Source organism: Pseudophryne corroboree, chromosome 1 (assembly GCF_028390025.1).
Source record: "Pseudophryne corroboree isolate aPseCor3 chromosome 1, aPseCor3.hap2, whole genome shotgun sequence".
Taxonomy (NCBI): Eukaryota; Metazoa; Chordata; class Amphibia; order Anura; family Myobatrachidae; genus Pseudophryne; species Pseudophryne corroboree.
The window spans coordinates 762,337,317-762,481,495 of NC_086444.1; positions in this window are offsets into that span (position 1 = coordinate 762,337,317).

Consider the following 144,179-nt stretch of genomic DNA (forward strand, 5'->3'; position numbering starts at 1 on the left):
GGGAGCTGGGGGAAGATGTGCTTGCATAAAATACTATTTTCCTAAATATTCCAATCATTCCGGAATCCTTTTTTTTACATTTAGATTTCCCTTAACATTTTGGTTTTGTTTTACTTCTCCTTTATTAAATCCAAAACACACTACATCACAGAATCAATTGACACTATCATCAAATTAGTTATATTTAATAATGTCACCAGTGGCTTAAAATTACAGTGTTTCTGCATGAAACATGTATTTCTTGTGTGAGACCCAGAGTAGTAGTAATCACATCGCTGTACACCAAACTTGTTTTTGTAACAGAATGACAAAACAGATTTTCTACTGTAGATGCCCTGGAGTTTACTGTGTGGCCAGAATGAGGCCCTGATAAGAAGTTTGTACACATACTTGAAACAGAATATAACAGATCTTTAAGATGGTGTTGGAACATATAGTGGGTATACTGAGCATTAGGTTGAAATACCAGTTAAAACAGAATTAGAGGGAATAGCCCATAAGCAGAAAATCTAGCTTTGTAAGCAGAAATTATAGTATATCACTGTATGAAATTGGGATTTGACTAACACAGAGAACCATGCAATATGTACTGTATTTGTACTTAGGGCATCTGCGGTGAAATGGACCATCAATTCTGTGTATCATTCAATAACTGGTCCCCCTCAGATAATTGAGGATGTGCCTAAACCTAACCTCCCCCCTGCGGGCTAACACTACAGTGGGGCAGCATACTAACGATCGGGATGCCGGATATCAGGATTTTGACTGTGCAGCAGTATTTTGTATTGGGATTCCAGCACTAGGATTCCAAGTGCTGAATCATGACTGCATCCCAAATTGATGATGAGACACCTATTCAATTTTTTTTCACTTGTTGTTTCCAAACTACAGTAGATGATAAGAATGGAGTTCAAATGTCAGACATAACCAAGAACGTTGAAACACACGGACAACAGTGTGAAGTTTAAGTAAACTCATACACAGAATGGTGAGACAAAAGATGAATGCAAAGATTGTGTCCCCACAAATTCCACCAGCTTTTCTAATCTCTATTTAAGACCTTTATAATATATGTAGTATCAGTGTCTTTGCATGCTGAATTACAGTGCATCCAGAAAGTATTCACAGCGCTTAACTGTTTCCACATTTTGTTATGTTACAGCCTTATTCCAAAATGGAATAAATATTTTTTTTCCCTCCAAATTCTACACACAATACCCCATAATGACAACATGAAAAAAAAATTTTTTAGATTTTTGATAATTTATTAAAAATTAAAAATGAAGAAATCACATGTACAGATGTGTCCACATACATCTTTGCTATATCCCGCCATGTATAGCTTGGTTTTGCATGCCATAGACTCAGAGATTTAGCCATGTCTTGTAATTTTTCTTAATTTGCTTATTTAATATGTTACTATATACATATTCTATTATGGCAAACAAAAATTTTATAATCCATCCACTCACTACTCATGAAAAACAGCTTAGCCGTGTTTTGCATGTTGTGCCAAATTTAGCAAAAAAGCAAAGATGTAAGTGGACACATCTGTACATAAGTATTCACAACCTTTTCAACAAAACTCAAAATTGAGCACAGGTCCATCCTGTTTCCACTGATCATCCTTGAGATGTTCCTACAGCTTAATTGGAGTCCAACTGTGGTAAATTCAGTTGATTGAACATGATTTAGAAAGGCACACACCTGTCTATATAAGGTCCCACACTTGAGAGTGCATGTATGAGCACAAACCAAGCATGAAGTCAAAGGAATTGTCTGTAGATCTCTGAGACAGGATTGTCTCGAGGCACAAATCTGGGGAAGGGTAGAGAAAAATATCTGCTGCTTTGAAGGTCCCAATGAGCACAGTGGCCTCCATCATCCGTAAATGGAAGAAGTTCAGAACCACCTGGACTCTTCCTAGAGCTGGCTGGCCATCTAAACTGAGCAATCTGGGAGAAGGGCCCTAGTCAGGGTGGTTACCAAGAACCCGATGGTCACTGTGTCAGAGCTACAGCATTCCTCTGTCGAGAAGGTTTTTTTTATTTTTAATAAATTTGCAAAAATCTAGAAAAAACTTTTTGCACGTTCTCATTATGGGGTATTGAGTGTAGAATTTTGAGGGAAAAAATAATTAAGGCTGTAACATAACAAAAAGTGGAAAAAGTGAAGCGCTGTGAATAATTTCTGGATGCACTGTAAGTATTCTATTATTATTAAAGCCAACATTGTATTTTCAACTATTTATTTGTTTATGGATTAATTTTAAGCTTAAATATAGTGTGTAAGTATCCTTACATGCCTTTATTTCTTTCAATAATGTATAATTTCACTAAACATATCCACATATTCAGTGATATGATCCCTTTCTTATTATAAGGACTGTTTGGGGCTATTCTTAGTTTTCAAATACTTTTCCAAATGAAAGAACTATAATTAAAAAAAATTATATATTAAAACCAAACTTGGGCAAAACATGAAAAAGACACTAATTATTCAGCCACTGGATGTTTAAAAATAGAATCTTAATGGTTTACAATAGTATAACAGAGACATTGTCCTTGAATTAACATGTTGTATATTTTTACATGTACATTTAACATTTGTACACCTCAGCATATATAGTTGTTTTCACAATTGGGTTAACCAGAACAATGCATTTATTTATTTTCTTTTGCCAGAAGCTTCAATATGGGGCATTTAATCAAAATATCAAAATTATCAAAATAATTGATTTTACGGCTTTATGACTTCATAATAACAGGGAAAATCCTAAAGTCTTTTTTATGGGCTAGTTTTATGTTATGAATGAAATTGCACTGTGGAAGAAATGAGAAAACAGGATATTGTTATTTTTCTGTTGCACTCAAAACATATCTTTCATCATAAAGACATCTAGGCCAGCAGAGATTTTTGGAGATAGAAATATTGTGATTTTTTTCACCCTCTTCTTTCTTTCTCTGCTAATGTGTTATGCTTCCTCTGAGCTGAGTGACTGCTGTGCAAATAGAGAACTCGGCAGGGATGTGTTAATAATGATCTGAATATATCTACACAAGTTTTATATACAATCATTAGAGTGACCAAACTGCAGTACCAGTGCAAGGTTTCTCGATACCCTAGGCAAAAGTTCAGCCTACTGCCTGCCTGCCATCCCTCCTCCTTCTACTAATATTAGTGAAATCAAGTTCTAATAAAGACTTGATGCAATGACAGCCGAGATCGCTGGAAGTGCTCAGATGTTTTTTAAAGGGGCAATCACTTACAAGGCAAGCCCTTGTAAGTGGCTGCCCCTTTAAAAAAACATCCGAGATCAGCCGGCATCCTGCACCTCCAGCGATCTTGGGCGTCATTACATCCCACCCATGAAGTGTGAGGTGTGATAATGTTCTAGAAGCTGTGTAACAGTCTGATTCTGATCTTCCTCAGGCAGCAAATAGCAGAAAAAAACGTATTATATATACAGAGGATGTAGTTTATTTGCCGGCGGTTGGAATCACGGCGGTCAGGACACTGACAGCAGAATCCCAACTGCTGACAATTCCAACAGCCACTATTCTGGCTAACAGGGTCTTTTCCCACTCCTGGGTGTCCACGACACCCATAGAGTGGGAATAGAACCTGTTGTGAGTGCAGCAAGCCACTGAGCCCACTGTGTGGCGAGTGCAGCAAGCCCGCAAGGGGCTTCGTTGAGCTCCCCCCCACGACATTCTGGAATATGGGATCCCGGGGTTGGCATGCGGACCTCCAGGATCCCGACCGCCAGCATTACATAACCAGCACATATACAGTATACATAAATTACATGTTAAATAGAACCCTGTCCCAAAATCAGATAAGGTATAATACTGTACAACAGTCTGTTGTTTATATTATAGATAGGCACTATATCTAAATATTAATAATACTAGGATCTGCAAAGCCTGCAATTGTTAATGCAGCTCCTCATAGGGTCTCAGAAACTGAGAGCAATGTGTCTGTGATAGGGTAATATACAGCTTCCATATATACACACATACAACATGCACATGTACATATCACACACACACATACATCATGCACATATACACACACATAATGTGCAGCAAGACTACTGCTCTCCTGTTCGCCCTCTGAACACTTGTTTCACTGCTCTTACCAGCTGTGTGACCTGATCTCCAGGATTTGGGCAGCTGATCCACCACAGAGTTACCTCTGCTCCCCAGCGTCTCTGTCCAGAGAAGCTGCACCCCGGCATCCCCTGAGTCCGTCACTTCAACACACAGTAGCAGCATGCTCAAATTCACTGCCATCACCTCCTTTGCTCCTCAGCGTCTCCATTCAGAGAAGTTGCACCCTGGCATCCCTTGAACCTGTCACTTCTGCACATAGCAGCACACTTGGCTCTGCTGCTGTTGCTCCCACCACCACCTCCTCTGCCGTCTGCTCCAAGTCAAACAGCAGAGAGCCTGTCCCATGTCATCTTTGACCGCATCCTCCAAATGCAGTTATTTTATTAATTTTACCAGGACTCAGGAGCGTGCTGCCCTCCAGTTTGTAGGCACCCTTGGCAGCTGCCTAAAGGTGCCTAATTGTGGCACCGGCCCTGCCAAAATGTCTTACTTATGCATAAAATATAATATAGAATATTATTATTATCATCACCATCATCATCATCATCATCAGGCTAATAGACTACTGATGAGTATAAGTAAATGATCTTAAGATAAGTACACACTAAACAATTTTTGGGCTGATTTGCCAATAATTGGGATATCTGCCTGATTTATCATATAGTGTGTATGAGAGATTGCTTAGGCATTTTGCTGATAATTCTGGGAAAATCTTGCCCTCACACAAGAGTAATCAATTTTGCGATCTGTTGTCAGAAAAGCAAAAATCTTGGCCACAATATCCCAATGTCGAGCAGGGTGTGTGCATTCTCAATAATCAACCCATATTTTATGTTTTCCTGTCACTATGTCATCTTCCTTGTGGGCAGACATAAGCAAATGCAGTTTGATGTGGCAGAAACTTGGTAACTTTATGAAAAAACATATTTTTGGTGTGTAGGTCAGATATTTCCTGAAAAATGTTCCAATTGTAGGGCCGACCGAAAAAAATCTGACTTTGTGTAAATAGCTTTAGAGTAACCTCTATATGCCCAAAACAAAGCACAAGGTAAAGTGATATTGGCTTGTCACCTTGTCCCCTAGGCCATTCTTTGCCCCATATCTGAAACAAGGAGTTGGATTGTGCAGGATCCTTCTAATTTGTGATGCAACAACAATATGAGGTATATTCAATTAGAGTCGGAAACTGCCGTCTTGTCGGAAAGATGGTAGTTTTCGACTGGAATAAGCCGGAAGGGGTTCCAACCTATTCAATCCGGGCTCAGTTTTTACGACAAGTCAGGAAATACAACTTGATGGAATGCTATTGGAAGACACACGGATCGGTGGCTTCAGCCGCCGAGCTGCGTGTATTGTCAGAATCGGGGACAAACCAGACAAATTTTAGCACAGCTTCCGACAATGTCAATCCGACTTTAAAAAAAGTCGGATTGACACTGTCTGGAATGGGCCAAACCTGTCGGGTTTGGCACGGCAAAAAGGACCCGCCAGCAATTGAAAGGAAAGGAAAAGGAAAGGTCGGAAAGGACCCGCCAGCAATTGAGTATACCCATGTTGTGTTTGTTGCAATCAATTTTGTCATTTTTGGGGTGAAAAAGTCCCAGCTTCTGTAAATGGCAGGAAAATGTTATGTGAAGTGTGCAGTATTGAAGACACATTTAAAAAGTTATTTTTTCAGTTTATAGACTTAAATTTTGGTATATTTATATATTTAGCTTCAGTTGCCTTTTTATTTTTATTTGAGAAACAAAACCTGTCAGCCTGTCATATACTGTAGCTGTGTTTTGTGGCAGCATTCTCTGACAGGCAGCTTCATGAGGGAAACCATAAGGGTGGAGCAGGTGCTGCATATACAGTATATGAGTTTTTTGGTTATTGTAACATCTAGAAAATGTAACATACAGTAGTAGCAGGAAGAGAGGAAGTAAGGATATAAACAACTATAAAGTACTGTATATTTGCTTTGTCACTTGCTGACATACTGTATATATGAGTATTGGCCTAAAATGACCACCAGGATACAAATATTATTCTGGTGGCCAGGATACCAGGCAATTAATAAATAATTAAAGAATATCAAATAAAAAAATGGTATTATTAGTCTAATGCTGGCAATACTGTAAGTGATAGAGCTCTTCCTTTTGAACAGTATCTAAAAATGACTGAGAACAGTGACAAAGTGAAGACTTTCACAACACTAAGTTAGATTATAGCCTGAACATAGATATAAAGTAAATAATGTAATAAAAATAAGATAAAATATAATTCAACTCTTACAATTGAAATCTGTTGGATGCACAATTTTGTGTTAATTAATGAGTAAGACACACCAGTGTATTGATGAAAGATCAAACACTGCTAGAATAAAAGTAGCATATTCAACCTCAGCTCTGTTTATTAGCACAAGACAACATTCACTTTCCAGCGAATTCCAATACTGGTGATCATATCAGCTGGCATTTCATGCATGGAAATGCAGAGCAAGTTTCCAATGTTACATCTCCAGTACCATCAGGTTTAGACCAAATTTCTCATATCAATTCTGGGCACTGCATACTTTCTGTATCGTAGTCCTCAGATGAAGCTAACAGGTCATATGACATCTAGGGCTTATATAGACTAGACAGGATGTAGTGTTCTTCCTAGATATACTGTATCTCTGTAAAAAATATACACTAATAGTGCTGAGTATTTTAGTTTTATTGAAAACTGAACACATCTGAACTTTGGAGTTTCAAATCAAACCAAGTCCTGGCTTAGGTCAATTTGGGGATGGATCTCAGATTTACAAAAAGCAAATCTCTTATGTTTTTGGTGGCATGTAAGTACCTCCCTCATGACTTAAGGTGCCATTTTACAATGGAAATGACTGGAAATTAATGTTATTGATGATAATAATACCGTAGCAACAACAGGTCCAAAAATTATATGGTTTTCACTGTCATTTCAATTTTAAAGAATCCGATACCAAAGGCAAACCAAAAGACTTTTAGGGTGGTTTTCACAAAACCAAAACATGGGGTCCACGCAGATCTCTATATACTACCACATATGGTAATAAGCAACCAAGCAATGGTTTTAATGCAGTGTCTCATGAAAAGTATAAGAAATCATACACAAGAAACTATTTAACACTATACAGTATGTTGCATGCAATAAACATTAGTTATCTACCCAAAAGTGCATATGGAGTCCAAATAATACAGTATGTGTCCTGATAATTGGGACCATACATTTATTGCATCACTTGCAGAATGTGCTTATGTTTAAATTACTTTGCTTAATTTATTATGTTTAATTTAGTTAATGTTTTATTTGAATTTATTATCTTTCAGTTGAACACTAAATCTAGCAAATGGTTGAATCTAAACACAAATCATTTCATGTCCCAGACTGTAGATGATTTTATGTATAAAAAAATCTTAACAAAAATAAGAAAGAAATGAGGAGCATCCCCAAACTGAATTAAAATGATTAAACAATAGCAACATGTATTTATTAAAGCTACAAATAGTATTCATCAGTGTCAGAGTTTAAAAATATTGAAATGGCTCATATTTAATGTGGCTCCCCCTGGTTTGGTCTTGGTTGTTATTCATCATAGTGTTTTGGTGTAGGTTTTGGCAAAACCATGTTCAAGTATTTTGGTTCAGATTCGGATTTTGGTTCAATTTAAATTGATAAAAAGTAAAAAAATCAATGATAAAAATCCATAAAAATCAATACAAACAGCTAAAATTGTGTAATTTTTACAATAAAAAAAACCTACATATGAATTCCAAACTGTGGTTAGATTTTAATCAGCACTCAATTTCGATTGAATTTCCTCGGAGGATCCAGATTGGGTTTTGGTTTGCTTCAAATCCACAAAACTTGTGGGGATAGGATTTCTGGAGAACTGAACCACACATCTCTAGTATATGATCAATGTTGCTGTTATATTTGAGACTGCTAATTGTAATCCCACAACACTGAATTGACATTTCAGTATACTGTAGTTATCTATAAGTGCCTCTATACAGTCATAAATTCCAGTAATTTATAACCTGTATTAATGAAGCCATATCATATTTTTTTATATTATTTCAGATTTTTGCAGCTAAATATTAATTTACATGGTTTATTTCAATCGTGTAGAATTAATAAAAGGTCTTACAGCATTGATGAGTCTTATATTTATCCTATTGCAAGTGGTGGATAGAGTGTAAGAAATGTAAGGATTAGACATCTGCAAAACTCATGTATGTATTTTAATTCTCAAGAACAATGAAACTTTTCCTTCTATTAAAGTTATTTTTGGTAAACCGTCTCTATGATATTAGCTATGAAAACAAATTCCTTTAAAGCATGGGTCTAGCCAGATGTTAAGAATATTAACTGCCATTTTCTTTCACCTAATTTGTTAACCATTTCCTTTAATGGAAAACTGAATTTCATTTAATTCAGATATCTAAAACAGTTAATGTGAAAAGCAATTGGATTGGTAGCACAATTATTTAATGCTTCACCCAGTTAATACTTACCTGTATTGTATTGTACTTTATTTATTAAAAAAGGATTAAAGTTTTAACAACAGAACTGTTAAATAAGGTTTTGAATGAAAGGGGAAATTTGGAGTTTTAAGTTACTTTAAGTTATTACAGTATAACCAATAACTTTTTACTTTGTCTTACTGTGTGAAATGTTTTATGACAATCTACAATCAATGTATGTACAAAATAGTTTTAATTTTGACAGGCCACCCATTTTGTTGAATTTTTTTAGACATAGTTTGACATGGATTTACTACTTTAGAACAAATACAGTGTAACCATTATCACAGACAAAGGAGAAAAACATTCCACATTTTGTAAGGTATTTAGAAAGTCTGTTATGGATTAATCCTTCTCATGGGTTACTTTAATTTGGTATCTGAAACTAAAATAGACAACTCTAATACCACCAGGAATAGGGGTCTCTCTTTTAATTTGATTCTGTTGAAGGCCTTTTTTTCAGCTAGTTGTAGAATATGACATGTACAATGTGTATATCACAGTGCGCAAGTATACTTTCTCTTTTCTTGTACACAGGTCAAATTCCTGGATTGACTTAATTGGAATTGAGAGTGTCTCTTTACTTTGCTATAGCCCATCTATATCTATTGCCAGATTATATTCCACAACATTCAAGATACATTGTAGGCAATCATTTTATCTACATGGATGCTGCCATTGCTGAGTTTTGGAAGCAGGAATATTCCTTCTTCATTTACTGTAATTATATTCAAAATGAAACTGTTTCCAGGTGGAGACACTAAATTGCCCCTACTCCACTTCAGCTAACTCCAATTTGATGATGTGGAACATTTGCATGTAAATTCTACAGATGGTTTCTGTGAATGAATACCAAATGTTTACATTTCGATAGGTCAAACTTCCATGTTTCTGAGCCTCCCCCAATCAGTATAAACTAAATTGCCCTTGTGCTGCCTTTTATTTGTTACTTGATGTTTTTATGCTATGTTTGTGCTCATCACGCCTGACCCCTTTACCTTCCTTTATTTATTTTTTTGTATACCTATATTTTATAATTCTATAAAAATTATTGTTAAAGAATATATTACATACAGAAGAACTAAACAGACATTTGTAATGTAATCTAAATTGATAGCAGTCAAATAAAAAAAAATATTGCAGTAAAATGTTTAATAAATTCACTTGCCATAAAATAAACAATTAGACTTTTACCACTCGTCGCACGAGAGAGCAAAAGTGAACCTCACTTCTAGGCTAACTTTAAAGCAGTTTCCTCACTGCTTTCCAAATCATTAAAAGTCCAATAGTACAGCATTGACAACACTATATTCACTGGTATAAACTCTCTATATTAAATCCAAATATTTATTTATTTATTAACAGTTTCTTATATAGCGCAGCATATTCCGTTGCGCAAATGAACCCCTTTTACACACAAGTGTTTATTTATGGTATATTTGTATGCAAACTGTACTTTTGTCAAATTATAAATCTATCACAAACAGCTGTAAATATAAAATCTTAAGAAGTAATTGAAAAGATAATACTTATATGGTGCCTTTTTCTATCAGGATTCAAATATGATTGATAGGAATTGACATGAAGAGGCTTATCAAATATTTGAAATCAAAATATGTTGTGTTCAATACTTTACCCAAGATAAGTGGTATGTAAATCTATGGCCTTTTAATATATATTTAAGAATCTGAGGAGATGTGCGCAATTCATCTTTATACGACTCACAATAGGACATTCAGTATAGCCAGGGCTTAAAATAGATCCTATTTTTAATATATCAAATGTTGTCTTAAGTGTATACTCCTGATCTTTCTATCTCTCTGAGATTGAATGTTCGCTTAGAATACCAGACGTCCATGTCCTTGAGACTGTCACCTGGACTGCTAAAGTGGTTTGTATCTGATGATTCTACTTTTATTTTGCTTATTGCATGGTGTTGGAGACTAGGAAAACATATTTGTATACAGTTTACTATATCTCTAATAATCCCAACCTGCTTGTCCAATCACAGGATGCAAGGATAAATAACTATTTTTTAAAATAACACCATACTAATGCTAATAGTGTATAAATGCATGACAAAACAGTTAACAAAAAAAAAGATACTGTAAGTAAACATAATGTGGGACACAGCAATGGATAACAGAGGTCATACAGGATGCTTTATGTGAAGTGATTGTACACTGTTGAGAGATAACTGTCCTCTATAAACAGTAATTCTATGGCAGTAAATACCTGTTTGTCTGTATTACTAAATGCAGTCTAAACAATAAAAGATTAACACTGCACTACATCAAAGGTGTCTAAACTGCTTTGTGTTTAACAAAACAATCCTATTTTTATACATCACAGTTCTGTGTTACAGAGTGATTTGTTGGAAAGTCCTGTTATACACAAGAATCCCCTGCAGCCATCTGGAATTATAGTCCTGGAGCTCGGAATAATACAGCAACTGGAGAGGACTACACATTGTCTGATTTACAATTCTGTTATCTCCTTACTGAGATGTAAGTTATGCTATAATTTGTATTGTAAAATAAATTACATCTACTCACTCCTAAAGATCTGTGTTCTATTTTAATGTTAGGGGATGTAACATGATGAGTTTAGCAAATTCAAAAATGACTCAAAATTCTGTAGGCAAAAATGACCATGAGAATTTATAATCTGAAACCAAAGAATGACCTCATCTTCAAACTACATTACATGAAAATCAAGGCAATTCTTGATGACGTCCTTGATCATTTTTTGATGTGATGACATTACAAAATCTTTGTACCTTGAGTTTTACAATTCTGCAGCACTGCTCATAGGGTTTGGTAATTTCACCAATACAACATTACTCTGCAGGGAGTAATTTAGGCTCTCCAGCACCATTATTGATGTAAATTTATACCTTCTCCCAATGCTACTGTAATGGAATGAACCTCCTCTTCTAAAATGTAAGCAACATCAGTGGGGCTAGTTACATAGCCTGACTATCTAGGTTACTCTTGAAATAAATCATCAGAAAGAGTGCATTAGTTTATCTAATATGAGTGAAACTGGCATCTTAAGTTGGGTACACACCTGTACAATCATAGGACCATTCTTTTGATTACTGTATTGTTCATGAAATATTGCAAGAGTGTGTTTGCAACTTCAATCATGTATTATTGGATAAATACAGGTGGCAATACAGGTTGCATATGTCTTATGTACAGTTTAATTTTCATCAGATTCAATGGTAAATATTGGAAAAAAGTGAAGTGTGTACACACTGCAGACCGGTCTATCTGATTCTTCTGCCAATGCTCCTCCAGCATTAGTGCTGCCTTTGTGGGACACTAAAAGCGCTGCACAGATTATGCTGACCTGTGCATACTTAATTATGTGTTCAAATAGATTTAATGGTAATAAAAAAATGAATGGAGTCCCCTTCCAAATATGGATGAGTGGAAGCCACTCGAACATTGCGATCTGAGGCAGGATCTGAGTCTAGCTCTGAACTTCCCACCTTACTCGGATCCCAAAGCAAGGTCAAAATGTCATCTTCCTGCTGTCAGATTCTTGTGGGTTTTGGATTCTACAGGGTGATTTTTAAGTCACAGTACACCCTTTTGTTTCAAAAACTGTGCAGGAAATGGGAAAACTGAATACCCAAGTAAGGTATGGGCGAGGTGGGCTTTCTTTTAGTGTATGTACTGAACATGGGCACCAGCTTGAAATTGGCCATCTTGAATCTAAGTCAGGTTTTTAGATTGCAAAGGGGGAAATTGATCATCTAACCACCGACGAGCAACTGCTCCATAGTTTGGTGTAGCCCCATCCCGTAGAAAGTAACAGGGGAAGCTGCCATCTTCATTCAGAACTGAGGGGAACACCACTTCTTGCAGCATTTTGAGGGACAACATGTTAAACACATTAATAGACTGTCCTTTATGGAGAACAGTTCAGCCTGTAATTCCAACAAAAAAGTGTATTTCAAATCTGTTTGCAGCAATAAACGTTTCATCAAACTCTGATGTTGTTTGACATGTTACACGACCCCCTTTCTATTTGAAAAAACTGACTTAGATTCAAGATGGCCAATTTCAAAATGGCACCCATGTTCAGTACATACCCTAAAAGATAGCCAACCTCACCCATACCTCACTGGAGTATTCAGTTTTCCCATTTCCTGCACATTTTTTTAAACAAAAGGGTGTACTGCGACTTTTGAATCACCCTGTATATAAGTCCAGTGCATCGGCTCAATCTTCACTCCGTGGAGAGGGTACTGGAAAGACGTGTCAGTCTTCAGTATTGTGTTACCTGGTGTGGTGTGGGGTGGGTGCTCTGTCTGCTGTATCTGAAAGGGGTGCTCTCTCTGTCTGCTGCATCTATTTTCATAAATACTGTGACACTGCCAGTCAGACCACAGTATATTATGTCCTACTAATACACGTATTGTGCGATGCTGTTGGTGAAGTAATCCGCAGTGTGTAATTATTATATATATTTCTGACTCATTTGTATGACACTGTACCCGCCAGTGTGTGATATAAAAATACTTCTATATATTTCTGACTCATTTATGCAAAGCTGTTAGTGAAGTCAACCGCTGTGTGTAATTATTATATGTATTTCTGACTCATTTGTGTGACACTGTAACCACAGTGTGTGTTATACAGATGGGTCCACGGTTATCTTGACTAGTTTTCTGCGCCTAGGCACAGCATGACTTATTAGCATAAAACCTTCATCTATTGTTCTCAGCTGCAATACAATACAGAGAAAAATACAGCAGGGAATTAAGTCTGACTGGCCAGTCTCAGTTAATCTTATTAAAGGTCAAGATAAATGTGGACCCATCTGTAAAAAATAATATTAATATTTTGTGATGTATCCTCCCAGTACACATTCAGGCATGCTCCGTTCATTTCAGGGGGCTGTGTCCGTAATTCATATTCTTATGTTATAAATTATGTTATAACTTATTTTCTTATTTTCACAATTCTTCTTACCACCACATTGTGATTTATTCAAATTAATATTATTAGTCATAGTAATTATAAATTAACAAAATTTAAATTCAATTAATATAACTAAACTCTCCACACTTGTATAGAATACCTTCTGCATATCAAATAAATCTTTGAGGAAATGAAGAATTTGATCCAAAATAATACATTAACATTACAGCATTTAAAATATTTTTTATTATTCTTTGCCTTAATCATCTTTTTTATCCACACTTGTATAGAAAACCTTCTGCATATCAAATATATCTTTGAGGAAAATAATAAATTAAAATTATGATTACATCATCTAAAATATTGTCTTTTTTTAGTCTTCTTTACCTTAATCATCTTTTTGTGAACTGAAATCTCGAGCCTTGCATAATGCATTGTTTTTTAAAACACATTATTTTTCTTAATATTTTGTTCTGTGTCCATCCTCCTACTATATACATCCAAGGGCTGCTGCTGCTCCGTCCAACTACCTCAGTGCAATCTTCTGGCCTAAACTGGATATAAGCAATATTGTAAGCTGTGATGTGTTCAAAATAGACTGGAAATTACTGGAAATTAATGTTATTGAAGTCAATAATACTGTGGGAGCAAAAGCACCCCCAAATTCTGATATTTTACTGTTTTTATGAATTAAAAAAATATCCAAAACCAAAACCTAAACCCACAAGGGCGGTTTTGACTAAACCAGTAAAGATTCAAAACATGAAGGAGATAGAGATCCAAATCTTAAACACAAAACCCAAGATTTGGACCTGCGCACAAATCTACTTCCAAACTGTAACCAACCCCAGTTTTCTTAGCCTGAGCTGGCATTTGAAAATATGGAAAAATGGTATGGTGTTCCATCTGTTTTCCAATAATCAGAGCCAGGCTGAAAAAACTGGAGGGCTGATGCTATAGAATGGAGGAGAAACACAGCAAGATGGCAACCAACCCCAAACTGGTCAGTCCAGGGCTGGAATTCCTCAGAAAGTGAGCACCCCAAATTGAAAATGGGGTCCCCCCAATCAATGGCTTTCCATAATATCTATTCTGTATGTGTCTAATGTATTATATACTGTACTCTGTACTTCGTATGAGGCAGACTGTTGCTTATTAATTGCTGATTATGCTCTTTACATGGGCTGGCCACACTCACTACAAATTCAAACATTTGGAAACCCACTTTCTTGAAATACTGCTTTTGCCACTAGTAGTATATATGTCAAATTATCATTTTAGGGAAGAGTTTATCAGCAACAACACTGTCAACATTTTCAGTGTTGATGGAAAAGATTTATGGTACACATTAGAAAATTTTGGACCAAAACCTGTTAGTCTGCAAAAAAAATTTAAAATATGTTTCTTTCCTTTACGTCCACTCCCCTCTTCCTTACTACCTTATATACAAACATTGTTGAAAATATGGGACAAATTAGCTGGTAAACTACATATTCCATTGCTCACCATTTCAAACATTACTCTGAGATCGCTATCTAAATTAATATCTAACTTGAATCTTGCAAAATGGGTCTCCTGTGGTGTGAAAACACTTGGCGACATGTTAGGTGGTTCAGTACTTTTACCATTCTCCGCGTTACAACACAAATTCTGAATCCCTGATGCAGAATTGCTATATTATTACCAAATACACCATTGGTGGATGAATTTACCCAAGCCACCTTGTTCTACTAATTCCCTAACACCCTCAATATTAGCCCATCTCTCTCAAACCAAATCCAAAGGAGACATTTCTTTTTGGTATAAGATCCTTATAGATTTAGCTCCTCTTCCTGAATATAAAGCTCAAAAAAAGTGGGAAGAGGATTTGGGAATTACATTTGTCTGTGGCACAATGGAGTAAAATATTTACCTCTTCCTTTAAAATCTCCAGATGTTTGTATTGCACTGAGATGCATGTAAAATTACTCCATAGGCTATATCTGACTCCAGATAGACTACATACTATTTGGCCCACTTGTTCTAAATATTGCTGGCTCCAATGCGGTGAGATAGGCCACATTTTTCATGTATTCTGGTCATGCAATGTCCTTGGTCACTTCTGGTCTGACGTTTATAAATTAATTAATAACGTGCTGAACTTAACACTCTCTCCCCCCCTCCATGGCATTATTGAATTTGTTCCCTGACTATATTTTTCTGCATAATCGCTATGTTCTTGGAAAAATTCTTATAGCTGCAAGAGCTACAATAGCACAATTATGGAAACAACCAATTCCTCCTTCTCTACTAAAAGTTATGCATAAAACTCAGTTCCATTTTACCATGGAGACGACATATATACCTTACTCGTACTCGCCCTCATCTCCCCTGCTACTTTGGTCACTTTGGCATGACTATGTTACGGAAGGAGAAGGAACGCAATACTTCCCTACAGTTTCCCAATCTGATTCAATGCCATTCAGTGTTAACGAGAGTGTTTTATTCTTCTCAAATTGAATGACCCCCTATATGTTTGTTTGTATGTATCATTTGCATTTTGATACTATTGTATATACAGTCATATGTGAATGTACAATAACTCTGTATACGCTAATGGAATAATGTATACTTGTTTCGAATGCTTGTACCCCCCCTCTCTTTATCCTTTAACGTCCCCTTTCTTCTTTCTGTACCCTTTTGACAAAGTATTCCCTAATTTTCTTTTTGTTCCAATAAAAACTTTTGATGTAATAAAATATGTTTCTTTCAGAAAGCAGTGAATAAATGCAATAAATAAATAAATAAATATAATAAATAAATAAATAAAGTGCAACACTGTAGTGGTCTATATTAAACAGATGTCATTCCATTGTCCAGAGAGTGGACCTGATTCAGAGTTACAGATGTAGCTGCACTCCTTCAGCCCACAATCACACCATAGAAAGCCTATGTGGGTGCGAGAATGATTATATACATGTGTATATGCGCAGCCGCACATGCCCCATGGCAAACGATTTGCAAGTGTGCCTAGGCACTGCCAAGCTGAGCAAGGCTACATCTATAGGTGTGGTTCATACAGCAGCTGCACCTGAAGATACAGACCTTGGCCTCACCACTCCCAGAAAACGGGGGCAAGACACACTCACATACTAACCTAAACCAATGGGTAGATTTACTAAAGTGTCTAAAAATGAAAAGTGGTTGTTTTGTCAATAGCAACCAATCAGATTCTAGTTATCATTCTCTTTTGCACTCTAGAAATTTATAGAATCTGATTGGTTGCTATGAGCAAGACCACCAATTTTATTTTATGGAATTTTTAGTTAATCTGCAGTACCCCACAGTTTGAGTAATTTTTCAGTGAGTGATGGACAGATGGTACAGGTGTTCAAAGTTAGACTTATCTAAAATACTATTACTTCTAATAACTGCAGAAGTGTTTAGACAAAGGTTTACCCAAAGTTAATACTTACTGGGTCATTCAGTTGTGTTTGCATTTGCTATTACTGCTGCTTCCTTAGAAGAAGCAGTGGTAGTGCTGTATGCAAATGCAGCAGGAGGTGTCTATTACATACAGACGCCTCCTGCTGCATTAGTGATCCAAGCTGTGTAGGACACAGCATTGGATAAAAGAACCCACCACTGGGCAACGTGAGGCACCCATGGTGCCGTACAAGCCACTAGTCGCGACATCTCCATCCTACGATGGAGATCCCTGGCCTCTTCCCATCCTCTAAACGGCAGTGACATGCCTCTGTTTTTCCAAATGGAGCCCGTCGCTACCCTCTCCTTGCCCCCGAAACTGCATCAGATTGTCCACAAGTACCAGCATGCAGGGCCTTAAGGGCCCGCTGATACCTATACTCACCCAGTAAATTAAATATTAAAATAAATACAAGACGCACAGGGGTATATTCAATTGGTTTCAAATCCCGCAGTGGATTCGACAGTTTTCAAATTTGACAGCATTCGACTGTTGAAACCCTCCTTCCCAGGCACTGAATTCGACATATTCAATATGAAGTGGACATGCCTCCGGTCGGCAAGTGACCAAAGGTCGGATGGTGGGCGGCCCGGATTTAACTTCCCGCGCCCCTCGACAGCTTAAAGGGCTTGTTTGCTGCGTGCTCAGCAGCCATTTTGGGAACCTGCACAGCAGAGTGAGGAGCTGCAGAGTGAACAATTTGGCTTTCCTTGCTGTGGTATCGTGCACTTTTGTGAAGCTACACCCAGCAGACTTTCATCTAGGATGGACAGAAGACCTTCAGCCAGCCCGGAGGAGATTCGTTTTTGTTCCAAATTCAACATTTTTTTTATGTGCTAATGTGTTTTTTCGGGTCATGCTTGGCTACTGGTTTTATTGCAGCATGCCATGTGGTGGTGCAGGGGTGGCTTTATTGGACTTTAGGGTGGGTTTTACTGTTTTTTGATGTGCAAATGTGTTTTTTGGGTCATGCTTGACCACAGATTTAATTGCAGCATGCCATGTGGTGGTGCAGGGGTGGCTTTAGTGGAGTTTATGGTAGGGTTTTACTGTTTTTTTATGTGCTAATGTGTTTTTTTTGTCATGCTTGACCACTAGTTTTATTGCAGCATGCCATGTAGTGGTGCAGGGGTGGCTTTAGTGGACTTTAGGGTGGTGTTTTACATTTTTTGATGTGCTAGGTGTGGTCTTTTTGTCAATTTATTTAAAACAGGAATGTCCATGGAAAAGCAAGCCCCCCCATCCCCCCACTCCTCAGAAAACTCACTGAACAGCAATGAGGAGTTGGTCCTGACCCAGGAGGAGGAGATGGGTGACAAGGTAAGGTCATCGAGCGAGCAGCCGACGTCATCCAGGGATCAAGGCAGTAGGAGGAAAAAGAAAAGGCGAAGACAGGTAATTATAAGTTACTTTTTGCACCTGCAGCCACACTAGCATACACTTTACCATGCCCATGGGCCACTTTGCGCACTGCCAGGGACACTGACACACCCTGAGGAACACCTACAGGTCATTGTTAATTGTATGTAATTTATTTTCCTAAAAGCCAACAAGCCAGCCAGAGGATCAGTCAGACGAGGAAGCCTCTGGAGAAGAAACAGGGCAGAAGATTCTGTGTGGACCCCAGTACACCGAGGTGAAAAACTGTGTCCTAGTTGGATGGCATCGACCGGTCCTACGACATTCTGTATGGACCAAAGGCACAGACAACAGCAGTGAAGGCAAAGAGGAAGATCCGGGAGGCCATCACGATAAAGTCACTGCAGGTTCTGGAAACCGTCTAGACACCAGAAATTGCATGAAGCTTTAGAGTGACTGCTGTAGACAGACCAAGAAAAAGATGGGAATTCAGCGCCGACATGAGACAGCAACCGGAGGTGGTCCAGCATTGAATTTCAAGTCATCAAAAAGGAGCATGAATCCTGTCATGGTCCAAGGAGTTCCAGGCAGGGTGGACTCCACCTTCCCTGCTGGCTTTCCCGAGGAGGAAGAACTGCCCAGAAGACGGAAGATGGCGGGAGCCCAGCAGTCCAAAAGGAGGCGTGATGGTAAGAATTAATTCAAATGTGCTGTGCTAAACTATTATTCATTTTCGTTGCTAAAAGTGTGTTTCACCTTTCCCCTAGACACACCTGCCCAGAGGACTTCATCTGCGCACCGGACATCACCAGCGTGCAGACCATCACCTGTGCATTGGACATCAACAGCGCGCCAGACATCACCTGTGCGCCGAACATCATCAGCACACAGATCATCTCCTGCACGCCAAACATCATCAGCATACAGATCATCACCTGGGCACCAAACATCATCAGTACGCAGATCTTCACCTGCGCGCAGAGCATCATCAGCTCGGGACCAATCCTCCAGGCGCTCAGAGACTGTGACACAAGAGCCTCAAGAAAGTGTGACTCTTTATACTGTGGATCATTCAACAAACCTGTTTGAGTCCGCAAGATTAAAGGATGAGACTTTTCAAGGGTTTGATGCCAGCCGTGCTGATGCGTTAATCCCAAACCAAGAAATGTCTCAAGATTTGAGATTTGAGAATCTCCTGGAGCATCGGCACCACAGGATGCAGAAGGTTAATATATTAATAATATATTAATCCATTTTGATCTTTTCCATATTTTCTATTATTTAATAACTTTCCCCCAAAAATTTTTTTATACTTTTGGTTAAACAGAGATGCCACAGACCAGCAGCAGATTCGCGTCAGGGATCGGTCCCTAACTCAGGCCGGATCTGTTACAGGAAGAGTCGGACAGTGAGGTGGATGTGCAGCAGCCCCTAGTTTCTACACCCATTTGTAAGTAATAACTTTTTTAATAAATTGAAAAGTTTCTGATCCTTAAACATATGTTAAAATGGACTTCTAATTTTTTTACATTTTCTACAGCTGCACAAGTGCAATTGGTGAGAGACATTCAGCAAGGGCAGGCACCCTCAAGAGTTCAAAGGGTAGCAACCTGGCATCAGAGATGCAGCAGAGCCAGGACACTTTTCGGGATGTCGTCAACACCAGACTGGAAGCCATTGAGAAGACAATGGAGAAGATGGCCTACAGTATGGCTGCAATGCAGAAGAACATGGCCAACAACATGGCTGAAATGGCAAAGTCTAGGCATGAAGAACACATGGTGATTATGGACGTCCTCAACATTATGGCAACATCCATGAACAAGCTGGTGGAGAACACGGCCTGTGAGTCACAAAGCTTCCAGAACATGTTGGAGAGCCAGCGACAGACAGCTTCCAACTCACAGCTCATCACAATGGTTCTCCAGTTGATCTACGACAAACTCCCAGGGACAGGTCAAGAACATGTCATTCAACCACCACCTCTGCCACCACCAGCCACACTGACGCCTCCTGCCCTTGCTTCACCACAACCCTGGTACAGACAGCCACAGCAGTCCCAAGCGAATGCAGGGATGTACCCTGTTTACCAGATGCCTCCACCACCATTGCGGACACCAGCCACAACAGCAACACCAGCATGCCCATCAAGGCCTACGCAATGCACTCTACAGCCACCAAGGACACTGTTGCCCCCTTCGGAGGAAGAGGATCAGGATATCCCCCACACCACTGGCGTATCTATAATGGGTGCAGTGTGTGCTGTGCACCTGGGCTCCTGAGTCCAGGGGGGTGCACACTGCACCCATTTCTCCTATACTTACCTTTCTGGAGTCCATCGCTGACAGTGTGTGAGCACCCTCCTCTCCCATAGCCATCACCACCGCTGTTAGCGCACTGAGCGCTAGAGACTCTAGCACAGTGCCAGAGTCTACAGCGCATGCGCAGGTCTCCAGAAAAATGGCGCGGCGGCCATTTTTCAGAGTCTCAGTGCCAGAGTCTCAGCGCTGAAAGCACTAGCAGTGGTGGTGACAGCTACAGGACAGGAAGGGGCCTGCACACGGAGTCTGAACATGGGTCCCCTCCTCTCTAGAAATGCCGCTGTCCAACACACAATAGCGCAGTCGTATTTTTTCATTATTTAAAATGTTATTTTTCTGTGCTTTCCTTTTTTTCCCTCCCATTAGTTTGTTTTTTTCTTTGTATTGTTATTTATATGTATTACCCCCACCACCACCACCTGAGCTGGTACTACCAAGGAGCTACAGTACATGTAGCCATACATGCACGGGCATATATGATTGTGGTGAAGGATGAAAGCTCCTTGTGGTTACATATATATGATGGGCCAAAGAGCAATCTGATACCACCTTTATTTATTAAGAATTACTCCTCTGTAAAAATTGTGTAAATTGAGCATTCACATAGTTTTTAAATTCTTCAGGGATGGTCGAAAAAGAGGCGTGGATAGCGTTGTTCTACTTGACTTGTACAATCCACTTCCACTTGACTTGACTACAATAGTGAGTAATGGCATGGTTCACTTTACAGACGCACAAACCTTGACCCACCTGCACTTGTGGAGCCACACAGTCCAGCTATGGGTTTTGGCTAAACTGTATGGTTCCACAAGTGGAGGCGGGACCACTGACCCCACATCTCCTCCACCTTGACACACCTGCACTTGTGGAGCAACACAGTCCAGCAATGGGTTTTGGCTGGGATGTGTGGTTCCACAAGTGTTCTTGGGAAAGGAATGTGAACGTTACATCATTACAGTGCCCTTTACTTAAGTCTGATTTTCTTCAGATATCTTCTCAAGAACAAGGAATGTACTGTATGAAGAACAAACACTTTTTTTATTACAAATTTTTTTTGAAATGAACTATAAAAAATACAACTGTAATTTTCTTCAATAAAATTTTAAATTGAGAAGTTTTGTGTTTCTCTTTAAAATATAGTAAATGTAATTTACAAGTGGGCATTTAAGGGATGTGGGGGTATTGAAGGTCTTGAGGTAGGCTGGCATGGTAGTGGGGGTGAGGGTCTTAGCTCCTCTGTCTACTTTGGTGATCAAGGTCAAGGAGGTACATTCCAGGGAAAACCTGTGGAAGAGAGAAAGTATTAATTTAGAAGGTACTTCACAGCATGACATCCCTCCTGAAAAAGAAGAACAGCTGCAGTCAACAACACACAGGTAACACTGACATCAGGGAGGTTGGGGTCCAGCATCTCACTTGAATATCTTTGGTAACAATGCAGTGGTGGGAAGGTCCACATCACAAGTAGGCCGTCATGGTAGAGGGGGGACTATAGGATCACTTTACACTGGAGAGGGTACTTGGAAGGGCTACTCCGTGAAACCTGTGGAAGAGAAAAATAGTATTAGTTGCAAGGTACTTCACAGCTTGACATCCCTCCTGAAAAAGAAGAAAAGCTGCTGCAGGCAACAACATACAGGTAACACTGACATCAAGGAGGTTGGAATCCAGCATCTCACCTGAGTGTATAACATCCCAGTGGGGGAAGGTCCATATCACAAGTAGGTTGTCATGATAGAGGGGGGACTGTAGCATCACTTTACACCAGAGAGGGTATTTGAAGGGCCATTTCCGTGAAACCTGTGGAAGAGAAAAATAGTATTAGTTGCAAGGTACTTCACTGTGTGACAGCCCTCCTGAAAAAGAGGAGCAGCTGCAGGCAACAACACACAGGTAACACTGACATCAGGGAGGCTGGGGTCCAGCATCTCACCTGAGGGTATAACATCCCAGTGGGGACATCACAAGTAGGCCATCATGGTAGAAGGCCACTTTACACAGAACAGGATTCAAACGGGTAAACACACCCAAATGGTAACTTGCAAATAGTTGTCAACGGGACACCTTCAACTTGATGAAACTGGAAAAACTGGGTGCTGGCTGTCAACAGGACAGAACTCTGTAATTTTTGTTAAAATTTATAAATTAATGATTTACCACAAAAAATAATAACAATTTTACTCACAGGTTGAAGAAAAGTATGTCCTGATTAGATGGCTTCTCTTTTCATCGCCTTCATCCATACCCACAGGTGGAGCAGAAGAACGGTTCCCGTCACGGAAAGCCCTGCGACGAATAGTCACCAGCAAACGGTTTGTGACACAAATGTTGTGTAGGATACAACATGCATTAACTATGCATAAACCTTCGCTGGGGAGTATAAAAGAGCACCACCGGAAGAGTCTAAACTTCGAAACCGGCTTTTGAGTACACTGAAGGCACGCTCAATTACTCCCCATGATGTAATGTGTGCCTCTTGGTATCGTTCTTGGGCTTCACCTACAAGATTAGACAATGGGGTCAAGAGCCAAGGTTTGTTAGGGTAACCCGCATCGCCTATGGGAAAAAAATGCTGGTTAATATAAAAAAAAATGAAATCCCGACAAAAAATGATACTTACCTAACAGCCAGCCATCAGGCATTTTACCTGTCTCAAATTCATGATACAGTGATGATTGGCTTAGGATGAAGAGTCATGAGATGACCCAGGACACAAAAATTTTGGTAAAAATCATTTTTGCATCACAGACTGCCTGAACATTCATGGAATGGAAGCATTTTCGATTCCGAAAACATTCTTCTGAATTCCTGGGTGGTCTGAATTGCACATGCATAGAGTCGATCGCCCCCAGAACATTGGAAATTTTTAATTCATTGTAAAAGCCAATTTTGATCTCATTCCATCTTGTCTGTATCTGGTAATTTAATGAACTGGGCCATTAATTTGCCAAACGCCTTAATGACCTGGGTTAAACAGCACAACAGTGTCAGCTGTGAAAAACTACATTTTTGAGACAAAGTAGGCTGGAATGTGCCTGACGCCAAAAAATTTAACGTAGCCAGCAGTTTCTGGAAACCACTAACTGTGTGATTTGTCCGTGCCCAAGGTTCCAGGTCAGGCTCGAACAGATCGTACAGCGAATATATTTCAAGAGCCGATAAGCGATAATTTTGTACCACCTCGAACTCAGAGAGATCCTCCAGTGCACGCCTAGTGCGATACTGGCATGGACATGGAAATGATGCTCGCACTGACTCACCCAATGCAGACATTTGCTGACCACGATCCTGATCTTCAAGATCATGTTCCTCCTCCACACTTGCCTGGATCATGTACATCACAATCTGGTCAGAAAAAGGCTCCATTATTGTAGTCAGTGTAAAAAAATCTAAATATAAGTTAAAAAAGCAGATTGCCCTAAAAAAATGATTCCACAAGACAGCTGACTGTATTGGCTGCTCTTCTCCCTGAAGTCTCAAAAATTGGAGTGGCTTTGGTGAAGTGTAACCTGGGAAAATGGTAAATTATGGGTACATTCCTTCCCTCAGCCCAGTAAAGAAAAAGATATTCCGAAAAAAATCAAAATCTAATGATATGGGTCATAAATACAAATACAAAACCCAATAATATAATTATTAAAAATATAAATATATATGCTAGAAGAAATGAAAAAAATGCAAGTGTAAAAAATTTCAGCTCATGACAGAAAAACTTGTCAGAGTGAAATTATCAAAAGTCACATCAAAAACCACTGACACTGATTCAACAATCTTCAATTGAATATGTATTTTTAGAAAACCCGTTTTTTTACCATTACGGACACTCAAATTTCGAAAAGTCAAATGTCGGAATGGATTCGACAATAATTTTGTCGAAAAGTGGCTTATTGAATCGTCGAAAGCAATTCGACAGTGTTTTTTGTCAAAAATGGGCCATTTTCCGACAAAATAAGGGATTCGACACCAATTGAATATGCCCCACTGTATAAATTTAATAAATACATGCTCTCACATACAGTAAATTCCACTTCATGGGAGGCATACTCACATATGCCATGTGCAAATCAGGTCCTCTTCTCCAGTAGGCATCCAGGGGGTTAAAAATTAAAAAAAAAATTGTTACCCAATCCAGCTGGACAAAGAGGAGCTATTTGTGTATACATAATGCATATAATGCCTTTTTTGTGAATAACGGAACTCTCATGGATTCCGTGATTTTCAGGGCTGCCAGTCAATCAGCACCTATTACCATGGGAAAGGACTGCTGATTGGCTGTGAGCAGCATGACTGTCAATCAACAGCAGTCTGGCTGTTGATTGGCAGTCAATGCCAATCAGTGTCTTATTCCCATGGAAAAAGGCACTGAATTGCTGGTGGCCCAGCAAATGATAGAAACCATTAAGGTTACATAATTCATAAATAGGAGCTATGGGGGTCATTCCTAGTTGATCACTAGCTGCCGTTGTTCGCAGCACAGCAATCAGGCTAAAAATTGGCATTTTTGCGCATGCGTATGCCCCGCAATGCGCACGCACTCTGTACGGGTACAAAGCCCTATGTGTTTGTGCACAGCTTCTGCAAACTTTTCAGTCGCACTGACGGATGCAAGAAGATTGTCAGGAAAGGGGTGTTTCTGGGTGTCAACTGACTGTTTTCAGGGAGTATTTGCAAAAATGCAGGCATGTCTGAAAAAACGTAAGCGTGGCTGGGCGTTCGCTGGGCGGGTGTATGATGTCAAATCCGGACACGAATAGGCTGAAGTGATCGCAAGCACTGAGTAGGTTCAGAGCTACTCAGAAACTGCACATACTGTTTTTGCAGAGCTCGGCTGCACATGCGTTCGCACTTCTGCTAAGCTAAAATACACTCCCCAGTGAGTGGCGGCATAGCGTTTGCACGGCTGCTAAAACTAGCTAGCGAGTGATCAACTCGGAATGACCCCCTATATGCGTATACTGTTCAAATGTAACTCCTCTATGTCTGACTGAATTGGAAACACTTTTTTATTTTTAACCCCCTGGATGCCTACTGGAAAAGAGGACCCAATCTACACATGGGATAGGTTAGTATGGTACCCCCATACCCCATGTAGCAGATTCTTTACCAGGGACAAGGTAAGTATACATTATGTGAGTGTAAATGCATGCTTGTATTAAAGTTATACTGTCATGATGTGTGTGTCTTGTGTTTATTTTAAAATGTCTTTAACAGGGGGATTATAGGTACCAGCAGTCCCTTAATGCTGTACATGCTGGAACTTGTAGTTCTCCAAGTACAAGCATGCAGAGGAGGCTTGCTGGGACCTGAAGTACACCTATAAAATGCAATATTACTTCTAACTAACTTGAATTGCTATCAACTCGAGACTCACCATCCAGGGGTGCTTGGGATAGCCTGGGGCATTAGCCCAAGCCTTGTGTGCACTGGAGGGGGGACATTTTTATTGAGGGGTCCTTACTTCATACAGAGGGAAAAGGTAGCAGGTGCACTATCTCACACTAGCTCAACCTGTAGTAACCAGAGGCACTTAGCATATTCCTGGCCAGGGCTTTGAGCTTACCCACCGCATCAAGGTAGCCTCTCATTGGGTAAGTCCCTAACACTAACTATAGGGGTTCAGGTCCGGGGGGCAGTCCATAATGGGGGGAATTCTCTGGGGTGCGGGGCTCCCTGTGCCTGCCGTGGCTGGGTGTCCCTGGGGCATCGCAATTTAACACTATTTCATCACTCCTTGTCACTTATAGTTTGTTTTATATATATGTTACACCTTCACATAATTTTCTTTTACTCCTCACATTATTCACACATGCAGCAGCTGCTCCTACCTCTTTAACCCTATATTTTTATCACTCCTGCGATGCCCTGGGGTTGTCTGGCTGGGTGGCTCTGGGGTGTCCTGCCCCCCGGACCTGAACCCCTATAGTTAGTGTTAGGGACTTACCCAATGAGAGGCTACCTTGATGCGGTGGGTATAACCTAGTTTTTATGTTGTGATGATTGAATTGCTTTTTTTCTTTAAATTCAAAGAAATATATTTTTTTATAAAGTAAATTATTGTTCTAGAAATAGTGTTGTAATTATCATTTCCTAGTTAACAGAAATAACCTGTAAGCAACTGAATGGAAACATTTTTATGATGTCTTAGAAGAAACAGACAGAAAATGTATTACTGATATTTATTAGTGCAAGACAACCTTCCATTGTTAATCTACAGTATAAATATAATTTAAGGCAGAATTACTGTTTCACCAGAAAAAGTGTAATAAAATATTGATTACATGAATAGGCAATAACAGTGGCAAGGGAGTGAAATCTTGAACATGGACATGCTTGGTCTGTGATGTTATTTAAGTTATATTCTTGAAAAGAAAACAAGGAATAATTACAGCTTTAGTATTGATTTGACACAACTTAGAAAAACATAGAAGCCAAGCAAGAACAATTTATTCCATTTACTCAACCCCCTGTAATATCTGCTGCAATTTTATGTCAGTTATATCTCTCTTAAAGTGGCACATACAAATTATTTTACATGCATGGGACCTCTCATCCAATGTATGATACTGAAAGCAAATATCCCACCTGTCTATGACCTGTACCGGTCCCGAGCCAAAAAACGGGCTACTAGGATAGTCAATGATCCGCCATACTCAGACTATGGCGAGATCAACCTACTGCCATCCAGGAAAAGATACAGGGCTATTCCCACCAGAACCAATAGAAGCCTCAAAAGCTTCTTTCCTCAAGCAGTCCACCTGCTGAACTCCTGACAAATCACCGGGTTGACTAACTCTCCAGTCTCTTTATTCTGATCTTCTGATTGGAACGAACACTGTGTATTTTTACTTAATCTGTATACTACATATATTCCCCCCCCCCCTCTTGTCTACGTGTTCCCCCCTGGCTGCACTGTAAACCGAAAACAAATTCCTAGTATACGCAAGTGTACCTGACCAATAAAGCTGATTCTGATAAAATAAACTAACCTATTACTGTGTTTCAGTGATTCTATCAAATACTTATATAGGATGGCCAACTGTCACATCCTACAGTCATGGCCATCTTAATGTATAGGCTCACTGGGCAGCTGCCCAGGGCCCCACAATTATAGGGCCCTTCAAGCAGGGATGGGTGCTGGTCACACAATCAGAGCATCAAGGCAGCATTCTCTACCTGCCTCCCAGCCTGCAGCCAGTTAATGAATGGCTAACAGCATGTTGATTGGTAAATGGGTGGAGCTATGCACCAGAGTGCCGCCAGCCATTCTCCTTATGGAAGTACAGTATGTAGTGAGATGATGCAAGGAGAAGCATATTATGATTGTTTTATTGTTTTCAATAAATGGTTGTGTAGGGGCCCCAGTGCATTACTTTGCCCAGGGCCTACAATGCTCTTGAGATGTCCCTGCCTACAGTCATTTTGAGGAGCTCTGTGAAAATGTTTTATGTAAAGGATGATTTTTTTTACATGTGTTTTAGTAATTTGTGCTTTTGCTCCAAATAAAGAAAATATACTCTTATTCAGAAAACTTAAGCCTTAAGAATTCTAGAAAATAGATTCAAAACCTTTTAAAATATAAAGTCAACTGTAGACTAGGAATCTTTTATTTCTAGTGGTAGATTGATATTCAGGTTTTGTCCAGAGTGAAAAAAAAAATAAATACAACAAACCAATATCTCCAATAATGGCTCATTAAAGATTCTTTTCAAATGTCACGCTAGGTGATACAGTGAGATACAATGAAAGAGAACATTTTATTTTGCTCAATATTTAAAAGGAGCCACTTCATCCTATGAATTATGAAGAATTAGACCTCTTCTATTTCATCAGTAACATTTTAAAAGGTTAATCACCTTTCACTGTGATTGCAATCTAGAAAAAGAGATTTAGACATCTGCTGTAATAGCTGGATCCACTGTATACTAAAATAAATATTTTTTATGTCATCATTTAACCTGAATTACTTAAAAAAAGTATATGTGAATCCTAGTTTCATACTTTTTGAAGAAGGAAATACAAAAGGTATACAAAAAAAATTCCAAGTTGAGAATATTTGTGCAGAGACTATTCTTAACAAATGTGTAGAAACTTAAAGCATTTAGATTTCCAACTAAATGTTATGCGTTAGGAAAAGCTATTTTTAAAGTGGTGTAAAAACAAACAAACAAACAAACAAACAAACAAACCTATACCTAATATCAATCCAATATCATAGTACCTGCATAATATTATGGAGGAGTTTGTTGGGCCCAGAATTAGATCTGCAACCCATGCATGTTAGTGATGAGCGGATTCGGTTTTACTCGGTTTTACTCGGTTTTACTCGGTTCTCAAAACGGCATCTTATTGGCTCACGGATGTCACGTGTTTTGGATAGCCAATAAGATGCCGTTTTGAGAACCGAGTAAAACCGAGTAAAACCGAGTAAAACCGAACCTCGCTCAGCATGTTTGTACTGACCGCTCCTTATCATCTTTTCATCCACTACGCTGCTTAATGAGATCCACCTACTCATTCATGTTTATTGAAGCATTCAATTAAATGAAGTTATATATTTATATGTATGTTTAAATGTGTTTATGTTTTTAAAATGGTTCATACACTATTGCAAGTCTACCTTTGATTCCCTTATGCCCATGTATTGGAGATTGTGAAAGTTGTAAAAGTTGCAGAGCAGTACATATAGGATATACAAAGCTGGTGCCATCTTTATCTGTGTAAGTGCAATTACCTCAGGAATTAATATCCCCTTTCCATTTTTAAATGATTTATGCACTATTGCAAGTTTGTCTTTTATTCCCTTATGCCTATATATTGGAAGCTGTGAAAGTGAGAAACATTGGAGTACAGAGTGTTTAAGAGATATTCCCAATGTCTGTGTCATCTTGTTTTGTGTAAGCGCAAATACAGTATCTCAGGGGTGTATACCCCACAATTTTTATTTGTTTTGCTTACCTATAATGTGTACCTATATATAGGCTTACTATACTATCCCTTTAAACTAAGACATTCATGAGATTGACAGGTTCTGTGGCTGATTAAAGCCATTTGAAATGCAAGCTTGACGTCAGCCAGCCATAAAACCTGTGTAATTCATGAGTATCCTGGTTTAAAAGGATAGTATGGTAAGCCTACGAATATACAGTATTGTACCACAACATGGAATAAAAGGCACTCATCGGTACTATCCAATTTAGTTCAACAAAAGTCACAGGGTTTATTGGTACAAGTCCAGAATATATATACTTTTGTTGATACACCTGTATACTATACCAGTTTAAAGGGATAGTATGGTATTGGTAAGCCTACCTATATACTATGACTTCACTGGGTGTTTTATTCACTTTAATGTACATTTTTCTTATTTTGGTGCATATCTGCTGGAATCTTATATAAACAGCACTTTTTCTAGGGACAATGGAAACAGGACTTACCTTACTGAGTAATCCACCATCTGACAGAATACACCATTACAGAGTTGTTGTACCTCCAAGACACTGTCTTTATGTGGTAGCTGTCAATTACCATCAGAAACTAACTCATTTTGTATCCAAGAGAAACCAACACAGATAAAGATTATTGCAAATGTGAGTCTTTTACTCCATAGTGTAGCATGTTTATGATTCCAGTAGATATACACCAAAATAAGAAAAATGTACAGTAAAGTGAACAAAAAACCCAATGAACTCATAGTATATACGTTATAGAAAGTTTACGCTAACATTGTCTGTTATGCACATAAATTAAACTGGGCTATCAGTAATGTTATGGGCCTCAATTAATTGTACAATCTCATTCTGATTGCCTCCCCATATAATGAGGAGGTCATCAATGTAGTGATAGAATGCCAAAACTTTTTTGGCAATTTCTTTTTTTGCTGAAAAATATATCTTGTTCAATGCTGTCATGAAAGCGTTCACATACGATGGGGCCACATTCAACCCCATCGCACACCTGGATGTTTGTAGGTATCAACCTCCATCATACAGAAAGTAATTTCTTATTAGTACTAGTTCTAGCAAAGACATAAAGAATTCCAAACATGGACCTTCATATAAATGATGATTATTAGTAAGAAGCAGTCCAAAGCATGTGGGATGCAGGTATACAGGCTGCAAACATCAACTAAACACAAGATACATTCCATGGGTAACTCTGGCAACAATGCTAATGATTTTAAGAGGCTACTTGTATCTTTCAAATACAGTAAGTGGGTCGTGCCTGCACACATGCCTGCATATATGCATCAAGATATGTAGATACAGTTTGGTGTGGGATGCCCTGGTGGATGGACCAGCTCCTTGTGAATTTTTGGAATTAGATAAAACAGTGGTCTTTTAGGAAATTCAACTATTAAAGCTTTCTTGACCGCTGTTGATATTAGGCCCTGTGTGCAGGCTGACATCACTAATTGATCAAGTTCCTTTTTAAAAATGCTTGTTGGGTCACCTGGTAATTTCTTATATGTGCCCACATCACTCAACAGTTTACAAGCATCTGCTCTATAATCATCAATGTTAAGGATAACCAATGCTCCTCCCTTATCCGCCTGGCGGATCACAATATCAGTGTAGCCTGCTAATTTTTTAGTGCAGATCTCTCACTGATAGACAAATTTCAATGTTTAGGTTTTTTATTATATGCATCATGCCTAATGTTCAAATCCAACAATCTTGTGAAAGTATTTATTGACTAAGGCATTATAGCTTACTGGATCATAATCAGACCTCTGTTGTAATTGAAACACTTGTGGTGGAACATCTGTAGGTTGCCGTTCATTGCCCCAAAATGTTCTTTTAATCGAAGGCTCCTATTCAATTTGAAAAGTTCCACTTTCAACTGTACAGGATAAAATGGAACCATGGGCACAAAAGACAGTCCCCTCCTTAACACCTATTCCTCATCTGGAGACAAAACATGATTTGATAAATTGAAAATTAGGTCCTGAAACCCCTTTGGGGTATCCCCTGTTTTCCATTGCCTTTTATTTTGTTGCCCTTGTCTGGCGTATGTAGGTCCAAATCTAAAAAAAAAATAGCTCTATTTCTTGTGTGTTGTCCGACAGGAGAGCTGTTTTGACTTTTAAAACAACCTTGCTGATAATTCTCACTTTCACTACCAGTAGTGCCAGAATCCTCTGATTGGTCATAGAGCCTGTATGTACATCCAAATAACGGTCTCTTATCGTCCTTCGGGTAAGCACAAGTAAGCCAATTATAGGCCAGTTGGTGCTCGTAATCTAAATCAACTTTTTTTCTCTTCTCATTCTTACATTTTCTGAGAATATTCTTATTCGTTGACAATTGTGCCTTTAGCTTATTTAACCAGTCACCCTGTTTATCACTTAGTAATGTAGGAAAGTGAAGTGTAATACATCAAAAAAGCACTTATTTAAAATATATGTCCATTTCTTGCAAATATCGATGTTACTGTATATTGACCGATGGTGGGTGGGTTTTTTATCCGGAACCCTCAAGGGATGTTTTATCTTTGTAGGAGGCAGAAAGTACTATATGAGTCCATGATACAAGAAATCAATTTCACGTTTCTTTATTTTTAGAGCTTTATTAAAAAAATCTTGTAACGAGGGAGAGGCAGAACGTGCATGTAGATCTTCCATAAATAATATCGCCTCTGCTTTGGATTTTGAAAAGCTAAATATAGCCCCATGCTTTAATGCTATCCATTGATGGATACCCTCAGCATTCTCCATGATGAATAGCGACTCTACCAGCGCACCAAATGCTTCAAGAAAGCATGTAGTGTCAGAATCTCAGAAAACATGATAGATGTCAATCAATCATTATATCTGTTTAAACAATTCATACAGATGCTAATGGAGCCATTTGTAATATAGAAGACAATCCAGTGTTCAACGTGGATGGCCACGCCCTCGTCAGAGTTTATAATGTTACTATCAATAGACAACTGTTCAAATAAAGCTAAATCTCATAGTGAGGATCGCTGATATAAACTGTTGTTTTGAATCTATAGACCCAGTGTGGTGAGATAGCGTTATATACTCACGGCCTCATATATGGTTTTTTCCATAGTGATAACGATCAATACAGATACAGTGCTTCTCAAATTAAATGTCCTCCCTGCTGATTATTTAACAGGATTAAGTGTGGTATCTAGGCACAAGCTCGCTGGCAAATATCCGTGTATATACAGGTCCATGTAAGAATCAGTTACAGCTCCGGAATAAAAAAATGGAGTCTCTGCCTCCGCTTAAGCATACATCACCTCATAAGTATTAGTAACTCAGGCTGTCAATCGGATGCTGTGCCGGTGTTTTCATGTGCGAACACAGGAACCCTGTAGGCAACACACAGTAATCAGCATGGACTCCAAACCACTATGGTTGCAGACTTAGCAGGATTTCTCACTGTTCAATGTATATATATATATATATATATATATATATATATATATATATACATATATATATATTTAGATCCGTGCAGATATACTGTAAGCCACAACTCCAGGATCAAGAGGGTCGCTGCCTTTGCTTGTGTGCACCGCCTCATAAGTATTTATCACTCAAGGTGTAAATCAGTCACCACAGATTATGGTTAATAGTTCAAATTTGTATCCAAGAGAAAGTACAACTAAAAGCAGGGCAGATATAGACAGCACCAAATACTGTATGTCCAACACAGATAAAGATTCTTGCAAATGTGAGTCTTTTACTTCATAGTGTGGCATGTTTATGATTCCAGCAGATATACACAAAAAAAAAAGAAAAAGGTACAGTAAAGTGAACAAAACACCCAATGAACTCATAGTATATAGGTAGGCTTACCATACTATCCCTTAAAACTGGTATAGTATACAGGTATATCAACAAAAGTATATATATTATGGACTTGCACCACTAAACCCTGTGACTTTTGTTGATCTAAATTGGATAAGGCTAGTGAGTGCCTTTTATTCCACATTGTGGAACAATGCTGTACCTAATGTACTTTGATTTGGACTTTCTTTGAGATTTTACTTAAAAGTGCACCCCTTCGGGCGACCACTGTGCTGGATAGAGTGCAGGACTTTTTGCAGGACTTTGTTTTTTATTTTTTATAGTCCTGTGGTAAACGCCCGGGTCCGGGTGTAAAGTCACTGCACTGCAGGATTTCCAAATGAAGCTATTTATTATTGACATTTTGGGGCTACAAACGCCCCATCCTCAGAAGTGAAGCAACAAACAGAACAGAGAGCATGCTTACCTTTTGAACCCTTCTATCCCAAGTGAGGTCCTCCTTTCGCCCACTGTGCCACTCGCTGAGACTCCGCCACCAGGATGAACGATGTGTCGCCTACCGATGATGTAATCCCGGCTGTTACCATGGCAACACTGTTGCATCCTCCCGGCCGTGGCCAGCTGCATAGGCAGGAGTGATAACATACTTAAAATGTACAACCATGTGTTGTTATTAAAAAATATGCATAAGTGAACATATTTGTATATACTAGTTATATATAGATTATATTAAAGATCCTGCATTAAGATAGATACTGAACTCGCACAAGATGGATGCAGTTACATTCCTATCAGATATAAACAGTATTAGTATCCATAGTAAATATAGTAACTAGTACAATTGCTGCTATTTGCTCAGTTCAGATAAGTCTATTCTACACAGCATAATAAGAGAAAATATAATAATACTGTATTCAAAGAGAATTACTAAAATCAAAGTAGAGTGTTCCAAGAGATAAATTCTTTCAATCCTTTTGGGGCCACTGTATCGAGACAGTAAATCCACGAGGTTTCTAATTTTAAAAGAGCCTTATTGCAGTATCCACCCCTGTTTGTACTCGGGATATGATCAATTATTTAGTAACAGAGCGAAGTGAGTTGATGTCCATTGTCATTGACGTGCACTGCCACAGGTTGATCCATTTTTTTACCTGGTAATGCTGCTTTGATAGGTGACCTATGGAGAGCCATTCTTTCTCTGAATATTTTCTGTGGTCTTTCCTACATAGTTAAAACCAAAAGGACACACGATGATATATACTACAAATCTTGTTTCACAGGAAAGAACATGGTGGATGGTAAATATCTTTGCAGAGTGTGGATGTTTGAAAGTGTGTCCAGTTACGAGAAAATTACATGTCGTGCAATTTGGGCATGTGTAACATCCTGGGCGTTTGTGGGTGATGTTAGCTACAGAGCTATTGAAGCCCATATAATATGAGTGGACCAAGAGGCCTCTTCTATAACAGGTCACTGGACGTACTCTGTGGAATACAGATAACTCCTTATCCAGTGCTACTGGCCTTTGGAATTATGGCACTAGAGGTGGCAAAAGTAGTGACCCAAGGGAAAGTTTTGTCTTTTTGTTAATCCTAGATGTTGGACATAGGAGTTCTTCACATTTTAAACCCAGAGTTATCACTTTACAGCCCTCTAGCATCTGTACATTATAACCCCTTTGATGCAATTTAGAAATGATTTTGTCAAGTTGCATGGGTAGCTCACTATGCTCACTAAAATTCATGCTGCTCTTAACATTTGCAAGAAAGGTACTGTAATTGTTTCTTTAAAGGAGGAGGATGATAGCTACTGGCTAGTAGCAGTATATTTCTGGTAGTGTCTTTAGAAAATAAAGATGTCTCAATGTTGTTTCTTAATCAAACCTTAACATCAAGGAAGTCTATGGTTTCTGCACTCCACTCATATGAAAATTAGATGGGTGATGCTAGGTTGTTTATTTCTTCCATAACGATTTCAAATGCCTGTGCTTCACCATTCCACAACATAAATAGGTCATCTATGAATCTATCGAATAGTAGTATGTGATCTCTGTGTCCAGCTGAGAAAAACATGGATTTCTCCTGTTTAAACATGAACACATTGGCATTAGCCGGTGTCACTGCTGATCCTATCGCACACCCGGCTTCGTGTATGTAGATGTCACCGTCAAAGAGGAAGTAATTACAGGTAAGTACCAAACGTAAGAGATGTAAAAAAAAAACCTTGTCCATAAATAGTTCTCCAGTGAGATCAGTCAAAAATGATTCCATCGCAGATATTCCCAATTCTTGTGGGATCGACATGTATAAACACGTCACGTCCATTAAACACATAATTGTGTGTTCCTGTAGCACTCTGGCATTTTTAATCAGATTCATGAAATTGGTTGTGTCTTTCAGATAAGTATCTTGTATGATTATGTGTGGTTGGATGACAATGTCCAATAGATAAAAAATTGGTTGAAACAAACTGCCCCTTGCTGAAATTTTTGAGTAGAGATGTGCGGTGGGCACTTTTCGTGTTTTGTGTTTGGTTTTGGTTCTAATTCTCCACTCGTGTTTTGGTTTTGGATTGGTTTAGCCAAAACCACCCTTTCGTGTTTTGGTTTTGGATCTGGATGATTTAAAAAAAAAACATAACAACAGCTAAAATCACAGAATTTGGCAGTAATTTTGATCATGCGGTATTATTAACCTCAATAACATTCATTTCCACTAATTTCATTTCTGATGAAATTGGTTGTGTCTTTCAGATAAGTATCTTGTATGATTATGAGTGGTTGGATGACAATGTCCAATAGATAAAAAATTGGTTGAAACAAACTGCCCCTTGCTGAAATTTTTGAGTAGAGATGTGCGGTGGGCACTTTTCGTGTTTTGTGTTTGGTTTTGGTTCTAATTCCCCACTCGTGTTTTGGTTTTGGATTGGTTTAGCCAAAACCACCCTTTCGTGTTTTGGTTTTGGATCTGGATGATTTAAAAAAAAAACATAACAACAGCTAAAATCACAGAATTTGGCAGTAATTTTGATCATGCGGTATTATTAACCTCAATAACATTCATTTCCACTGATTTCATTTCTGAACACCTCACACCTCACAATATTGTTTTTAGGCCAAAAGGTTGCACCAAGGTGGCTGGATGACTAAGCTAAGCGACACAAGTGTGCGGCACAAACAACTTCCTCCTCAGCACCAGCAACACCCATATCCTCATCCTGGTGTTCTTCAACAGTGACATCTTCAATTTGAATATCAGAAACTGGACTGTGGGTGCTCCTTCCAGCACTTGCAGAGGGCGTGCAAATGTTGGAAGGAGCCACCTCTTCCCGTCCAGTGTTGGGAAGGTTAGGCATCGCAACTGCCGACACACTTGGACTCTCCTTGGGGATTTGTGATACCATCTTAGAACGCACAGTTTTTTGCTGTGCTTTTTCTAGCTTAACTCATCATTTTTCTAGTGGGAGGATGAGGGCTTCCATCATCATGTGAAGCTGAACCACTAGTCATGAACATATGCCTGGACCTTAGCCGTTACTTGCCACTCTGTGTTGTAAATGGCATATTGGCAAGTTTACGTTTCTCCTCACACCATTTAATTTTCTTTTTTTTGGATCTTTATACTGAACTTTGGCTTTTTGGATTTTACATGCCCTCTACTATTACATTGGTCATTGGACTTGGCAGATGACGTTGATGGCATTTTATTGTCTATGTCATGACTAGTGGCAGCAGCTTTAGCACTAGGAGAAAGTGGTTCTTGATCTTTCCCTACTGTATCCTCCAAATTTTTGTTCTCCATTATTTTTCTGGAGTTATATAACAACATGCGGTACAGGAGAGCGTACCTCTACAACACAGGGCAAACCCTGTGACAATGATTTGGATTAAATATTAATAACCCCTTTATTTGGAGTAAATAATATACAGCACATGACAGCATCACTGAACTTATATGGCAGCACCACTGGACTGGACTTATACAGAATTATATGGATGTATATGGAATTATTCGGCAAGATCTCTGGAATTATACACCAGTACCACTGGAATTACATGGCAGTACCACTGGATATATACAGCAGTGTCACTGGACTGTATTTATACACCAGAACCACTGGAATTATATGTCAGGATCACTGGACTTATACGCCAGTACCACTGAAATTGTATGGCAAGATCACTGAAATTATATGGCAGGATCACTGTATTTATATGGCAGTACCACTGGACATATACGGCAGTATCAATGGACATATACAGCAGTATCACTGGACTTATATGGCAGTAACACTGGACATATAAGGCAGTATCACTGGACTGGATTTATATGCCAGTACTACTGAAATTATACGGCAGGATCTCTGGAATTATATGGCAGGATCACTGGAATTATACGGTAGTACCACTGGACATATATGGCAGTATCACTGGACTGCATTTATATGCCAGTACCATTGGAATTATGCAGCAGGATCACTGGTTTTATATGCCAGTACCACTGGAATTATATGGCAGGATCACTGGAATTATACAGCAGGATCACTGGAATTATATGGCAGTACCACTTGATATATATGGCAGTACCACTGGACTGGATTTATACACCAATACCACTGGACTTATACGGCAGGATCACTGGATTTATACGCCAGTACCACTGGAATTGTACAGCAAGATCACTGGAATTATACAGCAGGATCATTGTATTTATATGACAGTACTGCTGCACATATACGGCAGTATCAATGGACATATGCAGCAGTATCACTGGACATACACAGCAGTACTACTGGACATATACGGCAGTATCACTGGACTGGAGTTATATGCCAGTACCACTGGAATTATACAGCAGGATCACTGGATTTATACACCAGTACCACTGGAATTATACAGCAGAATCACTGGAATTATACGGCAGGATCACTGGAATTATACGGCAGGATAACTGGATTTATACGACAGTACCACTGTACATATACGACAGTATCACTGGACATATATGGCAGTACCACTGGACATATACATCAGTATCACTGGACTGGATTTATACGCCAGTACCACAGGAATTATACGGCAGGATCACTGGATTTATATGCCAGGATCACTGGAATTATATGGCAGGATCACTGGAATTATATGGCAGGATAACTGGAATTATATGGCAGGATCACTGGAATTATACAGCAGCACCACTGAACATATATGGCAGCACCACTGGACATATACAGCAGTATCACTGAACTGGACTTATACGCCTGTACCACTGTAATTATACGGCAGGATCAATGGATTTATATGCCAGTACCACTGTAATTATATGGCAGGATCACTGGAATTTTATGGCAGGATCACTGGATTTATATGGCAGTACCGCTGGACATATATGTCAGTATCACTGGACATATATAGCAGTACCACTGGACATATACAGCAATATCACTGGACTGGACTAATACACCAGTACCACTGGAATTATGTGGCAGGATCACTGGACTTATTCACCAGTACCATTGGAATTGTACGGCAGGAACACTGGAATTATACGGCAGAATCACTGGAATTATATGGCAGGATCACTGGAATTATACAGCAGTACCACTGGACATATATGGCAGTATCACTGGACTGGATTTATACGCCAGTACCACTGGAATTATATGGCAGGTTCACTCTACTTATACGCCAGTACCACTGGAATTATACGGCATGATCACTGGAATTATACAGCAGGATCACTGGAATTATACGGCAGTACCACTGGACATATACGGCGGTATCACTGGACTGGATTTATATGCCAGTACCACTGGAATTATATGGCAGGATCACTGGAATTATATGACAGGATCACTGGAATTAAACAGCAGTACCACTGGACATATACTCAGTATCACTGGACTGGACTTATACGCCAGTACCACTGGAATTATATGGCAGGATCACTGGAATTATACAGCAGGATCACTGGAATTATACAGCAGTATAACTGGACATATATGGCAGTATCACTGGACATATACAGCAGTATCACTGGACTGAATTTATACGCTAGTACCACTGGAATTATATGGCAGGATCACTGGACTTATACGCCAGTACCACTGGAATTATATGGCAGGATCACTGGAATTATACGGCAGTACCGCTGGACATATACAGCAGTATCAATGGACATATTTGACATTATCATGCACATATACGGCAGTATTACTGGACTGGATTTATACACCAGTCCCACTGGAATTATATGGCAGGATCACTGGAATTATAGGGCAGGATCACTGGAATTAAATGGCAGTACCACTGGACATATACGGCAGTATCACTGGACTGGACCTATACGCCAGTACCACTGGAATTATACGGCAGGATCACGGGAATTATATGGCAGGATCACTGGATTTATACGGCAGTACCGCTGGACATATACGGCAGTATCACTGGTCTGGATTTATATGCTAGTACCACTGGAATTATAAAGCTGGATCACTGGATTTATACACCAGTACCCCTGGAATTATACGGCAGGATCACTGGAATTATACGGCAGTACCGCTGGACATATACGGCAGTATCAATGGACACATATGGCATTATCACTGGACGTATACGGCAGTATTACTGGACTGGACTTATACGCCAGTACCACTGGAATTATATGGCAGGATCACTGGAATTATACGGCAGGATCCCTGGAATTAAATGGCAGTACCACTGGACATATACAGCCGTATCACTGGACTGGACTTATACGCCAGTACCACTGGAATTATACAGCAGGATCACTGGATTTATACGCCAGTACCAATGGAATTATATGGCAGGATCACTGGAATTATATGACAGAATCACTGGAATTATATGGCAGTACCACTGTACATATATGTCAGTATCAATGGACATATACGGCAGTATCACTGGACATATGCAACAGTACCACTGGACATATACGGCAGTATCACTGGACTGAATTTATACACCAGTACCACTGGAATTATATGGCAGGATCACTGGAATTATACAGCAGGATCACGGGAATTATATGGCAGGATCACTGGATTTATACGGCAGTACCGCTGGACATATACGGCAGTATCAATGGACACATATGGCATTATCACTGGACGTATACGGCAGTATTACTGGACTGGACTTATACGCCAGTCCCACTGGAATTATATGGCAGGATCACTGGAATTATACGGCAGGATCCCTGGAATTAAATGGCAGTACCACTGGACATATACAGCAGTATCACTGGACTGGACCTATACGCCAGTACCACTGGAATTATACGGCAGGATCACGGGAATTATATGGCAGGATCACTGGATTTATACGGCAGTACCGCTGGACATATACGGTGGTATCACTGGTCTGGATTTATATGCTAGTACCACTGGAATTATATAGCTGGATCACTGGACTTATACACCAGTACCCCTGGAATTATACGGCAGGATCACTGGAATTATACGGCAGTACCGTTGGACATATACGGCAGTATCAATGGACACATATGGCATTATCACTGGACGTATACGGCAGTATTACTGGACTGGACTTATACGCCAGTACCACTGGAATTATATGGCAGGATCACTGGAATTATACGGCAGGATCCCTGGAATTAAATGGCAGTACCACTGGACATATACAGCAGTATCACTGGACTGGACTTATACGCCAGTACCACTGGAATTATACAGCAGGATCACTGGATTTATACGCCAGTACCAATGGAATTATATGGCAGGATCACTGGAATTATATGACAGAATCACTGGAATTATATGGCAGTACCACTGTACATATATGTCAGTATCAATGGACATATACGGCAGTATCACTGGACATATGCAACAGTACCACTGGACATATACGGCAGTATCACTGGACTGGACTTATACGCCAGTACCACTGGAATTATATGGCAGGATCACTGGATTTATACGGCAGTACCACTGGAATTATACGGCAGGATCACTGGAATTATACGGCAGGATCACTGGAATTATATGGTAGTACCACTGGACATATACGGCAGTATCACTGGACTGGACTTATACGCCAGTACCACTGGAATTATATTTCAGGATCTCTGGATTTATACGCCAGTACCACTGGAATTATACGGCAGGATCACTGGAATTATATGGCAGGATCACAGGATTTATACGGCAGTACCGCTGGACATATACAGCAGTATCACTGGACATATACGGCAGTATTACAGGACTTATACAGCAGCACAGGGACACCACCACTGGACTGATGGAGGACAACACAGCACCACTGCAATGGACTGGACTTATACAGCAGCACTGGACATATGGCAGCAGAGGACACCTCCACTATGACTGGGCTGATACGGCATAAGACACCACCACTGTGACTGATGCAGGGCAACACAGCACCACTACAATGGACTGGATTTATACAGCAGCACTGGACATATGGCAGCAGAGGACACCACCACTGTGACTGGACTGATGCAGCACAACACACCACCACTGGACTGATGGAGCACAACACAGCACCACTGGACTAGACTTATACAGCATCACTGGTCATATGGCAGCAGAGGACACCACCACTGTGACTGGACTGATGCAGCACAAGACACCACCACTGGACTGATGCAGCACAACACTTCACCACTGGACTGGACTTATACAGCAGCACTGGACATATGGAAGCAGAGGACACCACCACTGTGACTGGACAGATGCAGCATAAGACACTACCACTGAGAACACTGAGGACGGAGACACATCCACTCTCTTCTCTCTCCAATGCCAGAGTGAAAATGGCAGGGACGCTTGGCTCCTTATATGGAATCCAAACCCCACAAGAATCTGACAGCGGGATCAAGATGTTTTGCATTATTCTGGTTTCCGAGTCAGGCGGGAAAACCCAAGCCTTACTCGAATCTGGGCTCGGGTAGTGATCTCTAGTTTTGAGAGCACATAATTCTTCTTTTAACAAGTTTGATTTATGTGAGGTGGATGCTTGTGTATATTTACACATTAAATTATCTATAAGTCTCGTGTATGTTTTTGTACAAGCATTTTGCTATGGTGGATCAAACTTAGATCTTAGATGTTGTTGATGAAATTAATTAAGGGGGCCCAGGTCTTCACTGGGTGGTGAGTTTTGAAAGAATTTCTTATGTCTTATTTTTTTGTTCATTCTATGTAGATCAATTTGCCATTCAAATTCATTGTGGTCTGTTGTAGAAATAAACGACAATCCTAATAGATGTTCCTCAACAGGCAATAGAGGGAGGGATGATAAATTGATCACTCATTTTTCTTTGAGTTGGTACTTGTGGTGTTTTTTGTATTCTTTTCCAGCCTGTTTGATTACCAGCAGCATTAAATCTAAGCTGCATTTATTTAGAACTGAAGTCCATCTACTAGAAAATTCAGGGATGATTCTGCCAATAGTAGGCAAATACAAATCAATTTTTGTCTTAAATAGTCAGATAATGATTGACCATGGAATAGGAAGTCAATTTCTTTTTTTCAGTAATTTCAATAGCTGGTGATATATGTCTACCACAATTTTTAAGATCTAAGTTTGATCCACCATTGAAAAATTCTTCTATAAAAACATATACAAGACTTCTGGATAATTTGATGTGTAAATATGCACAAACATCCACCTCACATAAATCAAACTTATCAAAAGAAGAAATACGTGCACTCAAAACTCTTAGCAGTGATAAAAGCATTACCATCAGGCTGGTGGACAAAGGTGGAGCCATAGTAATTCAAGATCTCAGTGTATATAAAACAGACATTTCGAACCAATTTAAGGCTACCACAGTTTACACTAAATTAGCAGGTGACCCCATTGCCAGATTCCAAATGGAACTACATACATGTTTACAACAAGCCAAATATGCAAATCTATTAGATGAAAAAACTTTGGTAGCTCTTAAACAAGAAGCTCCTACAATTCCAGTCTTGTACATAGTCCCAAAAACTCATAAAGATTCAAGTAATCCCTCCGGTCAACCTATAATCTCAGCAAGGGGCAGTTTGTATCAACCAATTTCCCAACTATTGGACATTGTCATCCAGCCACATGTAATCATACAAGATACTTACCTGAAAGACACAACCAATGTCTTGAATCTGATTAATAACACTAGAGGGATACAGGAACACACAATTATGTGTGTAATGGACGTGAAAAGTTTATACACGTCGATCCGCATGAATTGGGAACATCTGCTATGAAATCATCCTTGACCAATCTCACTGGAGAACTATCTATGGACAAGGGTTTGTTTTTACATCTCTTACATTTGGTACTTACCCGTAATTACTTCTTCTATGATGGTGACATCTACATACAGGAAGGCAGTGTAACTGGCTTATGCCAATGTGTTCAAGTTTCAACGGGAAAAATCCATGTTTTTATCAGCTGGACACAGAGATCACATACTACTATTCAATAGATTCATAGATGACCTATATATGCTGTGGAATGGTGAAGTACAGGCATTTGAAATCCTTATGGAAGAAATAAACAACCTACCTTCACCCATCAAAATAATGTAGCACAAGACACTACCACTGTACTGATGCAGGACAACACAGCACCACTGCAATGGACTGGACTTATACTGCAGCACTGCACATATGGCAGCAGAGGACACCACCACTGTGACTGGACTGATGCAGCACAATCCACCACCACTGAACTGATGCAGCACAACACTGCACCACTGGACTGGACTAATACTGCAGCACTGGACACCACCACTGTTACTGGACTGATGCAGCACAATACACCACCACTGAACTGATGCAGCACAACAATGCACCACTGGACTGGACTTATACTGCAGCACTGGACATATGGCAGCAGAGGACACCCCCACTGTGACTGGACTGATACAGCACAAGACACCACCACTGGACTGATGCAGAACAAAACAAAACAACTGCACTGGATTTATATAGCTACACTGGACATATGGCAGCAGAGGACACAATAATCTAATTTGATTATTGGTATAATCAAACGAGACATTCTGTACCTTTTATGCCGAGTGCCGCACCAATCCTCCTATATATATATATATATATATATATATATATTTATATTTATATATATATATATATATATATATATATATACATACAGTGGGGCAAAAAAGTATTTGGACAGCCACCGGTTGTGCAAGTAGACCCACTTAAAAAGATAAGAGAGATCTGTAATTTCCATCATAGGTACATTTCAACTGTGAGAGACAGAATCTGAAAAAAACAAAACAGGAAATCACATTGTATGGTTTTTAAACAATTTCCTTGTATATTCTTGTGGAAAATAAATATTTGGACACCTACCAAGCAGCAAAATTTCTGGCTCTCACAGACCTGTTACTTCTTCTTTAAGAAGCTCTTCTATCCTCCACTCGTTACCTGTATTAATGGCACCTGTTTGAACTGGTTATCTGTATAAAAGACACCTGTCCACACCCTCAAACAGTCAGACTGCTACCTCTCCACCATGGCCAAGAGAGAGAGAGAGAGCTGTATAAGGACACCAGGGACAAAATTGTAGAGCTGCACAAGGCTGAGATGAGCTACTCAACAATAGGCGAGCAGCTTGGTGTGAAGAGATCAACTGTTGGCGCAATTATAAAAAAAAATGGAAGAAATACAAGATCACTGACAATCTCCCTCGATCTGGGGCTCCATGAAAGATCCCACCTCGTGGAGTATCAATGATCTTGAGAACAGTGAGGAATCAGCCCAAAACTACACGGGGGGACCTGGTCAATGACCTCAAGAGAGCTGGGACCACAGTCACAAAGGTTACCATTAGTAACATACTACGTCGTCATGGATTGAAATCATGCAGCACCCGAAAGGTCCCCCTGCTTAAGCCAGCACATGTCCAGGCCCATATAAAGTTTGCCAGTGATCATCTGGATGATCCAGAGGAGGGTTGGGAGAATGTAATGTGGTCATATGAGAGCAAAATCAAATTCTGCTAGGGTACGTAAACTTATGAGCACAATTGTATGTATATATATATATATATATATCAGATAATTGGGCAGAGCTTATATACACAGATGCTGATAGTGACATATATACACTATCACATAGAACTCTTGCAAAAAGCAGGAAAGACCTACATTTTCATTAAGGCCACTCTGGTTCACGGTATCCAATCTGTATATCCACAGAAACAGGTATACAGCACCTCCTTTATTGGGTACTGGAATGTGTTCAAAAGAGGGCTGACAAAGTGATTACATGCATAGGGACTTGGCCTATCCAGCGTGAAATGTGCCCAGAATATTGTCCTTTATGCTGGTTGTGAACAGTGTCCAGACGGATGGTGAACAGTGGATATGGTGTATGGTCCTGACTCCTTTCCCTAGTAAAGTGTTCCAGTATTGCTGTGGTTTTCTGTTTTACTGTATATCTTTTGGTTTCCATCCGACAGCGTTGAGATATTTGGTACGAGGCTGCAATTTGTATTGTGGTGTTTTACAAAAAACAGTTTTTAAGTGAATAAAATGTATTTGCACTATGGGTTCCCTCTGTTCATCCATCTTTACCAGATAAATTAATCTCCTGGGGTCTGGAGATTATATAAAGAGGAGATGCGGTTCATTAAGAGGATCTAGTGCAGGATGCAGTTCTTTGTGACATTGAATCTGCATAATCCTATTCTTGGGAAAAGATATTTATATTATGTGGACTAAAAGCACAACTGTATATCTTTGTAATAATATATTTATAGGATACCAGGGGTGAAAAAGCAGCCCCCCTCTCTGTCTGCTGTTTGTCTGTGACCCCTCCCCCTTTCTACCACCTGATATATAATTATCTCCAGGAATGATAGCGCAACTGCCACTGTTTGTCTGCATGTGTGAGAAAGGCATTGAATGGGAGCAGTATTTGGAAGGCATGTTGTTCCTTGTAGTGATAATGGCAGATCCTGAGGGTGGCTCCTGGGTACGTTAGCTCTCTGTCTGGATGGGTTTTAGTATGAGCCTTTGTAATGAGGCCTTACTGTAGACAAATCACATGGCCCTATATGGACACTGCTATTATGTAGTGTTAGGACTGCTGATATCGGAGAACCATTGGCGCGGTTCAGCAGCTAAACATTTCTTTGCAAATGCATGTGACCAATTCTCTGAAATTCTATTACCAGATATGTTCAGCTATGGTTACAGGTAATATTTTTAGTGTACTGGGGGATACCAGGGGGAGGAAAAAGCACCCCCCCTCTGTCTACTGTTTGTCTGTGACCCCTCCCCCTTTCTAGCATGCATGTCCCATTTGTTTCTGGCGGTGCACTTCCCCGGGTGCACCTAGTCACAGACGGAGCCACAAATAGCATAACTCCATCTGTACTAGCTATTCTACCCATTCTTTTCACGGGAGTATCTGATTTTTATGGTTGTAAATATAAATGAGTGTTAAAAATTTGGTAAATCTATAGAGCTGTAAATTTGAGACGTCTTCATGTAAGTAATGTAGGTAAATATTAATCTATGGTTGTTGGTCTTACCAGAAGAGCAGCCGTAGCTGATATGGTGAAAAGTGACAGGACCATTTTGTCATTGAGTCAGTCAGTGAGTGAGTGAGGGATTTTGCATTTTTGTAGTGAAATTGTACACACTTGAGTTGCATTTCAAATTTTGATTCAATTGTCCATTTGGAAGTAATCATTTCTGCACTGCAAGCCATGCATCGGTAATGATGTCATTATGTAAACAACCTTTTCATCCCCTTAGGGAAGTTCTATTTATGTAGTTTGCCTATTACCCAATTGAAGAATGCCTATGTTAAATTTTATCTTCCTGAAATATTGGTAAGAAAATTAGTGATGAGTCAGTAAGGGCTTTCATATATATATATATATATATATATATATATATATATATATAAAAAAAATATATACAGTATATATGGGTTGTAGTCAGGATCCTGGCAGTCGGGATCCCGGCAGTCAGAATAACGACGCCGGGAACCCAACCGCCAGAATGCCGGCAGCACTGCCACATCTATTCCCACTTCTGCGTGTCCATCCATCAATTGGTAATAGAACCTGTGGCGAACATAGTAAGACATTAAGACTGCAGCGTGTTGAGCACAGTGAATCCACAAGGGTGCTTCATTGTGCTTGTACCCCTGCCGACATCGGTATGCTGACTGCTGTTATCCCGACAGCCGGGATCCCGTACCCAACCCAAATATAACAAGAAATAACAGTAATCAATTTGGCCAGCTATATGCCCAAAGTATTGCAATCTTCTGTTTTGTCAAGGGGTCTCTCTTACAGTATGTACAGACCTACCATCAAAATAAATTGTATTTATTCACTAAATTGTATAAATTCCAATGTCAATTACATTTGAAAGATTATTTTTCCAAGAAGGGCGTAATGACTGGGCAACAGCCCCACTTTAGAGGTAAAAGTACCTTTGATTCTCCACTGAATAATGCCTCCATCGAGACATTTATGAGACTGGTATGTTTAGACACCCAATCCAACATTAAGAAACGCAGGTTGTATTTTTCCAATATGACTAAAGATTAAAAAGAAGCAGTTAGGACCATGCGCGATCAAGGCGGGGCAATAGTGCTGATGAATCACCAGGATTACACTAATGAGGTGTTATGTCAACTCTCTAACTCAGAGTGCTACAAACTCCTATACTTTGATCTGACTCAGCGCCGTAACTAGGTGTGTGCAGAAGGGGCATTGCCCACAGCGCACACCTAGTTAGAGCGCATATTCCCCCTGCGCTACCGCTGCCCGCACCCGCTCCTGAATCCGCCACCGGAATAGATCCGCTGCCTCCGAGTTATCCGCTTCTGCCCAGGGACAGCCGCTGCTGCAAGGAGAGTGCCGCTGCCGCTGGGGGGAGAGCCGCTGCCGCCGGGGGGAGAGCCGTTGCCTCCAGATGAGCTGCTGCCGCCGGGGGGAGAGCCGCTGCCTCCAGATGAGCTGCTGCCGCCGGGGGGAGAGCCGCTGCCTCCAGATGAGCCGCTGCCGCCGGGGGGATTGCCGTTGCCTCCAGGTGAACCGCTGCCGCCGGGGGGGAGAGCCGCTGCCGCCGGGGGGGAGAGCCGCTGCCGCCGGGGGGGAGAGCCGTTGCCTCCAGGTGAGCCGCTGCCATCGGGGGGAGAGCCAGAAAAGATAGTCTTGTAATGTAATGTAGCTGGATGTGTGGGCTGTACATTTAATGATGTGGCTAGACTTTTAACAGTGTGAAAAACGGATTAATTTATTGGGGAGGGCAGCTTATTTGATAATGGGTGCTGTTTAAGTTAAAAGAGGTGTAATATATTTGCCTATTAATTACATTAATGTGATTGGACTATTTGTTAAAGGCGGAGATGGTTTGGGAGTTATTAAATGAATGTGGAGCTGAGTTTGTGAATAACTGCTATTTATCAGCGCCGTAACTAGATGTGTGCAGAAGGGGCATTGCCTAGTTAAAGCGCATATTCCCCCTGCGCTCCTGCGGCCCGCTCCCTCTCTTGGCCCCTGTGTACTGTGCAGGCGACGGAGAGACCATGGGGAAGCAGGAGCGATCATACTTCAACTTCAGTGACCCGCTCCTGAAGCCGCCGCCGCAGTCGTCGCCGGAAAAGAGCCGCTGCCTCCAGGTTATCCGCTTCCGCCCAGGGAGAGCCGCTGCTGCCAGGAGTGTGCCGCTGCCGCCAGGGAAGAGCTGATTCTGCCGGGGGGAGAGCCACTGCCACCGGGAGAGAGCCGTTGCCTCCAGGTGAGCCGCTTCCGCCGGGGGGAGAGCCACTGCCACCAGGAGAGAACCGCTGCCACTGGGGAAGAGCTGCTGCCGCCGGGAGGGAGTCGCTGCTGCTAGCATAGCCAGCCACTGCTGCGGGGGGAGAGCAACTTCCACCGGTAAGAGAGCTCAGCCACTGCTAGGCTTGGGGTCTGGAGAGCTAAAGGATTGCTCCTTGCTGGCTAGGATATGGGGGGGAGGGAGGGGGAGAAAGAGAATGTGTAAGGGCATGTGTGGCATAAAGTGTAAGTGCGTAATGTGTGGCTGGATTTGTAAGGGGCATAGGCATGTGTGGCAGAAGTGTGAGGGGCAAAATATGTTGCATAATGTTTAAGGCAGGACTGTAACACAAACACACACGTGTAAAAAGGGGGACTGCTGTCTAATGTGCAAAAAGGGGGACTCTAATGTCTAATGTGCAAAAAGGGGGACTCTGCTGCCTAATTTGTGATAGAGGCTCTACCTGGAGTAATATGTGTAAGTGGCGCTACTGTGCGGTGTAATTTGAATAATGGAGACTTCTGTACAGAATAATATGAATTGGTATTATTTTGTGGCCATGCCACTTCTCCATGAAGCTACGCCTCTATACTTTTGGCACCTGTTTTGTATATGTGTGTGGGTTGGGGGGGGGGCGCCGATGCTGTTTCTTGCACACAGCGCTAAAATGTCTAGTTACGGCACTGATCTGACTGAATGCTACTAGCAAGAAATAGATTCCATCATTAACCTGGGATTAGGCAATGGTTGGATAGATGAAGATACAGTTGTTTTTTAACACAATAATTTCCCAAGATTCCATTATTATACATCTTAACTAAGGTGCACAACTCTTTTGAGAAGCCTCCAGGCAGACCCATCATTTCATCACGAGGGTCTCTGGGTCAGGGGATGTCACTATACATTGATTTCTATTTACAGACAATAGTGCAATCCACTCCATACTTTATCAGAGACACCAAAGATTTTCTTTGCAAATTGAATGCCATTGGTCCATTGCCCACTGAGTGCATACTGGTGACTATGGATGTCACCAGCTTGTACATCAAAATTGGGCATTATGAAGAAATTTCTGCCATCAGGAGTGTCATTAGCTCCAGTCCACAGTATGCGGGTCCCCCTTTGGAATTTCTTTTATTACTCATGGAGTAATACAAATAAACCATTTGGTTTATTGATGACCTGTTCATGCTGTGGACTGGGGGTGAATGACTACTGCTAGACTTTGTGAAGAAACTTAATAGTCTAACTGGGTCCATCAGATTTACCAGTGCCCACAATGCTTTTTCTATCAAATTTTTGGATGTGCCTATCTGTGTTAAAGATAGGATTCTCTCAACAGATATCTTCAGGAAGTCCACTGACAAAAATCTCTTTCTTACTAGCTTCAAGTTTCTATCCAGTAGCATTAAAGAGGAGTCTACCCTACTCACAACTTATCAGGGTAATTACCTTGGATTGCAATTTAGTGCTAGAGACATTGACCTGGATGTGTAACAATTTCTTGGTGAGGGGTTATGACAAAAATGAAGTCCAACAAGTAATTGACAAGTGCATACAACTCACACATGAGAATTTGCTTGTACCACATGCTAAGGACACAGAGTTGGACCGTTTGGTCTTTGCCAGCACTTGCTCTATCTCATCAGGAACTGCATGCCAATTTATCCTTAAAAACTGGCATATTCTGCAGTCTGATCCTACACTCAGTACATTCTGCAATAAGCCGTCCCTGTTTTGCTGCTGACATAGTCGCAACTTGAAAGAAAATGTGGCTTTTTCTGACATTAGCCTACGTGCGGGTAGAGGAGCTAACTGGCTTTGTTTACAAGTTGGTGACTTCAAGTGTTTAGGTTGTGTAAACTCTAGATTTATATTGATGGGAAAAACCTGTTGCCACCCCTTAAAGGGGATTAGTTACCCTTTAAGTCATCGTATGATGTGTGAGACACAGTTTGTTACGTACATCTTTATCTGCCCAAGCAAAAAAGTATACATAGGGAAGACTATCCGCATGCTTAAGGAGAGGATCGCTATGCACAGGTTCTCCATTAAAAAAGCATTTGTAAAGCTTGACGGTAGTTCACCATCTGTAGCTAGGCACTTTGTCGTTTATGGACACAAGTTAAAGGACTTTACCTACATGCTGATTGATCATGTGCCCCCCAGAGGAGGGGAGGAGATAGGCACAAACGTTTGTTACAACAAGAATGTAGATGGATTTATCGATTGGATGCCATGTTCCCGCCTGGGCAGAATTAAGAATTTTCCTTTGGTCCTTTTTTAGAATTGGGGCAATTAGTAACTGATGGACCTACATGGTTGTCTTTAATGAATGATGCTTCTTGTACTTTTTGACATTATTCTTTGACATATTGGACCTTGGGCAAACACACTGTATGCTATCTTCTTATGATGTCTTTTCTTATGTGTGTGAATTTGTTACCATATAATGACAGTGTGGACCATGATAGTACCTTTTGTTTGATGATAATTAGGAGGGGCATAAATGACTCCACCTAATATAGCCCATTATGTAATCATTAATGAATTAGTATCTGGTAGGGCTTATATATGAATGATAACTACCATGATCTCGCTGTTTTTAATTGTTATTTATGTATTTGCTTTTGCTTTAATGTTACAATTTTTCGCACTATGATTGCCATCATTTCCAGGCACCTGGGAACCTTTGGCTGCTTCCTGGTGTTTGGGCATGGAGACTGCATTCCACTGACTGGAACTTCCGGGTTGGCATCACGTGGTTTGTGTGATTTCCAGGAGGTGGCGGGAATGGTGGTCCAGGAGTACAAGTAGAACTCCTGGGAGGTGTGAGTATGACATTGCACGCAGGCACTTTCTTGCATTGGCACTGTGTCACTTTAACAATGGTTGTTCCCCTGAGGAATGATGGTATCTGAAAATGGCTGTTTGGGATCATACAAGTGGCTAAATGCAATGACACTGATGAGTATTGTCTCTGCCATGTGCTGTGTATATGTTAAATTCTGATGGAGTAAATATGCTATGAATTGAGCAGTGTGCTGGTTATGTCTATTCTCAAACACCTGTTTGGAAGTTTCTGGATGGATATGGGACTGTATTGCAGTCTGGTTACATGACAATGTTCATGGAGAACTTCTAGTGTCCTTTGCAGTGCTGGACTGGCCCACAGATGTACAGGGCCCCACTGCTACTCTAGCAGACAGTATCATGGATGAATTTAGATGCTTGATTTGTCCCCATGGAAAATATATCAAGATCCAAGTTTAGCCATCATGACAATCAAAGTGGTTGGTCCACTGCTATACCCTCCTTTATGAAGTAGCCATGTTTTTTGCATGTCCTCTGTAATGGTTGGCCATTTTCCTCTGTGGTGATCTAACTTAAAAGTCAGTAAGTGTGTGCCTATTTATAAAGCTACAGACATATTCATTTTAGTTTACTTACAGTATTACACAATTACACCTAAGATCTGTTGGCATTTCCTCTGGATCATATGGATTTCTTGCTTATACCAGCTGTGTTATGCATTCTACTGAAACTATTTGAAATTGCAACAAATTAAGTGAGTTTAGACACTGCTAATCAGAGTCAGGTGATTCACATAATTAAACTACTGGTAAAGCAGCTAGACAAGCTGAAATAAGAGAAGAAAAAAAGTGATTCTGCTAAGTATGTTGGACTTGTAGATCAAGTACATTTTTTGTTTTGCCAGAACACAAGGGTTTCTAACATCTTGACATCGGATTATTACAGTTTGGCAACTATGCTAGATCCTATGCTTAAGTCATAGTCAACATCTTTCTTTCCATATGACCCATATCTTAAGAGATAACTGCTCATTGTGAGCAAGTTGTCTGCTCGAGTAGCACATGATACAAGGATGTCTACTGCTACAGCTTCTCCCACTGTTGCTGCCAGAAAAAAATCACTTTTCCAAGGGATCTACTGGTGGTGGTGGTGATGGTGGTAGTGATGATGAGGGTGATGATTTGTCAAATCAGTGCACCAGAGTTAAAGAATATTCTGACATCTGGTCAGATTTAAAATACTTGGCCACAATTTTTTTTTCAAAAACTGTTTTATTATAGTTTTTTCAATAAAGGCGAATAAACAGACAGTTCAGTAATACGGACAGCCAATAAAGGTCAAACAAATATGTGTGAATACTCGATGAAATTGGGCATAACAGATCTCAAACAATAATATACATCATCAACTGTCTCCAAAAAGACAGAAACATTATTCACCAGGGAAGGGCAAAGGTAGGGATGAGGGAGGGGAGGGGGGAATGGCACCACATGGTAAGAGAGAGTAAACTAATGAACAACATGGTGATGATAACAGCATGTTCACAAACAGAGCATATTGAAGGCAATACTTGAACAATACAGCTGTAAAGAGAAAATTGACATAAAACTATCAGGTTAAAGAAAAGGGAGAGTAGAAACATACAGGAAAGCAATACATTAGACCAAAAGCAGGAAGATATTACTTAACTCCAAGACTGGCGTTAAGTTGGGGGGGGGGGGGGGACCAGTAGGGAAGGAGAGAAAAGGAAAAAGTGAGATTTGACAGGGGTAAGAATGATGAGGGTCCAGACACCGAAGTTATCTGACCATTCTCCAGGAAGTATTTTTGAAGGTCTGAACAAACTTAGAGTGAGTCGCTGGGTCTAGTGTGGAAATATAAGGGTCCCATTTCTTGAAATAATTCGCGAGGCTAGGGTGACCAGGTAGTGTCATGGTTCTGCGGCCTAGGTAGAGATTTTGTAGCATAACTTTGGATACTTCCATTAGTGAAGGGGCAGACCTAACAGTCCAGTGTTTCAAAATATTTTTTTTTGTGACCGTAAAGAGCATAGTAAGCATGGGGATCAAGGACTTAAGGCCCTTAATATCATTCCACTGTGAAAAGTTTATACATAGACATGCTAAGGGGTCGGGTCTCAAGGAGAGCGAGAAATGACTGTTGATGAACCCAAATAGTTTGTTCCAGAAGTGCCTGATCTTTGTACAATCCCAGAGACAGTGATAAAAGTCGGCTCTCGCCCCACTACATTTTGGACATCTGTCAGAAATAGATGGATTAATGTACGATTGGGTACAGGGAGGTAGGTAGGCCCTGTGAAGGGACTTGAGGTGTACCTCTTGTAAATATGCCGAACTCAAGGTAGTCATGGTAGATAGAAAGTGTTGAATGAGAGAGTCATATGAGGGTATATCAGGAATATCTGCTTTCCAAGATGTGATCAGTTTTCGTAAATGAGGTGTGGCGGGACTGTTGACTATGAGAGTGTAGACATGTTTCAGTTTGTAGGGGTGAGATTCCCAATATTTAAGGACTTTTGCCAAAGGAGAGGTGGGGATAGGAACATAGGACTCAAGTTTCAAGGAAGAAACATAATGCCTAGTTTGGAGAAACATGAAGAAGTGTGAGGAGGGGAGGGAGTACCTGTCTCTCAGCGTGGTAAACTGGGAGGTGTGGCCCCCAGGGTCAAATACCTGAGTGGCAGAGCATAGCACCCTCTCCCGCCAACGGAGGAAGAGAGCATTGTGAAAGGAAGGCGTGAAAGAGGGGTTCCCCCATAAAGTTATGTATGGGGAAGACGTGTGGTCACTATGTAGTTTTTTGTGCAACTTCACCCAGCTAAGGTAAGTATCTCTGAAGAGAGGGTGATGCAAGATGAAAGGGGGGATAGTGGATTGTTTGGAATGTAGTAGTGCGCAAGGGGAGAAGGGGTGGAAAATTGAAGAATCCAAGGGCAGGTCAGTGTATGTGCTTTTTCCAAACAGCCAGTCAGCAGCGTATCGGGGAAACACCACTAATGAGTAAGAAATAAGGTCAGGAACGCCAGATCCACCCTCTGATCGATCCATCACAAGCTTAGGGAAAGCAATTTTAGGTTTCTTTCCCTGCCACAGAAAACGGGTCATCGCCTTTCTCAATCTTTGCCCATCCGGGTCACGTAGGCGTATTGGGAGGGATTGGATAATGTAGAATATTTGCGGGAAGATCACAGACTTAAGGACAGCAACTCTGCCCAGCAATGATAGGGGCAAGTTAAGCCATCCCTCCAATTTGGTAATTGTGTCTCTAATCACTGGAGAGAAATTAAGATCGTGTGCCCCTACCTAGTTTGAAGGCTTCAGACAAAAAACCACTGCAGGAAACATATGAGGTAGGAGACGAGTAAAGTGCCCAAATGGCATGAATGAAGGAGTCTGGGAAAAGGAAATGACGTAGGGTGGCATATAGGTGAGGCCATTCGACGAGGTCAAAGGCCTTTTCTGCATCTAGTGAAATTATAGCATTTCCATCAGGGGATGTAGGATTCTTGCAAGCATAAAGGGCCGCTATCACCCTCCTCACATTGACCACGGAGTGTCTGCCTGTTATGAACCCAGTCTGGTCCAAGTGGACAATGTGGGGAAGTAGGACCTTAAGGCATTCTGCTAGTATCTTGGCCAGTAGTTTGTAGTCGAGGTTGAGCAGCGATATTGGGCAGTAAGAGCCCGGGAGTGAAATATTCCTGCCTGGTTTGGGGAGGACTTTAATAACGGCTGAGTTAAAATGCGGAGGTGGGGAATTCGATGACATTATTGAATTAAATACATCAACAAGAATAGGACTGATGTGGGGAAGCAGCAACTTGTAGAAGTCGCCACTGTAACCGTCAGGGCCTGGCGCTTTGTTGGGTTTCAGTTGTCTAATCGCTTTTTGAACCTGTTAGGGTGATAGGGGTTTGGAGTGACGAGATCATATCGGCCTCGAGAGTAGGGAAGGGGAGGTCATTCCAGAAGGGAGGAAGAGAATATGAACCAGGAGTAGGAGAAGGAGTAGAGGGATGTGAGGAAGTAGAAGGCGGGCAGGTATGAGTCTGGATGGAGGAGAGCCTGGAGGCAACAGGAGAAGTTGGAGAGTAAAGCAACTTGGAAAAATTCTGCATGATATGTGCTATCTGTTTATTGGTTGTAGTCAATGGATCCTAAGGAGTGCGGAGGGGGTGAACAGTAGCCGGGGAGTAAGTACCTCATAGTAGGTTAGAGAGCAGGTGCCCCGTTTTATTTCTGAATCTGTGAAACTTGTGATGGATCGAAAAGAGGTATTTGTCACCCATTTCAGTCAGATATTCCTCGAAGTTGGTTTTAGACAAAAGGTAGGCTTGTTTTGTGGAGGTAGATGGAGCTAGTTTGTAAGTTTGGAATGCTTCGGATAAGGCATCTTGTAGTGAAAGGTAGTGGGCTGAATACTGCTTGTTAGAGGATGTGGTGAATGAGATGATCACCCCCCGAAGCACAGTCTTTGCCGACATCCAGAATAAGGGAGGGTCCACCTGAATGTGCTCAGAGTTGGACACGCTGAAATCATCCCACGCAGCCTCCAACATGGATTTAAACATGGAGGAGTGGCAGAGTCTGGAGGGAAAATTCCATAGTTTAGAGAAGCCCTGCTCATCGGAAAGTGGATAGTGGTCGTGACCAACGCATGGTCAGAGAGAGACATGGGAGCTATAGTGCAAGCGGTGATGAGGGGGGACAGAGTATGGGAGGCAAAGAGGTAGTCTATGCGGGAGAGGGTGCCATGAGCCGCTGAGAGACAGGTATAATCCCTATCGGTTGGGTGTAAAGCTCGCCACAAGTCCACAACCTGCAGTGTTTTAGAGAAGAATGGTATGCCTACCTTGGGAAGGGTGGGTGGGATTCCACACGTCATAGATTTATCTAGTAAAGCTGAGGAAATCAGATTGAAGTCCCCGCCAATAATTAAATTATCACCCATAAAGGGGGTCAGGAGAGTCATCAGTCGCTGGAAGTAGGTCCTAGAATAGGGAGTGGGAGCATATATATTAGCTAATGTGAGTGGATTACCCAGTATATTGGCGGACATTATAACATACCTGCCATTGGGATCAGAAGTAGTATGTGTAACTTCGAAGGAAAGAGAGCATCGTATTAAGATAACCACCCCACGGGCTCTGGAATTGTAAGAAGATGAAGCCAAAACAGACCACCCGAACATACCCAACTTAGCAGTTTCCAGAGCAGTCAGGTTCATTTCTTGAAGAAATGCCACATCCACCTCGCTCTTTTGTAAATACAGCAAGAGCTTTCTCCTCTTGGCTGGGGAGTTAATGCCTCCAACATTCCAAGTGACGCAGCATAGATCGGGCATTATTCAAGGAACGAATGGGTAATGCAAGTAGGCCGCTATAACATAGAGCCAGCACACTGTACCAACACCAATCACATCAGGAGAGCATGGGACAGTGCACAAAGGTAGAGGGGGGAGAAGGTAGGGATACCAGTAAGGGGAGAGGGGGGGGTACAGAAACCAATGGGGGAGATAGCAGGCACCCACGGCGGAGAGCTGCTAGACTTCCTAGACCCACCAAAAACATCAAGGAAATACCAGTAATAAACATCCAGGGGGAGAACAATAGCTCCGTTTCCATTCCCCGAGCACATGACCAGAGTTACTGAGGCCCGGAAACCTCCACATTGTTAACATGAAGTAGACCTAAATAGAAGAGGAATAAATAATACGAACTTAGCTATATAACATCTCAAAAACAGTAGAAATGCGGCAAAGAGCATAGAAAGGCACCCTTATGGTGCTCATAACAAAACGGAATGTAAACAATGAACTTTAACATATAGCGGGCACATTCAACAGGCAAGTGATCATACTAGCATAGAGAAAAATAGCCAGGAATGGACACATAGCAGTCCATATAAATCAATCTGCAGTATCAGTGATATCAGAATCTTTAGTATGACCAAGTTCCTGGAGAAACGCCATAGCATCAGAGGGGTTGGAGAAATCCTTAAAAGATGTACCATCGTATATACGCAATCTGGCAGGGTACAAAAGACCAAATTTGTGCCCTTCAGCCACGAGACGGGAGCAAACAGGGGAAAGGATTTTCTGGCCCTTAATAGCTCAGCGGAGTAGTCTTGAAATATGTGAAGTTTGTGACCTTCCCAGGATAGAGACTTCACCTTGCGGGAAGCTGACCAAATTTCCATTTTATGTAAATAGTTCAGGCAGCGGAACAGGGTAACACGTGGTCTCGGCCTGTTAGGGGACGTGTTGGGCCCACCCTATGGACCCTCTAAATAACCATGTCTTGACAAACCGCCTCTATGCCTAAGAGCGAGGGGAGAGTGTTGCGGACAAAATCGGACAAAGCTGTCCCCTTGATAGAATCAGGCAGACCAAACAGCCTAATGTTATTACGACGCGAACGATTTTCTAAATCGTCTATCTTGTTCCACAGCTGGAAGTTTTCAATGGTAAGGCGTTTAACTGAATGCTGCAGGTCATCAACATCATGGGAGACTACAGCAAAATGCTGCTCTGTATCAAAGACCCTGTGATTAAGCTGTTGCAGCTGGCCAGTTATATCAGCCACTGCTTTAGATAGTAATGGGGACATGGTGGCTGTAATGGCATCTACCACATCCTTATATGTTACTGAGGCATCAGAGCCCAGACTCACATGACCTCCTGCTGAATACCCCTCTGCTGTGGGCTTCTTATGTAGAGTGAGAGCGTTCTCAGCAGCTGTGTCCAGCTCCATGGTCTCCGCAGCACGCCATTTCTCCTGGCATGGAGGCTGTGGCGGCTGCTGGGGAGGATGTATGAGCGGAATTTTCGGGGCCATGGATCGATCCATCAGGAGCACTGGTGGAGCTGGAGACAATGTGGAGGGCACCGAAGCCAGTGGGAGGCGTATGTGCCTTGTAAACGGTGAGTGCCGTGGAGCGGGAGACGGAGCTCGGACACGGAGCTCCTCACTCCATGAAACCAGAACCGGAAGTTGTGACTTGCCCACAATTATTGACCTCTGTACCATGACTCAATCTAATACAGTAAGCATCAATAGGAGGATGGAGAATTATTTTAATGACAATGCACAAATTAGCATGTTACACAGTTCCTCTGAACACTGGGAGGGAAAAAAGCCAATTTGGAGCAACTTGTAAATACTCACTTTGGTGTACTTAAGCTGCAGACTCCCCAGTGTATATTTGCAGAGAGTTTTTAGCGTAGATGGGAACTTTGTGAGTGATCAGCATAGGAGGCTACTTCCAACAAATGTGGAAAACTGATGCTTATTAAAATGAATTCAAATTTATATGAGTAAGACCTGGGTCACGAATTACAATAAACAAACTTCTGCTGTAATGGTGGATTCCAGTGTGGATTAGCCAATATTGTGTGATGATGATGATGATATTAACAAGGTTAGGAGGGTGATGATGAGGATAATGATGATTCTGACATGTTCCAAATGTGGAAATGAATAACAACACTGTTAGCAACTTTAAGCCTAAATGTAGCTTGTTTTGTGGTGGCCAAAACAAACAAAGCACATCAGCCACAAATGTGTCAGTTCCTGTCACTGAAGTGCTTATTTTGTTAAATGGTGCATGTCATACATACATACATACATACATACATACATACATACATACATAGTTACATATACATAGTTGTCAAGGTTGAAAAAAGACAATTGTACATCGAGTTCAACCTATAGTGCGATATGCTGTATTATCTCCAATTTACTTATAACCTTTGATGCTATTTTCCTCTAAAAATTTGTCTAATCCTTTCTTAAATGCCTCAATTGAATCTGACATTTTCACTCTCTCTGGCAGTAAATTCCATAAACTCACTGTCCGCACTGTGAAGAAACCTTTCCTTCACTTGGTCTTAAACTTCCTCCCCTTTAACCTAAGGGGATGACCAAGTGTCCTGTGTATAGAGCTCTTAATAAGTAAATAACCTAAAAGTTCCTTATATTGCCCCTTGATACAGTGGGGATTGAAAGTTTGGGCACCCAAGGCAAAAATTCATTTTAATGTGCAAAAAGAAGCCAAGGAAAGATGGAAAAATCTCCAAAAGGCATCAAATTACAGATTAGACATTCTTATAACATGTCAAAAAAAGTTTGATTTTATTTTCATCATTTACACTTTCAAAACAATAGAAAACAAAAAATGGCATCTGCAAAAGTTTGGGCACCCTGCCGAGTTAATACCTTGTACTGCCCCCTTTGGACAGCTGAGACCTGGCAGTGTCATGGATTGTTCTCAATCATCATCTGGAAAGACCAGGTGATGTCAATCTCAAAGGTTTTAAAAGCCCGTACTCATCTGACCTTGCTCCAACAATCAGCACCATGGGTTCCTCTAAGCAGTTGTGTAGAACACTGAAACTGAGAATAGTTGACGCTCACAAAGCTGGAGAAGGCTATAAGAAGATAGCAAAGCTATATCAGATGCCCATATCCTCTGTTCAGATTGTAATTAAGAAATGGCAGTCATCAGGAACGGTGGAAGTTAAAGCAAGATCTGGAAGACCAAGAAAAATATCAGACAGAACAGCTCGCAGGATTGTGAGAAAAGCAAGTCAAAATCCACGTTTGACTGCACGATCCCTCCAGGAAGATCTGGCAGACACTGGAATTGTGGTACACTATTCCACTATAAACAGATGCTTGTACAAATATGGTCTTCATGGAAGAGTCATCAGAAGAAAACCTCGTCTACGTCCTCACCACAAAAATCAGCATTTCAAGTTTGCAAATGAACATATAGACAAGCCTGATGCATTTTGGAATAAAGTTCTGTGGACCGATGAGGTTAAAATCAAACTTTTTGGCCGGAATGAGCAAAGGTACGTTTGGAGAAGGAAGGGCACAGAATTTAATGAAAAGAACCTCTGTCCAACTGTTAAGCATGTGGGGGGAACAATCATGCTTTGGGGTTGTATTGCAGCCAGTGGCACAGAGAACATTTCACGAGTAGAAGGAATAATGGATTCAATAAGATTCCAGCAAATTTTGGATGCTAACTTGATGCCATCTGTGTAAAAGCTGAAGTTAAAGAGAGGCTGGCTTCTACAAATAATGATCCTAAAACACCTCAAAATCCACGGTGGATTACATCAAGAGGCGCAAACTGAAGGTTTTGCCATGGCCTTAGCAATCTCCTGACCTCAACATAATTGAAAATCTATGGATAGACCTTAAAAGAGCAGTGCGTCACAGACAGGCCAGGAATCTCAAAGAACTGGAAGACTTTTGTAAGGAAGAATGGGTGAAGATACCTCAAACAAGAATTGAAAGACTCTTGGCTGGCTACAAAAACCGTTTACAAGCTGTGATTCTTGCCAAAGGGGGCAGTACAAGGTATTAACTATGCAGGGTGCCCAAACTTTTGCAGACACCATTTTTTGTTTTCTGTTCTTTTGAAAGTGTAAATGATGGAAATAAAATCAAACTTTTTTTGACATGTTATAAGAATGTCTAATCTATAATTTGATTCCTTTTGAAGATTTTTCCATCTTTCCTTGGCTTCTTTTTGCACATTAAAATGAATTTTTGCCTGGGGTGCCCAAACTTTCAATCTTCACTGTATATTTGAAGATATTAATCATGTCCCCTCTTATGCGCCTTTTTTCCAGTGTAAAGATACCGAGCCAAAGTAGTCTATCTTCATAATCCAATGACTCTAGGCCCTTAACTAATTTTGTAGCTGTTTTCTGAACCCTTTCTAGTTCAACTATGTCTTTTTTATAGTGTGGAGCCCAATATTTTACACAGTATTCTAGATGGGGCTGTACTAACACTTTATACAGTGGCAGGATTATACTTTCATCCCTGGGGCCAAATGTAATAGAGTGAGCGTTTCAGAAAGTGAGAGATTTGGTAAGTTTTTTCAGGTTTTTTTTTAAAGTGGCAATCATTTACACTGCAAAACCAGGCTGATCTTTCTGTGTAAATGATTGTCACTTTTAAAAAAAAAAACTGCAAAACCTTACCAAATCTCTAAATTTTTGAAACTATCACTCTATTACATATGGCCCATTGTCTCTATTCCCTGTTTTATGCATGCTAATAACCTATTGGCCTTTACTGCAGCATCTCGACATTGCAGACTACTGCTAAGTCTATTGTCAATGATCACACCCAAATCTTTCTCCAATAATGATTTTCTAACAATTACCCTATTTAATGTATAGATTGCCTGTTTGTTTTTGATCCCGAAATGCATAACTTTACATTTCTCTACACTGAACCTCATATTCCACTTTGATGCCCAACCTCTCAGCTTAGTTCAATCGTACTGAAGAGAGTCAATATCCTGATCTGATGTAATTATCCTACACAGTTTAGTATCATCCTCAAAAATTGATACTTTACTATCAATACCATTTCCTATAACATTTATAAATATATTAAACAGCTGTGGGCCTAGCACAGACCCTTGAAGTACACCACTTAATACTTTAGTCCAACTCGAAAATGTTCCATTGACTACCACTCGCTGTTCTCTATTTTCCAACCAATTTTTGACCCAAGTACAAATGCTGTCTCCAAGCCCCAGCTCTCTTAATTTAAGACACATCCTCATGTGAGGTACTGTGTAGAAGGCTTTTGCAAAATCTAAAAAGACCACATCCACAGCATTTCCCTTGTCTAAATTTGCACTTACTTCTTCATAGAAGTTAATTTAGTTTGACGTGACCTATTTTTCACAAACCCATGCTGGTTCTCACTAATTATGTTAAGGCTCCCAAATACTCCTGAATGCTATCCCTTAATACTCCTTCCATTATTTTCCCCACTATAGATGTTAGGTTTACTGGTCCATAATTCCCAGGATTAGATTTAGTTCCCTTTTTAAAAAGTGGCACCACATCTGCAATTTGCCATTCCCTTGGAACCACGCCTGTTATGATGGAAGATTTAAAGATTAAATGTAATGACATTGCTATTGCTGAGCCTAGCTCCTTAAGAACCCTTGGGTGCACTCCATCCAGACCTGGTGATTTATTGATCTCAATTTTATTCAGTTGTTCTTTGACTACATCTTCACTTAAACACGAGAAGTAATTTTGGTCCTTACCTTACTTTTATCTTGTTCTATTCCTACCATTTTTTCCTCTCTAGTAAATACCGATGCGAAGAATTTATTCAATAACTCTGCTTTTTCATAGTCACTATTTAACAATTCACAAAGGGGGTCATTCCGAGTTGTTCGCTCGTTATTTTTTTCTCGCAACGGAGCGATTAGTCGCTAATGCGCATGCGCAATGTCCGCAGTGCGACTGCGCCAAGTAAATTTGCTATGCAGTTAGGTTTTTTACTAACGGCATTACGAGGTTTTTTCTTTGTTCTGGTGATCGTAATGTGATTGACAGGAAGTGGGTGTTTCTGGGCGGAAACTGTCCGTTTTATGGGTGTGTGCGAAAAAAACGCTACAGTTTCTCGGAAAAACGCGGGAGTGGCTGGAGAAACGGAGGAGTGTCTGGGCGAACGCTGGGTGTGTTTGTGACGTCAAACCAGGAACGACAAGCACTGAACTGATCGCAGATGCCGAGTAAGTCTGGAGCTACTCAGAAACTGCTAAGAAGTGTCTATTCGCAATTCTGCTAATCTTTCGTTCGCAATTTTGATAAGCTAAGATTCACTCCCAGTAGGCGGCGGCTTAGCGTGTGCAAAGCTGCTAAAAGCAGCTTGTAAGCGAACAACTCGGAATGACCCCCTAAGTTCATTTTTTTAGGGGTCCTATGCTGTCTTTTTTATCCTTTTACCATTGATATACTTAAAAAAATGGGGATAGATTTAACTTTCTTCACAATTAGTTTTTCATTTTCTTTTTTAGCTGCTCTAATTTCCTTTTTGCATAGTTTATTACACTCTTTGTAGTAGCGGAAGGTCTCCATATCCCATCTTATTTAAATGCCTTAAATGCTCCACTTTTTTTGTCCATCATTTTCTTTACCTTCTTATTTAGCCATATAGGTTTGAACCTGCTACTCTTACATTTGCTACCCATTAGAATGTATTTATGCATAAATTAAAGGTGACCCACATTTCTATAATACTCTTACCATTAAAAATTTGGTCCCAATCTACATCCTTTATCGATTGTCTGAGCAAGGTAAAATTCACTTTACTAAAATTAAAAGTATTATTCAAACCCTTATAATGCATTTTTTTGGGACATATTACGAATGTGATCATATTGTGATCTCTATTTGCCAAGGGCTCCCTTACATCAATGTCAGTTATTGTATCTACATTATTTGTTATCCACAGATCTAGTATGGTGTTGTTTCTAGTTGGTTTCTCAATCACTTGGGATGAATACTTATCTATAAGTAGTTTTAAAAACACCCTACCCCTTGCTGTTTCTGTGGAAATTGAGTTTATGTATGTGTAATGCTCTCAAATGTCATCCAATGCAATAGAGCATATGTCAGATAGCAGAAGTAAAAATATATCCAAACCATACCCTCTCTGATCTCAGTTCAATACCTTAATGTACTTGTGATAGTATTTAGGGTATACATAAGGTGAATTATGAGACCTTAGAATGACCATGAGATTTAATTTATGGTCATTGTGTCTTCAGTATGTGCATTTTACTGACTGTTCCTCCTAAGAATACTTGTTATCGGGTATCCATTAATAAAAGTTCTTGTCACACAGACTGGTGGATTGCACCTGGCACCAAAAGGAATTAAGTAGGATTATAAAAAATAAACTGAGATCTAGTATTTTTGCCCCCTCCATATTGCAAAAATAAATTATGTTATGTGGACATTGCTAAAAGGTTTATTACAGTATTATTCCAGGCCTATTGTATACCTTTTTTTAAAATAAAACATTGCATTATACCATATCAGATGGGAATGTAAGGGGCACTAACGTGTTCTAGAAACATTTATTCAACAGCTTCCACTCCCTAGTGCTCCATGGCATAGCTAGGAGTAGACGTCTACTGCACTGTGGGTCTCCAGAATTTTGGTCTTAGTACTAAACAGTAAGTGTTTTTATGTCAAAGTTTTTGACATTTTGATGAAAATCTAAACAATTTACTAAAGACCAAACCACTTAGCACATTATTTGAATTCGTAATCCAGATTTTTATAGATGAAAGATTTTAAAATCTTCCAATGCATTACAGTGATGGATTGCATAACTGTACTACAATCTGGCATATTTTAGTTAAAAAAAAGCAGCATCATTTAATTCTGTAAGTTCATACTCTTCTCAGCATCATGCCCAATTCTCTGAGGGGGAAACTTGAAAAAAAAGATATTTTCCCTGCTCCCAAATAATAGTGGCTCATTTCTGTGTGCACCCACCCCTCTTCCCTCTCTCCTATGATGCTGATTAGGTTACATTTTTAATGAGGGGTAGAATCAGAAGCTTATGAAAAACTGCAGGTTTGGTGGTTTGCAAATTGCCATGCATGGTATGCAGATTACATTTTTAGAATAATTATTTTTATATTTATAAATCTATTTACTATTTTGAATCCTAGCTTTAGAAGATGAAATGCATACAAAGCACACACACTGTAAAATTCGGTACAGGTTGTCTCCCATATCTGAAAAGCGTGAGACTAGAAGTATTTTGGATTTCATGTGTCTATATTTTGGAATATTAGCATAGCTTAATGCAATATTTTGGGGATTGGACTCAAGTCTCACTATAACATGCATTTATTTTTCTTATATACCTTATGCACATAGCCTGAAGGTAGTTTTATACAATACATATTTTTAATATGTACCACTAATGTTAATAATACCACTATGTTAGTTGCACCCCCAAAAGTTTGGACTTCCCAATACTGTATATTGAAATTTCAGAAATGGGAGACTCAACTTCCTAGAGCAGTAGCTCACAGGTGTGTTAACTAACTTTAATAAACTATACCAGGAAACATTAAATACCTGAAAAACATCAGTGAGATCCAGAAAAGAACAAATAGTTTTATCTGATTGTTGGTTGACTGAATCTATGTTTAATATTACTTTAATTGTGTGGCCAGACTGGAAACTTCTATCCATTTATCTTTATCAGTATTGGCTCAACCAGTTCGTCACCAGATGACCTCACATACACTGTTTGTAGACTAATGTTTTTGAGTAAGTAATTATTCTGCACTGTAGGTTTCATTGCTCTGAGACCACTTCTTCCTACAGCAAGCTTATGTATTAAAAATGTAAAAACTTGTGGTCCCTTTATATTTAATAAGTATAATTATTTCAGTGTGTTTATGGTAGGGATATATTATGCTTTTATGTAAACTATGTTTTTTATTTAGTTGGCTGTTCTTAGCAATAATTATTACTCATGTTGTACAGTTATTAGGTGGGTGTTACACACAACCCGCTATAACAACATAGACTTTTCTTTCCTTTCATTCCCTTGACAGAGCAAACACTTACTTGTGAAACAATTATTGGTTTGTTAACATAACATTAATTTGCTGTTAAGTTTAGAATGAAATTTATAGATATACTGAACTGTAGCCACAATCTTCTCTAATCAATTGGAAGCTCATATACCTGCCTTAATAGTACAATTATAGATTCTATTACTACAGGAAGTTTAATTCTTAATGGTTTGCAAAGTATATATATATATATATATATTTCACCATTATAAACTACAACTCTTGCATATTTTGCCGTATGCACAACCATCCTTATTATAAGCACAATATTTTATACATTTGATGATTTATATATCCTGTATACGAAATATGTATGAAATAAAGGAGAAAGTAAAACATACATAATTGCAATTTAAAAAAAAAAATCACAAAATCAAAAATATTAACATTTTATTTGTGAATGAAAACAGTGTATATACATTTTTTTACTATACAAAAATTATTGAAAAATATGGTAAGGATTAATAACTATGGTAAGGATTATATTTAAAATTGAAAATAAATATGCCTTTATTTCAACTTTTGATTCCTATGATATAAGAATCATATTGTCAGTAAAACTCAGATGTCTATATTGTAGTTCATTGAACATACTCGTGAAAATGTAGAGTTGTATTCAATTGTAAAAAATGTAGTCAGTAGTTGCATTCATACAAAATTGCCAATTTGTCAAATTTACAGAGCTGCAGGCTTCTTACATGATGTTGCCTATGATTATGAATAGTCTGCAAAATTGCACCTTACTGATAATGTATGTTGATTGAATAAGTTACAAAATTTGCATCCGATACAGTAACAATGATAAATTATAATTTGTTTTATACTATCACTGAATCTTTACAGTGTATTGCAAAAGGGAATCCTCATGGTCGAATCCCCAGATAATTCTTAGTAAAACCTGCAGCCCTTCCCAATGTCCATTATCATTTTACTGAGCAAACAAGTTCAAATTATAAATTAACACTGGAAAATATTGTTCATTTTCTTACACAGTTTATATGATAATACATCAATATATTTCCTTTATCCTTCCTTTGTCTTTTCTTAAATTGTTTTTCTTTCTTTCCTCATTCGTGACCGCTTCTAATATTGCACTTACTTGATTTCAGGGAAACAAAGAACATATGTTCTTTATTTCAACAGCATTCAATATGGATCTGGATTGCCTCATCTGACCATGCAGTTGGTCTCTGTTCTGTGCTTTTCAGTGGGTTCAAATATCTTCAAGTTGTGCGTCTCTCCTGATCCACATTCATTTCCCTGTTATCTGCAGATAATCTGAAGGTCCTCAAATATTAGCAGCATATACACAGCAAGAAAGGATTGAGAAAAAAAAATATATAGCACATTAAAAGTGACAAAATGTATTTCACACACAATTTCAAATTATGACCAATAAAAATATAAAAAATAGCCATACTGAATATAAGGTGTCTCACAATATTATGAGCATAGAAAGTGTGACTAAAAATCTCCCAGGAATCGCATTTCCTGCTAGTACACCATCATCAAATTAAAAATGATGGATAGGAAAAAGCTTTTGGAGAAGAAAGATAAAAATAAGACGTATGAATTTCTTGTGTGCATTCATCACAAAATATAATAGTATAATATAATAGTAACTTTAAAGACCTGGAGAAAGTGATATACAAACATTGGAATGTATTTACAAGAGATCCTATTTTGAAACAGATTTTACAAACTGGTGGTAATTTATAGGAGAGACCACTTGGTTCAAAGGGCAGTTTACACTAAAGTTATGAATACTGTATGACTACCATAAAATATAAAGAGTTTTTTAGGTGCAGTATGTGTCAGGGTTGTAGTAGAAATATAAAAAATATGGAAGGTAATAAAATAACCGAGTTTACCTCATGTAAGATGGGAAACATTATAAAATGTAGACATTTTTAACATACAATAATAAAAATTTTGTTTTTTACTGCAATGAAGCTGTAATAAACAATATATTGGGAGAACAAGTTATCAGTTTAAAAACCCGTTTGGAGATCTGCAGCTCCAGGTCCAGATGGATTCACTCCTCAATACTATAAAAAATGTGCTATTGTTCTTATCCCCTTTCTTAAGACTTTCTTTAACGACCTGTTAAATGTTGCATCTCTTGATATTATGATCTCCTTGGCAAGTATAGTTGTTATACCGAAGCCCAACTGGGACCCGAGCTTAGTCACTATCTATAGACCTATTTTGTTATTGAACGTTGACATTAAAGTTTAAGCGAAGATATTATCAAACAGACTGGGCCCCTTACTTCCTAAGCTGATCCATCCCAACCAGGTCGGTTTTATACCTGGACGACAGGCGCTTGACAATACGTGCAGGAAGATTTATCTAATTCACGAAATACACAGACAAAAACTGCCAGTTCTGGTCCTGGGGTTAAACGCCAAAAAGGCATTCGATCGAATCCAATGGCCTTTCATGTTTCACACTCTCCAGTATGTAGGTCTCACAGACCATTTCTTTCAAGGAATATCCGCCTTTTATGATAATCCTAGGGCTATTGTACTTGCCAACGGGGTGATGTCACCATCCTTCCTGATTTCCAATGGGACTCGACATGGTTGCCCTTTGTCACCCCTTATATTTGCCCTGTCTATAGAGTCACTTGCAGCGCGGATATGTGCAAACCCACATATAAAGGGTATAAAAATAGGTTCTCTTGAACACAAAATTGCACTTTATTCAGATGATGTTTTACTTACAATTTCCGACCTCATGTACTCTCTGCTCCATCTTTTCGGGGAAATAGATGAATTTGGGGTACTCTCTGGCTACAAAATGAACACAGACAAAACTGAGGTTCTTGACTTTTATATTCTGCAAAGCTCTAAGGATATCCTGGAACAGACTTTTCAATTTAGATAGAACACGCGACAGTTAGCATATCTCGGGGTTTCCATTACCAAAAATTACCACCATCTTTTTCAAGCCAACTACCCCAAACTACTTGTGCAATTTCAGAGGGATTTTGAAAAATGGAGGAGTCGCTATATATCTTGTATTGGCCATATCAATGCCGTTAAAATGAACCTATTGCCAAGACTTCTATACTTATTCCAAACACTCCCAATCCGATTGCCCCGCTACATTTTCAAGCCGCTTCAACACATGACATCACAGTTTATATGGTCCAAGAAGCGTCCCAGAGTGAAGCGCACAATAATACAAAAACACACCTCAGGTGGTGGACTTGGGGTCCCGAACTTCAAATCCTACTATTTAGCAGCCAGACTAGCACAATGTAACAGTCCTAAGGATGAGAGGGTTTGGGTCTCGATAGAAACTGACGCTCTTAAATTGCATTAAATTTCCTTACTTTTGTGGCTTCCTAGGCCAGCCTGACTCAGAATTATCCAACTTTATCCCGTGGTATCCCACTCCCTAGATGTTTGAGACTTGGCTAATCGTCAATATAATATAGCCCCACCCCCGAGTCCCCTAATTCTGTTGTTTGATAATCCCACTTTTAGACCAGGTTGTCAACCAGCTGCCTTTGCACACTGGCAGGAAGGTGGTATAAGGTTGCTGAACGACATCATGCCAGACTCATTGTTTCCTACTTTACTCTTTTCTAGATATCCAATCCAAAGATTCTATCCCTCATAAGTTTTTCTTCCAATATATGCAAATTTGACACTTTCACTCTACAATAGTATCACAACTTAATCATAGATCCCTTACAACTTGAGAAGTCCTTACTCTATACAAGGGCTCAACTAAAGGGCTAATTTCCACTATATATGCATCTCTTTTGCTCCCCTCACAAACGTACAGAGATCCTCACGAAAGAGCATGGGAATTGGATTTAGGAGAAATACTAGATAATGACGAATGGTCTGATATTTACTCAAATATAGCGTCAAGTTCCATCTGTGTACGAGCGAAGGAAAATGTGTATAAGCTTTTATAGATGGTATTATGTTCCCATCCACCTTAACAAAATGCATCCTGACCTCTGTCCCTTATGTTGGAGGTGCAACACGTCGGACGGAACATTGTCACATAGTTGGTGGGATTGCTCAAAAATATTGCTTTTATGGAAAGAAATAGGGTGTTTGATTACCTCTATTTTAGGTATTCAGATTCCTTTATGCCTTAAATATTGTCTTCTTGCAGTGTTCCTACCTGAAGCCTCTCAATGTCAAAACAAATTATTTACCCATATAGTCCTGGCAGCTAGATGTGTCATAGCCTCAGTCTGGAAATCTACAGAGGTTCCCACCATGGGGGAAATTATAGGGAAAATTTGGCACATTTACTCTATGGAACATATTACCAACATTTTAGAGGAATCCTTCAAAAGTTTTATCAAAGTCTGGGAGCTGTGGACTTTTTTTCACCCCCCCCCTCCTTTAACTGAACAACCTCTTATCTCCTATCTACACTAGCTGTAGAAATGCCAATACAGTGTTCTCTAGGTTGTTACCTAGAGATATGACCAGTCAAGGTTCTTTCTTTCCACTCCTCTTATCTACCTCTCTCCTACTTTATCTTTAACTGTTACCACTTTCAATTTCTTTCCCTATCTCTCCTTTTTCCTTTCTACTCTTAGTTCATACGCTGTTTCTTATACTAAAAATATGATGAGACTGTTTAACTGTTTACAGATGACTATGTTTTCAGAAATTTTTCTATATCAGATATCGCCTTTACAAATATTGTAATTTCTGAAATGTCTGTCAATGTACTAGGAATCCTGTTGCGGGCTTCAGCTGAAAATTTCTGTATTATATCTCATCTCTACAAAAAAAAATGTTACTTAAAAAAAAAACATTTGGGGGAACACCTCCTCAATATTAAGAAGGTTGTGGAAAATCATTCACTGTCAAAACATTTTAAAAACTATCATAAATGCTCCACTAGTGAATTAATAAGCTTTAAGGTGATAGAACAAGTAAAGCGTAACTGGAGGTATCTAAATATCGAAACAGCTTTGGCAACCACAGAGATGATATGAATTTATGACATGGGCACTTTTAGTGCGAGGGGTTACAATCCTATTATGAATGAAACGGTTTCCTGTAGAGTTATGTGTTTATTATTGGGTGTAGCAGTTTGCATGCTTGTATATAAATTGTTTTGTATTGATGTGAACACTGTAAAAATATGTATGTACCCTTGGAGCAAATACACATATCCGGAAATCCTTCTATGCATATAAACATCATAACCTAATTAGTTTCCACCTGTGCCTTGAGAAAGACCTGCTATGGTAGAAATGCATCGGCAGACAGGTGGAAACTTTCCCCCTCATATACAGTAAAGTTGCCCAAATAGACTGGTGATACTGCGGTAGCAGGAAATGTGATTCCGGGAGATTTTTCTATCACGCTTTGTATGTTCATAACATTGTGAACCACCCTATATTCAGTCTGCCTCCTTGCAAGAGGGTATCTTTAGTTTTATTTATTTATTATGTTTTTTATTGGATTTAATTTTATATTGTGTGTGAAATAAATGGTGTCACTTTTAATGCGCTAGATGCGCTATATGTATTTTTTCTCATTCCTGTCCAGCTGTATATGTATATGCTGTTAATATTGGAGAACCCTCAGATTATCAACAAATTACAGTGAAGTGAATGTGGATTGGGAGAGACAAACAATTTGAAGATAGTTGAATACACGGGAAAGCACAGGTTGGAGACACACTGCATGGACAGATGAGGAATTCCAGATCCATATTGAGCGCTGTTACAATAAAGAATAAACTGTATGTTCTTTGGTTCCCTGAAGTCAAGTAAGTACAATATTAGAAGTCATAATAAGAAAAGAAAAACAGAAATTAAGAAAAGACAAGGAGAGGCTGAAGGAACTATATTGATTAATTGTCATATAAAGTGCGGGAATTTCAGATAACAAAATGAACAGCTCCAGCACCATATTTTCCAATGTTAATTATTGTTTGAATCCTCACTATCTGACCATGGGAAAGCCACAGTGTCTACTAAAATAAAATGGCTTTAGCACTTCTTACTTCTTCAAATAGGGGATCTCTAAGGAGCCAGACATCACTGTAAAGGGTATTTTATTTGTGAAGGTGTTTATCAAAAAACAGCCCCAGGATACTTAAAATCAATAAATTGGATAATGATAATAATGTGATGTCATTTTTATTTCTCATAATTTTGTTTTAACATTTGTCAATGTCACTCTTTTACTTTCAGAATTTCTCCTAGTTGCACTACATTACCTAGCGTGCCAAGGATGCCAGGGTATGCTGACACTTGTGGTTTACCAAGTGCCAGCATGTCCTTACAGCCATTGTTTCATTAAAACTTATAGTTGTATAAATGCCTGTATGCCTAACCATTCAAAGATGCATGCTGTAGTGCACTTTAAATACAAATGAAACCACATCAAGCACTTTCGGCACTGGGCTGCTTTTCCTAGTGTGGGAATGTGGGGTTGGCAATTTTTTTTGGGGGGTGGGCAGAAACTGCATAGGTAATACATCAATATTTTTAATAATCTAGGGCTGGTTGACAATATCAAAGGAAATTCCAAGCTACATGTTTCCCTGATCTAGTTTTTCAACCCCTAGTACTGGCTGTGGGAATTTCCAAGATCTTCTTACTTAAGTTGTGAAAGATATCTGCATCATGAGGATAAATCCTGCACCAGAAAAGAGGGAGAACAATTTATTTGCAAATCACATGTGTAATTCTATTTTTAACCACAAGGTCAAAAAAATAAAACATGATTTGCATTAGTTGAGGCTATTTACTGTAGGTATTTCACTGCTAGCAATAGCATGTCTCAATGATATTCCGTTCTTAGGGGGTAATTCTGAGTTGATCGCAGCAGCAAGTTTGTTAGCAATTGGGCAAAACCATGGGGGTAATTCCAAGTTGATCGCAGCAGCAAATTTGTTAGCAGTTGTGCAAAACCATGTGCACTGCAGGGGAGGACAGATATAACATGTTCAGAGAGAGTTAGATTTGGGTGGGGTGTATTCAAACTGAAATCTAAATTGCAGTGTAAAAATAAAGCAGCCAGTATTTACCCTGCACAGAAATAAAATAACCCACCCAAATCTAACTCTTTCTGCACATGTTATATCTTCCTCCCCTGCAGTGCACATGGTTTTGCCCAATTGCTATCAAAAATCCTGCTGCAATCAACTTGGAATTACCCCCCATGTGCACTGCAGGGGGACAGATATAACATTTGCAGAGAGAGTTAGATTTGGGTGGGTTATTTTGTTTCTGTGCAGGGTAAATACTGGCTGCTTTATTTTTACACTGCAATTTAGATTTCAGTTTGAATACACCCCACCCAAATCTAACTCTCTCTGAACATGTTATATCTGTCCTCCCCTGCAGTGCACATGGTTTTGCACAACTGCTAACAAATTTGCTACTGCGATCAACTCAGAATTAGTCCCTTAGAGTTGGAAATCAATGTGCAATATTATCAAGCAGACAAAATTAAGGTATTGAACATTAAAAACACTCATTTAATGAACGTTAACATTCATGCAGATTTTGTTTTCACGAGAATGTAATGACATTTTGTGGTTGATGAAAACTACAGTAAAACAAAAGTCTTACAATTATATATCTAAATTAAACCTAACACATTGTATTTACAAAAAGTAAAATTGGCTCATTAGGAATGTGAAAATTTGAAATGAAATAACTTGAAGCAGGTTTTTTTAAACCATTTTCCCAGATTGCAGATTAAGAAAGATTTACAATTGCTAATCAAACTGTGCTAAAGTGAAAATATATATTTAATTGATTTATATGGCATGCATTTGTAATTACTGCAGAGTAACACGAACATTTATCTTTCTTGTTAGGGTTTTAGATATTTCCACTCTGGAATGTGTTCTTTAACAAGTACATCTGTACAATGATTCCTTATTTAAACACACTATACAGTATATATACAGTACCCTGCATATATTTAGAATAAATATACTTTCAGCTAAAATAATAAGGTCACGTAAAAAAGTAAACAATGTAATTCAATTCAGAATTTAAGATATGCAGTTTGGATTTTCAAAATACAAAAATTGGTGAGTTTAGGGGATAGCAAAACATTCAGTTCCCAGTGTGAGATTTTGCATGTTTTGTATTTCCCCAGAGTTGAATCTCACATGTTTTGGATTCTATATAAGTCCCTCCCTTGTGATTGCCATTTTCTGTCCAGCCGGGGCCAACTGAGGTTTCTACCCAGCTGGGGCCATTTTAGATTCCTGGCCAGCTGGCGCCATTCATGTGTCCACTTTCAGTCCATCCTCCTGAGTATACAGCACCAACTCAATCCTTTAAGTGCCAGGCAACTGCTCAGCTCCCATTTATGATTCTGTAGGAGATTCAAGTAACCTTGTGCCAGTACATCGGGGATTACAGGGCATTTTCTTCTCTGTCCTCCAGAGTCTCCAGTGCCATGTCTTTAGAGACTTTTCACCATCAAATTTTCCCACCCCAGATACCCATTGCATCAGCAATAGGCTTGCACATACAGTAGCATCCCTCCAGCTTCAGTCTATGGTTCCTGCTGGGAAGTCTGCGAGGAGGAGAAAGAAGGAAAAGAAAGCACTCAAATTGAGGGTCTCTGTTGGGCTTCCTTATCAACATGATGATTCTCTGTTATGCCGTTTACCCATTGACTCAAACTTGGATTTTTGTTGACTGTCTGGAATATGCTCTTTTGGGTGAGGGTACTGTCACAACCTATGTATTTCCTTTTACCTGCATGTAGTGTTGTTCCCTGCCCTGGTGCTTCTAGCACACCTTGGTCAGCGTCCCAGTGGATTGTGGTAATGAGCTGATGTAGCAGCTGTAGGCATCACCTGTATTACATATGTAAACCTGAATCACAAGCCTTCCCTGTGCCAGTTCATTAGGTCATATCTACCAATGTGCCTGTGCTCTAGATCACATTTCCAATTGTAAGAGCAAGTGTTCACTGTGATTGTCTGCTAGCTCTAGGTCCTGGACCATTGCAACCTGTTTTCCTCAAGTAAGTTACCTGGGAACTATGCTGTATCCTCATTGCTCAATTTATCAGCCATCCAGGACGTTGCTCATTTATTACATTCACCAGTTTTCTGGGACTTGTCAGTTTCTAAACTAATTTCCTTGTGCCTTCCTCAAGTAAGTTCTGTTTAAATGTATGTGAAATAATTTCTATTTCACTACAAGTCTCAGATTAACCCACCTGCTGCGTGCAAACGACATCAAGACTTATGCTTTTTATCTGTTTGAATGTATGTGAAATAATTTCTACTGCACTACAAGTCTCACATTAACCCACATGCTGCGTGCAAACTACATCAAGCCTTATACTTCTCATCAGTTTGAATGTATGTGATATAATGTGTTTCTTGTCATTACCTACATATATGATGGAATTTATTGTGGATTAGTTTAGAGTAGGCTTTTGCCTGTTTACCCACCCAGTGCAATATATGTTCTTTGATAAATTAGCATTTCAATCAGGTGACCAAATATTCAGAGGTAGGACTGTATCAGACACAGTATTTCTTTAGATTCAGTCAAGGGGTAAACTTGCTGGGGGTTCTGCTTGCGTGGAATTAACGAAGTGTGGATTAATGAAGCGAGCTATATGAACAGTTAAAAAAACAGTTTAACAACCATTGAACAACATCAAGGAAAGGTAACTGTAATTTAAACAACTCATTCCTTCACCACGTAAAACAAAATTAACTCACAAACTACCACAGCATGTTCATCATACTACTATTTCTTATTTCAATTCATGGAATTCTCACCGAATTTAACACATTCTACACTCACCCTACTCCTCACCCCTCTGTGCATAGTACAGCTTCTATTCTTCACTCCCCTCTTCTAAACACTCATGAGCTTTATACTTACTTACCTGCAAGTACTTTGACAACCACAATTGGCTACCATAATAAACACTCACAAACATCCACCAATATTTCCATAGCTGTTGACAATGCGACTATCCACCCTACCCCACACACGTGCTGCCTAGGTATCGTACTTGTCTCTGAACTGTCCTTTGTTCCACACATTTAATCTGTCTCTAAATCATGTTACATGCACCTAAAAAACATATCCAAAATACGTCCTTATCTTACACAAGACACTACAAAAACTCTAATCCATGCACTCATCATCTCCCGCATTGATTATTGTAATAGTCTCCTTACTGATCTTCCCAAACATAGGCTCTTACAACTACAATCCATTTTAAAAGCAGCTGGAAGGCTAATTTTCCTCACTAGACATTCTTTGTCTGCTAACCAGCTCTGTCAGTCCCTCCATTGGTTACCGGTATTTTACCATGTCAAAATAAAATACTTTTAATTACATACAAGGCTATTAACCAAATTTCACTGTCATACATTTCTCCACTCATCTCAAAATATCTCCCTACCAGACCTCTCTGCTCTTCACAATATCTGCGTCTCTCATTCACATGTATTATTTCTTTCCACTCAAAATTACAGGACTTTATCCAGGCTTCCCTCACTCTGTGGAATGCCCTCCCATGCACAATAAGACTCACCTCTAGTCTCCAAACCTTTAAATGTTTCCTCAAAATGCACCTCTTCAGACAAGCCTATCAAATTCCAGACCCACCCACCTGACCTTCAATGCTTCCCTATCTAATTACATCCTCTCTGTACAGTCCACATAACCTCACATATTTTGTCTTCCAACATTGCTGGTTGATCATATCATACAACCCATTAAGAACCTAGCAATCTGGTGGACAATTATGCAATAGGTAGCATCTATCCTTGTGTATCAATACCTTTTTCCCTATAGATTGTAGGCTTGTGAGCAGGGCCTTCCTACCTCTATGTCTGTCTGTTTTTGCCCAGTTTTGTTCTATTACTGTTCTAATTGCAAAGCGCAACGGAATTTGCAGTGCTATATAAGAAACTGCTAATAAATAAATAAAGTTATCTGGGGTACTAATTAGTGATGAGCGGATTCGGTTTTACTCGGTTCTCAAAACGGCATCTTATTGGCTATCCAAAACACGTGACATCCGTGAGCCAATAAGATGCCGTTTTGAGAACCGAGTAAAACCGAGTAAAACCGAATCCGCTCATCACTAGTACTAATCTGCATCTACAAAGTACAGCTAGAAGCCTTCCTGGACTTTGTTTATTTATATACAGTAGTTCACCTAGCATTTGTCCTTGTCATCCTAAGCTCTGTTTCTATTCATTAATATCCCCAGCATTATCCAGAAGGTGTACAAAAGGGCACCTCAAATATAAACATTTAACAATGGTTAAGAATTTTTTTTTACCTCTAAATATGAGAAGAAAATTTACTGACAAAAATGTAAAATTGGCAACATGCAGTGGCAAGGAAAGGCTCAGATCATAGTGCTAAATAAAAAGCCAGGGTCAATCACAGTCATGCATTTTCTTTAACCTTGCAGTCAACACCTAGATGTGTTACCTTTAAAACAAACAAACCAGTGCCCAAACAAAGACCACTAAGGCTGAAGAACAAACAGAAACTTCACAAATCCCTGACGAGTGTCTAACGTATGTCTGAGCCTGACATTTCTTATTCTGACACTTTAATCCTAGAGAAGCCTCCTTCTACCATTTCTGAACACTGTGCAAAAGTGGGGATGTGCAGTAGTAAAAGTAAGGATGGTTATGGTTTACAAATGGAAATTCAGAATGCCACTGTGGACAAACTACATATTGAGGGGCATATTTGTATATCTGATGCTAATAAGGATGTTGATGATGAATGTTTTAGAGAATTAGTCGGTCAACTTCAGGAAGAGGACGTTGTTTGTGCAAAAGTAAGTCAGCCGCCAGTGGTAGCAATTCTTCCCACTGATGACAATGCTGCTGCTGGGATGACTCTTCTTCCTAGAAAGAAACCAATAATACTAGTCATTTTAAACAAGAATTGATTATGAAACAAGCATATGCAGGAGTAAACAAGTACAGATGTGTCTGTGTACAGTGTTTCTGTGATGCGTAGGCATCCCAGCACACTGGTTGCAGTATAGTAGGGTGTATGCTATGCGTATGCTCATGCTATGTATAGATTTCAATAGGATCAGAAGCAGTACCTAATACACAAAGCTAGCTCATTCAGAGGCAGACTATCCCTGGCTTCACTAAAAGTGATACCGTTGCCAATCTGTTTTGATAGCAAAATGGCTTACCCCTCTACAACTCTACTCAGTATTTGTAATTTCTGATAATGCAAGTAACACAGTAAAAGCATTATGAGTGGGTGAATTTGAACACATACCATGTTTTGAGCACATGTTTTTGTTCAGAGTTTCAGTAAAAAAATGCAGGTGCATGCAGGAAATGCTGTTTTTATCCTGAAAAATGTCTGATCATTTTTTGCATTCAGCAAACTGCATGTTGAAAATTGCAGCAGCTGCAAGAAAACTTATATTTTTCATGCCAACTAAAGGAAGAGGTAGAACCAAGTGGAATTCCACCCCCTGTGTGCTTCAGCAACTGGAGGAACAGCAACAAGCCTACATATCGGAGCATGAGATAGGGAAAAGGGAAACAAGTTTTCTTAGTGCAGCACAATAAGGAATACTCTCAGTTAGATGCAATTAATTGAAATTGTAACCAACAAAGTGAGTTCAGACACTGCCATACTGACTCAGATTCACTCACTTAAACTACTGGTAAAGAGTCAGACTAGATGGGCCAAGTGTTTCTTATCTGCCGTCAAATTCTATGCTTCTATTTTGTTCTGTTTAAAGCAGCTAGAGAAGCTGAAAGAAGAGAATAAACAAAATGATTCCGCTTAGTATGTTGGGCTTGCAGATTAAGTACTTTTTTCACTTTGCCATGACTCAAGGTTTCCAACATCTTGACATTGGATCATTACATTTTGGAAAGCATGCTAGATCCTAAATTAAACTCCTATGCAACATCTTTCTTTCCAAATGACCCAGATCCTAAGACAGGCATTCCCAACCTCACTCCTCATGGCACACTACCAGTCCAGTTTTAAGTGATACAATACTTGAGCACATGTGACTTAATTATTACCTCAGTTACTTTGATTTAATCACCTTTGCTTAAGCCTGGATATTGTTAAAACCTGCACTGTTAGTGTGCCTTTAGGACAGAATTTGGGAATGCCTGTATTAAGATGTGCAAAGAGCTCAATGTGTGCAAGTGGTCAATTTAAGTGGCACATGACATAATAACATCTCATTCTTCAGCTTCTGCCGCTCCAACTGCTACTGTCCTTTCCCTAGTTAACCACTGGTGGTGGCAATGATGATGATGAGTCAACATTATGACATCTGTTCAAGCTTAAAAGAATAACCCACAATTGACAACTATGCTGCTGTGATTATTTTGATATAATAAGCATCAATAGGATGATCAAGTATTATTTTCCTGACAATATACAAATTAGTATGTCACACAGTCCCTTTGAATTCTGGAAGGAAAAAAGGCAATTTAGAGTCCCTTCTACAAACTTGCTCGGTATGCTTATGTTGCCCACCCTCCAGTGTGTATTTGGAAAGCGTTTTTAGCACAGTTGGGAACCTTGTGAACAATTGGCATAGGAGACTACTTCCAAAAATATGGTAAACATTATAGTCATTAAAATGAATTACACATTATAGAAGGAAGAGCTGTTCTGTTAATTAAAACTAACAATCTTCTTCAGTAATGATGGCTTCCAGTGGAGATGAGCTAATATTGTGTGATAAGTATATTAACAATATTAAGGAGGGTGTTGGTAAGGAGGGTGATTAGTCTGACATGTTCCAAATATGTTGTGGAATAACAAAACTCTTAGCCAACATAAGTCTATTGGTAGCTTGGTTTGTGGGGGCCCAAAAAAACCAAGCACTTCAGCCACAAAAGTCTGTTTATGTAACTGAAGTGCTTGGTTTGTTAAAATACGTATGTCCTTTTTAATATTCAACATAAAGATCGGTGAGTAGTCCCAAGGACATTTCCATCATGCACTACTTTGATTTTCACTATTGGCTGTATTTTCAGGAGCATTGGTGATGGTCTTCTGTCTCTCACAAGTCAATCCTTTACCAGCTCATGCTTTGTTCTTATGCTGTCTTGTGTGTGCTTGACTTGCAGCAAAAAAAAAAAAAAAAAAAACATTAATTAATGAATAATAATTTATTATAGTGTTTTTGGGGAGCATTGTAGATAGTTATTTTTGTATAGAAAATCATTTTTATTTATAGTTTATGAAACTGCAATCCTGTCTGCCACTGCTGTGCAACAATTTTATACTTTTACAGTGAGGTGTGTTTGCGCATCTCCTCTTTTGCTTAGTTTTGCCAGCCAGCCTTTATCCAATATCAGTGGACAATATTGTGAGTTGTGAGGTCATCAAAAGTGAATAATACTACTTACAGTAGTGTATTTCACATTTGAAATTATTCAGCTCTAAAATGGAACTATATCACATCTAATATTTACATTTAGAGTAACAGTAAATTCAGTATGAACACCAAACTTGGGAAATTGGCAAACCACCATTGGCATTAAATTTAAGATAGTGCTTTTGCAAGCCTTTTATGTGTTTCAATGTTATGAAAAATTATTAGAAGTTTCATGTACAGTAATAGGTTTAGTGATAGGAGGATCTATATTTACTAAAAGGTATATTTTCAACTATTTTAAATGCAATGGGTTTTGAAGAGACTAAAAAAGTTTTTTTTTGATTCAAACAAAGGTCCACCTTAAATATCTGCAGTATAGTTATTAGAAGTTCCTTAATTTAATGCCTTACTTAATCATACTAATATTGTAGCTCTTCTATGGAGACTAGTGAAATATTTGCTTTCCGGCTTTCAGCATTAAATGAACTAGAAAAGTGATAATCCCAAAACAAGAATATAAAACATAATTTGTTGATTTGAATCATATTGGATTTAGATGATTTAAAAAAAAACCTTGTAATTGAATGAAGCCAAGTGATGACTGCTGCAGTCATACACTAGCAGAGGAGATGCATGGAGTCCCAGACATCCCTCATGCAGCAGGCATACTGAGCCCCTGTTTGGTTGTGAGTGATGCCAGAACACAGAAATGGCTTTCTTCTGCATGCCCATACATGGGGTCTGTGCAGGGTCAGATTTATAATGGAGAGGTTTAGTGCTACAGCTCCATGCCTTTCATGAAAAAGGCCCACAGGACACGCTGGCTACATCTGCTGCCCATGTCACTAGTCAATATGTATACAGCCATATATTTTATACTACATTCTTTACAGCTCTGCCAGCCCAACCCTTCAATTTTTGCTACATTCCTTTCTTCGCCTGAGTTATCCTGCCTCTTCCCTGACCTGCTTTTACACTGGTCCATCCTGTCCCACCTTCCCTCCCCACACCACATAGTACTGGCTTGCCACCTCCTCTACTGTGTCCCGCTTCCAGTAGCATGTCCTCAATCCTATTATGTATTTGTATGCCTTCTGATAGCTAAACATGGATCTTATTATTGTACATTATATATATTTCAAATGTAGCAATTATAGATTTTTCTTATGATTGCTTTTTTTGTTTCTTTAGGTTATGGTGGATATTTTTTTATAATTGCTGGGAGGGTTTATTTGGTATTTGAGAAGGGTCCTGTTTAAAGGTCCCTGGAGAGGACAGAAATGTTGGTAAATGGATGTGTTGCTATCAAAGTCCAATAAAAGTGAAATAGTTTTTTTTATCATACTGGTGAGTGCTCCCCTCATTTTCCTTTTTCAGAACTTCATTTCCTTAGTGGATCTATTATTCCATTATCTATTCGCTCTGCAACCTATGAAATATATTGGAACATATGAGTGTGGGAGATATAAGGGGTGCATGCTATAGCTTATGGAAGACATGTGGTAGAAGATAAGGGCACATGGTGGCATGTGAGAAACATGCTGCTGGTGGGGGGGGGTCATGTGCCAGAAGTGTAGGAGCATTTTGGGCACACGGGGGCATGTGGGGATCATGCTGCTGTTGATGGAGCATGTCAGGGAGATGCTGGGGGCATTTGAGTTATGGGGAAAAACACTGCTGTAGAGAGGACACACGCATTCATTTCAGGAAGGTGTGGTTAGCCTCTTGTTTTTCTTTAGTGGGAAGGGTGGGGGGTGGGGGCACAAAATGTTTTTTGCACCAGGGCCAACCACTCACTAGTTCTGCCACTGTACACTAAATTCTACATTAAGTTATAAATCAGGTAACATCACTGCATAGAATACAATGTGAGGCCAAAAATGACATATCCACGTGTCAAAAAATTACTAAAAATACTATACAGTCTTGCAAGATCAAACTTGATGTGAATATGGTAGAAATAATCTTATACTTGTGAATTTGATGCAAATCAGTATAATCCAAACACTGTATCTACTACCTGTTGTAGGTATAAATGCTTATACAACATGTAAAATATCAGAAAACCTATACTGGCATGTTCCAAAGTAAATAAAAGCATGAAATGTAGCAAACAATACTTGGTTGAGAACTAGTTAGTAAGGAAACAGTTCAACTTCATGATGTAGCGCTGAGAGGGTGAGAGGGCCTGGGCCTGTTGGAGAGTCCCGGGTCCCACTCCCCCCCCATTCCCCATACTAGACATTGGCAGCAGGGAGAGAAAGGACACTTTTTTTTAGCCTATCTCCCCAGTGCCGCACACACACTGCTGTGTGCTGCGCTGGGGAGAGTGGCAGCTGCAGAAGCAGTGTCTTCTCTCTCCTTGCTGCCACTGTATAGAATGGGGAATGGGGGGCATTCTCCCAACATAATGTGTGGGGCATGAGCAATGTCTCCCCACATGATGTGTGGGGGCATAAGCACCCACCCCCTCCTCCTGTGCAGCCCATGCCTGCTTCTCGCCAGCACAGAAACTTATTTTTAGAATATTTCCTAAGGAGGGGGTGGGCCACACCTCACTGCATTGGCCATGATGCCTCTCACAGAGCCCGCCCCAGGCAGAGCTGTCAGCGCCACTGGCTTCATGAACTTAATGTATTGAAAATCTCACAAGACCATAAAGGCAATAAATTGCAAATGGAAAGTACCACCAACAATAATAAAGAAAAAACTCTGCTGTAGACAGCTCTGATGGCAGTTCTGTGGCGTTAACCTTCAACTATGAGTTGATTAAAGATGTCAATTTGGGACTGCCTGTCTGACAGAATGCTGTAAAGATGCTCCATATGCAGAACTTGTTCTAACAACTGTCTTCTAAAATTCCTGATGAATTTCTCCAACATTCAGCGTACGGCTTCATCAAAGGAAATGATGTCTTCCCTCTGACTGCTCTATTTGTATCCTGTACATGGCAGCTTGCTGTGATGCACATTCCCCTGCATAAGCATCACAGTAATGATAAGTGTGGCTACATCTGTAGTTGCATTTCCATAGCAAACTTCCATGTTGTATCAATCTATGTTACTTTATTTTCGGTAGTCAAATGTATTGTGCACTATATAAAAACAAACAAAATACACTCTAATAAAGAGTTATGCTTGCTTTGACTTCTCCATTGTTCCAAGTTTAAATGACCATCCACTGTAGGCCTGTAGTTTCATATTTATATATTTCACCAAATTGGTCCTTAATCTTGGTTCAAGTCAGCAGGAAAATATATTTTACCCTGGGCATTTCAGTATTTCAGTGATTATACAGCTTTCTTAATAGTTGATGAATATGAGTCAATCAATTTACCATGTAATATTTTCAGTTGATTTTCTTTATAATAATTTTTTATAAGGTCATTTTTCACCTAAAAAAACGCAAGTGCTAATGCTTTGCTATGTCAGTGCAGGTTTTTATTTTGTTATTAAACAGCACACTAAAATGAGTGGTTTAATCATTCTACATTGTTTGTTTTGTACGCATAATTACATAGTTACACTCAAAGTCGTTTGCTGTCACAGCAAGACATTATCTTATGTTGCTTGGATGGTAATGTGTAACTTTCTGCTATATTCCCACAGCCTAAGCTCTCCAGTTTCCAGCAGTTTTATTAATAAACAACCATTTATTTATTCCCACAGTGAATGCACATAGCTTTAATAAAATTGTAGCTTACAGTCTCAAGCTATTTTACCATTTTTTGGATTATGGCTTTAAAATGGAAATAAATAGAATTAATTGCCATCCAAGGTTATTGAAAGACAGTTTGAAAATATAAATCAGTATATGTGTTATTAACAATGTGGGTTTTGTGGTTTATGTGTTTTGTTTTATTTTTTAACGGCTGTAGCGCCATTTTTTTAAACTAAGTATGTCTTGGTTCCTTCTAGATGTAGCAAGTAAATCATGTATATCTGCTGGCTTATCTGTGGGATTTTTCATTACTATTAATATAGATATTCTCTAGAGGAAAAATGTATTTTATCACAGTTAAAAGGGAAACTATGTCAAAATTTAATAATCTATTAGGGTATAATACCAATCTGTAAATAAATTTACAAGTATTTCTTACTGTTGTCCAAAGAGTAACACAGAATTTTTCTTTTGTGACATCTTTGTATTAGAAACAAAATGATTGTTTTATCCCAATATGCATTTTTATAATCTGTTTTGTAATTAGTGACATTTGATGCATTTTTTGTTATTGATTGTAATGTTTATGTTTGCAAAAAAAGATATGTAAACTTATAGTGTTGCTCGCTATAACATTTGGAAAAGTACCATCATTTTTTTGCCAATGTTTCCTTGAAGCCCCAAAATAGAAATGGAAAAAAAATAGGTTTCGCAAAGCATGCATGGCAGTATGGTTGGTGTAATGGTTAGCATTACTGCCTCACAGCAATAAGGTCTTATGTTCAATTCCCACCATGGCCCTAACTGTGTGAAGTTTATCCCCGTGCTTGTGTGGGTTTCCTATGGGTACTCCAGTTTCCTCCCACATTCCAAAAATAGACTTGTAGATTAATTGCCCCCCCCAAAAAAAAAAAAGTAACCCTAATGTGTAAGTGTACAAGTGTTTAGGGATGGGCCAAGTGGTTCTGTTCCTCTCTCAAATTCTTTTTACATTTATTATATTTTGTTTACATTATAAAATCAATGTGCCTATTCAAAATAGCTAAAAGGTTTTGATTATCACAAACTAATTAAAATCTACATACTAAACCTTGCAAGTCTTAAACTGGGAATGCTTTAAGATAAGTATTAGTAAGTAAGTAATGATGCTGGTGGTTTAGAAATTGAAACTGTGGATGCAACTTTGGATGTGCAACAGGACGAGGTGTGCAATTGTGTACCTGACACTAATGATGAAGAATGTGCTGGACAAGAACAAGTTAATAAAATTCAGGAGCATGATTCAAGTTATTTAGAAAAAACTGGAAAATTCTATATATTGTAACAAGCAGTACATCAGTTACTAGAAGGATGGATAGACACCAGCACATCTCTCCACTACCAACAACTTCAGCATCAACTGTCTCATTAGATATTAGAGGTAGTCCTCATGCATCCAATTTGTAAAGCAAACTGATTCACCTAATGCATTTTACGATTTCCAAGAAAAATCTTTGTGCACTGTTACTGGGGTTGAAACAGAAGTAGTCCAAGAAGACTAGTAGTTTCAGACAATTGTCTGTAAAACAGTGGAGCACTGGTGCTATGACAGCAATGTTAGCATTAAATCTACATTTAATATCCACCATCAATGCATCTGGGTATAGCCCATTCATTAAAGTAATTTGTCTATACTCCTACATTCCATCTTGATTCCATTTTACCAACTGAAAATTGCTGGACATTAAACAAAAAGTTATGATTTGCCTAGCAAACAATTTGTTCTTTCCAATAATGCATGTTATATTATCTGAGTGAATTTTAACACATTCCATGTTTTGCAAACAATAAACTTGGTGGTGCAGAATTTCTTAAAAAGTGATAGGTCCATGCAGAATATGCTGGCTGTGGCATGTACAACATTGCAGCAGCTGCAAGAAAAGTTAAATTTTCCATGCCACCAACTGAAGCAAGAGATAGGAACTAGGCAGAATTCCACCCCGTTTATGCTTCAGAAACAGGAACACAACAAGCCATCAAAATGTACACATCAAGCCACGAGAAAGGGAGATGATGTTGCGGGCATGTTACCTTACTGCAGCACACTCTCAGTTTTATACAAGCTACTGAAAACCATTTGAAATTAAGTGAAGACAGACACTGCCAGCCTGAGTCAAGTCATACCCATAATTAAAGTACTGGAAAAGCAGCTAGAGAAGCTGAAAGAGATCAGCCACAACAATAATTTTGTGAACATATTTTTGCCTGGCTCTCTCACTTCTTATCATCTGACATCCCAACAATCGTAATGAATAATGACTATATCCCTATTGATAGTACACTATCTCTATGTAAAATAATAGGACACTTACAAAAACTAAAGTAAAACCTCAGTGGTAAAAATATTGTACTCCAGGTGGCTGTTTCACATATAAGACATATCATTCTTATCATATTGTTCTGGACACAGGCAAACAAATATTTTTGCAATCTGTCATCTCTGCTCAAGCTTCTATACCCAAGCAACATTTGCACTTCTTACCCCTCCCACCTGCAACCCAAAAGCTACTCTCCATGCAGAAGATCTTTCTTTCTACAGTATTTAAAGAATAGATTGATAACATTTGAAATTAAATGGTATACTCTTCCTTTACCAGCCCAATTACTTTACTGAACTCTCTAGCACTTTCTCTTCATTTGACTCCGCAAATGAAGATAAAGTTGCTATACTTTTCTCATCTCTATACTGTTTTAGCTCTGCTCTTGCTCATATGTACTCCAAAATCAGTAGTGCTCTCTTTGCTGTGCTCATCCCAATCTTAACTACAATGTGTAATATCCCTATCATTACTGGTATCCTATCACTGCTACACCTTTAGATCATGCTACCTCAATTAGTTGGAGTACAGCAAGAATCAGTCTTATGTCCTCTGTTTATTTCAATCTATACCATACCCCTAAGCAAACTTATCAGTTCTTTTGGATTTCAGTATTATAGTTATGTAGATAATACTAAAATCTAACTATCCTTCCCAGATTTCTCAAAATCTATTTTTGTCCATGTACAGAATGTCTTTCTGCTATTTCATAATGGATGTCATCTCGCCACTTCAAACTTAGTCTTTGCAAAACAGAATTAATAACTTTTCCACTGTTAATTAGTAGTTACCAACCAGATATACTTTTCACTGTTAATATCGCAACAATCAACTTTACCCACAAACATGCTGCCTAGGTATCATCTTTTATTCATCTAAAAAACATATCCAGAATATGACTATATCTCACACAAGACACTGCAAAAACTCAAATGTATGCACTCATTATCTCCCACAGTGATTATTGCAATAGTCTCCTTACTGGTTTTCCCCAAAACAGACTCTTACTAGTACAATCCAACAATACTATACCAACATATCTTTACTTATCTTAAAATATCTACCAACCTGACATATCCTCAAGATCTGCATTTCTCATCTACATGCATTACCTGCTCCCATTCATAGTTCAGTAAATTGTGTGAAATGTCCTCCCATGCACAATAAGATTATGCTCAAGCCTCTAAACCTTCAAAAGTTCCCTGAAAACTTACTTCTTCAGACAAGCTTATCAATTTTGAGCCCCTTATACAAAGCAGATCCAGCTTCTTTAAAACTCTTTTAAGAAGATCTTGGAAGCAGCGTATATCTCATTCTGTCCAGCCACTTGTCATAGGTGTTGATGTTCTTTATCTTCAAAGACCATCCAAAATGGGGTATAGGCCCCATTTCCTGCAGCCTCTCCACAGATACAGAGTGTGGCGAAAAACAAAGGGGGTTGTGGGTAGGCGCACTGGTTTACTCACTTACTAAGCTGTTGAGATTCATAATTTAAAAAATGGCATTTAGTCATAAATTGACACTGATATGTCACACGCCATAGGCGGTGTTCACCACGCTTACCCCTGCGTGCCTGCTGGTCTGTGTTGCAGCCTCCGCCTTCGATGGTCCACGGGCTCCGGCATCTGGCTGGCGCGGCTCCCGGTGGTTCCCCAGGGCAGGGGCGCCACCATGACACACGGCATCACGTGGGTGGGGAGCAGGTGACGTCATCAGACTGTTCCGCCAATCCAGCGGAGGCAGGAGATTCATAGGCAGATGCCGGGAAGAGCCTCGGCGCCTGAGTATCGTCTTTTCCTGAAGTGGATGCCAGTGCTCTTGTTCCCGGCGAATCTCTCTGCAGTCGTACCCCAGTGTCTCCGGCACTTCCAGGTGCCAGTTGTTGCACAGTTCCAGCGTATACAGCGGCTGGTGTGTTCCTCTGCAATCCAGTCACCAGTGCTTCTTGAAGTCAACGTGGGCTGCGGGCTAAACGCTGCTCTCAAGTTCTACAAGTCATCAGTGTCTTTAACCACCGCTCTCAAGTTCTACAAATCATCAGTGTCTTTAAACATCGTTCTCAAATTCTACAAGTCATCAGTGTCTTTAACCACCGCTTCCAAGTTTTTGCAAGTTACCAGTGTCTTTAACCACTGCTCCCAAGTTTTTGCAAGTTACCAGTGTCTTTAACCACCGCTCCCAAGTTTTGCAAGTTACCAGTGTCTTTAACCACTGTTCTCAAGTTCTACAGTGTCTTTAATCACCGCTCTCAAGTCATACAAACCATCAGTGTCTTTAACCACTGCTCTCAAGTTCCATAAATCATCAGTATCTTTAGTCACCGCTCTCAAGTCATACAAATCATCAGTGTCTTTAACCACCGCTCACAAGTGTTTCAAATCATCAGAGGCTTTAACCACCGTTCACCAGTTCTTCAAATCATCAGTATTTTTAAAAACATCACTCACATGTTCTTCAGTCACTATTATCTTGTACCAACACTCACAAGTACTTCTTTTCCTGGAATCTTTAACATTGTTTACAAGTTCTCCTATAGGCCTGGACATTCCCCCCATACGTTCCTTCTCTGCTATGTGACATTGTGTTGCTCCCTTCCTGCAATAAAGTTCTTTCATATTTTCACCAAGCTTTACTGTCAGAGTCCTGTATGAGGAAGACCTATATCAAGCCATCCCTGTTCCGACCCAACTGTGGTTCCTCTCCCCTACCATCGGGAGAACCCCCGAGTTCACAACACCCCCAACCTAGGTCAGTGACAGTATACTCAGGCCTCATGGCCCCGGGGGATCAGAGCCCAGAGGCAAGTACCATCCAGGACTTGATTTCTCGAGTACAAAGTCAGGAAGCAGCACAGGGCCAGGTGATGCATTATCTCCAGGAATTATCTGTCCAGCTGGAAAATTCAGACTTCTCTGGCTTCAGTAGTACCGACCCCAGCTCCAGTACCCGCTCCAGTGGTTGTCTCTAGTAATGTTCCATCCTCCTCTGGAACCAGGTCACGCCTTCAGCTCCCTACTCCTTCTCGCTATAATGGGAATCAAAAGAATTGTCGTGGTTTTCTCAATCAGTGCGAGGTACATTTTGAACTTCTTTCACATAACTTCCCTACTGATCGGTCCAAGGTGGCATAGATTATTTCTTTGCTCGATTGTTCATCGTTGGATTTGGTGTCTCCGTTATGGGAGCGATCTGATCCATTGGTTTCTAGTTACACCAATTTCATTACGTCATTCCGGAGGATCTTTGATGAGCCCGGCAGGACGACCGCTGCCTCTGCAGACTTGCTTCGTGTCCGACAAGGCTCTCGTTCAGTGGGACAGTATGTGATTAATTTTCAGACCATAGCCTCAGAACTGCGCTGGAACAATGATGCCCTTCGGGCTGCCTTTTGGAACGGGCTCTCCGATCGTCTAAAGGACGAGTTGGTCACTAGAGATTTGCCGGATTCTATAGAACAGTTGATCTCGCTCTGTGTAAAGGTGGATCTTCGCATGCAGGAACGAGGTGCGAACGTAGTCAGTCAGATCGATCAAGGGTCCGATCTCTTCCATCTAAGCAAATGGTTATTCCAAGTCTTGATGAACCCATGCAGATTAATCGATCTCGGCTGTCCCCAGAAGAACGTCAGCGTCATCGTGAGGGTAGACTCTGCCTCTACTGTGGAGCCGCGGATCACTTTCTCAAGTTTTGCAAGTCTCGCCTGGGAAACGGGCAGTCCTTGCTTGTTCCAGAAGAGTCGAGCTAGGGGTTTCTTCAAAACCTTCTCCGCCAGTGGACTGTTTACTCTTCGTGTCTCTGTTCTCCGAGTCAATAGCCAAACCCGTTAAGGCTCTGCTGGACTCAGGGGCTGCAGGGAATTTTATTTCCCTTTCCTGTGCCCAGGATCTGGGTTTTCAGCTACGGTCGGTCGAACGACCTATTACGTTGACTGCTATCAATGGTACCCAAATTTCTAACGGTCTGATTTCAAGTATTACAGTACCAATCAAACTGCAAGTGGGAGCTCTGCATCAAGAACACCTGGAGTTCCTAGTGATTCGGGAGATGCCCCACGATCTGGTTCTTGGCCTTCCTTGGCTTAAACTTCACAACCCTCACGTCGACTGGAGTTCGACACAAATAACATCTTAGAGTTATTTTTGTCATTCAAATTGTCTCACCCCTGTCTATCCGCTCCGTGTATCTTCCAAGTCAGATAAAGGGCTCATTCCGGAGGTCTATCGGGAGTTTTCTGATGTGTTCTCGGAGCAAGCGGCCGATCAGCTACCACTGCATATACCCTGGGACTGCCCCATTGAGCTCATTCCGGGGAAAATGCCACCTCGGGGTCGCACTTATCCCTTATCATTGTCAGAGACCCAAGCTATGTCGGACTATATCAAGTCTAATCTGCAGAAAGGATTCATCCGCCCCTCTACCTCCCCGGCGGGGGCGGGTTTCTTTTTTTGTGAAGAAGAAGGACGGAGGGCTGAGACCATGTATTGACTATCGTGGTCTAAATGATGTCACCATTAAGAATAAGTATACTTTGCCGCTCATTACGGAGCTTTTTGATAGAGTTCGCGGAGCCCGAGTTTTCACCAAGCTTGATTTAAGGGGAGCTTATAATTTGGTACGTATCCGACAGGGGGACGAATGGAAGACAGCCTTCAATACCAGGGACGGGCATTACGAGTATCTGGTAATGCCGTTTGGCCTCAGCAACGCCTCTGCCGTCTTCCAGGGATTCATTAACGAAGTATTTCGGGATATGCTATACCTAAGTTTAGTGGTATATTTGGATGACATTCTGATATTTTCTAAAAATCTCACAGAGCACAGAATACAGGTCAAAGAGGTACTTCTTCGATTGCGAGAGAATCATCTTCATGGCAAGATTTCCAAATGTACTTTTGAGGTTCCTTCTATTCCATTTCTTGGTTACATCATTTCAGGCACTGAGCTTCGTATGGATCCAAAGAAACTCACTGCCATCCAGGACTGGACTCAGCCTCTTTCCTTGAAAGCGGTACAACGATTTCTGGGTTTTGCAAATTACTACCGGAAATTCATAAAGGGATTCTCTACCATCGTGGCACCTATTACTGCCCTAACCAAGAAGGGTTCTGACCCAAGTCATTGGTCCTCCGAAGCTGTAGCAGCGTTCGCTCAGTTAAAGGCAGCCTTTATGTCCGCTCCAGTACTTCAACAACCACATTTTTCAAAACCATACTTTTTGGAGGTTGATGCTTCCACGGTAGGCATAGGTGCCGTGCTTTCGCAGTACGCTCCAGATGGGAAGTTACATCCATGTGGTTTCCATTCTCGCAAATTCTCTCCTGCGGAACAGAATTACTCCATTGGAGACAAAGAGCTTTTGGCAATAAAATCTGCCTTGGAGGAATGGAGATATCTTTTGGAAGGTGCTAAACACCTAATTACAAATTTCACTGATCATAAGAATTTGCTGTACCTCAAGACGGCCCAGTGCTTGAATCCCCGTCAAGCTAGATGGGCGCTCCTCTTTACTCGGTTTTCATTTGTTATTAAGTACCGGGCTGGGACTTTTAACACCAAGGCTGATGCTTTATCCCATTCCTTAACAGCTTCGGATGAGGAGAATTCCGTTGAGAAGGCTTTGATTCTCAGTCCAGTTTCTATGTCAGCGGCTCCCACCGCTCTGGGTCCTCCTCCTGGGAGAATGTCTGTGCCAGCTAAATTTCGACCAAGGTTGTTGCAGTGGGCTCATATTTCCAAGTTTTCCGGTCATCCTGGAGTTCAAAAGATGTGGGAGTTTCTACGAAGGTCTTACTGGTGGGACACTATGTAGAAGGATACTCAAGATTATGTCAACTCATGTCCTCAGTGTGCTCAGCACAAAATTCTTCGTTTGCCTCCTGCGGAGTTGTTGCATCCACTGTCCATTCCTCAGAGGCCTTGGACCCATATCTCTATGGACTTTGGCACCGAATTGCCCCTCTCCAAGGGTCACAATACTGTCTGGGTAATTATCGACCGTTTCTCTAAGATGGCACATTTTGTACCTTTGACCGGGTTGCCATCAGCTCCCAAGTTGGCTTTGTTATTATCCGAGAACATTTCCGCCCTCACGGCTTACCTCAGGAAATCGTCTCTGACCGGGGGGTACAATTCACTGCAAGATTCTGGAGAGCTCTCTGTACGGCCTTACAAATAAAACTCAAGTTTTCATCCGCTTACCATCCACAAACCAATGGGCAAACTGAACGCGTCAATCAAGATTTAGAGACTTTTCTCTGTGTTTATCTTTCTCCCTCGTAAGATGATTGGGTGGAACTGTTGCCATGGGCCGAGTTTGCCCATAATCATCTGTACCACTCTTTGACTGGTGAGTCCCCATTTTTCATTAATTATGGGTTCCATCCTCAAGTTCCTGAATTACCCATTTGTCCTCTGGAGGATGTTCCTGCTGCAGCCTCTACTCTTCGGCACTTCAGCCAAATTTGGAGTCGAGTTCATGCTAATCTCAAGAGAATCTCCGGCCGCTATAAGTTCTTTGCGGATAGGAAGCGAAGAGCAGCTCCCCAATACAAGTTTGGTGACAGGGTATGGCTTTCCACCTGCAACCTCCAGTTAAGGGTGCCCACTATGAAGTTCGCCCCAAAGTTTATTGGTATTTACCCCGTGTTACAAGTCCTGAACCCGGTTGTCTGCAAATTGGGATTTCCTTCCCACCTCCGGATACCAAACTCTTTCATGTCTCTCTCCTTCGCCCCCTTATTTTAAACCGGTTCCATTTAAAGTCCCCGAGGCCAACCTCTGCAGAGTCTGAAGCTGGGACGGACTGAAATCAAAGCTATTCTTTACTCTTGTTATCTTCACAAGAATCTAAAGTATTTGGTGGAGTGGAAAGGTTTTGGCCCCGAGGAGAGGAGCTGGGTCAAGGCTACTGAAGTTATGGCTCCCCGACAGGTGCAGATTTTCCATTCCAGACATCCAACAAAACCTGGAAAGTGTCCGGGGGCCACTCCTGGAGGAGGGGGTACTGTCACACACCATAGGCGGCGTTCACCGCGCTTACCCCTGCGTGCCTGCTGGTCTGTGTTGCGGCCTCTGCCTTCAATGGTCCACGGGCTCCGGCGTCTGGGTGGCGCGGCTCCCGGTGGTTCCCCGTGGCAGGGGCGCCACCATGACACCCGGCATCACGTGGGCGGGGAGCAGGTGACGTGATCAGACTGTTATGCCAATCCAGCGGAGGCGGGATATTCATAGGCAGACGCCGGGAAGAGCCTCGGCGCCTGAGTATCGTCTTTTCCCCTGAAGTGGATGCCAGTGCTCTTGTTCCCGGCTAATCTCTCTGCAGTCATACCCCAGTGTCTCCGGCACTTCCAGGTGCCAGTTTTGCACAGTTCCAGCGTATACAGCGGCTGGTGTGTTCCTCTGCAATCCAGTCACCAGTGCTTGTTGGAGTCAGCGTGGGCTGCGGGCTAAACGCCGCTCTCAAGTTCTACAAGTCATCAGTGTCTTTAAACACCGCTCTCAAGTTCTACAAGTCATCAGTGTCTTTAAACACCGTTCTCAAATTCTACAAGTCATCAGTGTCTTTAAACACCGCTCCAAGTTTTTGCAAGTTACCAGTGTCTTTAACCACCGCTCCCAAGTTTTGCAAGTTACCTGTGTCTTTAACCACCGCTCCCAAGTTCTACAGTGTCTTTAATCATCGCTCTCAAGTCATACAAATCATCAGTGTCTTTAACCACTGCTCTCAAGTTCTATAAATCATCAGTATCTTTTGTCACCGTTCTCAAGTCATACAAATCATCAGTGTCTTTAACCACAGCTCACAAGTGTTTCAAATCATCAGAGGCTTTAACCACCGTTCACCAGTTCTTCAAATCATCAGTATTTTTAAAAACATCACTCACAAGTTCTTCAGTCACTATTATCTTGTACCAACACTCACGAGTACTTCTTTTCCTGGAATCTTAAACATTGTTTAGAAGTTCTCCTATAGGCCTGGACATTCCCCCCTATACGTTCCTTCTCTGCTATGTGACGTTGTGTTGCTCCCTTCCTGCAATAAAGTTCTTTAATATTTTCACCAAGCTTTACTGTCAGAGTCCTGTATGAGGAAAACCTATATCAAGCCATCCCTGTTCCGACCCAACTGTGGTTCCTCTCCCCTACCATCGGGAGAACCCCAGAGTTTACAACACCCCCAACCTAGGTCAGTGACATGATATAGGTGTTAGATTAATTGATCCAAAATCTTGAACCATAAAACACAGGGCCGGTGGTGCTCACAAGAGTTATGTTTGAGCAGACAAATGAAAAGGATGAAAGAAAACTATCTTTGTTGGGGCACTCTTGCAGTATGAATACAGATAAAACTTAACTTTTATGGATGGACTCACAAGTAGATGTACAAACATGAAACATAAATCATATGACGAGTGGAAATGATTGCTATAATATTCAAAATTTGATTCCAAAACCTGAGGGTGCTGGTAATCAGACGTTTTGGTATTGTGTTGCCAATGGGTCCTCAATTAAAGATATAGCAAGAAAATTCTCACTTGCACTGTGTTGTGACAGTCACAAGGTATAACAGGAAAATTCCCACTTGCACAGTGTTATCATTGATAATCAGCGTCAACAGGTTATTTTGTCTGAAACCATATAACATATATTTCAATTTTGAAAAAGCAAAGTTCAGTTGTGCAAAATTCTCACAGTTATTGTGTATAAAAAAACAATATTTTATCTGATTTATGACAGATTTCCTCCAGTATGTTATTCTGACACTTTCATGCACAGATTATGAATGACACAGTATGGTGCTAGGTATCATAAAAGGAAGGTAGGATATAGTCAGAAAAATAGATACTTATGTTCTATGTATAAGGCTTCTACTTTTGCGGGTTATATCAAGTGATATTGAACCTGCAATAAGAGGGCCTGTAAGGGATATATGTAAATAAGTTAAGGTAAAGCACATACTGTATCTCTGTATATAAATGTGCTTAGGTAGGGTGAATGTAATTCCTGTTTTTTGCTGTGATAGCTGGTGAACTGTCAGAAAACATTCCGCAAAGAGTATTTAATTGTGTTGACACTTAGAGCATCATACTGTATATACCAGAGTATTCGGCAAATATTATTTTATAAGGTAGCCCTTAGGGAAATATATTATAAGATAATTTTATAGAGTATCAATACACAAATGCAAAATAATAACTTATCCATATGTATGTTAGGATACCACCATGTGTTTACACTTTTGATCATCATATTTAAACACATCAAATAGTAAATGAGAGGGCACACTAGGCAACTATGAGAGAAAATGAGTGCTTCTGCTGTCAGTTGCTTAGGGTGACTGTCCTAGTACAAATAATACAACTGATGAGAGTGCACATGAAAGGAAAGGAAACAAAATGATACCATTTGATGTGTTTAAAAATTATGATCAAAAGTAGACACACCTGGTGATTCCCTGTGAGACACTGTTCTTTCCTATATCCTTACATACATATTGAAAATATATTATTTTGTATTTGTGTATTGATGCACTATAATATTATCTTAGAATATTTTTTACTGCATTATGTTTTAAAGTAGGCTGTTACTCTGGCTTGAATAGACTGTATTGCCTGTAGGTCTGTGATTTCCTGGTTGGAGAAGTTGGTTATTAAATTATCCTTATATTATCTTTTCTACTTGGATATTACTCTGTCTTGAATCATCTGTATTGACATGAGGTCTGTCATTTGCTGGTTGGATAACTTTGTTATTAACTGATTAGAGATCTTTTGTATTAACATTAATTTATTATCTTTTCTACTAGGCTGTTTTTCTGGCTTGAATTTCCTGTATTGGCCTAAAATCTGTGATTTGCTGGTTTTGAAAAGCTTACTATTACTTTCTTTTCTTTTCCACTAGGGTATTACTCTGGCTTGAATCTGTGATTTGCTGGTTGAAGAAGTCTGTTATTAATGTATTATGTTATTGTTTTTTCTACTAAGCTGAGACTCTGAATTGAATTGCCTATATTGTCCTGAAGTCTGTGATTTACTGGCTTTAAGAATGCTCTATTTAATGTACAGATAGAGCCTCGATCATTTCACCTGGCCTAGGCGCAGGCGTGCACTCTAAGCATGACTAAGCGATCTGTCCGCCTAGTAACGCCGGGAGTGCACAGAGATGCTCCCATTCAGAGCACCTCTGTCCAGGTGCACGGATGGAGATGCTCTTCATTCAAGTGAATGGGGCGCTTCTCCATCTGGGCACGCGCGCCTGTCCATACGGAGATGTTTACAGTGACTTGGTGCTCCCAGGCGGGCACATCTAGTCACATAAAGAGCCTTAATAATGGAGGCTCCATCTGTATTATCCTTTTCACTAGGCTATTACTCTTGCTTAAATCACCTGTATTGCCTAAAGACATGTTCTTTGCTGGTTAGAGAATTGTATCATTAACTTATTAATTTACTATCTCTTCTACTAGTCTAATACTCTGGCTAGAATCACCTGTATTGAGGACTGAGAATTTCTTGTTGGATTCAGATTGTCTGTAAATCACATTTTGATGCAAGTTTTTGAATAATTATTAGTATTCTTCCTTCCATCATTTGTATTGGCCTGATGCATGTGATTTGCTGCTTGCAAAATTGTATTATATATTAACTTATTAATATATTATTACTTTCTACTTTGTACAGTCTATTTTCTAAAGTTCTCAATTTCTATTGTTCAGAGGCCTGTGATTGGATTCAGAGTGATTGTAAATGCACATTACAATACTTGTTTTACAATAGTTTTTAAGTTTTTCAATTCACTATTTCTACTATTAATGCTTTACCTTCCTAAATACTTACCACTACACCTCTAATAACTTGTATTGGTATGAGGCCTGTGATTTGCTGAAGTGTGTAAGTAATGTATTTCATTTTGTACTAGTATTTGACTTGTAGGCTGCTAGTTTTTGAGTAATTAATATTTTATTAAACTGTCAACCTATCTGCCACTGCTGTACCACTATGTTCCATAGATATGCTATATTAAGGATGAAAAATAAATTTGATATTACCTATGGTATATTAACAAATATTTATTTTTAAACATACAAGGTGGTATCATAAAGTTTCAAATATCACAAGGAACAGAATGAGATAGAAAGGTAAATGTGGTATGATGAACTTAAGTCTTCTCCACATAGTTGCTGTGCAGTTTCTTGATCTTCTGCAACCTATCATTATATAAGTCCTGCAATTGCCTCAAGAACCACTATTCCACTTCCAGAATGACACCATTTGTGTAGTCAAATTACTTACCCTTAAGTGTCCTCTTCATCTCAGGGAAGAGAAAGAAGTTTCTGGGTGTGCGATCAGGTGAATAGAGGGAATGGGCAAAATTTCATAGACACATCTGTTTTCTTGCACAGCAGATGCTTGGGCAGAATGTGCAGGTGTATTGTCAGCTAGGAGACAAATGCCTTTGCTGATCATATCATGGCTGATCTATCATGACATCTTGACATTTCTGCAGTAGGGTGCAGTAGTGAGCACTGGTGATGATCAGACCCTTTGGAAGGTAATCAGTGAGGATTATACCACGACATTACCAAGAAATGGACAGCATGACCTTCTTTGCAGATTTCTGCACCTTTCCTGTTCTGGGAGGGGGAGGAGTTTTTTCACTCATTGCTCATTTCTTTGGTCTCTGGATCATACTTATAGACCCAGCATTCATCCATAGTCATCAGATGTGCAAAAAAATTATTTTCATCCTACTCCAACATTCGGTGTGAAAGTTCACGTAGTTTGATTGTAAAATGCGGCCAGCAAGTGGAAATCCATGATAATAACACTTTAGATATGTGCAGTTGCTCGCTCAAAATTTTCCATACTCTTCCATAAGTTGACTAAGCATCTGTCTTCAACAGTAAGAGTCTCCACTTTCTTCACAGTGTCAAGATCATCCATGTTTGAGGGTCTCCCAAGATGAGGCTCATCTGAGGGGACACGTACCCAGTGTGTAAGTACCTTTTCCACCTAACAAAAGTGTCATATGATGGACTTTCATCACTTTAGAGAGCCACCATTTCATCATGAATTTGATGGGCGCAGTTACCCTGCAGGATTACATTTTGTCCATCATGCAGGGTACTGACATCTACCAGCTCCAGAAACAGAACAAATTGACATAAGTAGCAATAATTTACAACAACATGCACATAAGAATCAACGATTATGTTGATCAAATTCTGTCTGAATATCTCAATAACTTCATGGTGATAAAAAAAAACCTTTATGATATTCCTCATAAGTGCTAGACATTTGGCAGGAGGCATTTATGGAGTTATTGGATTATTTATTTATTAATTTTTTGTAGGATTTAATGCGTCAAGGTTTTTGAAGGCAAAATCCAGTTTAGTTGTTGGAAAATATATATTTTCCAAATAATGTTTTTGTTTTTTAAAAGAATCACTGCTTCAAATCTCACTGCAAACTCACTGCTGAAATTATGTAGCTTTCAAATATCACACCCTGATATTGGAAAATAAATGTCCTCCTGTACAATGAAATGCAAATTTTTACATAAATAATAATATTACATTGACTTGGACATACAGTATCTTACTATGTTCAATTCTGAATACATAGGTGAGACGGCAAGTGTGAAGATGCATGTATGATAACATCACATCAGTGATGAAATGCATCAACTGTGGCTTTCAATAAAAACTGTAGTTGTTGCATTAAGTTTGCTAAGACTGTCTAAAAGACTTACTATAGTTTTTTCTGTTGCATTAAGGTGGCTAAGACTGTCTAAAAGACTTACTATATATTTTCTTAGTTCAGCTTCTGCTACTGATAAGCGCTGGAGCAATACCCTCTGGAAACACATTGCACTGGATGTCATACTGTGCACTATAGACCTGCTGCTCTTTCTGCCATCCAGGTTTTTTTTATCAAAAAGCTGGTTGGTTTGCCAATTAACAACTAAGATACACTGTGTCTAGATTGCTGTTTATCACAGATTGTTTTTATCATAAATTCAATCCAGTTCCTGGATAGCATTTAGAGGGGTAATCATAAATCTATCTGGATATGTTATTTGATATCATTTAATGGCTCCGATGACAGACCATCGATGGTTGAGACCAACACATGGCTTCATCTCCAGCTGCTTACAAAAGAGAATCTCCCTTCAGGATTTTTAATTTAAATCCACTGTGGGAATATCTCTTTATTATGGATATGACAGCTGGATGACCTGGATCAGTGGCGTAACAACCGAGGGTGCATGGGGTGCAGCAGTTATGGGGACTGGGCTGCTACCAGGTCTGCATCTCCCCCTGCACAAAGTCACATGCTGCCACCAAGGCCGCCTCTCCTCTTCAGCCCAACCCACAAGAAGAATGGCCATAGCTTATAATACCCACCCCTATTCCTAACACTCCCCATAGGCTGCAGCCGCATAGAGGGTATAACAAGGGAAGACCCTACCTGGCCAGCTCCGAGTTCCTACTTCGTGGGTATATAGGGGGTGGGGCCTAATGCAGTGAAGAGCCCACCTAATCAGAGACCTTTACTGAAGTCAGGTAGTGTATCTTCTGCTTTTTCCCTCTTTCTCTCTCCCACGCCACTCTCTCCCTGACATTCTCTCTCTTGATCCGGGATATAGTCATTAGGTTGACACCACTTAGGTCGATAGTCATTAGGTCGACCACTATTGGTTGACATGCATTAGGTCAACAGGGTCACTAGGTCAACATGGTCATTAGGTCGACATGTAACAGGCCGACAGTTCAAAGGGTCGACATGAGTTTTTCACATTTTTTTTAATTTTTTTAACTTTTTCAAACTTTACGATCCACGTGGACTACAATTTGGAATGGTAACCTGTGCCGAGCGCAGCGGTAGTGGAGCGAGGCACTGTGCACAAAGCATGGCAAGCGAAGCGAGCCATGCAAGGGGACACGGTGCACTAATTGGGGTTCCCCATCACTTTATGAAGAAAATGACACAAAAAAGTTAAAAAAACTCATGTCAACCTTTTCATGTTACGACCTAGTACATGTTGACCTAATGACAATGTCGACCTAGTGACCCTGTTGACCTAATGCGTGTCAACCAATAGTGGTCGACCTAATGACTGTCGACCTAAGTTGTGTCGACCCAGACAATGTATATCTCCCCCTGACACTGTCTCTCTCTCCCTCTGACACTGCTTCTCTCTATCACCCTGGCACTCTCTCTGACACTGTCACTCTTTCTCTGTCAGTGTCTCTCTCTTCAACACACTCTCTCTTTCCCTCTCTTGTTCTCTCTATCTCCCTTTGTATTTCCCTCTTGTCTCCCTGACACTCTCTCACTCCCCTCTCTTTCTCTCTCCCTTAATAACACTCTCTCACTCCCAATTGCTCCCCTCAATCTCTTTTTCACATTCCCCTTTCTCTCTCTCTCTCTCTCTCTCTCTCTCTCTCTCCCTGACACTGTTTCCCTTTTCATCTTCTCCCCCTGACACTGCCTCTCTCCCCCTCTCCCACTCAACCTGACACTGTCTCTCTCTGTCCCTGACACACACTCTCTCCCAGACACTCTCTCATCTTCTCTTGCTTCCCTCCCTTTCTTCCTCCCTGACACTCTCTTTCTCACTCATGATCACTCCCTTTCCTCTCTCTCTCTTTTGCTTCTTCGCTCTTTCTAACTCCCTCTCTCTCTCCCTGACAATCTCTCTCTTGCACCACTCTCATTCTCTCATTCCCTCTTTTTTCATGAAACACACTCTCTCTCTCCCTTACTCCCCTCTCTCCCTCTCCTCTGCCCCTGAGATCCTCTTTGTTTCTATCTTACTCCCCTTATGCTCTCTCTCCTGCTCTCTTAAGGGGCATTGTAGTGACAATAGCAATGGGAGATTTCAGGATTTTGCTATGTGGCCCACAAAGTTCTAGTTACGCCACTTACCTGGATCATGTCCCCATGCCTGTAAGATGTGTTTATTATCTGTGAAACTCCATTTTAACTATTGTTTATACTTAATGTACTGTATATATTTATGTATTATTTATTTATTACCAGTTATTTATATAGCTCACACATTTTCCGCAGTGCTTTACAGAGAATATTTGTACATTTACATCAGTCCCTGCCCCAGTGGAGCTTACAGTCTTCTATATTCCTGACCACATGTACATTCACACAATTTATGTTGGGATCCAATTACCCTACCAGTATATTTTTGGATTGTGGGAGGAAACTGAAGTTCCCGGAAGAAATCCACGCAAGTACGGAGAGAATATATAAAACTCCACACAGTTAGAGCCAAGGTGGAAATTGAACCCATGACCTCATTGCTCTGAGACAGTAATGCTAACCAATACACCATTCGTACTGCCCAATATAGCCACCATCATTAGCCTATTCTTAACCAGAGCTGTATGGGTTTTTGTCTAAAGTTTTAGCAGTATTATGCATACTAATATATCAGTAAAAACACACAAGAAACCTGGACTCAATCGTATACTCAAAGCAATGACCTGGTAGTCTGCTGCTTTCCAATTAGTGTGATTACTCAACCCACAATAAAAAGAACTTAGAAACATGCAAATAAAAAGCACTGACGGAAATTGTTTATTTGAAATAGCTACATAATATAAAGACATGAGAAATATTGTATTTTTCATATTTTTATATTATGTGGACATTTTAAAATAAAACATTTCTTAATGCCAGCGCTGTTCATTTGTTTTTTGTAATATATCAGTTGTTTACTTTTTATCAATTACATCACTTAGTACAGTATTTATACTAATGAAGCATTTTTATGTTATCTTATGCCCATCCTTATTAATTTAAAATTGATTTTATTCTGTTGTGATTATTAGAATAGCTGCCATATCTGTTTTTTATTTTGTGTATACAGTATATGTGTTTGTAAATTGGCCCAGGATTTAGTACTGTTGGCAGTAGCTTCACTTTCCCATGCGAGATCAGCTGTCTAGGTTTCTGTAAAACTGAGTCCACTTGAAATTCAGGGACCTGAGGGAATCTGACAACTGTCTTGCGTTTTCCCACCTTGCTTGATTCCAAAATCGAGGCAAAATGTTGTTTGTACAATTTGTGTGTACTGTAGTGACTTTGTTCACATAAATATAAGTTGTGTGACTCCAACCACACAGTGGCTATTATATATGAGTTGTTGTTCTGCAACAGTCAGTGAGGCATCTACTTCTGCCTCTCATCATGATGTGAGCCCTTCTCAGTGTAAAAGAGACATCAAACTGGAAAATCAGTGCTGAACAAACCACTATAGCAATAGAGCAAACTGTGTTCAGAAAGATTACAAATCCCCGAGGAGAGTCTAAGTGTGTCAACGAGAGCTATGTGTGATCCCAACCTTTTTGATACTATACTCATAGAGAAGCCTCCTTTCCAGCATTTCTGTACCCTCTGAAAATGTTAGAATGAGCAGCACAAATATAACTGGTGACTTAGAAATTGAGTATGCCACTGTGGAAGTGCAACATGATGAGTGGGAAATTTGTTTAGCTGGCACCAGTGCTGATGAGGATGTTGTTTGTATAAGTCAGGCACCAGTGGAAACAGCCCTTGCCCATGATAAGAAGAAGGTAATTGTCATGCCTATGCATAAGACCAAACAATCCACCCCTTATGTGTGGAATTATTTTTACACAAATCCTGACAAGAATTGTCTAGCTATCTGTAGTGTTTCCAAGCCACAGTAAGAAGAGGAAGGAACCTCCTCCCTGTTCATGGAAAGTTATAGGGAAAATCAGAAACTCATGCTAGAAAAAATAACAACACTCAGTCCAGCATCGGCAACCTCCCTTCTCTCAGCTACATCCCAGCACCTGCATCCAATTTGTTAAGGCTAGACAATTCCACCTCTATCCAGGATTTCTCAGAAGAATTATTGGCACTAGGCCTGCTGCTGCTGGGGCTGGATCTTCATACCAAGAAGGGAACAAGAAAAAACCTAGCAGTTTCAAACAATAATTGACTGTCACCCAGTCACACAGCACGTCACTAATGCCATGATAACTTTGCTAGTATTAGATCTACATACAATATCCTCAATTAATGCAGTAAGTTTTAAACAGTTGAGGTATTGTGTCCCTGCCACCAAATTTCATCTTGATTCCATTTTACTAGAAAATTAATTCCTCACCTGTACTAGGACATTAAAAAAAAAAAATGTATATTGGACTATAAAATGCCATTGTACCCACTGTCCAATTAACCACAGGTATGTGCACAAATGGGACTGGGTAAATAAAACAATTACATGACTGTGAGTGCCTTCTGGATGGGTTAATCACCCTTCAGCAGCAGGAACAGCAGCAGCATCTAGCAAAAAACACCAGAACAATCAAAGGCAGTCTACTCTAGTAGAAAAACTAAGGGAAATTATAGCAAAATGGCTTACCCTACTCAGATTCTTCTCAGGATTTGTGATTTCTGATAATGCCACAAATATTGTGAAAGCATTAAAGCTGGGTAAATTCAAACATGTCCCATATTTTGCTCACACAACCACCTTGGTGATAGCGTTTTTTTGATAAAAGACAAGGGGCATTTTTCTGTGGCCTGAAAAATGTCTGTTTGTTTTCTGTATTCAGTAACAACATCTAGGAGATTGCAGTGTCTGCAAGAATAGTTAATTTTGCCCTGCCATGAACTGAAGCAAGAGGTGGTGACAAGGTGGAGTTCCTCAGTGGATGGAGGAACAACAAGAAGCCATCCAAAGCTACACAACAAGCAGAGGTGTAGCTAGGTGCCATGGTGCCTGCAGCAAGGGTATGTTTTTGTACCCCTCTCCTGTATTGAATTGGGTGCATGTTACATTTGAAAATAAAAAATATTTAAAAATCATAAATTAGTGACAGGGCCGGTTCTAGACCTTGTGGATCTTGGGGCGAAAGTTTCCTTTGGATGCCCCCGATGTTAAAATAGGGACAGGCAGGAAACAAAAGTATAGGTGTGTGACTTCATGGGGAAGGGCCGTGACCACAGAATAGTACCAATTCAGATTACACTGCACAGTATTGTCAGTTATTCACATTACACCACAGTACTGTCTGTTATACAACTTTCAGATCGGGGGCGGAGGTTGAGCTGGGAACTGAGATCATTTCCATGCCACCTCTGCTTATACTGTGAACGGGTCTCGGGTTGCATCGACCCGGCAACCCGTTCACACTGCACCGGACCTGGTAATACCCCAGGAATGACACTGCTTTATTCTCAGGTTGAAATACCGGGTCAGGCGACCCGGGAATTCGGGATTGACCCCTTTTCACACTGCACAGTGACCCGCATCGACCTGGCAATATACTAGGTTGATACTAGGTTATTAGTGCAGTGTGAAAGGGGTATTATTAACATAACACCACACAGTAGTACCCCTTATACATGTTATGCCACAGTTGAGCCGTTTATACATGTTAAACACCAGAGTAGAGTCTTTTATACACATTATACCACATTAGAGACACATATACATGTTACTCTTCAGCTTCTAATGCAGAGAGAGGTGCTGCAGCAACAGCTGGGGCAGACAGGGGTGCTGCAGTAGCTGGGGCAGAAAGAAGTGCCGCAGTAGCTGGGGCAGAAAGAAGTGCCACAGCAGCTGGGACAGAGAGAGGATCCACAGCATCCAAGGCAGAAAGAGGTGCTGCAGCAGCATGTACAGAAAGTGGTGCAGCATGACAGAAGTATCCCTGCTACACAGCTACAAGCAGACAGTGAGACATACTGTATAAAGATGGTGGCAGAACTCTGGCATGTGCTTGCTTTCAGTATCTCCTGCTGTTCCTTACCTAGTCTCTGAGTCAGTGTGCGCCCCTCTGTTTCTAATCCTCCTCCTGCTCTGAGGCTGTCTGTTCAGCTGCCCATGGTATAGAGTGCAGAGGGAGGGGGAGACAGATTGTGGTGCACCCTCTAACTTTTCAGACACCTGGTGCTTGCACTCCACCAGAGCCACCCTCGCTACACCCCTAATAACAAGCCATGACATTGGGAAAGGAGAGGGAATGTATCTTACTTCAGCACAGTGGAGAATACTTTCCGCATTGTTCAAGGGGCTAAAACCATTCAAAGTAGTCACGTGTGGAGTGAATTCAGACACTGCTAGCTTGAATCAGGTGATTCTCTTAATTAGACTTTTGGAAAAGCAGCTCAAAAAAATTGAAGAAGATGAAACAAAGTTATTCTGTTAAGTATATTAGACTTGTAGCTCAAATTCTTTATTCACTTTGCCAGGATCCAAGGGTTGTCAACTTTTTGAAATTGTATCGCTACATTTTGGTGACCGTGTTTGATCCTAGTTTAAATCGTTCAGTGTTTTTTCTTTCCAACTAATTCAGATCTTAAGAGATGCAAAGAGCTCCTTGTAAGAAGGTTGTTATCTCAAGTGGTACACGACATGTTGTTTCCTCCTTCAGTTTCTCAGCCAACTGCTTCTGCCTGGATAAACTCAGCTTTCTCAAGAGACCCAGTGGTGACGTAGATTAGTTAAAACAATATTTTATAAATCTAATCATGTCTAATAGAATTGGCCACAATTACTGACAGCTTAACTGTAGCTCCCTCTAATATGGTCAGCATCCAAAGAATGGTTGATGATTATTTTAATGATAGCATAGAAATAGGCATGTCACAGAGTCCTTTTGACTACTGGAAGGGAAAAAGGGCAATTTGAACAACCTTTTTCAAACTTGCTATGCATTACTTAAGCTGTCCACCCTCCAGTGTGAATTCAGAAAGAGTTTCAGCACAGCCGTGAACCTTGTCAGCAATTGGCATAGTAGGTTACTTACTCAAAATGTGGAAAATATGAAGTTCATCAAAATTAACAACAAATTCCACAAGAAAGGCTTTTACTCACAATTATATGAAAAGTTCAGAGACTTCTGTAATGATGGAATCCAGCGGGGATGAATTAATATTGTGTGAGGATGATGTAAACACTGATGATGTGAGTATGTAGGATAATGACTAGAGATGAGCGCCTGAAATTTTTCGGGTTTTGTGTTTTGGTTTTGGGTTCGGTTCCGCGGCCGTGTTTTGGGTTCGACCGCGTTTTGGCAAAACCTCACCGAATTTTTTTTGTCGGATTCGGGTGTGTTTTGGATTCGGGTGGTTTTTTCAAAAAACCCTAAAAAACATCTTAAAACATTGAATTTGGGGGTCATTTTGATCCCATAGTATTATTAACCTCAATAACCATAATTAACACTCATTTTCACTCTATTCTGAACACCTTACACCTCACAATATTATTTTTAGTCCTAAAATTTGCACCGAGGTCGCTGGATGACTAAGCTCAGCGACCCTAGTGGCCGACACTAACACCGGGCCCATCTAGGAGTGGCACTGCAGTGTCACGCAGGATGTCCCTTCCAAAAAACCCTCCCCAAACAGCACATGACGCAAAGAAAAAAAGAGGCGCAATGAGGTAGCTGTGTGAGTAAGATTAGCGACCCTAGTGGCCGACACAAACACCGGGCCCATCTAGGAGTGGCACTGCAGTGTCACGCAGGATGTCCCTTCCAAAAAACCCTCCCCAAACAGCACATGACGCAAAGAAAAAAAGAGGCGCAATGAGGTAGCTGACTGTGTGAGAAAGATAAGCGACCCTAGTGGCCGACACAAACACCGGGCCCATCTAGGAGTGGCACTGCAGTGTCACGCAGGATGTCCCTTCCAAAAAACCCTCCCCAAACAGCACATGACGCAAAGAAAAATAAAAGAAAAAAGAGGTGCAAGATGGAATTGTCCTTGGGCCCTTCCCACCCACCCTTATGTTGTATAAACAAAACAGGACATGCACACTTTAACCAACCCATCATTTCAGTGACAGGGTCTGCCACACGACTGTGACTGAAATGACGGGTTGGTTTGGACCCCCACCAAAAAAGAAGCAATTAATCTCTCCTTGCACAAACTGGCTCTACAGAGGCAAGATGTCCACCTCATCATCATCCTCCGATATATCACCGTGTACATCCCCCTCCTCACAGATTATCAATTCGTCCCCACTGGAATCCACCATGTCAGCTCCCTGTGTACTTTGTGGAGGCAATTGCTGCTGGTCAATGTCTCCGCGGAGGAATTGATTATAATTCATTTTAATGAACATCATCTTCTCCACATTTTCTGGATGTAACCTCGTACGCCGATTGCTGACAAGGTGAGCGGCGGCACTAAACACTCTTTCGGAGTACACACTTGTGGGAGGGCAACTTAGGTAGAATAAAGCCAGTTTGTGCAAGGGCCTCCAAATTGCCTCTTTTTCCTGCCAGTATAAGTACGGACTGTGTGACGTGCCTACTTGGATGCGGTCACTCATATAATCCTCCACCATTCTATCAATGGTGAGAGAATCATATGCAGTGACAGTAGACGACATGTCCGTAATGGTTGTCAGGTCCTTCAGTCCGGACCAGATGTCAGCATCAGCAGTCGCTCCAGACTGCCCTGCATCACCGCCAGCGGGTGGGCTCGGAATTCGGATTTGGGATTTCGAAGAATGCACAGTTCTTTGCTGTGCTGCTTTTGCCAGCTTGAGTCTTTTCATTTTTCTAGCGAGAGGCTGAGTGCTTCCATCCTCATGTGAAGCTGAACCACTAGCCATGAACATAGGCCAGGGCCTCAGCCGTTCCTTGCCACTCCGTGTGGTAAATGGCATATTGGCAAGTTTACGCTTCTCCTCCGACAATTTTATTTTAGGTTTTGGAGTCCTTTTTTTTCTGATATTTGGTGTTTTGGATTTGACATGCTCTGTACTATGACATTGGGCATCGGCCTTGGCAGACGACGTTGCTGGCATTTCATCGTCTCGGCCATGACTAGTGGCAGCAGCTTCAGCACGAGGTGGAAGTGGATCTTGATCTTTCCCTAATTTTGGAACCTCAACTTTTTTGTTCTCCATATTTTATAGGCAGAACTAAAAGGCACCTCAGGTAAACAATGGAGATGGATGGATTGGATACTAGTATACAATTATGGACGGACTGCCACGGTTAGGTGGTATAAAAAAACCACGGTTAGGTGGTATATAATACAATTATGGATGGACGGACTGCCTGCCGAGTTCCGACACAGAGGTAGCCACAGCCGTGAACTACCGCACTGTACACTGGTTGATAAAGAGATAGTAGTATACTCGTAACAACTAGTATGACACTATGACGACGGTATAAAGAATGAAAAAAAAACCACGGTTAGGTGGTATATATTATAATAATAATACAATTATGGATGGACGGACTGCCTGCCGACTGCCGACACAGAGGTAGCCACAGCCGTGAACTACCGCACTGTACACTGGTTGATAAAGAGATAGTAGTATACTCGTAACAACTAGTATGACACTATGACGACGGTATAAAGAATGAAAAAAAAACCACGGTTAGGTGGTATATATTATAATAATAATACAATTATGGATGGACGGACTGCCTGCCGACTGCCGACACAGAGGTAGCCACAGCCGTGAACTACCGCACTGTACACTGGTTGATAAAGAGATAGTAGTATACTCGTAACAACTAGTATGACACTATGACGACGGTATAAAGAATGAAAAAAAAACCACGGTTAGGTGGTATATATTATAATAATAATACAATTATGGATGGACGGACTGCCTGCCGACTGCCGACACAGAGGTAGCCACAGCCGTGAACTACCGCACTGTACACTGGTTGATAAAGAGATAGTAGTATACTCGTAACAACTAGTATGACACTATGACGACGGTATAAAGAATGAAAAAAAAACCACGGTTAGGTGGTATATATTATAATAATAATACAATTATGGATGGACGGACTGCCTGCCGACTGCCGACACAGAGGTAGCCACAGCCGTGAACTACCGCACTGTACACTGGTTGATAAAGAGATAGTAGTATACTCGTAACAACTAGTATGACACTATGACGACGGTATAAAGAATGAAAAAAAAACCACGGTTAGGTGGTATATATTATAATAATAATACAATTATGGATGGACGGACTGCCTGCCGACTGCCGACACAGAGGTAGCCACAGCCGTGAACTACCGCACTGTACACTGGTTGATAAAGAGATAGTAGTATACTCGTAACAACTAGTATGACACTATGACGACGGTATAAAGAATGAAAAAAAAACCACGGTTAGGTGGTATATATTATAATAATAATACAATTATGGATGGACGGACTGCCTGCCGACTGCCGACACAGAGGTAGCCACAGCCGTGAACTACCGCACTGTACACTGGTTGATAAAGAGATAGTAGTATACTCGTAACAACTAGTATGACACTATGACGACGGTATAAAGAATGAAAAAAAAACCACGGTTAGGTGGTATATATTATAATAATAATACAATTATGGATGGACGGACTGCCTGCCGACTGCCGACACAGAGGTAGCCACAGCCGTGAACTACCGCACTGTACACTGGTTGATAAAGAGATAGTAGTATACTCGTAACAACTAGTATGACACTATGACGACGGTATAAAGAATGAAAAAAAAACCACGGTTAGGTGGTATATATTATAATAATAATACAATTATGGATGGACGGACTGCCTGCCGACTGCCGACACAGAGGTAGCCACAGCCGTGAACTACCGCACTGTACACTGGTTGATAAAGAGATAGTAGTATACTCGTAACAACTAGTATGACACTATGACGACGGTATAAAGAATGAAAAAAAAACCACGGTTAGGTGGTATATATTATAATAATAATACAATTATGGATGGACGGACTGCCTGCCGACTGCCGACACAGAGGTAGCCACAGCCGTGAACTACCGCACTGTACACTGGTTGATAAAGAGATAGTAGTATACTCGTAACAACTAGTATGACACTATGACGACGGTATAAAGAATGAAAAAAAAACCACGGTTAGGTGGTATATATTATAATAATAATACAATTATGGATGGACGGACTGCCTGCCGACTGCCGACACAGAGGTAGCCACAGCCGTGAACTACCGCACTGTACACTGGTTGATAAAGAGATAGTAGTATACTCGTAACAACTAGTATGACACTATGACGACGGTATAAAGAAAGAAAAAAAAATACCACGGTTAGGTGGTATATATTGTAATACAATTATGGATGGACGGACTGCCTGCCGAGTTCCGACTGCCGACACAGAGGTAGCCACAGCCGTGAACTACCGCACTGTACTGTGTCTGCTGCTAATATAGACTGGTTGATAAAGAGATAGTATACAATACATACAACAATATACTACTATACTGGTGGTCAGGCACTGGTCACCACTAGTCACACTGGCAGTGGCACTCCTGCAGCAAAAGTGTGCACTGTTTAATTTTAAATTAATATAATATTATGTACTCCTGGGGGCTCCTGCTATAACAACCTGCAGTGCTCCCCAGTCTCCCCCACAATTATTATAAGCTTTGCCTTTTATACATTGATGTGCAGCACACTGGGCTGAGCTGAGTGCACACAGACTGAGTCACACTGTGTGACTGGCTGCTGCTGTGTATCGTTTTTTTTCAGGCAGAGAACGGATATAGCAGAGAACGGATATATTATATTAAAATAAATAAAAGTTAACTAACAACAACTGCACTGGTCACTGTGGTAAACTCTGTCTGACTCTGCACAATCTCTCTCTCTCTCTTCTAATCTAATTTCTAATGGAGAGGACGCCAGCCACGTCCTCTCCCTATCAATCTCAATGCACGTGTGAAAATGGCGGCGACGCGCGGCTCCTTATATAGAATCCGAGTCTCGCGAGAATCCGACAGCGTCATGATGACGTTCGGGCGCGCTCGGGTTAACCGAGCAAAGCGGGAGGATCCGAGTCTGCTCGGACCCGTGAAAAAAACATGAAGTTCGTGCGGGTTCGGTTTCAGAGAAACCGAACCCGCTCATCTCTAATAATGACTATGACATCTTGCCACTGTAGAGATCATTGACAGCATTGTTAGCTGCCTTAACACCATTGGTAACTTGGTTTGTGAGGGCCCAAACACACTAAGCAATTCAGTCACAAAAGTGTCAATCCCTGTCGCTGAAGCACCTGATTTGTTAAACTGTGCATGTCCTGTTTAAAATCCAACATAAGGGTGTGTGGGTGGGCCCAATGACTACTCCATCTTTTACCACTTTTCTTTTATGCCACTGCTGTGTGGAAATGTTTCATAATTGTGCTATAAACTGCCGTGTGCTTTTGCCTCTGCTCTGTTGCTTATTAACCAGCAAGCTCACTGCAGCATTTGACCTAAATTGGATTAAAACTATATTGTGAGCTGTGAGGTGGTCAAAATTGACTGGAAATTACTAGAAATGCAATTGAGGTTAATAATACTGTAGCTTGAAAAATAAAATTGTCTCTGAAATGCGTCGTTTGGACGACATGGATACCATTTGCCATTGACTGTACTAATAGGATTCCCTACTCTGCCTTTAAGGAAAAAAGACTTTTGCGGTGGTGCCGTGTTACCATACTGGGAAACGATTCCTTTTTTTCAAAAGCTTTTGCCCACCGCAAATCCTTCAGGGCGTGAGAGACTTGCTTCTATTTGAGATCAGCAGCTACTGTTGAGTAAAACAAATATTGTTTGCTGTTTCATTTGGAATCAGCATCCACTGCTGTATATAAATATTTCATTCATTGTTTATATTGTATAATACAAAGTGTGTTTAATGTATAACACATTTATATCATTATTCATCATTGTTAAAAGGGTGCCTAGGCACTTATATTCTTTTTCTATTTAATAATACTGTAGGAACTAAAATACCCAAATTATGTGATTTTTAGCAGTTTTTATCAATTATTTAAAAAAAAATACAGATCCAAAACTAAAACATGTGAGGGCAGTTTTTGAAAAACCAAAAACCAAAACATGAATTTAATATACAGTAGATCCACAACCAAAAGCAAACACTTGGGGGGTGCACATCTCTACTAGAGAATCTATATGAATACAGTATATTATTATTTATATTTTTAATTCTTGAAGATCTATTATTTAATTAATCATTTGATTTGGCTATTCCCCGCGACAGAGAACTTTCTTTATTTTAGAAGTTTGTGTACAGTATGTCTAATAAAAGCATTTCTTTTCAGTATACTAATTAAAATAATTTACATTACAATAGTTAGCAGCAAACAGTGGGAGATGACAGTAAATTTGACCTATTAATTACTGTACACTATGTTCCAACATTAATTACAATTTCTTCAGTACAGTAGTTTATATAGAACAAAATAAACATAAAAACACATATTTTATGTTGCTCCAGTAGCACAACATGACTTTTGAAGTCATACTTACTAAAGTTGATTTTATAAGTGTACGTTAAACTGTACCCTTGGCTTCTCCTGAAGCTGAACAATGCTTGTCAGTATCATACTTAGTGTTGTTAGTTGAAACTTTTTTTTTTTTGCACACAGTGTGAAACTGTCATTAATCATCTAGTTATTTAGCTTTGTTAACAGATACAAATAGATTCTCAACTAATGCAATCAATTTAGCCTTTGGTTAACACACAAGTCTGCAATAAATGACTTTTGTGAGCTCCTAAGCAGATGGTTCTAGTTCCTTGGCTCTTGAAGACAGTGGTCCAGCCAGTTGAATGATCCAGCCAGTTGAGTGATCCAGCCAGTTGAGCCACAGTTGAGGCAGTTTACTGTATTTAATCCTTGCCTCTGGTTTACATTATATTCCTACACAGTCCTTGCTTTACCCACTTCCAAACCACAGATAATTTCCTAAAGGCTGAGAGTATATAAAGCATTAAGTGAGCACATTCAGTGCTGGTAATAATGCCTGTCCTTGTGATTATGTCTGAACCTGCTATTGTTGCTTGTTGATTTCTGTTATTGACAAAGGCTGCTTCTCACTATTCTGATCTCTACAATACTGACCTCAGATTTATTCTGTGCTTTTCTTGTTAAGCTGCCTGCCTCAAACCCTGCTTGTCTCAAATGTAAGGAAATATTTACTAAGATATGGTATTTTATGGGTTTGAAAACTTTACATTATTTTTATGATTTTTTTCAGGTACACTGAAGGTGTCAACCTAGCTTTGCCACTTTTAGAGCACATAATGCAAAGAAATAAGGTGCAAGATGGAATTGTCCTTGGGCCCTCCCACCCACCCTTATGTTGTATATATTAAACAGGACATGCACAGTTTAGCAAACCAATCATTTCAGCCACATGGACCGTCAGTTGTGGCTGAAATAATTGGTTTGTTTGGGCCCCCACAAAACTATTTTTTAGAAGGACTCCTCTGTTAAGTATTTACTCTGAGGATGTTGATGATGAGATGTTAATTACATTATAATCTTGTACAATAAATTTCATATATTCTCCCCAATTTATGTAACATCGATGGCCTAGATGGCTAACGTACCTACCGCTACTAAATTTGGTCTCACAAATAGAGATGGTGCTTTCAGAACCATTATCAGGATTGGGGTAAAAATAAACCCATACCCAAGAGGTGGCTTTTTTGGTTTATGCCTAGGCATTGCAAGGGATTTCTTTTTTTATGGTCAATAACTGCAGCCACCAGTGGCTGACTTACACAAACAACAACATCAACATCCTCACTGTCAGATAGTACACACATATCCCCCTCATCTTGTCCCATGTCCACACACGAATCCTCAATTTGTATTATGTCCTCCTCATCAGATTTATCACCCTCCTCATCAGATTTATCACCATCTTTACTTGTACTGCTCCCCACATGTGCAGATGGTTCATAAATGGTGGAAGGAGGTGAAAGAGGCTTCTCTATGAGGACAGCGTGAGAAAGGTAAAACTCATACATACCTGATGTGGACACCCCTAAAAGTTTCTCAAGAATGTCTGATGGTTCTGATTCTGAATGTGCAGTTTGTCTACTGCCTCTGCAGCTAACTTTACTTTTGATTGTTTTTTCTTTTCCACTCTAAAATTAAATGATTTTACATACCCTTACTTAAGCTCTCTATGCCCCTGGGCATCTGCCTTAGCTGATGATGTTGATGGACTTGCATTGTCAATATCATGACTAATGGCAGCAGCTTCAGCACTAGTAGTAGCCTCCATTTATATCAACACAAAGTGGGGCAAACCTTCACTGACAACATCACACAAATGAGTCAGATAATGTATAGAGTTACACACTGCAGTTGACTTCGCCGACAGCATCACACAAATTAGTCAGAAATGTATATAATAATTTCACACTGTGGTTGACTTCACCAACAGCGTCACACAAATTAATCAGAAATGTATATAATAATTACACACTGCGGTTGACTATATTGACAGCATCACACAAATGAGTCAGAAATAAATATAAAAATCACAAACTGTGGTTGACTTCACTGACAGCATCACACAAATGAGTCAGAAATATATATATAATAATTACACACTGCGGTGGACTTCACCAACAATGTTGCACAATACGTGTATGAGTAAGAAATAATATACTGTGGTCTGAGTGGCATTGTCATAGTACTTATGAAAATAAAATAAAAATTGTATAGTACACTGGGGTACAGCACAAACGATAAAAAAAATATATATATATATATATATATTCTGTATATATATTTTAAAAATGTTAAGCTTTTTTATTTTAATTTTTCACTAGGGCAGAGCCCCTGGATGGAGGGACAGATCACTCCTTTCAAACACAGCATGCAGAGAGAGCATGCCTTTTTCAGATACAGCAGACAGAGATCACCACTTTTTCAGATACAACAGAGAGAGCACACCTCTTTCATATACAGCAGAGAGCACCCTTTTTCAATATACAGCAGAGAGCACCCCTTTTTTAGATAGAGCAGACAGAGAGAGCACCCTATTTTCAGATACAGCAGACAGAAAACACCCCTTTTTCAGATACAGCAGACAGAAAGAGAACCTATTTTTCAGATTCAGCAGACAGAAAGAGCACCCCTTTTTCAACTACAGCAGACAGAGAGAGCATCCCTTTTTCAGATACAGTAGACAGAGAGAGCACCCCTTTTTCAGATACAGCACACAGAGAGAACACCCCTTTTTCAGATACAGCAGAGAGAGAAAACCCCTTTTTCAGATACAGCTGATAGAGAGCATTAATTTTTCAGATACAGCAGACAGAGAGAGCACTCCTTTTTCAGATACAGTACACAGAGAGAACACCTCTTTTTCAGAGAGAGCACACCTTTTCAGATATATCAGACAGAGGGAACCCCTTTTTCAGATACAACAGACAGAAAGAGCACCCTTTTTCAGATTCAGCAGACAGAGAGAGCAACTCTTTTTCAGATACAGCAAAAAGAGCACCCCTTTTTCAGAAACAGCTGACAGAGAGAGCACCCCTTTTTCAGATACAGTACAGAGAGAGAGCAATCCTTTTTCAGATACAGTACACGGAGAGAGAGCAATCCTTTTTCAGATACAGTACACGGAGAGAGAGTAATCCTTTTTCAGATACCGTACACAGAGAGAGCAATCCTTTTTCAGATACAGCAGATAGAGAGAGCACCACTTTTTCAGATACAGCAGACAGAGAGCACACTTTTTTCAGATACAGCAGACAGAGAGAGCACCCGTTTTTCAGATACAACAGACAGAGAGAGCACCCATTTTTCAGGTACAGCAGACAAAGAGCACCTCTTTTTCAGATACAGCACACAGGACACCACCACCCACCACACTCCACACCATGCCACCCAGTACTGAGACGGACATGTCCATCCAGTGCACTCTCCAATGCCGGAGTGAAGATGATGCCGATGCATGGGGACTTACTGTATATAGAATCTAAAGGCTGCGAGAATTCAACAGCGGGAAGATGACATTTGGTCTTGCTTTGGGATCCGAGTAAGGCAGGAAGTCCCGAGCCAGACTCAGATACTGGTTCAGATCCCAACGTTCGGGTGGGTTTGGTTCTTTGAGAACTGAACCCACTCATCTCTAGTCTATTACTTAAAAATCTATTTAGTTTTATTTATAATGCTCAGTGAACAGCCCTATGCTCTGTACAATGGCACCACTCACACATACCTAGTAATGGCCCCATGCAAGCCAACAAATACCAAAAATATATGATAGAAGGTCACTGTACTGTAATCAATCACAATCAACCATTCAATTGTGTTGTATGTGGACCAATTAAATGACAATGTGTATAGAAAACATACACATCTAGCTAAGAAACAGGTAAATATAGAGCCACACAATTATTGTACATTATTGACATGCATATAATATAAAATATGGAATCATGGACTAATAACCACATAAGTAACTGAAAAGTCCACCAAACCTAGATTAGTGACCTTAACTGTAGGTGAAACAGTGCTGGCAGCAATTACCAAAGATTAGTAACACAGTAACATAGTAACATAGTATCTAAGGTTGAAAAAAGACAATTGTCCATCGAGATCAACCTATTTGTGGTCTCCTATGCACGATTATTTTGTAGAAAATTTTGACTGAAGTTGATGACTGCCATTACGTTTTACCCATCTTTTTTATAATAACCATAGTGCGTGACTATGCCCGTAAACCTGGATATCCTTATCCATTAGGAATTTATCTAACCCATTCTTAAAGGTGTTGACTGAGTCGGCCATTACAACTCCCTCAGGCAGGGAATTCCAAACATGTATCGTCCTTACCGTAAAAAAGCCTTTATGCCGTATTGTGCGGAATCTCCTCTCCTCTAACCTGAGCGAGTGTCCACGAGTTCTCTGTGTTGATCTAACCAAAAACAGGTCCTGCGCAAGATCTGTATATTGTCCCCTTATATATTTGTAAATGTTGATCATGTCCCCTCTTAATCTCCTCTTTTCCAGTGTAAACATGCCTAGTCTTGCAAGCCTTTCCTCGTATTCCAGCGTCTCCATACCCTTAATTAGTTTGGTCGCCCGCCTTTGTAACCTTTTCTAGCTCCAGGATATCCTTTTTGTAGTAAGGTGCCCAGAATTTTACACAGTATTCAAGGTGTGGCCTCACAAGTGGTTTATATAATGGGAGTATAATACACTCGTCCCTAGCATCAATTCCCCGTTTTATGCATGCTAATATCTTATTAGCCTTCTTTGCTGCAGTCCTACTTTGGGTACTACTGCTTAGTTTGCTATCTATGAGGACACCTAAGTCCTTTTCCAGTATAGAATCCCCTAATTTTACCCCATTTAGTAGGTAGGTGTTATTTTTGTTCTTGTTACCACAGTGCATTACCTTACACTTGTCTGTATTGAAACGCATTCTCCATTTTGCTGCCCAAGCTTCTAGTTTAACTAAGTCATTCTGAAGCGACTCAGCATCCCCCTCTGCATTTATAACTTTACACAATTTGGTATCATCTGCAAAAATTGACACCATTCTCTCTAGACCTTCTGTTAGGTTGTTAATGAAAATATTGAACAATAGTGGTCCTAATACTGAGCCTTGCAGCACACCACGTAGCACTTCAGTCCAAGTTGAAAAAGATCCATTAACCACAACGCACTGCTCCCTATTATTTAACCAGTTTTTGACCCAAGTGCTTATTGTGCTTCCTAGCCCTGATTCTTGTAGCTTGTAGATAAGTCTCATGTGTGGTGCAGTGTCAAATGCTTTGGCAAAATCTAAAAAGATTACATCCACCTCTTTACCCTGATCTAGGTTTGCGCTTACTGTTTTATAAAAGCCAAGTAAGTTGGTTTGATAGGATCTGTCCTAAAACCCATGTTGATTCCTTTTAATTACCTTATTGACTTCAAGGAACTTCTGAATACTATCTCTTAGAATGCCTTCCAATACTTTCCCCACTATAGATGTAAGACTAACTGGTCTATAATTACTTGGTTCAGCTTTACTTCCCTTTTTGAATATAGGCACTACTTCCGCTATACGCCAGTCTTTGAGAACCATACCTGATATTACTGAATCCTTAAAGATCAAAAATAGCGGTTTTGCAAGTTCAGAGTGAAGCTCCATTAGAACCCTTGGGTGAATACCATCAGGACCTGGTGACTTATTTATCTTTAAATGTTTTAATCGGTCACAGACTACTTCCTCGCTTAAATAAGTACCTATCAGTGGGATATTCTCATTATTGAGATTATGTGTTAGTCCCTGAATTGGGTCCTCTCTAGTAAATACTGTTGAAAAAAAACTCATTTAGTGTGTCCGCTATGTCATTATCATTTTTGCTTAAGACTCCAAACTTGTCTTTTAAAGGGCCTATACTCTCCTTCTTTAATATCTTGCTATTAATGTATTTAAATAATTTTTTGGAATTCACTTTGCTTTCCTTTGCTACTAGTTTTTCAGTTTCTACTTTAGCCGCTCTTATTTCCTTTTTGCGTATTTTGTTACATTCCTTATAGTGAAATGACTCTGCTTCCCCGTCAGATTTGTATTTTTTAAATACTCGCCTTCTCTTGCCCATAAGTTCCTTAATCTTTTTGTTAAGCCACATCGGTTTATGATTTTTATTCCTTTTTTTGCTGCTAGTAGGAATAAATTTGAGTGTATTTTTAGCTAGCAGGAATTTTAGTACCTCCCATTTCTCCGTAGTATTTTTTCCTAAAAACAAACCTTCCCATTCAATATCCCTGAAAAATACCCTCATCTTTTCAAAATTCGCTTTGCTAAAGTTTAGAGTCCTAGTAGAGCCAGTACAGGGCTGTTTATGAAAACTGATATTGAATGTGACCATATTATGGTCGCTGTTTCCTATGGGTTCCCCTACTATAATACCTGATACCAAATCCCCATTGTTTGTTAATACCAGGTCTAAGATTGCATTGTACCTAGTTGGTTCCTCAATTAGATGAACTAAGTAGTTATCATTAAGTGTGTTTAAAAACATATTGCCCCTAGCAGTATCACATGAATCGTTTTTCCAGTTTATCTCTGGATAGTTAAAATCTCCCATCACTACTATGTCTCCTACTCCTGCTGCTCTTTCAATTTACTTTAGTAACAATTCCTCATCAGATACGTTGATACCAGGCGGCCTATAGCATACACCCAATACTAACTTTTTTATACCTTTTTCCCTGCATGTAATTTCTACCCATAATGTCTCGCCAGTGTCTACAGTCGCCTCCTGAATATCTTCCCGTATATCAGGTTTTAAAAACGGCTTTACATAAAGACACACCCCTCCACCCTTTTTATTTAGTCTGTCTCTCCTAAACAGTGTATAGCCCTCTAGATTGACTGTCCAATCATGAGATTCGTCCCACCAAGTTTCAGTAATGCCTATAATATCATACTGTTTGCTTGCTGCAAGTATTTCTAGTTCGCCCTTTTTACCAGTAATGCTTCTAGCGTTCACATACATACAACTAAGATAAGTATTTTCCCTTGCGTTAGGGACATCTTTCACCTTATGTAGCAATGATGACCCGTAATCGTCATTGGTTAATACTTTGGTAAAATCTCTTTTAGTAACCATGTAGTAACCTTACCGCCTGCTCTTACCCTCCCCCCAACTTCTCCCCAATTTCAGTTACTACCGCCATCCCCACTATTCTCACTGCACACCCCGTAGTTTCTAGCTAAACCCTCCCCCAGGCTCCTAGTTTAAAATCTCCTCCAACCTTCTAACCATCCTTCCCCCCGGCACCGCTGCACCCTCCTCAGTCAGGTGCAATCCATCATGACAAAAGAGATGGCGCCTGACTGAGAAGTCCGCACAGTGTTCCAGGAACACAAACCCCTTTTTTCCTGCACCAATCCCTAAGCCACACATTTACCTCCCTAATCTCCCTCTGCCTCCCTGGACTAGCGCGTGGCATGGGTACTTTTTCGGAGAATATTACCTTAGATGTCCTTGCCTTAAGTTTCTTTCCTAAGTCCCTATAGTCTTTCTTAAGGACATCCCACCTTCCGCTAACTTTGTCATTGGTGCCAACGTGCACCAAGACTGCCGGGTCTTTCCCAGCCCCTCCCAACAATCTATCTACCCGGTCCGTGATGTGCCGTACCCGAGCACCCAGGAGACAACAGACTGTACGTCGATCACAGTCCCGGTAGCAGATTGCCCTATCTGCCTTCCTGATGTTAGAATCCCCTACCACCACCATCTGACTAGGTACCTCGCTATCTTTTATCCCAACTGTGCCAGAGGGACCGCTCCTCTGGATGCTAGAGGGAGCAGTCTCCTCTGGCACCGTCATTTCTTCACTATCATCCTCTGATTCCTCGTCCAGTCGGGCAAATTTGTTCGGGTTTGATAGTTCGGAGATGTTGAGCCTCCCCCTCTTTTTCTTCCTTCTAACTGTGACCCAGCTGGCTACCTGATCATCATCCTCTTCTACAAGTGACCCCTCCCGCAACTCCTCCACCGTTCTGTCTAAACTTTGCTCGAGATTGTGAATCTCCCTCAGTCGCGTAACGGTTTGCTCTAGATCAGTTACCTGGGCTTCCAGGGCAACCGTTCGCACACACCTCGTGCAGATGTAATCACACTGGGCCGGTAGCTCCAGGTGTGCATACATCTTGCACGACATGCACTGAGTGAGGTCCCCAATCACAGCCCCTCCCCATATTGTTTGTAAGGTCTAACTCCCTGTTACTCTCAAAAAGAAGCAAAAAGAAAAAGTAGAAGACAACCTCACTTATACAATAATTAAGCTGGCTTATACTTATCTATGTACTATGGTTTGTCAGTTCCGCACTAGCGGTGCACTATAAAGCCACACCAAAATATAAACAGATATAGAAATAACCAATATAAATAGTGCTAATAACCAAATCTTTAAATAGCACTTTACTTATTGGTGGTGCTCCCAAAATACTTTTGTAGATTAACTACACATATGAAAGTGGAAAGGAAAGACAAAAGAAATCCTTTTTGGGAGCACTCTTATTTGTAATTCATAATGATCAATCAAAACAGTATACAGTAAGATGATGTGATAATGGATAATCTAAAACTTAACATTTATTCTGTTCTCATTAAAATATCGACCAGTGCGGTCCAATGTAATTATAATCTCTATCACAATTTGTAAGATAAGAAAATAGAAGGGTGAAGTATGAAATATAGTGAGAGTGAGCAGCATAGAACTGATCCACCAGTGTTGTTCAGTTTGAAAGATAGGTGATCATCTTGATGATATCCACAGTGCCTGGTATTCCTAAGTGGCCCCCCTTCAAAGTACTAACCAGGTCTATCCTATCAGCTTCCGAGGTAGAAGATCGGGCTACGTTCAGGATAGTACGACCTTGAATAGTAAAGATGATAAATGAAGGAAGAGAGAACCGACTTCTGCTGTCTGTACTCTGCCTGTCAATCGTAACTAAATCAAAATGGCCCCAGGTTTTTCCAGATGAGAGAGTGTTGGAAAAAAGAGTGCCATCACCTGTCTTTGGGTATAAGACAGAGACAGAAGAAAGAAGGAACCACTTCTGCTTTCTGTTGTGGCAGCAAAATGTACGCTGAGAAGGGCAAGGCCCTTGTCAACACTGCTGTCAGCCAGATGAGAGAGTGATGGAAAAGAGGTACAGTTCAAAAATAGGAGAGGAATCAATACTGGATGGCTTAATAAGATTAATTCATTCAAGAACCATCCCAATTAAATATAGATGTGGCTGATCACCTCTAAATCTACTGTACTGATATATACAGAAACAATAATAATGAAACTGATATATCCAGATCAACTGGAATACACATTTATAGATTTTTTTATATCTCATAAGTATTAATCAATCTGCATATAATGGTGATTCCAATTGGGGGTAATCATATTACATTGGCAAAATCTGTGGAGATGAGTAGAGTCATATTCACATAAATAACAATTAAAAGAGTAAATCGTTGACTAACAGAAAATATACGAACACTGGATTCTCACATAGAAAGAGAAATTAATAAAATGAAACAAAGTTGCAGAAATCTTCAAACAAAGTCTGCAGAATAGGGTCAGAAATTCATTAAACCTTCAATAAGTAGCACAGTGCTGCAAAGGCTATATCACCAAACATGATTATGCTAATTAATCCATTCGAAGGATCATTGTCCTTGATAGGTATACTTGATAATTGAATCTGTGTAATTCTAGCACCTTTGTTTATTAGCATAAGCGGTCATCAATTATTGCTTTCTGCAAAGAAAAATAGCAAAATGCTGCAAAGGCTATATTGTTCAAGCATTATTGTGCTAAGTATTTAAATCAAAGAATCATTGTCCTCTACTGACATGGCTGAAGAGTTGAATCTATGAAAATTCTGACACATTCATTTGTTGCTGTAAACAGTCATAGAATAGTGCTTACTGCAGAAGAAGAAAGTGCAACATGGAGAATAAAAATGAAACAATGTTGCTTCAAGCATATGTTCTGCAGGATAAATTCAAACAAGCAGTGATTTAAACCTTCATTCAATGACACAGTACTGCAGAGGCTTTATCAAACATCATTAAGTTAATCAATTAGTTCAAAGAATCATTGTCTTCTGCTGCCACTATTAGAAAATGAATCTATAAAGGTTTAAGGCATTCATTTGCGGATATAACCAAACATAAAGTGGCCCTTTTCAGCAGAAGAGAAAATGTGCAACCTATAATTCAAACATATATACAAGTGCACCTCTAATAATTCTATATAGGGGCAGCAGGCGGATAATGTAAGCTGGAAAATTGCACAATATATACACATTAATACATTAATCCTGCAGAGGAATATATGTAAGAAATCCCTAATATCCTCATAGTTTGAGGTACGCTATGGAGAGAAGGAGGGGGAAGCAAGGCAAATGCCGCCGTGAGTGATTGATAAATTGAGGTGAGAGATAATGTGTTACCAAACGCCGCTCCACGCTGCTTTGGATGCCGGCGTGTATCGGTCTCCTCCACTGCTCCGGCCGGCTTCCAGCTTCCCTCATTCACTTCAGCCGCGTGCCGTCCCCACTGAGGTGCTGCGGCCGCCCGGGCCAAGAAGGCACGACGTCCTTTGATGACGTCAGTCAGTCCCGACGTACGTTTCACCGCTGGGCTTGTTCACGGGAGCCTCAATCCCACAAGCCCAGCCGTGAATATATAAGGGGTTATGTAAATTAGCAAATGGTGGTAAAACCATACCAATTAGTCAGATAAAGTCTATTCATGAGTAGAAATCATTCATCATGAAACAAAGAAACACCAAATTTAGTATATATGATTAATATCGAAGTCAGGAATTAATCCTTTATTAGTTAATAGATAAATTAGTTTATTAATTGTATTAGCTAATGAAGCCGAATGATTTTAAGTGCCATTAAGCCCAAAAGCCAGGAGAAAAGGGAATTAAATGGATAAATAGATCTGACTCAGATGAGACAACTTGAATATGGATGTGTACATACAAAAGAATTTTGTGTACTAAATATTATGACTACCAAATGGCCATCATGATAAATATCGTAATTGTTGACAGACAACTCACTGATGACCCAATAAAAATCATTGCATATAAATCTATGTGGATGAAAGTCTCCAGATATTCACTGTGAATGTATCAATTGCATATTTTGAGTAGAGATTATTTTATATATATATATATATATATATATATATATACATATATACATACATACATATATACATACATCTACATATACATATCTAGGATTGCATAACATTAACTAGTTTTGGAATAAGCTTAATGGATCATATCAGTCCAAAGTTATTGTGTATAAGGTTGAAAAGAAGTTACAAAAATTGGTAAGTGATGTGAATAGGCAGTGACAGAGAAATATGTGAAAAATTATATATTCTTTATTGATATGTCTTAGCACAGAGTGTAATGGTTATGAGTTGTAAAAAAAGAGATTAAGTGTGAAAGTGTGCATTTGACCAAGTGAGTGTGAAGAAGGAAGAAAAAGGAGAGATAGCAAAATAAAATATAAAAATATATATAAAAGTCGTGAAACAGAGGAAGAAGGGAAGAGAAAGAAAACGAAAGAAAAAGAAAGAGAAACGATTATTAATTCACTGAATACATTAGTGACAAAATTGATTAATAAAGTGGGTGCATGTATATGTATATATACACATATACACACACATACATACGCATGTATGCTCATAAACATATAAATGGAGATTGTGTGTATAAAGGGTAAGTGTATGGAGAGAAGACTGATAGATCAGAAAGCTATAGTTCTCATGAAGATCGTACCCTTGATCAATATCATAAGGTACTGAAGATTTTAATATATATCTCTCTCTCTCAAGATTATTGGGGTCAGAAAAATTAGTTATAATTATTTACTCAAGAAAAACACTATAATTGATGTTCTCATTCAAACCTCGTGGGATCAGAGAATGTAACTTAAAGATCCATTCTGATTCTTTTTTCTGTAATCTATTCATTACATCTCCTCCCCTTATTCCCATTTTAAGATGTTCCAAGCCAAAAATCCGTAGGTCTTGGCTTCTACTGTTGTGAACCTGAAGGAAATGCTTGGCAACAGTAGTCAAGGTCTTAAATTTGGATGCATCTGATCTGGCATTACGAACATTACCCACATGTTCCAATGCTCTGACCTTGAGCATGCGTGAAGTCATGCCCACATATTTCAAATCACAGGGACATGTGATACAGTAAATTACATTTTCTGTTTTGCAATTGAAGTAATCCTTGATCTGAATGGGTTGGTTGTGTCTGTCCATAATAACCTTTTGGTTATAAATATGAGAACAAGCCTTGCAATTTCCGCAAGGGTAACTGCCCTTTAAAGATGTACGAGGTCTGGATGATTGTGAAAAGTGGCTCTGTACCAGTTGGTCTCTCAGATTAGGTGCTCGACGCCAACTCATGTTGATCTTATCACCTATATGTTCAGATAGATCGTCATCCATTTGCAGTATGTGCCAATGATTTTGTAGGATTTGGCTGGCTTCTTTCCAGCTTCCACAGAAATCTCCTATGAATCTCATCACCCCTGCTTTTTTTGGGGCTGGATTGTTTTCATCCTGAAATATTAAGGATTCACGTTGTACCTTACTCACGTCATATTGAGCTTTTTTAATCAAGCGATTGCTGTATCCACGTTCCTTGAGTCGATTTCTTAGTTCTACACACTTTAATCGGAAACTTTTTTCGTCAGAACAGTTCCGTTTAAGCCGAAGGAATTCACCCTTAGGGATATTCCTAATTGTCGGCGGAAAGTGTGCACTCGATGAGTGAAGCAAGCTATTAGTCGACGTTTCTTTCCTAAAGATTTCTGTGGCAATCTTGTTATTATCATCTCGATAAATCCTGAGATCTAAAAAGGAGATGCTCACTCGACTGCTGGTATAGGTGAACTTCAAATTAATGTCATTGTTGTTAAGAGTTTGAATAAATTCTTCCAATTTGGTTTCAGGGCCGTCCCATATCATGAAAATATCATCTATGAAACGCATCCACGTGATGATGTGATTGGTGTAATGTTCTTGATTATCACTGAAGACAACTTCTCGTTCCCACCAACCTAAAAACAGGTTTGCATATGTGGGGGCACATGCTGCCCCCATTGCAGTACCCCTTAATTGGATATGGAAACGGTTATTGAACAGGAAGTAATTGTGATGTAATACAAACTCCAAAAGTTCCAGCAAAAATTCCTGAAAATCACCTATTCCTTCAATTGTTAGAAAATATCTTACTGCCATAATCCCCAAATCATGTTTCATTGAGGTGTACAATGCCTCAACATCGAGGCTCACCAATATGTATGATTCCTCCAAGTGTACATCATGAACCTTTCTTAATACATCGGTGGTATCCTTGATGTAAGAAGGAAGGGTCAAAACATGATGTCTGAGATGTACATCCAGAAAACAACTCGCTTTCTCTAGGAGTCCCCCATTACCTGATATAATGGGCCTTCCAGGAGGATTTTTAACATTTTTATGTACTTTAGGCAGTAGATAAAAGGTTGGCGTACGAGGATGTGGCGTAACTAGATATTCCCATTCTCCTTTTGTGATCGTGCCCAACTGCAGATGTTTATCAGTTATTCTCTTATATTTCGTAAGAAAATTTTGGGTGGGGTCGAACAAGGTGATTTTATAGCAGGAGGTGTCATTTAATTGACGGCTGGCTTCCCTCAAATAAAGATTGGTGGGCCAGACAACAATATTCCCGCCTTTATCTGAAGGCTTGATTAGAATATCATCCCAGCTTCTAATTTGTTTTAAGGCATGTTTCTGTGAATGAGTCAAATTACCTATTTTCCGGTGATGTTTCTGTTTTTGGTATAATCTGTCAAAATCTCGTGATACCAGGTTGAGAAAAACCTTTATTTCTGGACATATATGGTCTCCTGGGAAGAAGGTGGATTTCTTTTTACATGTGGGTCGTTTATATTGTAGATCTTGATCTTCATTACAGTCCACTTGTTCGTTAGCCAAATCTTCCAGAATCTTAATTGCCTCAATATCCTGTTGTGATAATGGATTTGTGGATGTGTTTGTTACTTCGCCCTTTCTTTGATTAAAGTATTTAGCTAGTAACAATTTACGACCAAATAATCTTAGATTGGTTTCCCATTTAAATGGGTCAAATGTGGCTGTCGGCGAGAAAGAAAGACCCTTTTCTAGAACTGAAATCTGGTCGGCAGTCAGGATATGGGAGGACAAATTGATAATTTTGAGTTTGGTTGCTGATAAGGCGGGATTGTTTATTTCTTCCGCCTGGATGGATATCGGTGTGGCTGGGGAGACCTCCATCTTTCTCTCCCTCTTCTTCCTTTTGCCCCGCCTCGTTTTAGTTCGTCGGGGCGTCCACGGAAGGTGCCCCTGATGTCCTCTAAAAAAGAGTTTGATGAGGAGGATGCTGTAGTCCGGGAATTAGTACTACGTCTCTGATTATAGATCTCTCTGGTATCAGTATCTTCAGTGTCAGAGGGCTCTATTTCAGATGATGAGGGTGTCTGATCAGATCTCTGTATGTCTCTTTTGTTTGAGAATTGGTTGATGTTCTGAGTCCACTTGAATATGTTCCCTGTAAGGAAGTCCCTCTTATCCCTGGAGAATTTAGATTTATTTCTTTCAATTATCACATCCTCATAGGTTTCAAGCTCCTTTTTAATCCTTCCAAATGTATTCTGAAATCCCAAATCTTGTTCCCATTGTTCCAATTTAAGTCCAATCTGATCAATTTCTTTGGTACATTCCTCTAATCTCAGATGGTTGTGTTTTATAAGGATAGCCATTAATTCCTGTGAGCATTTTAATAAACTAGTTTCCCACTCTTTGCGTAGATTCTCAGTGCATAATTCAAAGGAGGGAAAAAGTTTAGGCCTTAGGCCTCTTGGTGTGATTTTCTGCTTGTTATATTGTTCCAAACTGGTGAGGTCCCAATTGATTCTTATACGTTTTTGTAGTGTCCTCTTTAATTGGAAGAGATCATCTTCCCAATTGGGATCCACAGGTAATTGAGTTAATTGATTAGGGAATATACTGTCAATATCTTCCATCAAACGTTTATTGTTCAATTCATTTTTTAAATTGAAGTTGCTCATTATGAGGCTGGGTTTGAGAATTGAGGTATAGATTTAAGAACAGATGGATAGGAGGATAAATCTCCAGAGGTTTTAGATTATATCACTTACTACTACGGAAAGGCAGTCCGTTGCTGTGCCAGAACTAGAAGCCGAGAGTAATCTCGGTAAAATACATTTGTACTATGGTTTGTCAGTTCCGCACTAGCGGTGCACTATAAAGCCACACCAAAATATAAACAGATATAGAAATAACCAATATAAATAGTGCTAATAACCAAATCTTTAAATAGCACTTTACTTATTGGTGGTGCTCCCAAAATACTTTTGTAGATTAACTACACATATGAAAGGGGAAAGGAAAGACAAAAGAAATCCTTTTTGGGAGCACTCTTATTTGTAATTCATAATGATCAATCAAAACAGTATACAGTAAGATGATGTGATAATGGATAATCTAAAACTTAACATTTATTATGTTCTCATTAAAATATCGACCAGTGCGGTCCAATGTAATTATAATCTCTATCACAATTTGTAAGATAAGAAAATAGAAGGGTGAAGTATGAAATATAGTGAGAGTGAGCAGCATAGAACTGCTCCACCAGTGTTGTTCAGTTTGAAAGATAGGTGATCATCTTGATGATATCCACAGTGCCTGGTATTCCTAAGTGGTCCCCCTTCAAAGTACTAACCAGGTCTATCCTATCAGCTTCCGAGGTAGAAGATCGGGCTACGTTCAGGATAGTACGACCTTGAATAGTAAAGATGATAAATGAAGGAAGAGAGAACCCACTTCTGCTGTCTGTACTCTGCCTGTTAATCGTAACTAAATCAAAATGGCCCCAGGTTTTTCCAGATGAGAGAGTGTTGGAAAAAAGAGTGCCATCACCTGTCTTTGGGTATAAGACAGAGACAGAAGAAAGAGGGAACCACTTCTGCTTTCTGTTGTGACAGCAAAATGTACGCTGAGAAGGGCAAGGCCCTTGTCAACACTGCTGTCAGCCAGATGAGAGAGTGATGGAAAAGAGGTACAGTTCAAAAATAGGAGAGGAATCAATACTGGATGGCTTAATAAGATTAATTCATTCAAGAACCATCCCAATTAAATATAGATGTGGCTGATCACCTCTAAATCTACTGTACTGATATATACAGAAACAATAATAATGAAACTGATATATCCAGATCAACTGGAATACACATTTATAGATTTTTTTATATCTCATAAGTATTAATCAATCTGCATATAATGGTGATTCCAATTGGGGGTAATCATATTACATTGGCAAAATCTGTGGAGATGAGTAGAGTCATATTCACATAAATAACAATTAAAAGAGTAAATCGTTGACTAACAGAAAATATACGAACACTGGATTCTCACATAGAAAGAGAAATTAATAAAATGAAACAAAGTTGCAGAAATCTTCAAACAAAGTCTGCAGAATAGGGTCAGAAATTCATTAAACCTTCAATAAGTAGCACAGTGCTGCAAAGGCTATATCACCAAACATGATTATGCTAATTAATCCATTCGAAGGATCATTGTCCTTGATAGGTATACTTGATAATTGAATCTGTGTAATTCTAGCACCTTTGTTTATTAGCATAAGCGGTCATCAGAATACATTTGGAAGGATTAAAAAGGAGCTTGAAACCTATGAGGATGTGATAATTGAAAGAAAGAAATCTAAATTCTCCAGGGATAAGAGGGACTTCCTTACAGGGAACATATTCAAGTGGACTCAGAACATCAACCAATTCTCAAACAAAAGAAACATACAGAGATCTGATCAGACACCCTCATCATCTGAAATAGAGCCCTCTGACACTGAAGATACTGATACCAGAGAGATCTATAATCAGAGACGTAGTACTAATTCCCGGACTACAGCATCCTCCTCATCAAACTCTTTTTTAGAGGACATCAGGGGCACCTTCCGTGGACGCCCCGACGAACTAAAACGAGGCGGGGCAAAAGGAAGAAGAGGGAGAGAAAGATGGAGGTCTCCCCAGCCACACCGATATCCATCCAGGCGGAAGAAATAAACAATCCCGCCTTATCAGCAACCAAACTCAAAATTATCAATTTGTCCTCCCATATCCTGACTGCCGACCAGATTTCAGTTCTAGAAAAGGGTCTTTCTTTCTCGCCGACAGCCACATTTGACCCATTTAAATGGGAAACTAATCTAAGATTATTTGGTCGTAAATTGTTACTAGCTAAATACTTTAATCAAAGAAAGGGCGAAGTAACAAACACATCCACAAATCCATTATCACAACAGGATATTGAGGCAATTAAGATTCTGGAAGATTTGGCTAACGAACAAGTGGACTGTAATGAAGATCAAGATCTACAATATAAACGACCCACATGTAAAAAGAAATCCACCTTCTTCCCAGGAGACCATATATGTCCAGAAATAAAGGTTTTTCTCAACCTGGTATCACGAGATTTTGACAGATTATACCAAAAACAGAAACATCACCGGAAAATAGGTAATTTGACTCATTCACAGAAACATGCCTTAAAACAAATTAGAAGCTGGGATGATATTCTAATCAAGCCTTCAGATAAAGGCGGGAATATTGTTGTCTGGCCCACCAATCTTTATTTGAGGGAAGCCAGCCGTCAATTAAATGACACCTCCTGCTATAAAATCACCTTGTTCGACCCCACCCAAAATTTTCTTACGAAATATAAGAGAATAACTGATAAACATCTGCAGTTGGGCACGATCACAAAAGGAGAATGGGAATATCTAGTCACGCCAAATCCTCGTACGCCAACCTTTTATCTGCTGCCTAAAGTACATAAAAATGTTAAAAATCCTCCTGGAAGGCCCATTATATCAGGTAATGGGGGACTCCTAGAGAAAGCGAGTTGTTTTCTGGATGTACATCTCAGACATCATGTTTTGACCCTTCCTTCTTACATCAAGGATACCACCGATGTATTAAGAAAGGTTCATGATGTACACTTGGAGGAATCATACATATTGGTGAGCCTCGATGTTGAGGCATTGTACACCTCAATAAAACATGATTTGGGGATTATGGCAGTAAAATATTTTCTAACAATTGAAGGAATAGGTGATTTTCAGGAATTTTTGCTGGAACTTTTGGAGTTTGTATTACATCACAATTACTTCCTGTTCAATAACCGTTTCCATATCCAATTAAGGGGTACTGCAATGGGGGCAGCATGTGCCCGCACATATGCAAACCTGTTTTTAGGTTGGTGGGAACGAGAAGTTGTCTTCAGTGATAATCAAGAACATTACACCAATCACATCATCACGTGGATGCGTTTCATAGATGATATTTTCATGATATGGGACGGCCCTTAAACCAAATTGGAAGAATTTATTCAAACTCTTAACAACAATGACATTAATTTGAAGTTCACCTATACCAGCAGTCGAGTGAGCATCTCCTTTTTAGATCTCAGGATTTATCGAGATGATAATAACAAGATTGCCACAGAAATCTTTAGGAAAGAAACGTCGACTAATAGCTTGCTTCACTCATCGAGTGCACACTTTCCGCCGACAATTAGGAATATCCCTAAGGGTGAATTCCTTCGGCTTAAACGGAACTGTTCTGACGAAAAAAGTTTCCGATTAAAGTGTGTAGAACTAAGAAATCGACTCAAGGAACGTGGATACAGCAATCGCTTGATTAAAAAAGCTCAATATGACGTGAGTAAGGTACAACGTGAATCCTTAATATTTCAGGATGAAAACAATCCAGCCCCAAAAAAAGCAGGGGTGATGAGATTCATAGGAGATTTCTGTGGAAGCTGGAAAGAAGCCAGCCAAATCCTACAAAATCATTGGCACATACTGCAAATGGATGACGATCTATCTGAACATATAGGTGATAAGATCAACATGAGTTGGCCTCGAGCACCTAATCTGAGAGACCAACTGGTACAGAGCCACTTTTCACAATCATCAAGACCTCGTACATCTTTAAAGGGCAGTTACCCTTGCGGAAACTGCAAGGCTTGTTCTCATATTTATAACCAAAAGGTTATTATGGACAGACACAACCAACCCATTCAGATCAAGGATTACTTCAATTGCAAAACAGAAAATGTAATTTACTGTATCACATGTCCCTGTGATTTGAAATATGTGGGCATGACTTCACGCATGCTCAAGGTCAGAGCATTGGAACATGTGGGTAATGTTCGTAATGCCAGATCAGATGCATCCAAATTTAAGACCTTGACTACTGTTGCCAAGCATTTCCTTCAGGTTCACAACAGTAGAAGCCAAGACCTACGGATTTTTGGCTTGGAACATCTTAAAATGGGCATAAGGGGAGGAGATGTAATGAATAGATTACAGAAAAAAGAATCAGAATGGATCTTCAAGTTACCTTCTCTGATCCCACGAGGTTTGAATGAGAACATCAATTATAGTGTTTTTCTTGAGGTTATAATTATAACTAATTTTTCTGACCCCAATAATCTTGAGAGAGAGAGATATATATTAAAATCTTCAGTACGTTATGATATTGATCAAGGGTACGATCTTCATGAGAACTATAGCTTTCTGATCTATCAGTCTTCTCTCCATACACTTACCCTTTATACACACACTCTCCATTTATATGTTTATGAGCATACATGCGTATGTATGTGTGTGTATATGTGTATATATACATATACATGCACCCACTTTATTAATCAATTTTGTCACTAATGTATTCAGTGAATTAATAATCGTTTCTCTTTCTTTTTCTTTTTCTTTCGTTTTCTTTCTCTTCCCTTCTTCCTCTGTTTCACGACTTTTATATATATTTTTATATTTTATTTTGCTATCTCTCCTTTTTCTTCCTTCTTCACACTCACTTGGTCAAATGCACACTTTCACACTTAATCTCTTTTTTTTACAACTCATAACCATTACACTCTGTGCTAAGACATATCAATAAAGAATATATAATTTTTCACATATTTCTCTGTCACTGCCTATTCACATCACTTACCAATTTTTGTAACTTCTTTTCAACCTTATACACAATAACTTTGGACTGATATGATCCATTAAGCTTATTCCAAAACTAGTTAATGTTATGCAATCCTAGATATGTATATGTAGATGTATGTATATATGTATGTATATATGTATATATATACTTGCAATTGTCGGATCGGCACTCTCCTAGCGATGGATATGTTGCTCAGGTGCCATCTGGAGGAATTAATGCAGGTAGCAAACTGTGTAACAAACAGCGGCACTCAGAGACTGACACAGCGTGAATAAAGTGCTGGTGCTTTTAATTCATGGCTGGTAACTCCAACGTTTCGGGGCACGCAAGCCCCTTTTTCAAGGTGAGCCAAATACAAAGTGTGAAAACAGTGCAAAACATTTACCTTTATGGTGAGGAGGACCCACGTGTGGGAAGGTGTGCAGCGTCCTGGGGAGCCTGGAGCTTCCGCCCTGGATGTGGTGACGTGTCAATGCCCCGGTCACGTGACCTCCAGCGTGTCCCGGGCCGTCACGTTGCCTTGGCAACCAGACGCTCCTTGGTTGCCATGGATGCCTACGGCAAGTGCGGGTGCTGGGGTTGCGGAGGAAGCGTGACTTCAGGCTGAGGGTGATTGAGAGTGAAATGACAATTACATAAGATAGGAAGAAACTGTTACAGTGTGCTGTCGTAACATACAGCATACCAAAAACAGACATGATAAACTGGATTAAAAGATCACCTGGTAGTCTAGCACTAGCAATCTCATAATGGATCAAAGAGTCATTAATGATAAACACCTAAATTATACAATACTATACCAGTGAGAGAAATACATATTAAGCGGCACGCATAAGTCATAAAGTGTGAGGGCTGATGGGTCTGGTACATGATCAGAAATGTCAACAATACAACCGTCCCCATAGTCAAATGGTGGAGACAAGTGCTAATAGATATTACTCAGAAGACACTCCATTGGATTCTGTGCCTATTCACATCACTTACCAATTTTTGTAACTTCTTTTCAACCTTATACACAATAACTTTGGACTGATATGATCCATTAAGCTTATTCCAAAACTAGTTAATGTTATGCAATCCTAGATATGTATATGTAGATGTATGTATATATGTATGTATATATGTATATATATATATATATATATATATATATATATAAAATAATCTCTACTCAAAATATGCAATTGATACATTCACAGTGAATATCTGGAGACTTTCATCCACATAGATTTATATGCAATGATTTTTATTGGGTCATCAGTGAGTTGTCTGTCAACAATTACGATATTTATCATGATGGCCATTTGGTAGTCATAATATTTAGTACACAAAATTCTTTTGTATGTACACATCCATATTCAAGTTGTCTCATCTGAGTCAGATCTATTTATCCATTTAATTCCCTTTTCTCCTGGCTTTTGGGCTTAATGGCACTTAAAATCATTCGGCTTCATTAGCTAATACAATTAATAAACTAATTTATCTATTAACTAATAAAGGATTAATTCCTGACTTCGATATTAATCATATATACTAAATTCGGTGTTTCTTTGTTTCATGATGAATGATTTCTACTCATGAATAGACTTTATCTGACTAATTGGTATGGTTTTACCACCATTTGCTAATTTGCATAACCCCTTATATATTCACGGCTGGGCTTGTGGGATTGAGGCTCCCGTGAACAAGCCCAGCGGTGAAACGTACGTCGGGACTGACTGACGTCATCAAAGGACGTCGTGCGGCTACTCCCCCCTTCTTGGCAGCACCTCAATTGGGACGGCACGCGGCTGAAGTGAATGAGGGAAGCTGGAAGCCGGCCGGAGCAGTGGAGGAGACCGATACACGCCGGCATCCAAAGCAGCGTGGAGCGGCGTTTGGTAACACACTATCTCTCACCTCAATTTATCAATCACTCACTCACGGCGGCATTTGCCTTGCCTCCCCCTCCTTCTCTCCATAGCGTACCTCAAACTATGAGGATATTAGGGATTTCTTACATATATCCCTCTGCAGGATTAATGTATTAATGTGTATATATTGTGCAATTTTCCAGCTTACATTATCCGCCTGCTGCCCCTATATAGAATTATTAGAGGTGCACTTGTATATATGTTTGAATTATAGGTTGCACATTTTCTCTTCTGCTGAAAAGGGCCACTTTATGTTTGGTTATATCCGCAAATGAATGCCTTAAACCTTTATAGATTCATTTTCTAATAGTGGCAGCAGAAGACAATGATTCTTTGAACTAATTGATTAACTTAATGATGTTTGATAAAGCCTCTGCAGTACTGTGTCATTGAATGAAGGTTTAAATCACTGCTTGTTTGAATTTATCCTGCAGAACATATGCTTGAAGCAACATTGTTTCATTTTTATTCTCCATGTTGCACTTTCTTCTTCTGCAGTAAGCACTATTCTATGACTGTTTACAGCAACAAATGAATGTGTCAGAATTTTCATAGATTCAACTCTTCAGCCATGTCAGTAGAGGACAATGATTCTTTGATTTAAATACTTAGCACAATAATGCTTGAACAATATAGCCTTTGCAGCATTTTGCTATTTTTCTTTGCAGAAAGCAATAATTGATGACCGCTTATGCTAATAAACAAAGGTGCTAGAATTACACAGATTCAATTATCAAGTATACCTATCAAGGACAATGATCCTTCGAATGGATTAATTAGCATAATCATGTTTGGTGATATAGCCTTTGCAGCACTGTACTACTTATTGAAGGTTTAATGAATTTCTGACCCTATTCTGCAGACTTTGTTTGAAGATTTCTGCAACTTTGTTTCATTTTATTAATTTCTCTTTCTATGTGAGAATCCAGTGTTCATATATTTTCTGTTAGTCAACGATTTACTCTTTTAATTGTTATTTATGTGAATATGACTCTACTCATCTCCACAGATTTTGCCAATTTAATATGATTACCCCCAATTGGAATCACCATTATATGCAGATTGATTAATACTTATGAGATATAAAAAAATCTATAAATGTGTATTCCAGTTGATCTGGATATATCAGTTTCATTAATATTGTTTCTGTATATATCAGTACAGTAGATTTAGAGGTGATCAGCCACATCTATATTTAATTGGGATGGTTCTTGAATGAATTAATCTTATTAAGCCATCCAGTATTGATTCCTCTCCTATTTTTGAACTGTACCTCTTTTCCATCACTCTCTCATCTGGCTGACAGCAGTGTTGACAAGGGCCTTGCCCTTCTCAGCGTACATTTTGCTGTCACAACAGAAAGCAGAAGTGGTTCCTTCTTTCTTCTGTCTCTGTCTTATACCCAAAGACAGGTGATGGCACTCTTTTTTCCAACACACTCTCATCTGGAAAAACCTGGGGCCATTTTGATTTAGTTATGATTAACAGGCAGAGTACAGACAGCAGAAGTGGGTACTCTCTTCCTTCATTTATCATCTTTACTATTCAAGGTCGTACTATCCTGAACGTAGCCCGATCTTCTACCTCGGAAGCTGATAGGATAGACCTGGTTAGTACTTTGAAGGGGGACCACTTAGGAATACCAGGCACTGTGGATATCATCAAGATGATCACCTATCTTTCAAACTGAACAACACTGGTGGAGCAGTTCTATGCTGCTCACTCTCACTATATTTCATACTTCACCCTTCTATTTTTTTATCTTACAAATTGTGATAGAGATTATAATTACATTGGACCGCACTGGTCAATATTTTAATGAGAACAGAATAAATGTTAAGTTTTAGATTATCCATTATCACATCATCTTACTGTATACTGTTTTGATTGATCATTATGAATTACAAATAAGAGTGCTCCCAAAAAGGATTTCTTTTGTCTTTCCTTTCCCCTTTCATATTTATACTTATCTATATTTGTGTGGTTCTTGGTCCTTCACTTTTATGCAGCCGTAGTACTCTCTCCTGTGGCACCGATACTCCACTTAGCAGTTGCAGTTGTTCCAGCTCACTGCACCTCCTTTTCACTTGGCTTACAGCTCCTGCTTTTGCTGTTACCAACTCACACTTACAAATCCAAGCAACACTTTAAAATACAAGCCCTTACAATGACAAGCTCCAATGAGTCTAATCACCAAGTAGTAGTAGTAGTTGAAGTGATTGAAAGAAAACATACTGTATAATTTGTGTTCTAATATTTTGTACATCCAAGTGGGTTCTAAATAATAGTTACCTAGTTACCAGTCCTAAAATAAGTCTGGAGCAGTAATTAGTTGTGATGAGCGGATTCGGTTTTACTCGGTTTTACTCGGTTCTCAAAACCGAATCTTATTGGCTATCCAAAACATGTGACATCAGTGAGCCAATAAGATTTGGTTTTGAGAACCGAGTAAAACCGAGTAAAACCGAATCCACTCATCACTAGTAATTAGTAGAGATGTGTGCTTACACCTGTGTTTTTGCTTTTGAATCTGTATTAACTTTGTGTTTTGGCTTTGGTTTTGCCAAAAACATCCTTACATGCTTTTTTTTTAAATTGCTAAAAACAAGTAAAAGCACAAAATGTGGGCCTTTATTGTTCCTACAGTATTACTAACATCAATAACTTTTGACATTTCCAGTAATTTCCAATCAATTTTGACCACCTCACTGCTCACAATATTGTTTTCATCCAGTTTAGGCCAAAAGACTGAATCGAGCTAGTTGGATAACTAAGCTAAGCAACAGCAGTGGGTGGCACAAACATGTGGCAGTTCAACTTCAAACATAGCACATCTAGGAAACAGAGTAGCACTGCAGTGGAAGACAGGATGGCAGTTTAATAAAGTGTATAACCCAATAGAACGTAACCAAGAATATTTTCATTAATTACAAACTAGCTCAGAGACCCAAGGGCAGTACAAGGAAATGGGAGTGGATTATCTAGTGGAAGGAAGGTAAAAGAATGATCAATTGAGTGATTGATTGATTTATTGATTTATTGATTGATTATTTAAAAAAAATGAAGTGGCATGGCCTTGTAAGCCAAGGGTACAGCACCCTTAAATCATTGGCTTGCAACTACAACTGGGGCCGGGAGTGCCTTCAATAAGCCTCAACTTACCTCTGCTGCTGCCCGACATTGGGGGGTAAGGTTTGTGGAGCCAGAAGATGTTACCTCTTACCAGCAGGTTGCGGCCTCCTCCCCCTTCTAGATTTAAAACCTTAATTAAGCTTGGCAGCCACATTGAACTTCCGGCAATGAGGGGACTGCAAATTCTTGCCCAGACTGAATCAATCGGGCTACACCACACAGCTGCACTCCCCGATGATCTGGTTGCCTCACCTCCCTCTGCCTAGTCAGTGAGTAGCAGCTTGGAGACCACACCACAGACACTGTCTAGTACGTGACTAGTTTGCATACTTGCCCGGGCTGGCCATCTTAGATGCAGCTGCCTATCACCACACATAATAGAGCGGCAAAAAAAACTGTGCCTGGTACATTTACTCTTCAGCTGCCCTCCTTTTATTTTACTGAGGTTCATAGCAGCCCCATATTATAGTATACTTCTAAGTGGCCCCCTGAAGTGCAGCAGCTGCCCACTAGGCTGCACCCAGCATAGCTAGCCAGAACAGTGACAATCTCTTGACACAGACAGAGGCATTCTTTTGGGCATTAAGTGGTGAGTTTTGGATGGAGGACCCCTTTTTTATTTTTAACTTTTTTTCTCTTTTTTTTCCTCATACACCACTTATACCATTGTGTGCTCCCCCGCCCTCACCACATAACTTCCTAGGCATGAGGGAGTGTATTATATTAATTTTTTTTATAACATGTACCCATTATCTTCCCTTTTAATTTAGAAATGATAACTATATTGGATTTCGATTATCATATATCACACTCTCACAGTGTGGGATATTTGAATTCATTTACATGCACTTACCACAGTTACCTTAGCTCCCTCTATGGGCTTACTTTGCTTCTATGCCTTACAGTGACCAATTACTATGTTCCCCTGTATTGTCTAGCTCCAAATATAGCATCTACTGTTTAGATCACTAAAAGTGCTTACTAACACATTTAACAAAGCTCCAACGCTGTTAATGTCTGTTGATGTGCTTGACAGCACCATATACTTTGCCTGGTCCCTCAAAGTAGCATCCTGTGTCCTTAATTTAAATACAATTGTCTCTCCGTTGATGTTCTGATCTCTACTTATACCTTCAGTATGTCTCAAAGGTCCAAGAAATCTCAACAAGTTTCTGTAAATTTATTTGTGAATAAATCCAAAGGCTGTCAAATCCAGATGTCACAGCCTGAAATCCCTTCCTCCACTGTTCCTCTGAGGCAGGAATTGACCTTCAAATCCAAGTGTTGATAATGGGTCTATTGGTGAAAGTTCAATCTGCATTTCAAAAAGTACTTTCTAAAGCATTATCAGACTTTAAATCCGAGATAGCATCTCTTGGCTCTCAAAGGGAATCTAAAACTGACAAAACTATGTCACGCTCAACACTGGATAAAATTCATGATGAGATTGAAATCCTCAAAGAAAGAGAAGATCAGGAAAACAACTCTTGTTTAAATAATCTTTGATTCCGCAATATCACTAAATCGGTCAACAGTTCTTCCTTATCCTTTTAATCCTCAAGAATTTATTTCAACATATTACACTTGTTCTTACAGAGGAAAACTGCCTATGTGACAGAGCACACAGAGCCCTTAGATCCAAGCCATCTCCTTCTCAGCCACCCAGAGATGTGATAGTCTGCCTCCATTATTTCCGTTTAAGAGAAAAGATTTTATCATCTATTTGAGACTTTCTTGTGATCTCTTTTCAAGACATGCATCTGGAAATCTTCAAAGATTTAATCCCCCCAACAATACAAAAATGCAGAGATCTTCAACTGGTTACAAAATTACTGCACCAATAACTGTCACAATGTTAAAAACCTGACCCAGGACCAAGAGCTCATAGCAAAATTTCATCTCCTTCCAGTCCCATTTACCATTTCCACACCTGCTGCTTCTATTTCGGAGTCACAGGGATTCAAACCTCATAACCTCCTTCAACAGAAAAGTCCAGAGTTACCTGTTACTGAAATAAAAACAGTGTCCCCACCTAAACCTCAGTGGATGACTCTTAGACCTCCCTTTTTTTCTCTACTTTTTAGTTGGGGTATATAGTCAGTCTATGACTGCCATGGATATAGTGAGGCCACATCCTATTAATTTTTCACTTGTCTACTGGACCATTTTTATTTATTTGTTTTAAATTCTTACTACTGATTTCTTATCTGCAATTGGTTACACTTTTGTACATGGATATTTGCCTGTTTTTTTCCAATTTGCCCCCTCCTCCCCCTCCCTATTTTCTCCCTGTCTTATGTATATTATTGGTTTAGTATGAAATACCCCACAATCACAATCCCGATGGTCAAAATGCCGACAACAATTGATGATCAAAATACCAATATTTAAAATACTAACAGGGTCAAAATACCATCAATTAAAATGTTGACAGGTTAAAAAGTCGACACAAGTTTTCACATTTTGTGTGTGTATGTCGACATAGGTCAACATGGACACCATATAAGTGTACCACATCCTCTTGCTTGGCTCGCTGCACTCGCCATGCTTTGTGGACGGTGTCTCGCTGCGCTTGGCACACTATTATATTCCCCTTCCAAGTCCATTGGGATGCTAATGTACAGTATGAACAAGTCTGTTTCAATGGAAAAAATATATGAAAAACTCATGTCGACTTTTTAACCTGTCAACATTTTAAATGTTGGTATTTTTACCTTGTCAGTATTTTAAATGTTGGTATTTTGACCATGTCAGGATTTTGACCTTGTTGGGATTTTGACTGTCAGTCAGTGGTTGTTGAGATTTTGACTGTCTGGATTTTGATTGTAGGTAAATTGACCATGTCCAGTGTATTATCCCTTCTTTTCTGGGATTTAGTTTGCATTTTTTGGCTTCTGTCTAGTTTTCTAGGGCACCTGCAGCCCTGGACATGCTGTATAATCCTTCTGCTACCCTCATGCTCCCTTTTTTGATCGTAATAGCATTAATGTCATGTGTTTCTTTGGTGGTCCTTAATATGACCTAATTTTCAAGGGTTTTTGAGCCCAAAGGCCTTCTTTTTTTCTGTGCTTCTTCTTTTTTCTTCTGTCTGCATTTTATCTTCCCTTTTTCTTCTATTTCATAGAATGGACTTCTAGGTATCTTGTATGTTATTCAGGGTCTACCTATATTCTGCACACAATGACTTTTTTATGTTTTCTCATGTCTCTTAAATTGTTATCCATAAATGTGCATGGGCTCAGCTCACCTAAGAAACACAAGGTTGTCCTGGGTGCCTGCAGGAGGGAAAACGCTGATATTGTTTTCCTTCTGGAGACACACTTCACAGGTTTCCACTCCTAGCTTCAAGGTAAGCAATTTTTCCAGACCTTCTTTTCATCAGCCGACTGTAAGAAACATAGTGTTGCTATAATGATTCATCGCAACATCCCATTTGTAGAAACTAAAACTGACAGACCAGAGGAGCATTATTTAATGGTAATTGACACCTTTTGCTTATAAGTTCTGATATGCTGCCAATCAAGACCAGCCTGAATTCTTTGACTCTCTTTATCAACATATTGGCAGGGTGGCACAGTGAACATTATCCTAAGCGGGGATTTTAATAACATCATGGATCCTCAGCTAGACAGATCTAATCCACTAACTCACACAGGAAACAAATTTATATAAAGACCCTCCCATGCTCTCATTGTTTCTCTTAAGCAAAATGGTTTTAGCAATTCCTGGCATCAAAAATACCCTGGGGTTAGGGATTACACTCATTTCTCAGATCCTCATCAACATTATTCAAGAAATAATATGATTCATATCTTTTCCTCTATTTCTTTGCTGGTCACAGATGCTGATATTACCCCTTTTACATGGACTGATCACACATCAGTATAAATCTTACTTGACATATATAGATCCCCTCATAGGACACACAAATGGCATCTAGATGTTCCCTCCTGCAATATCCCTCAGCAGTAAAAGATGTAAAGCTATTAGTGTCACAATATTTTGATGAAAATGCTTCCCCTGAAATTTCCTCAAGTATGCTTTGGGAAGTCCATAAGGTTACCATATGGTGTTTTATCATGGCCAAATGATCTGCAGTCAGAAAGAAAGCTACCCAAGATATTCTATATCTTGAGTCGCTAATCTCTACACTAACTGCCCAACATAAGGTGTCTACCTGCACTTCTCTACTAGCTCAGATATACAGTTTAAAAAGGTCAACCACCATTTTGGCCCATCGCATGCATTTGTATTGTAGGCATTTCATCATTGTTTCTATGACAAAGCTGATAAAATTGGCTTCCTGTTGGCTAACAATTTGAGATGCAATTTAGCAGCATCTCCTCGTAACTGTCAGCAATCTCCTCCTAACTGGCACCCTAACAAATGTCTCTCTCCACTCCAATCTATCCTCAATGCTGCAGCCAGGCTCATCTTTCTTATTAAACGCAGTACATTCACCACCCCTCTCCTACAAGCCCTTCACTGGTTTCCCTTCCCTTTCCGAATCCAATTCAAACTACTCACACTCACTTACAAAAAAGCCCACACCCACTCCTATCCCATTTACATCTCTGACCTTGTCTCCCTTTACACTCACACCCATCCTCTTCACTTCACTAATGCACGCTGCCTCTTCTGGCTACTGATTACTTCCTCCTACTCATTCCTTCAAGATATCTCACATACTTCTCCCTTTCTCTGGAATTCTCTACCTCTCCCCCTCAGACTCTCCACCTCTCTACAATACTTCAAATGGGCTCTCAAGACCCACTTCTTCACCAAACCCAGCCTAATCTCATCCTAACCCTCTGTTACATGCTCACTGTCTACCTCATCTGTAACACCCATTTGTCTGCCCCTCCCCTTTAGAATGTAAGCTCTCAGGAGTAGGGCCCTCAACCCTCATGTGCTTATCCAACTCTTACTTAAATCATCTTTGATGGCACCAAATCCCACAGTTCTCTGCCACATTTATATATATATCAGTGTCTTCGGCTGATGTAGCTATAATTATTTACCCTGTACTTGTACTATATTGTCTTCAACTGTAAGTCACTATTTTCCAGTTTTGATTATTTGTTTATGTACTTTGTAATTTGGTACTGCAGATCCCTTGTGGTGCCATATAAATAAAGGATAATAATAATAATAATAATAATAATAATAATAATAATAATAATAATAAATAAAAGGAATAATAGACAAACTATATTATAAAACAATTTAGCTCCCTTACCTATGACTCCAAAATGATGGGTGAGAAATTCTGGAATTTTTATTGTTCATTTTATAATCTTCCCAACCCTTTCTTGGCCTACCCTACTAGGTTTGAGGAAGTACGTTCTTACCTATCCACTAACATGTATATCAGAAATACAATTATCTGCAATCAATGAGACTACCTCAGTAGAGGAGACAATCTCAATCAAGTCAATTACATCTTCTGCCGCCCCAAGCCCTGAAGGATTGTCAGCCCAATAGTAGCAAATATTTGCAAAGGAGCTAATCTCTTATCCTTCATGGATGCGGCCACAATCTGAATGTCTGTGCAGTCATGATGCGGCCACTACGCATGCGCAGTTTGAAGTCACCAGAAAACTGCACTGCATGTTGCAACAGCAGAGGGGTCTGAAAGACCCCCTGTATGCAAAAGCAGACAGTATTTACCCTGCACAGAAAAAATATAAATGTATTTCCTCCATTTGCATTGTAAAATGTTTTGTTCCAGATACAAACTTGCATGCTT